The sequence below is a fragment of the Rhamphochromis sp. 'chilingali' genome (assembly GCF_963969265.1).
Source record: "Rhamphochromis sp. 'chilingali' genome assembly, chromosome: 5".
NCBI lineage: Eukaryota > Metazoa > Chordata > Actinopteri > Cichliformes > Cichlidae > Rhamphochromis > Rhamphochromis sp. 'chilingali'.
In genome coordinates, this window is record NC_137932.1 from 2295008 (window position 1) to 2439186 (window position 144179).

Consider the following 144179-nt stretch of genomic DNA (forward strand, 5'->3'; position numbering starts at 1 on the left):
GTCATTTTCACACACACACACACGTATCCATATGCTCTACACATGCAGTTAAATTACATTTTAACTGTATGAGCTCGTGGCGAGCTTCCCGGCCCCCTGCTGGCCTCTTTGTAGCTCGAGACTTAAGTGAGACGAAGCCGTTTGAGGAACAGAGACTGTACAAATTCACGTTGAGCTCAACATACTCCATCTATCCCTCTTTTTTTCTCTCCTCTGTTGACTCCCCCCTAACCCCCCATGACTCTTTGTCTTACGCTGGTTCTCAGGCTAAAAGTTCACTTAAGATTGGATGGAATCGGTGTGACTTCAAATCCCAGCCACTGCTCTAGTGAGTCATGGTGAAATATTTCACTATATAATAGCTGGCGCTGTAGTGAGATAACCTGATATATCTGATGATGGCGCAAACATGCACACACATAAACACACACACACTGCTTCCACTATTCTCCCTGCTCTTTATCTCTGTCTGGGCTGCACCGGGACCCTGTGTGCACCTCTCTGACGTTGACAAAGCACTATGGGTGTTTTTGGCAGTCATCCTCCCCTCAGCTACCTGCTCACCACTTCATCAAAACCACAGGCACCAAAATGGCGAGGGATCCATCAACTTCCCACGCTGAGAGATGATGTCATCAGCGAGGGACGTCTCCTGGGGGACCATTGCTGATGGCATGATGGTGCATCAGCTGCTGCTAGGTCTGAAAATGCCCTTGCTTATTTCCCTTTATGGATTTAAGTGTGGAACTTTTTTCAAATCCCATGTTTATGTGCAAAAACTTTCACGTAAACATTTGCCCGCTTACTTCAATAAGATTAAAAAAGACATAGCAATGGGAAAAAATGAATATTAGAAGAAACGACTCAAAACCCATAACTACACATCTAAATGCACACCAGTCAACACACAGACGCAACAAAAAAACACTCCAAATCCAGAAACATCTCAAAACACAAAACAGTAACAAACAAACCTCCAAAGGTTTTGGAAATTTGATGCAAGTCAAAAATGAATCAAACAGACACAAAAGAAGAATGTGCATGGAAATACTAAAAGTAAATATGTTCATTTAAAATATATCTGCAGTTGGAGGTTTCGTCCACTCCATATGGACGGTCAGCCCAATCAGTTCAGGTCAATTCAATTTTATGTGGAAAATAAAATATGAGCAAGCATTTGGCAACAGTGGGAAGGAAAAACTCCCTTTTAACAGGAAGAAACCTCCGGCAGAACCAGGCTCAGGGAGGGGCGGGGCCATCTGCTGCGACCGGCTGGGGTGAGAGAAGGAAGACAGGATAAAGATATGCTGTGGAAGAGAGACAGAGATTAATAATAACTAATGATTAAATTCAGAGTGGTGTATAAACACACAATTGTGAGGTGAAATGAAACACACAGTGCATCATGGGAAGCAGTGCGGGCCCATTGCAGCGTAACTAAGGGAAACTAAAGAGAGCAAAACACAGCAGACTCCCACTGAGGTCAGTGAATGTAGCACACATATAAAGGTAAAAAAAAAAAACTTTATAGGAATATATTTTTCACTGTTTGGTCTTTTTCCAATTCTCATTAATTGTCATATTAATAAATACAAATTAACCAAAGAATACATTAACTATAAACATGAATCTGTACTCAGTATGAGGAGCTTGGTTTCTGGGATCTTTGTTAGTTGCATTAACAAAAGAAGGACCCGGCCACCATGATTCAGTGAAGTCCTTTTTCGCTTGGTGTGGGTCTAACTGTGAAACTGCACTCACTGAGCATATTCAGGATAATCCTCCTTCTGGGGTTCAGTACAGCCACAAAATAGATTCAATGCTTTTCATTTGTGCTTTTTTAATACGACTGAAAATGAGAGAAAGACCCCTGAACTCATCAAGAAAGTGTTTACTGAGTCACTTTTCCATAGACTTGTTTTTGCAGCCACAGGTAACCCCCTCGTGGACATTAAAGACGTGAAAGCTGTGTCCATATTATGTGGTCTGTTGTTAGCACAATAATAATAGTAAAAGTTTTGGACATTACATAATGTGCAAATGTAATCAGTTACTAATGTAAGCAGCAATTAATGAAGCAGTCACATTGCTTTCTTTCACTCAGCGCAGTAGTGTCAAAAGTTGAATTCGTGCCGTCTCAAAGCTGCCACACTCTTGTCTCATTGCAATTCCCTGCAAAACCACTGCACACCCACACATATGATTTCATTATTTTTGGATAATTGGAGCTCATCTTGTGAAGACTGTATTTGATTGACATCTTGTTCACTCTCTTGTTTGCTTTGTCGCACCAGCCTTGGGGGGACAAATTACACCCACCTTACGAGGCTTCCCACCTTCAACCTGAGCAGAGGTCTAATCAGCCAGAATAAGTGAAAACACATGTGAATGTGTATGCTGCCTTTAATAAGCAGTATTTACTTACTCGTGATGAGCAGCTTGCTCAGCTCTGCTGAATATATGCATTACTCTAGAAGTCCTGACAGGGAAGCTGCAGGGTTCGTATGCCCAGCTCTGAATAAAACCAGGGGATCTCTGAATATCTGCTCACCAGAGACTAGCTAATCTGCAAGGAAGATATTATAAGAGCATGAAAATAAAACAGTTTTGTTGCTCCTGCAGGCCATATTCTTTCTTTTTAAGTAAGCTGTGACATTATACATCCCCTTCACAGAGATAACGTGTCTTGTACGTCACACTGAAATCATCAACCTCCATTTAGCTCCTGAAATACAAGCGAACTCACTCGCAACCTGAAAACTGTAAACACTGAATTTGGTGCTCACTGAACAGACTTGTGCCAGTTTTTTGCAGCTCTGTTTGCTCCAAAGCATTTTTTTCCTAAATCAAATGAACAAGTCACTAAGATGGTTACAATAAATGATGGAAATATGGAAATAGTCCACATTTACCAAATTAAAAAAATATCAGCCAAAACCCAAGCCAAATGGCTCGCTAAAGCTGGCACTGGCAACTTTATTTATCCAATAAATCAGTTTTGTAATGACTAATATCTATACTATCGCCCACAGCTCATAAGATTCTTATGTTTCTTGATGTGTTTAAATGTTTTGACTCGTCCTAACAGTGAAAGGACAGGTTTGTAGCAATAAAAGGTCTCAGCATGGATGGATTACAAGAATAGCGAGTCCTTGAGTGACCTCTAGTAGGTATATGTCTTGTGTTCAGGCTTTTGCACACAAGCTAAAACAATGATGACTGTCATAACATGGATGAATTACTGGAGCTGTCTCACCAGTCAACACTAGTTGCCATACAAGTGCGAAACCTACATGTTACGTGACAATTCCAAAACAGCATTTTTCAAGTAACATGAACAATAATCACATCATTTCTAAACACGTGGCAATAACTTGCCTGCCACATTGTACGTGTGATGCAGCAGGACGGAGACCATCCAGCGACCACGATATATATCAGACATATATTCCCTGACCGATTGGCAAATGGTTGGCAGAGGTTGATGGCAGAGGTACGCGGTGGTCACTGCAGGTTGCTGCGATTCGCTGCATTTTCTCCAAACAAAGCCAACTACTCTATGAGCAGAAGTGAAAAGTTACTCAAAATGAGTTACCAAGATCATGAACGATGTGCTTACAGAGGTTAGCAGAGAAAGAGCCTTTTCCCATAGATTTCTATGGAACTGGAAGTATTTTTGGAACCACAGCTATCATCATCCGGTGCCCTACAGATAAAATTCATCTTTAAGGCACTTCCACAATGGCTTCAAATTTCTGACTGGAAAGCTACATCCACTTTTTTTAAATGCCTATGTTTGTGACCAATTATAGTCTTTTCACATATACATAAAAAAAAAAACCACACTGAATACATGTAAAATACTATATAGTGCATATATCAAGCATAAATTATATTACTCATCCATGCACAATTACAGGGCCCTGCTTTATTCTAGGTCAGCGGTCCCCAACCCCCCGGGCCGGTCCGTGGGTCGTTTGGTTCCGGGCCACAAGAATTTATGGTTTTCAGGGTTTTTATCGTTATTTTTTAATTGTTTTTTTTTTCGTTAACTCGGTTTCCCTGGTCTTTTCCCTCGTGTTATGAATAAATCTTCTTTTTTTGGTAGCGGTACTTGTTTTATTTTTTTGTATTTATCTGCGACACATTAACTGGTCCTTGGCTCAAAAAAGGTTGGGGACCGCTGCTCTAGGTCATGTGAGCACGCGCTATAAGAACTTCTGGTATAAGTGCATATATTCAGAGTTAGCTGCTTGTAGTAAATTTATTTCGTGTGCGTATTTTCAGTCTTTGGAGTGTATACTCGTCGTTGGGCCGCCATAGAAACCTTTTGAGTTTTGCTTACTTTTTTCTGGTTTTCTCCTTGTCAAGCCTCAGAGAAAATACTAGAAGTAAAGAGTGAATTAGCCTCAGTCTCAGCTGTAGTTGTTGGTCAGCACTCCAAAGTATTTCACCTTCTCTTGTGACTCTGTTAAATTTATAAAACAAGTCACAAACAGTGGTCTTCCTTGGGATCTGACATATACATGATTAGTACATGGCTGTGTACTCTGTGTTATTGTGTAATCTCTCACTATGACTGCTGTAAATCCTATTTGAGGTAATGTAGAACACTTTAAGGCTCCCTAAGTCCTCTTGCATGACACTCATCCTGAATTTGCATTTAGCTCCTCTTCATTATTCTCTTTCTCTCTGTGTGTTTTCTTTGGCTGCTCTCAGCGTTGCCGTCAACACTGATTGGTTTCCTTTAACCAATTAAATCATCCGAACTCATTAAAGCATAATTAACTAAGCCTACATCCACTTTGTCAGCACTGCTCCGTTTTGCCTTCACCGGTTCTTTTTGTCGTGTAATTGTGTGTACCTGTACTTTCTCCGCATTACAAGAAGAATTTGGATTCCTGGCCCTCTCCATTCTTCAGCCCTTTAATTGACATAATTACAGGATTACAGTGTAAAGCTGCTACTCTGTCACTTCAGTGCCGCAACCGGCGAGGTGACAGTGCAGAGGCGGGATCCGCACAGCCTCTCGGTTTGACACCAACATCCAGGAGGACAACAAAGATAAGGAGGGCTAGAGGGAAAACCCTGGTTGTGACAAGAGCAAATTAACCTGCTGTGCCCGACAGAGAGCTGTCGCGGTCTCCTCCCTTTGCCCCAGTCATTCTCCTTCCTCCCTCGTTTCCTTCCCTTCCGTAGGCCTCAGCTTGAAATTTTGGTTTACTTTTTCCCGCCTGCTTTAATTGAATAATGATCTGTTGTTATCAGTGGTTTCTTCCTCTTTTATTACCGTGCTTCACCATAATCACCAGAAAGCTGGTCTCTCATTCTCATCTCCCAAAAGAAATAAAAAGAGGGTTTAATTTCCTAACAAGGTGACCACTCCCTTTTTCCCATAGACTCTCACTCTCCTTCAAACTCTGTTTCTTCTCCTCTCGTTCCCTCTCTCATTATTGTCATAGCGACGCGGTGGCCTCGGGCGTCTCACCTGGTCTGAGACGTTACTAATCGTGTCCCGGAGCTAAATGGACTAGAATGGCATCTTTATCAGGCCTTTGTTGTCTATAATACCTCTGCAGCACCCCGGGCGTGGATTAAATCCCTACATATCTAAAGTCATCTGCTGCTGCCAAAGTGCGTCTGTTAGAGTGGGCGTGTTCCGTCCTCGGGGAGCCCAATCAAGAGGTTACACAGAGCAGCAGGTTGGCAGGGGCAACATCATATGTTGTGATGTGTGTGGGTGTAGGAGGTGTGGAGGGGAGGCTATGTGTGCGCTAACTAGCCCGTGTGCAAAGGGAGGACCTCCAGGCTCGTGACTAATTAGGAACAGCAGATTGGTTAATAGAAACGCGTGTTAACATGTAACGTGAACTCCCAGCACGCCCTCTCTTTGACACCGAAGGCCCCTTTCTTTGCCCTCTATGCTCGAAACTACAGAGACTCGATCTCCCACCGTGACCTCTGCTGTCAATACAGCGTCAGCCTGACTGACGTGCCGTTTATTTGTCTCCCCCTCCTCTGCAACATCCACCCTTCCTTTGTTGTCTTTCTGCGTGACTAAAGGTGTCACTCACTTCCTTCTAATCGCAAAGTTACATGTCAGGCATCCGCTTCGCTGCGCCGCGTACATGGGTGAATTTGCCGTCATGAGCACGTTTATGCTCGGCACACATATGTTAATGAGAGACTGGTGAAAAGGAAAAGAGCCGTGCTCGTTGATTCCCATTGAAACTCACGATCGGCCTCGTGCGGGCTGATCAGTTGTGCCGTCAATCCAATGCAGTTTACAACCTGCTTCTATTATTGTTGATATTTCAGGTTCACACATGATAAGAGTCGGTGGAGGTATAACGATAGACTGTCATTTACATTTGTTTGGAGCAAATACAACCCCGAATCTCTGCTTTGGTTACTGTGGAGTGATTTTTATTCATCTTCTTTTTCGCCAGTCAGCCTCCAGCAATTCCGTCATGCTCATTGCAAGAACTTCTCTGCTTCTCGGGGAAACTGTGATAGATTTCACAGCTGACATTTTGACTTGTCACAGCAGAGAAAGCACAGGCGTATTAATGATGGCTCAATTCCATTAAGCGGAGATCCTGCCACCTGTGACGAGTTGAAATGTCTGCATGGAAAAAAGGTCTGGTGTAAAATGTTCTCGACTGCAAATCACTGATTACTGCTCGCAAAAAGAAAAAGCATAAAATAATCTTCTTTGATCTTATTTGCTTACACTCGGCTTTTATCCAGAGCAACATGCAAACTGTAAGCTGAATACTTTCTGTAGTGTTTATTTTGCCATGTAGTTGCCTATAAAATAAGATGCTGGCACCAGTGTAGTCATTCCTCAACAACAGAATAGTCCAGTTCAGTCCCAGTGCAGGTAGATTTCTCCTGTTTCGAAGAACAAGCTTCGATCACTCTCAAAAAGGCTTAAAGTGTGGGGAGATTTAACATGCACTTATTTAGACAGACAGGAAAGGTTTACGGCATAAACACAGGAAGTACCGATGGAAGAAAAAGCTCCTTCACATTAGAATAATGCTCTTTCACAATAAATGCACACTAAAGGCTTGAGTTTTTGTTCCTTGAGCAGAGTTACAGTAAAAGATATTCAAAAGCATTTACAAGTTGATTTTGAAAACATAAAATCAACAAGGACTCGATATAATTTCAATAAAAAGATGTCTACATATGCATATTTCAAAGACTGTATATCAAAGATGGCTGTAGCCACCATGACATAGCCCAGTCTTGCCTTTAGCTTTATGGACATCACCGTCTTGATTTTTTACTGCTGGGAGTGAGATTATGTATGCAAGGGACTGGGGTGCTACAATATTAGATAATGCTAGTAGGTTTAGCTTGCAAGAAATGTCCATAAGGTATCAGTAGAACCCACAGACATAGATTTCTACTAAAAAATAGATTTTTCTCTCAGTAAAAATTTACCACAAAAGTTTTGGATTCATGCCATTAAAAATCGTCCAAAAGGCACCAGCATCCCAAACATGTGGCAAAAATCGAAATGTCTTAGTCATGTATAAATATTTTGTTTTTAATCTATAATTATAGAGATCAAATAGTATTTTAATCAGGCTGTAAACAAGTAAAATCCACCATTTATAGCAAAGGAGTGTAGTCTTTAAGAAGTGATCCTCCAGTGGCTATTTGAGAACTGGCCCAGGTGACTTTTTTTCAACTGACAAATCGCACTTGCGTCAAAACCATCGGCCTTTACATCTGCAGCTGTAGCCTTCTGACATTCATAAACAATGACAGGCACTCACAACAAAGACGTTTTAGCCGATGATTAAACCAAATACTCGTTACTGTCTGATGATAGGACTTATGAAAAAAGGTATGTCCAAGGTTATGTCTTTATAGGTAATCAAATACAATACTGGGGAGAAAAGACAATAGCAATGATCTCTGAGAAGCAACTGTTGCTGCCCATCAATATGGGGAGGATAATCCTCCCCATATAAGGTCAAACTATCTGACGTCCATCATCTAGAGTGAGAAATGTTATTCATGAATGGAAAACATTCAAAACAGATGCCAGTCTTCCCTCGAGTGGTCCCAGCAAATTCACCCAAAGGTCACAGCAGGAAACTCAGAGAAACAGCAAAAAACCCGAGAGTGCCATGTCAGACTCAGGCCTCAGTTAGCATGTTAAAGGTTAAAGTTTCTGAGCGTACAATCAGAAAAAGATGGATGAGTATGACTCGTTTGGACAGATTGCCAGGAGAAAGCCTCCTGGACAAAAAAAAAGGACACGAGAGCACATCTTAGGTTTAATCTAAACAAAGAAGGAGACATTCACATGAAAGCAAAGTGGAGCTGTTTGGTTATAATGTGCAGCAAAACCAAACAAAGCACATGAGCACCAACATATCATACCTACTGCCAAGCACGGCGGCAGAGGGGTGATGATTTAGGCTTGTTTTGCAGCCACAGGACTCAGGCACCTGTCACTGACTCCATCACTTTTCTGTATTCCTCCAAAGTTTTCTAAATGTGCAGCCATCTCTCGAACAGCTAAAGTTTGGGTCATGCAACAGGACAATGATCCCAAGCAGAGCAGCAAAACAGAATGGTTGAAAAAGAGCAACAGAACTGACTGAAATGCTATCCGGTCGTTAAGTGATGACGTGACGAATCCTACTTCCGGGTCTAAAGTAGTCTGCGTTTAATATGGCTTTTGTGTTGTTAACATGTTTAATGTTTTGTATTTTCTTCTATTTGATCTCAAAAAGCTCCTAAAACAGTCAGTGATCACTGTTGACCTCCCTCGGCTTTTTTTACCGCTAATCATTTATTTAAGCTCAGTTTTTAAAACCTTAGGATGTAGCTACAGCCCAGCCCATGCAGCAGTATATGAATGACTAACCTCGTATTGTGGATGGATTATCTCAGTTGTTCTCCTGGCTGAAGTTTGGTCCTTTTACAGCATCCTGCCATGCGATTACATTTGTTCCTGACCACCGAGAACACTCACGTTAACTTTTATCGAGTGGAAAAAAAGTTAGCTTGTTTATATTATGCTAACATAGCTGTGTTGCTAGTGGTCACGTAGCACATCATTATATACCAGCTAGCCCAACTTCAGTAACCCTACAAACGTCACTGCTGTTTAGTTTTCTGTCTTCATTTATGTTGGAAGTGATAACAGAGCTGTACATTTTAATTTGTTTCCAAAACCCCGCAGTCAGGACATGCTATATTGTATTTAGATAGAAGCTAGCGAGCTAACTCCCTGCTAACTTCTAACTCCGTTAAATGTCAGAAATTCCGTTTTCATGGATGCCTGGATGTTAAACTCAATTGTTACACCTGGTAGAGCAGAACGCTGATCATTTTATTAAAGATGAAAGACTTTAGACAGTTTTTCAACTCTCAGTAATGCCACAGTGATCGTTTGATATATGGACCTGCAGCAGAGTTTAGGCCCAGACACGGCTAGTGACGTCAGACTGAACAACCGGATTGTGGGACTAAAGAAAGCTGTGCATAAATGAATGACCACCTCAGTGAACTGTGGCAACATTGTAAAGAGGAGTGAGAACTCCTCAACAGTGATAAAAGTCATATAAAAACAGTTACTTAAAGTTGTTGCTGCTAAGCTACTGAATCATGGGCTGTACGTAGCTGCTGACAGGTCGGCTTCTGTATTTTTTTGTTAAAAAAAATAATGGCGTGATGTGCATCATGTGTTATTGTTCATCTGACACTGTATTTAAAAAATGTTAGACCCTGCTGAGAAACAAGTCATCAATACATAAGAACCGCAGAATTGAAGGAGTGTGTGCTTTCTTTTTCACATGACTCATTTATTGTCTTCAGATAAGTGCAGTTTGTAGACTTGGTCTTAATCCTGCCTTTGCTTTGGTATATCAACTTATAAAACAGCTTCATTTCTCCTGTGATTCTTATAAACTGAGATGCTGCTTTCCAGAAATCCCATGTCAACATTTGATGGGGTTCACAAATGCGGACTGGTGCAGTCTCTAAAGATAAACTGGTTGCTATAGCTTTGCCAAAACCCTTTAGAAAGAAGAAGAAAGAAAGTGTACTTTATTTAAATCCTCTGGCCAAATTATCCCAAATTGTAGTCTGAAACTATTAGAGAAGGGAAACTGAACCAGGATATAAAGTGATTGCCTCAAACATACTTAGGAGCCGCTGACTGTTTGCTCAAGATCTTTTTGCCTGACTATGGATTTCTCAGTAAAGATGTCTGGATTAATATGGATTTCTGCGTTTCTAGCATCTACATATTGCCATCTCTCTTCCTCAATCTGCTGCTAAATATTCCGCTGCTCGCCTGCAGTAATGAAACAACTGCATCCATCTGGCTTATTTTTTGTTTAGGCATTGGAACGCATATTGTACAGTTTCCTAATCTGCGAAAACAAATTGACGAGGAGCACATGAAGACACAATTAGTCTAGGAAAAACCCCAAAAAGAGCCACTAAAACATTCTGATTGTTCGAGAGTGTTGTTGGCTCAAAAAAATATTGGTTTGAGGGTACAGACAGCTTGGCAAAAGCAGGTTGTGTGTTTATCCGTTCCTCCCTTTCCCCCCTCCCTCTCAGTGTTGGTTTCCATCCAGTTCCAAAAACAGTGAACGTTCAAAAAAATAAAAATAACTTTTTCTTCCTTCTGAAGGAAAACCAAATGCCTCTTTACGTGAGGTACGCACAAGGAGGTACTTCACCCTGCTCAACAAGGGGATCATAATCTTCTTGACACAGACACTCTGGGTATTGGAGCCGGCCTACAGCAGCACTTCTAGAGTTTGTCAGCAAGAAACCTGCTTCTCCCAGGATTCCCATTCTGCCTCCTGCCTCACACTTTAACACTGACTTTGTCATTAAGGCCTCTTTCTCTGTTATTCCTGTTCCCCCTCCTTCCTTTCCTCATCCTCCTTTCTCCCTGTCTTCCTTCACTCTCACAGTCCCAGTTACCACAGCCTGCTATTACACATCTGAGTCAAGCATTTAACTTGCATCTGTAATTGACAGAAAGAGGTTGGATTTAAGGAGAAGTCACATATTGCATTCGCTATTTCTGTGTGTGTGTTTGTGTATATGTTAGTCGTGTGTTGCCATACATTTATCTTTACTGGCCAGGAATAGCTCCGATGACCCCGCTGTGTGCATGTGTGGGAGCTGCCATCACAAGTTAGCAGGATCCTACATCAGTTTTGTCTGCGCTACACGACAGTCGTAGCTGCAGCGCTGTTACAGATGGTTGCTATTTTGGGGTGGAATTGGCCAGTTTTATTCCACTTTCTTTCTCGCCTTTGTTTTTCATCTCATTTTGATCCGTCGCCCTTATTTCTGAGACAAATTTCAACCTCGTGTGAAATGCTCATCGTTATTCTGTCTGTCAGTCTGTCTGCGTCCAAAAAGAGATGTCTGATGTTTCTGTGTGGGCGTTTTTGAACACCCTGCTGGGTGGGCGGGCACCGTGGACACCCGAGTTTGTGAGTACGATAACTTGAGAACGAAGCTCTGTAGGATTTTGAAATTGACACCACTGTACAGCTACTAAAAATCTCAGGCAATTTTGAATTTCGAGGTCAAGGTCAAAGGTCAAGTTTTCTGAAAGTCTTATGAATGCCATAACTAGCAGTGGCACTGGCAGCCATCAGTATATTTATGCCTAATATCTTTTCTTATATTAGTAAATAGACTTTAGTGAAGAGCTCATTTTAATCAGAGGGTTATATATAAAATAAAGAACAAGCTGTTTTCTTTAATGGGCCAAATTACAGTCAACCCCGTCCTTTTTGGCTACTTAAGTATCTTTATAGATCTGTGATGTTATATTTGTTACAGTTTTTGGTCAAATCTGTTTTAAAAAGGACATTTTTTAATGTCAGTGACACCTTTAACCCAGATAAATAAAGGTTTTATTTGAAATTCACACAAAAACAAATTTCTCGCACGTGGGACTAATAAAGCTTATCTTATCTTATCTTATCTTATCTTGTCTTATCTTAAAAACTGATTGCAGCTTGTGCCTTGTGATACAAATGTTCTTTCTAGCGCAGAATGATTTGATATCATTCATGATAAGATAAGATAAGATAACCTTTATTAGTCCCACACGTGGGAAATTAGTTTTGACACAGCAGGAAGTGGACTGTGCAAAAGTTATATAGCAAAAATTAGAATACAATACGAATAATATACAGTACACAACTGAACAGAATAGAATAAAATACAATACTATATACAGTAGAATAAAATAGAATAAAATATACAATGGGATAAAAATAGAATACAAATTCTATATGCAACTGAGTAAAAATACAACTTTGTCAGAAAAGAGTATTGCACTTTTATTGCACATGAGAGATATGTTTGAGCCAACGAGTCTTTTATAACAGTTTAAAATCGCTTTTGGCAGATGATCACGTTTTAGCACAACATTGTCCTTCCCAGCAGAATGACGGCAAAGGTTCAAATGATGGAGCGCACCGGAGGCCAGAGCATATTATGTCTACAGTGAGGGGTCGGCATGGTTGATGACGAAGATCGAGTTAAAAAAAACAGCACAAGGGGATGACCCGAATTACAGAATTAAAAGAAGCAGAGTTAGAGAGCAGAGAGAGCAGATATTACCGGGATGCAGGGACTTGTTTTGTTCCTGGACAGAGGCAGAGATGGTGGCGTCCTGCTCAGAAAGCAGCTGTACGAGCCCACAGGTTGACACTGCAAAAAGCCGTGTGACCACGAGGGACCGGTCTTTACAGCGTTGGCCTCCTCTTCCTTGTTGCCTCCAGTGGTAACAACATGTTTTTTGTGTCTTGTTGTTGTTTTTGTGCACTCCCAGCAGGATTGGAGAGAAAACATATTTTTAGTGTTCGTTTTTCCAGGTGTTGAAACATTTCAAGCTTTCCCCCCAAAAACCTCACCGATTTGAAAACATGTTTACAGCGGGCTACACCGCCACAGTTATCCGCCGAATAGAACGAGCCAAAAATACCCACAATACGCTACATCCAGGAGAGTCCGGGCATTTGGATGGAGTTCCTTTTCCTCGTTGCGCTCGGATGAATGAATCACGTGGATGTTTTGATTTATACAGTCAAACCTACAAGCATTCGGGAGAGTTTCTTCTCTTCAGCCTGTCGGTTCGCCAGAAGCAAAAAAACAACCAAAAAAAACGATGCGTGACAACTTGATGGATGGTGATAATAGTAGGTTTGTATAAGGCCACTGTGGCATTCAAATGATCTCCAGTAGTCTACACGCTGTAGCGAGCCGTTTAAATGCATGCTTGCTGGTCTGCATAGTTTCGCGGCCATATGGGAGCACACGCTGCAAATGTTTCCTTCAACAGTAATGGGCTTTAATTTTTATTACATGTTACCATTTGTTTTCGCATCACAACTGTGTTTTCTTGGCATTTTTTTCTGGCTTTCATTAAGATACTCGGCTTTTTCATGCTTTTGACTTACATAATGGAATTTTACGCGTGACCAGGCTTTCTTTTGATCCTCTTCTACGTCCGGCTGAAAAGCTTTCAGATGTTTTGTTTGGAGATTAAAGCCCATTGTCTTTGAGCAGATTGCGCTAAATGCGGACTGTGTCACCGAGTAACGCTGTGGGAAATGAGAACAGGATCTCACTTAGCATTTCACCTCGATTAAAAAAAGAGAAAAAAACAGACTCTGCGGAGTGGCTCCATGTGATGACACAGTCATTACTCATTCTTTTTGCTGCATTAACCAGGTGCAGAACTTTCTGGAAATTGACTTTTTTTTCTGCCCATTTCTCCCTGGACATACTTGTGTAGACTCTTTAAATCTTGTCACGAGAGTCCATTTGCTGCTTTGACCTCAAAATTAAGTTTGAGACCTTCCAGAAAAGGCAGGATCTGAAGCTTTCGGGATCTCCTGTGTTTCTATAGATGACAATGACCCAGTTGCCTCAACTACTCTTAATGATTGCTGCTGGAAAGTGCTCATCATAGACATCGCTTTTTATTCCTCGAGGTATTTATTATCCGATCAGAGTAATTAAGTGTGTTGCTTTCCTAAGAAACTGTTATTCGCTGCGGTTAGCGAGCTCTTTGCAATCCAGTCACTCTGTTCTTTTTTTTTTCTTTCACGGGGTAAACCATTTTCTTTCCAGCCCCGGATCTTGGCTGGAAATCTGTGCATGCAGAGAGCGCTAAAACCTGAGTGTGGTGATGAAGGCCATTGGAAAAGGGATAAGTGATTCAGCAGGCGGATCAATAGAGAAAGATCCATGCCTCACAGCCGGCTCAATCAGACCCCCAGGGGGTGAGCCAAACATTAGGAGACAGAAAGATGGACAGAGAGTGGTGTGTGTGTGTGTGTGTGTGTGTGTGTGTGTGTGTGTGTGTGTGTGTGTGTGTGTGTGTGTGTGTGTGTGTGTGTGTGTGTGTGTGTGTGTGTGTGTGTGTGTGCTGAGAGAGAGCATGCTTTCATTTAAGGCCTGATTAGACCAGCAGAGAAAGAGAGAAAATGTGGATCTTTTGTCTCACTGCTTTGGCATTTCAACCGCTATGCTAATGAACCACATTGTACTGAAGTGAATTATAATAAACTGAACCAAACTGAAAAGGGGAGACATAGAGACTAAGTGCTTCGGGATTGAGCTTCTTCTTTTTTTTTCATAATTTCTTTTCACAAATTGATCATGAATCTAATTTTTCAGAGCCACACGACAAATCAGATGTTTGATTCGCCCTTGAACTTAAACGCTCGCTTCCACTCAGGTTCATTGAAGCCCGAACGACTCCGGTTCCTCCACGAGATGAGTCACTTTCCTCGCCACTTCATCCTCTAACCATTTGATGTGTGATTGATTAAAATAGAAGCGGGTGCAGCCTCATCACGCTGCTGCATTGATGTTAACATCTCTGGTTGCTGGTGTGGATTTCAGCACTGACCTCTGCTCAGTCTTGTAAGTCAACCCTGCAGCCCCCCCATTCTCCTTGTACGACCGTCACACTGATGCCCCCAAAGACAGTTCAGTTTAGCCCTGACAAGCCGGCACACATGACTCCCCCCCAGCACTCACTCTGAGATGTTTTCCTTACGTGAATAATGTATCAATTTCTACAGAAACGGCAATGTTTGCATTTCTCTCTTCCTCTCTCTTCCTCTTCCTCTCTCTCTCTCTCTCTGGATGGTTCTCCCTTTTCAGTCTGAAAATAGAGTGCAGAAGAAGGCTGTTGCTATGGTGATACATCCACTGGCGTTGCCCGGGACATTTTTAGCCACGCGATGCGCGGGGGGATTTAGCTCGCCTGTAACTTTCTGTAATTTCCATTCTAATTATATCACTTCTGCTTGCGCTGTGTGCCACCGCATGGGGTAAAACAGCCGAGCACGGCTGGGAGAAGATCCAAGACTCTGCTCTCTCCGCTGCCCTTACACCACATTATGCCATGCTATCGCATAATATCAGCATTCAAAGAAAGAGGAAAGACGGGGACGCGGGCAGGGAGGGGGAATTTGTGCCTGCACGCTCGTTGCACTGGTACGTGAACGAGAAACTGAGACAAAGGGAGAACTGCCCGAGCAGAAAGAGTAATGCTGCTGCAGTACTGTACATGACAGAAGGGTGGTTTTACAATGTGATAAAAGACCACACTCTGTTACTACTCAGTGGACAAATCAAATGAGAGACGAGCTGAGATTAGTTGGGCACTCACCGGACTTAACATTGGTACCAGCAGGGGGTCTCAGCTATCACTAATCACCAGGAGTTTGAACTGCGTGCATGCAGCAATGCTACAGCTTCCTATGAGGTTGCGTAGTCCACCAGCCAGGATAAATGACACATATATTATTTGTCATATTTCATTCATGTCAGTATCCTACTAAACTGTCAAAAACAGAAAGCCATATGTGGACACATTTGGGATGTATTAAGACAGATTATTGAGCGCTATGTTTAGGTGACTGAAGCACAGTCCTGCTGTCAACTAAACAAAACAAGGGGAGGGAAAAAGAGAAAGTGGGCTTGTAAATCTAAACGTATGTGATGACCTAAATGAGGCGACGTCTTGATGCATGCTCAGTCATCCAGGTAAGTAAATCCCCAAAAGTGGATTCTGTTTAAAAGATCGGAGAAACCTGCAGTCAGAGACTGAAGAAGTCACCTGGACGAAACGTTTCTCCCACTGAAAACATCCAGATGAACAGAATCAAGCTTTTGGGGATGAGGAGGTAACATTGCAACACCTAAAGGTTAGACAGCACTATTAAAAAGAACAAAACTGTAAAGCAACATTTACACATCAGTCATATCTCTTATTTCTTACTTGTAAAGGAATTAAAATACTGGGTCCGTCGTGGGTCTGAACTAGTGGACCTGCTGTGGTTTAAAAAACAAAAAAATAACGATTTTTTATGTCTACAAAAAGAGTGAATTTTAAATTGTTCAGTTTCAGGAAAAGTGGGTCAGAATTACTGGCAATAATTTCAGCTATAATTAGATTTTTCTTTTTTTGGGAGAAGTGTGGGGGACATGAAAATGGCTCTGCAGAGTCTAGATTATTGTGAAGCAAAAGTTCTGTATATGGCCATAATTTAAAAACAATCATGCTTGTTAATTATAACATTAAATATAAACCTATGGTGACACTGAATGAATTACAGTGTAATTTCAAACTACAGTCTTGTGCAAAAGTCTTGACTCACCCTTTGTTTCTTTATATTTTTCTTGAAACTCAATATTTGGTGTGACCACTTTCACGTAATTTCTTTAAGTAGTCTCCGGGAAGAGTTCTCCAGGCTGCTTGGAGGACATTTAAAGCCTTTTGCTCTGTTCTCTGTCAACATGATCCCACACTGCTTCAGTAAAGTTGAGGTCCGAGCTCTGGGGAGGCCGATGCACGACTGATGGTGTTCCACTGTCTGTTTCTACACCCAGGTATGCTGGTTGTGAACTGGCAGTGTGTTTGGGGTCATTGTCATGCTGAAAAATGAAGCTGTTTCTTTCCAAATGGTGCTGCATGCTGGATCAAAATCTGATGGTATCTTTCTGTTTGTAGTTCCTTGGACTTTGACGACAGCTCTGTCTGAAATGAAGCTTCCCCGTGTTTCACAGATGGCTGTACCTCTCTACAGACCTTCTGATGAGGTTTTGAACCGAAAATGTTCTAATTCGCATTTATCACTCAATAAAACCTGATGCCAGTGATTTTCATCCCAGTTCATGTGTGATATGGGATACCTCAGCCTTTTCTCCCTTTTTCCCCGGTCCTTAAAAATGGCTTCTTGACCCCCACTGATGTAGATGGATCAACTGAAGGGTCAGATGGATTTCTCAGGTCCTGTGTCAGGTCTTTCAGATGCCATTTATCTGCTGCAGATCGTTTTTAAGCCTGCCACTTCTTCTTGTGTCCAGTTTCCTCAAATGTTTTAAGGACACACAGCACACCACGCCCAGATATGCCAAGGCTTCAGCTGAAATCACCTCGTTGGTTCGAAGATACTATATTATCCTTTATACCTATATTGTATCTTTGCCATCAGCTTTTTCGTAGATTGAGAACAAATGATGTATTGTTGTGACATGCTGCTAATAACAAAGTGCCTAAAGATACCATTTAAAATGGGTGTTTGCTAGTTTTTTTTAATATTCAGGCAAAACATTGTTTCATTCTTTGTGTTTTTATGCTTAAATAATTCATAGGCAAACGTTAAGTGGCTTAAGAAGCAAAAAGAAACATTCCTGTGGACTGAAAATGAGTGAAAGAGTCGGCAGTGACAAAGAAAAACTTTGAATGGCATTCAGAAAGTCTGAAGAACCATCGCTCAACATTTACAGTGACAACAAAGTCTGCCACCTTTGAAGCAAAAGATAAAGAAATGAGGTGTGGCTCAAGACTTTTGGGATGTATACGATTGGCTAAACTTTTTCCTTTCCTAACGTCGTCTCTGAGATGCAAAAATAGCCCTACAGTACGTGACTGACAGAGAGCAGGTTGGGACTTCAAATGCAACTGCTGTAAAATCTACCAGAGAATTACTTGTGTTTGAAGACAACTTACTTTAGGTACTTGGATAGCAGCACCAACCAACTGTGTAAAAAGTGTTTTGTTCCAAGACACTGTGCCCACCATTTGGAAATAAAAAGAGACACCCACTCTTAAAGGACAGAACAAAAGTTTATAAAACACTTGTATTAATGGATAAAATGTGCAAACTCTTTGGAAAAAGGAATTCTAGCACAGTCTCAGGCGTTGCCAGTCATGGGTGCCTTTTTCTTTCGTGGTATCTCTCCTCACTCCAGTGATAAAGATTTGGTGGGGTAGCGCTGGGAAGTAATTCCCAAAGTAAGGAATTATTTTAAAAAGTGTTGTCTTTAAATAATTCATGGACATCAAAGACCTTCCTCATTGAACCTCATGAATAAATCAAAACCTTGGCCAAGCTCAGCGTTCCACAGCACGACTTCACAACAGAAAAACCTGAAATATGCTTAGAGATAAAACAGAAGGAGACAAAGGATGGAAAAGGAGCAAAGCAAAGAAGATGTGTAACATCTGAGCATTGCTTACTAAGCGTGCAGAATAGTTAGAATGAATCATCTTTGGATGTTTAACTTCTGCTGAATAACTCTGGTGCCAAAGCCTGAGACATTTAAAAAGTGAGTGAGCTGCTTCTCTAAACTAAAGTGTATGTGTAAGGAAATGAAGAGTCTGACTGATGTAGCCGTTCCCTCGTTGACCATGACATCTTGTATTTCCTAGTGTCATTTTACGCTCCATTAGGGCTGCTGATGTTCATTAAAGATGACTGCCCTTCAGCAGATGTGGCACCGCAAACTAATTACAACTTTTAGCAGCCGACGCCCCCAAACCTTCATTCACTGTCATAGTTCTGCGACAGAAAAAACTGAAGTTGAGTCGTTTCTAAGTTTAAAAGATGCCAGAACTCGGTAAAAAGTAAAAGCCAGTCATTCTTCACTTCAGCACATGCCTTGTGCAGGAACTAGACTGTGTATCATCCTCCAAGTAAAAACTCCACTTTTAATTATTTATTATCAATTGCATCAAAGTTGTAGGTTTGCAGGGGCCAACAATCTATCATCGGATTTCCTGCATTATATTAGTTGCTCTTATGAGGGGCCATTTAACCACCTGTGTTATTATTCTTGTAAACCTTTGGATGTTTTCTTATTTTCTGCTGTGTGTGAGGCTTTTAAAAGGTAAAAGCAGTATGTGTGTATCCCATACAGCACAGCTTCCTACCTGATGCCTTTTAACTTTCTGCTCAGATGTTTCATTTGCAGTGTCATTTGGCATCTTGCTAACTGGAATATAATATTCATAATCTAGTTCAGGGTCAATGCATGTGTACACTGCAATATATAGACTAATGTAAAAAAAGAAATGTTTTTGTTTTTAATAAAGAAAATAGTGGTTTTTATAACTATTATAACATTAAACTGCCTGAATATGTTCTTAGTTAAACTTACACAGCGTGTACTACTCCCTTCATGGGGGAGGTCAAGTGTGCAAAGTACATCAAAGTCTCTAGTTTGAGAAACAGACACCTCATACGCCTGTAACTAGCTGCTTGTTCACACGGTAGCTTTAAGAGTCAGACTGTGCAAAGCTGCACGAAAAACAAAATATTTGGGAACTTAAAAAGCTTTTATTTCAGAAGGTTATTTGTTGAGGGAGCCAGAGGTGGGGAACTCCAGGCTTCAAGGATCAGTGTCCTGCAGGTTTATCAACCTGGGTCAACACACCTAAATCAAATGATTAGGTCATTACCAGGCCTCTGGAGAACTTCAAGACTTGCTGGGGAGGTCATTTAGCCATTAAAATCAGCTGTGTTGGATCAAGTACACGTCTAAAACCTGCAGGACACCGGCCCTTGAGGCCTGGAGTTCCCCCTCCCCTGCTTTAAACGGTAAGAAGTATAACTATGTAGATGTATTATATAACCTGGTATCACTTCTTTAATTATTAGTTTCCATTCACTTTAGTTTGATCAGTTATACTCGGTAAAGAGAAACCTTTTCTTTCAGAAACAGTAACATTTCTCAGTGACTCCAAACTTTTTAATGGCTACATTCTGGTACTAATACTATAACCTGCAGTGTGTGGAATCTGTTAAAAATAAACAGAGCTACCTTCAGTGGGTCAGCATTGCACGAATCCTCTCTGTGTCTCGTTTGCTTTCTGTTGTTAGCCCTGTACACTTGCTGGCGGTACATCTGACCTACTTTTTCCAGCCAGTACAAAAGATAGTTAACATGTGTCAGCTTGTGCAAACAAGTTCCCTGTGCCTTTAAATGCTCCTCTATTCATTTCTAGAATACATGACCTTTTTTGCATGCTGGTTTTTGCTTTGGGGAAAGTCTGGTTCTGAATTGGCCTATGACAAACATACAACAGTAATTGAATTAGATGGCCTACTTCTGCTTAGTTACCAGTTAATGTAGGTATGGTTATTCAATTTCTCCACTTTCAGCTTCAGCAAGAAGCTAATGCAGATTTTATTGTTGGACTCAGTCTATTTGTGGCTTTGGCAAATGGCCTTGTGCCTTTCTCTGTGAGTTAACATTAGCAGTACTAAACTGGACATGCCAAGTCTTATTATTAGTGCCTCTAAAATTAATTCCAGTACAGAAATTCACTGTTCCCTCCTGCTTAAGAAATCATATTTTTATTTGTTTATCTGAGCAGACTACAGCGTATATAGCAAGGACCATTTTCTGCATTCTCTGGCAATGAGCCTTACTTGGCTTCTTATAGTGTTTAAGTAGATATTGAGTACGCACAGACTCCTTACACACAGGAAATGTAAAATATTGCAGTATTGGTGTTTAGTTCAAGAGAAATCATTTGGATTCTTGCAGTTTTTCTGTGTGTGTGTTTCTCTCTCACACAAAATCTTTCTCTCCATCTTCCTCGGTTCCTCTCTTCATCCTCTTGATTCCAAGTAAAGCAGGCAGGCAGTCTCCCTTCCACGGGAGGCCTCTCCACAGCAGATAATAGTCCATTCCACTCATTTTGGCTTCCTTTTATTTGTTCACATCAACATCAAAGCCTGTCTGTTTCCTCCACTGGGGAGCAGGGCTTTAAGTCTTTGACTGATCTGCCTCGTTCACTCGTAGCGCTGCCCTGGTGATGCCCATCCCTTATCGCATGTGTTGGAAACACACGTGTTCATACATGCTAATACACACACACAGGGAACAAGGAGATGCATAGGCATGTTTAGAGCATGTGTAGAAAGCCTTACATAGAATCTATGGGTTGTAAATCAGCGGTCTCCAGCCTTTTTTGCGCCACAGATCAGTTTATGTCCGACAATATTTTCGCAGGCCGGCCTTTAGGTGTTGTGGATAAATACAAGAAAATAAAACCAGTACCGCTACCAAAAAAAGAAGATTTATTCATAACACACAGGAAAAAGATCCAGGGAAACCCAGTTAATGATAAAATAATAAAAAAAATCACAATAAAATCAGATAAAACCCCTGAAAACCATGAATTTCACACCCGAGCCTCAACTCTCGCGGCCCGGTACCAAACGACTCACGGACCGGTACCAGTCCGTTGCCCCTGTGTTTGGGGGCCGCTGTTCTAAAGTATAGTGGAAAGGAAATAATAGGATTTATAATGGTTTAGGCAGAAATACACCAAACACAGGAAGAGCACAGCTAACCTGTAGCAATGCTAATGCTCTCTAACTAGCTTGCTGTGGGAGATTTTTCAACCACATAAATGTGGTTTTGTTGTTAATTATCATCTTCAATATAAAAGTATTTAATTGTGTAGTCTTGTGTTATCAGATATTCAGCAAGATACGAAGCACAAAAGCTGCTAAGCACTAGGCAGATAGCTTTTTATGGTGGATACGAGTCTCCATAGGATCCCATGTTAAAAATGGGCGGATAATTAGTATTAAAAAGAATGACATAAAGAAACAGACAAAATACGGCTGAAAGTTGTTGTCAGCTGTAGACCTGGTGAACTCATCAATATGGATGCAGGTAAAGAGTAAATGTAGGGGCATAGATGCTGACAGTGGAGCTGACACAGGAACTACAGCTGTGCCTGATCTTTTTCAGAGGAATCTTTTTTGTTTGTTAAGACACTTAACACTGACCTATGAATCATTCAGACATTTAAAAGGAATCTATCTCAAGGGATGAACATCGCAAAGAATAATTTAAAATTTTATCTTTAGGCACTTTCCTACCAGCAGCCCGTCTTGAAAACATATAATTTGTTATCATTTCTTTAGTTGAATCTCTGAAGACTGGCAAAGATAGCACAGTCATAAATTTGCACCACCAAGGTGAGTCCCAAAGAAAACTTGGCATATCTCATCATGGTGTGCAATGTGTCTTTATAACATTTTTGGAAACCGGACAAATAGGGACAAAAGAAGAAGAAGTGGCAGGGCTGTTTGCCAAAACCTCAACTGAAATGGTCTCAGTGGAAGGATGGCTGTTAAGTTATTCTCACAGAAAGGAAACTGGGAGAAAAAGTTGAGGGATGCCAAATTACACAAGAACTGAAAATCAGTGCAACAGGTCTTACTGAGGGATGAATCCAAATTTGACATTTTTGGTTCAAATTGTCATCAATATGTACAAAGGATACCAGGAGAGAGGTGCAGCAATCAAGGACTCACATGGAGTAACAGACCTCACAGACATCAACATTGTTGAAGCAGTGTGGGATCATCTTTACAAAGAACAGAACAAAAGGCAGAAACATCCAATGAAAAGTTTTGAATGTCCTTCAAGAAGCCTGGAGAACTGTTCCTGAAGACTACTTAAAGAAATGACACAAAGCTTGACGAAGAGAGTTCAAGTTGTGTTGAAGATTAAAAGTGATCAACACTGACTTTTAATCTTGTTTGGACTGTATAAACTCTGTTTTTTCCCAACATACTGTATTTTGATTTATGTTTGCACAAGTTTCAGTAAATCACAGCACCTACTTAGGGGTGGCTCTGCACTTCTGCACTGCACGCAAAATGTCTTGATGCATGCTCAAGAAAAACTGTCATTGTGCAAATGCACTGTTTGTAAGATCGGGGAAACCTGCAGTCAGCTGAGACTGAAGAAGTCACCTGGATGAGTGACGAAACGTTTCTCCCACTGAAAACATCCAGATGAACAGAATCAACTTTTGCGGTGTGCAAAATGTTCAATTTTCCTAAACAGTAAACAAGAATATATTTTCTAGCTGGTTGCATGGAGAATTAGCTTAAATTTGACTTTTTCACAGTAACAATATATGACTACATGATCCCATTCCTATAGTACAGAGATAAACCAAATCTTTGGAGTAATGAAAGGAAAATTTTTCATTTGGGGAGTTTTTTGCTCAGTTGGAGTCAATGCTACACACAAAAAGACACGACACTGTAGGATACCAAGCTGTTACTCTTCAATCTAACGTTAGCCAGTCGTGGTCAGATGTATTAGCCTTACGTGAGGTTTATTTACAGTGGCAAATCTTTCTGTTGCCTGGTCTGACAGCTGCTATTTCTGCCTGATGTACAAATTGAAAATGGTGTTGAATTACAAACATGAGCTTGTTCTGAAGTGGGAGGAGCTCCTGGTGCCCCGGGAGGTATTTAGACCCGTCTGCACTGACAAACTGAAATGATTTCTTAGAAGCTGAAATTATTAAACTGGCGGCCTTGGTATGAACCCTATATGCTAAGAAACATAATGATTAGGGTTTGAAAGAAAAACTGAATTAGAAATCATCAGGGAGCATCAACTATTACTGTAATAAACAACAAGGCGGATTAAGAAAGAGCACAAAATCTGCTCTTGAATTTCAAACCAACTTCTTAAGTACCGGTACCATGAGATCATTTCGTTTCAGCGCTGCAAAAATAATTTCACTTGATAAGCCCATCAAAACATGTGCTCTGCTTATCATTGTTGTCCCTGAAGTTGTTAAGTTCCCCTTCAGAAAGTGCTATTCAAAGGTTTATTGGCATGAGAGGACCATTCTTAAACCCCCACCCCAATGCAAACACACACACACTCACATTGATGCTGAAGGCACAAGATCAATTGCTGATCAGATGATGGGGGCTCCTTCTCTTGGCTTTCTTTAGAAGTCAAGCTCTTTGGTTTCCACGTAATTGGCCTCTAATCTCTCCTTTCTGTATTCTCTTTCTTCCCCTCTCTACTCTGGCTTTATTCCATCTGTCTGCTTGGATATCTGTCTTCTCTCCATCTTCCTTTCCCCGTCGGCCTGTTTTCTCTTTGCCCGTTGTTTGACCACCTCCACTTCCTCCCCTGTGTCTCTTGACACTGCTCCTAATTACAAAACGCGTAGGGACCATTAGCGCGGACCTCCAGCCGACGCCTGTCCCTTTATCCATTAATTCCGTCCCTTCTGTCGTTATCTTTCCATCTCTGCCCCGCTTCTTCCTCTGTTCTTGGTCAAAAGTCGCTTTGTGTGGAACACATTAGGCGAACAAAGGCAGCAGGCTGGAGCGGTGATCAGAAAGGTCACAGCGATGTACGGCCCTCAGCACTGCTGCCAGGGTCAGGCCTGTCTCCATGTGGACACACTTAACACTCACACAGCCAACAGCGGTATGGCATTTTGCAGGAAACACTTTTTTTTTTTAGCGTTTCTTGAAGTAGCATTCAATGCAAAGCTGGAAGGTTTCCTTTGGTTTGGGGAAAATAAAGCGTAAATTTTAGCACTGGTTCCATTAGACAGAGCTTTTTAAACAACAGCTGTTTATTATGAGGTAAAGGGCAGTGCACCCTAGGGATGGGTATAGTTTTGGTTTTACCAGTATACCAGTACCAAACCGGTACTTTTGAAACGGTGCCGGTGCTTAAAGAATGGAGAACACACAATTGGTCCAAAAACCTCATGTTCAGCTGTTTTTTTGTAAAAAGATAACAATGTTAGCCTTTTCTGCAGCTATGGGGCATATATGGTATCACTCTTGGCTGGAAGCAGTGCTTAAACAATGGGAAAAACACAAACTTTGTCCAAAAACCTCTCATGTTTACCTGTTTTCCACTTTTTCTTTGGTCATTTTAGCCTTTTTGGCCAGGGTGAAGGGAGTATCTGCCATCAAACAAGAAGACAGCCGCATGTAGCTATGATGGTGTTTGCTAGTTCACCTTACATGCATTAATGTAATAACGTGGTTAGCCTACTCAACGTAAATTACACACGAACAACATTAAGCTCCTCACGCAGAGAAGAACGGCTGCTGCTGCATCATCATCCTCATCATTCCTGCTACACTGGCAGGGCTAGGGGCCAGGACTCTCCTCTTCGTGTTCTTGGGGGATGTTGCTAACTCCGGGTCCGATAACAGGCACCACACTGCAGTAGATGCGCTCGGTGTGAGGTCTCGCAGCAAGCTATCAAATACGGCGCATTTCTCGGCTTTTAAAAAAACGCTATGCGTCGCCAGGTGTTTCATCAGATTCAAGGAGTTACCTCCTTTGACAGTATCACAGTATCAGCTTAAAGCACTTGTTGCTGCTGAGTTTGCATCTTTTGCTGTGAAGTACAGCCAGACTTTGACCGCTTCGCTTTGGGCATTTTTAATCTGTAGCTCTGCTCTAAAAGAACATACGTACCTGGACCCGCCTACTACGCTTGCAAAGGTAAAATGATTGGCTGGAATCCAAAGTGTATGACATCTCATGAACAATAAAGCACCGAAATGTGCGCTGCTTTTCGGTCTGGTTACTGCCGTTTATGTCAGAATGGCACCGGATACCGGTACCCATCCATAGTGCACCTCTACAAGACAGAAATCAGGAATCTACAAGTGGTTAATTAATTAAATCAGTGCTTACAAATAAACTAATTAAACTAATGAACACAATGGATCAGTGGACCCTCGGGTCCTCTACAGGCATGGGGCTTTGAGGATGGTTGCCCTCCATGTCTTCACTTGCCTAACTAAAGGTAAGTAGATGAGGGGGATGGTTGCCAATGTACACTGAGGTTTTTTTTTTAAAGTTCCTGCCAGTCAATCACACCCCAGTGTTCCTCTCTAGTTTTCTGACATTCTCTTTATCCTCTCAAGGATAACTAGTGTGCGTGGGAGGTCTACCTGTGTTTTCTGGATTTGAGAAGGCATTCATTCATGTCCCTTGAGGTATTCTGTGGGGGATCCGATGGTAGTATGGGATGTCCCACACTACCATCCCTTTGGTCCCTGAAAACCATTGCAAGAGCTTGGTCTGCATTGCTGCCAATAAGTTTGACTTATTTCCGGTGAGTGTTGGACTCCTTCAGTGTTGCCCTTTGTCACTAATTCTGTTCATTATTTGTTTGGACAGAAGTCCAGGCATTGTTGGTCTCAGAATTTCTTTTCTTTTTGCAGATGATGTGGTTCTGTTGCCTTCATCAGGTGGTGGCCTCCAGCTCACACTGGAATAGTTCACAGCCAAGTGTGAAGCAGAGGGAAAAAGATCATCAGCACCTCCAAGTCTGAAGCTGTGGTTCTCAGTCCGGAAAGGGTGGCGTGCTGTCATGAGTGAGCAGAGTGGGAGATTTACAAACAGATATGGGCCATGGCTGCAGTGATGCAGATGTTGTACCGGTATGTGGTGCATGAGAGAGCTGAGCGTAAAAGGGAACCCTCACCTATGATCACTATGATCATGTGGAAGAAGATGGATGGATGGACCTCCAGCCACTTCAAGTGCTAGACTCTGCATAGCATAAGGCAAGACACAAGAAACACATTTTAACGCAAATAAAATCCCCAAGGGGATGCAGATTGTGCAAATTGTAGTGTCCTGACTTACTCCTGACCACTGCTGACCACACTTGACTTACTCCATCACCCCCCAACCCCCAAGATATAGACTTTGTTTGTTCAATATTGCCACTCCAACAAGAGACGCCTTGTGAGAACTCACTGATATGAACATTAGTTATGTGTAACCACTGTTCATGAATATGGATCAAATGACCTACAAAGAGTTTTTCAATTGCTGCTTGTTGCAACCCTATGACATCATCATGAGAAGTTTCTGGAAGATGCAAGCAATGATCCAGTTTAGGGACATTAGGTTTCAGTGTTAAAACAGAATTTTTCCACCCAAAGCAAACGGCAGCAATAGCGTCGGGTTGGGATCTAAATATTACTGTGGAAACTCTGACTTAGAGCTGCACTGTTGTTGCCCCACTTGTGCTTGTACTTGTGTTTCCATGAAACTGCACAGCGTGTAGGAAGATGTGGTGTTTAAAGTGCCTGCATTCATTGTCCTCTCTCTTGTCAATGGCTCTCTGTGTTGTACGCTCTGTGAATGATATTTGTGTTAGGCGCTGTGGCTCGTGTCAGGCTTCCAGAGGACCAAGAAAATTAAATCCCATTAGTGTTTTATTCTGCATATATCTCCGGATGAACATGCAGTGCAATCTGAGTAGGCAAGGTTTGCCCCTCTATGGCATGTACAAGCCTGCGCATGAGTCACATTTCAAACTAGCTGGCTGTGTTGCATTACTGCACGTTGTTTGTCGCTATGGGACAGCCTTGACCCTGCGTGCGCTGTGTGATGTGAGCCCTCCATCCTCTTGCTATGCGTTTGTCATGGGATGGTGCAGCTCCTGGTCATTACGGCAATCACATGTTAGATTTATGCTGCTGCCTGATGTTTCATGGCTTTATAAAATGAGATGAAAGTGGATCTCAATGGCCGGGAAGGGAGAGGGGGGAGCGTGAGGGATATGGGAAAGAACAAAAAAATATGAGGGGATTAAGGGCGGCGGGGCGTCCTGAGCGTGATGCTGTCGATATTCATTAGCCGATAATGAAAGTGGACCATTACCTTCTGCAGCTAAGTAACTGTTTTGTAGAAGGAAACATGAGCAACTACGTTTTTTCAAATTGGTAGACATTGGGAAACATTGGAGGCTAAACCAGGATTGACCTTTGCATGCACACTCATAGTGCACACAGGCACAGCCCCCATGCCAGCCCCACTCCACTTCACCGGGCTCCAAACGGCAGATGGAAGACTTCATTACTGCTGTCGTTCTGAGGATGACAGACACACACACACACATGCACACACACACAGATTTTACTGAAAATTAAATGTTTGGCTCACACCCTGCATCTTTTTCCCACCTTTAGTCATTACACAAACCTCTACAGTAGATGGAAACATAAAAGCTTTGACTCATAAATGCAGAGTACATAACACAGTTCTCTTCTGCACACACACACACACACAAGCATGTAACTCTTGCAAGACAGTCGTCATGCCGTGTCTCGGCAATACCATAAGCTTGTTGGTTTTGTTTATTGTTAGTCTCCAGGCACTGGGAGGCCTTTTTCACTCATGCGCGCACACACACACACACACACACACACACACACACACACACACACACACGTGCAGGCGCTCCAAATTGTTCGATTAAGTGGGTCATCCTCTCCTACAGTCTCTTGAAAGAGAAAACAGCTTTTTTGTGCATTTCTAGCCGCGAGGCAATCGCACCCGTCCATGGTTTTGGCTGCACCTTTTAGGAGTATTTATGGAAATGACAGGACGGCACTCTGGACGGCTACACGCTGCTCGCTTGTTGCTTAAGGTGTGTGTGTGTTGCATGTGTACACATCTACCAGGAAAAAAGAACTCGGCAGCTTGCGTGTGCGAGTGCGAGCCTGCGTCAGTGGTCATTACTGTTTATTTCTCTGTGTGTCTATATCTCTTGCATTGGACTGCTCTGCACATTTGGCAAGAGAGCGCCGACCCTGACCTGTCACTGCAAACGAAAGTCAACTATCCTCCAACCAGTCCACTTTGACTGTCTGAGAGAGCAACACTGAGAGGAAGGAGAAAAAGAAAGGGAGAGAGAGCCAGAGTGAGCGGCCATGTCTTTCTCTACCCATTCTTTCTGTCTCTTTGGACAGCTCTGTGGCAGCCCAGTCTGATCAGACTTCCTATCGCTTTGGAGTATTTGGACTGAATCGACTCCAGCAGCCACAGCTGCACAGGAAACGCCGTTGCACAGTGAAATAAACAGGCGGCACATTAAAAATGAGGGTGCATATGTCATCAGACGGTATTCAAGGTCTTTGGTTAATGAAGCATGTTATCTCTCCTGTTTGTGTAGTGGTTGTGCACCTGCGATGCTCCGGGTGTACAGTCTAATGCCAAAGGACGCCCACAATAACACAAAAAGTGCTGGTACTGTGTGTGAAGGTGTTAAGTCATGAAAAAAATGCACTAAAGCATTATAGTCTATTAAAAATAGAAGAAGCAAATAAAAATAATATTACACTATTAAGTACATGTTAGCTCATAGAATGTGGATAGAAAAATTAGTTAGCAATTATATCCCATGTTTACTATTAGCAACAAAAGCTTTGCTGTCTTTTATTATGTTTCTAATACATATACAAGTGGTTACATCTAACCAAGACGTTATTTTATCACCATGCACGGACCTGTCATGGTCCCTGTGCCTCCCCGGCCAGCCCAGTGTGGCCACAAGTGTTTGTTGTTTTTCTCTCACTCTGTCTCTCCTACCTGTCTGCCTGGGCGGAGCTCTGATTGGGCTCCTGCCCTTGGCCCACGCACCTGCAGCTGATCTCGAGCGGATTGCAGTTCTCTGGCTCTTAAGGCTGGGGCTCTGAGCTGTTCGTCGCTGGAATATTGAGTAACTCTCGTTAGTATTGCCTGGCTTCCTTGCGATTCTACTGTTCCCGTGTTTGCCTTCGACTTACCCTCGTCTGTGACCCCTGGACCCCGTGAGTAGGAGAGTGAGCTGAGCTGCTTGTGTGGAGACTGTTTGGACGAGGAGCAGAGCGAGTGCGAAGAAGTGTGTCTCCCCAGCCAAGTGATCCCCGGGACCCTGGTGTTTCCCCCCCCTTCACGTGTATATAGTGCACCAGTGTGATTAATAAAGTGTCGTTGAACTGTGCTACCTCAGTCTGCGCCTGAGTCCGTTCCACTCCCGTGACAGGACCTTTGTCAGAGAAATGTTGTGTAATTCTTGTATAGGTGCATAATATAGACTCATTAGAGTTTTAAGGTGAATTGAGTAAAATGCTTTGTGAGCTCCAGTTTTTACTAATATCATCAGAAATTTAGATTTATCATCTGTCATCTCATCTAATTTGAGAAAGCAGCAGAGACTGAAAAATGAAGTCTGAACGGAAGTGACAGAAACTGCAGTTCCACAAGTGGCCACTTGAGGCTGCTTTCAAAAACGAGACAGTCCACAAGACTTTCAAGGTAAAATGCGAACCTTTGTAGCATGAAGAAACAAGGGTACACCCTCACACAAAGAAAGGTCAGTGTTTCTTCTTTTATAACAACTGCATAAAAGTACACAGTGTTTATAAAAGCAAGCAAAACCAAAGCAGCAAAAATGTGCACACAATGAACCAGCTGAACAACAACAGTTGTTGTTTAGCATTCTCACATTATGTGAGACCTTATTCACCAAGTGACCGAGTGATATGTGATATTTGTCCACGCTCATCTATGCATGCAACTCACTGACAAAACTAGCTAGCCAGCCTTAGCATTAGCTTAACATTCCATCATCTGGTCACTGCTGATGTCGATAACCCACAACAGACAAAACACAGTAGAAACAAATAGGTGGCACCACCCTCACTACAGTTTATGGCTGTGGCAAACACCAGCGTACACAGCTTAGTGATCTTGCATAAGTTTAACGAAGAAGGAATTTTATTCAGCACATATGAGGAACCAAAATGTTAAAATAAATATGCATATTTTTTATTTATATATATTTTAGTGAAAGCTTGGCTTAAATACTGAAAAGCCAAAGCTCCTTGGTAATTAAGCAAAACTTCATCAGCTATGAACTTCAAAATCTGCTCTCACTTTACTGTTTTTAAGTTGTTATAAAAGAAATACCTCACCTATGCTGGTTTGTTTGTTAGGAAAGCAAGTGTAAAAGTCCCGTGCGTGACTTTTTTGTCTACTAGGAACAAATGTAGGTGGTCACAGTGTAGGTGTTTCCATCGTCTCATATGAGAGATGTTTACACAGTAGTAAGATTTAAATCACTTGTATATAACACACCTACACACCTACACACATACCTATTTGACCCGCCCACTGCCTGTTTCAGGTAGAACTTTAATGCTTATCATAACATATAGAGACATCAGAGTCAAGTTGTGTGTGTGTGTGTGTGTGTGTGTGTGTGTGTGTGTGTGTGTGTGTGTGTGTGTGTGTGTGTGTGTGTACGCTGTTCATACCTATGGAGCTTATGTCTACACCCTAACAGCAAGGTTGACATGAAGCTGAGAAGGAGTGTGAAGGGCACAGCACCTCAGGAGGAATGACACAAACACACATGCATATACAGCACACGCGAACACACCTCCTCTCCTTTCTTTTCTCTCTTCGATGACTCATCCCACCCAGGGACAGTGAGTGAGCGAGGCAGAGGGAGAGTGAGGGAGGAGAAAGGGAGAGGAGAAGAATTGGAGAGTGTGAGCGGCGACACAACGGCAGAGAGGCAAAAGCAAGTTAATAGATTCACAGAGAAGACATATGGCGCAAAGCATCTCCTGACTGACCTTTAATTTCACTGCTGTGCAAATCCCATTGTGTTCTTCGCTCTAAAAGTAATTCACAGCCATTTATTGGCTCCAAACATGCATGATGAGGCTCACCGGTCCCATGTGAAGTCTCACAAATGATTTCCCTAAACATTCCCGTATTCTCCTTTAAAATGCCTTTTCCTTCCCAACTAGCTCAGCAACATGCTGAGCTTTGTCCCCGCTGGTCCACTCTACTCATTTGATGGTATCTGTTAGAGCGATCCCAAACTTCCTAGGCATTCCAGGTCTGTATCACTGCACATCACAGACAAAACTCTCTTCAAATCCCATGGTCTCTAATGTCTTTATCTTATGGTGTGGGGATATTTGAGAAAGTAGATAGACTCTCAGGGAGCTAGGAATGTTGTCACAAGAGGCGATTATGCTGCATTGAAGGAGGCACGCTATTGAGCTGGCTGTATTGCTGAGGATATGTCTGTATTGCTGACTGCTGCAAAGCCCACAGATAGTTGAGTGGTCAGGTCCCATGTGCCCGTAGAGCTACACGCAGCATATGGCTCTACTGCATTGCTGTTCTATCCTTTCTGAACATTTTAAGGGCACTAGGTTTGCTCCATAGTTAAATATACTATCTGATAATAAAAAAAAGCTCCCTTCTCTGATTACATTGAGAGTGCGTCAGTCTAAAATTGACCTGACGGTGATGTGTCCGTCATGTAATGATGCAGTTCTCTGACAGGATGGTTTTAAATGAGCTTCAGTCAATTTCCAAAATGGGCTTTATTTTAAACCCTGTGCGTTCAGTGTGGAAGCTTTAACTAAAGTAAATAATGGTAGCAAAGCTCGTTCTCCTCATCGGTGTTTAACTGCAGTGTGTCATTCTGATTTCATGTTGAAAATGAAGGTGAGGGGGGTTATATACTTTATACAGCTTTTCCACTGATGGTCATTTTTACGACCATCATGCCGCCTCGCAGGGCAGCAGGGTTTGGGTTGCTGCTAGATTGCTTCAGATAATGCAATGCTCTCAGGCGGAGCCCAGGTTTGTGTGTGCTGTGGGCCTGCCTTGCTGCCTCTGAGGGGAATGCTTCTACCCAGAGATCCAAACCGATCCCCCAAAAAGGTGTAAAAGCAAGCCCAGACGAGTCCTTACAGAGTGGCATACACTCTAGAGCTTTTGGTGTCATTATTAGACACAAATCAAAGTGATTTGGAGCATCATATCTGAAAATGTAAAAACTGATTTGCAGTGAAGTTTTTTTTAAAGTCATGTGCAGAAGCTGGGTGTTAATTAGTTAATGATTAAAAAAACTAATTAGGCTCACTTGCAGAGGATCAGAAATGACTTAATCATTTCTCAAAGTCTTCTCAGAGCTAGTGCTAGCATGTTTCCGATAGCCCAGGGATATACTAGAACCTCAGGCTGTATGACATCATCTGAAAAGTGAAGTCAATGCCTTAAACTTGCATTTTTTTCCCCCAATGGTCAGCAGGGGGCAACACTCTGGCTGCAGAAGGGTTTATAGCTCTGTGGAGGTCCTCTTGAGAAAACAGCCCTCAGGTCCTTTGCTTACTGAGCTCAGTAAGCACCTTCCTGATAGGTTTATAGTGTTAGTTGCTAGTTTCTGAACTGAAGTTCATTTAGTAAATTAAGGTGTCCAAATGGGCTGTTCATCAAGGTATGCTTTATGGAAGCTTTCTTCATGTTAAAAGGGAGGTTTTCCTTCCCATTTTGCCAGCTTCAAGAACTGAATTCAACTGTCTGCTTAACAAGTTGCTACCCTCTGTGTAACGTCTTACACAAAATTTGTGGTTGACTAGAGAAAGCGCACATTTGCTGGGGACGGCCTGCCTGCCTGTAGAGAGCTCTGTAGTCTGATGGAGGCACTGTACAAAGGATGTGGGCCGCTCTTGCTTGTGCTGTTGGTCCGTCAGCCAACCACAGAGAAGAGCAAAGTTATAACACACAAAGAACTGAAGTAAAACAAAGACTGTTAAAAACAGTGAAGTGTCCACTGCAGGCACTGTCTGTGCTTTTTATGCTTAATTTTATTCAAGTTTGTCGCTACCTGCTCTGTTCTCACTAGTCAAACATTCAGCGTTCAGCAGACGCTCACGTCATCTATTTCCACACAGTCAGGACTGCACAGTGTTGGACGACCCCTCTCCCACCTCGTCTGAATGGAAACGTATATGCAGATGAACACATTTGCATGACTATAAATTAGACTTTAGAACCATCAGTTAAATGGTCCAGTTATTCTTAACAAAATGTTAGCTATTAATTAACCAAATAGTATTATAAATGATGATAATATCAAAGGAAATATTTTATCAATCTTTGTATTTTCTTCCACTCATCTGGGGCTGGGTCGCAGGGGCAGCAGCCTAAGCAGGGAAGGTTTAACCCTAAGCCCAGACCCCCTCTCACCACCCACCTCCTCCAGCTTGTGCGGAGTAACACCAAGGCGTTCCCAGGCCAGCCAAGAGATATAGTCTTTCCAGTGGGTCTGCCCTTGGGTTTCCTCCCAGTGGGGCATGCCTGGTACACCCCACCACCCCCCATGAGGAACCCAGGAGGCAGATGCCTGAACCACCTCAGCTGGCTCCTTTCGATGTGGAGGAGCAGCGGCTCTGGAGCTCATCACCCTATCTCAAAGGGGGAGGCCAGGTCTTTCTGTCACTACCCAAATCTTGTGAACATAGGTGAGGGTAGGGACGTAGTTCGACTAGTAAATGAGAGCTCTACTTTTCAGCTCAGCTCTCTCTTCACCGCGATGGACCAGTGCAGCACCCACATCATTGCAGCGGCATATTCCCGAGGCACGTCCCACAGCACACCCCGAGGAACATGGTCAAATGTCTTCTCCAAGTCCACAAAGCACATGTAAACTGTTTGGACAAACTCCCATGCATCCTCAAGTATCCCCGAGAGGGTAAAGAACTGGTCGAGTGTTCCGCAACCAGGGTGAAAACCGTATTGTTTTTCTTGTATCCGAAATTCAACTAACGCACGGACTGTCCTCTCCAGCACCCTAGCATACACCTTTATGGGGAGGCTGAGGAGTTTAACCCCCCCTTTCGTTGAAGCACACCCTCCAGTCATTTTTAAAACATTTTTTAAAAATTGTGGTTGAATGTAAAGCCACAAAGCTTCTGAGAAATATCCAGACAAGCAGGGACATGTAGTGACTGAGGTAAATTTCATTGAGTAGCCTAAAAGAATGCATTACCTGGGGTACCACCTGTCCACTTTGAATGCCAGGTGGATGGAGATACAGGTTATAGATGCTAGCTAACCGCTAGGCCTCGCTTCCACTGACTCAAGTCACTAAACTGGAAACCTTGACTGTATTTGGGCTTTTGGTGCTTTTTGGAACATTTAAGTCCATTTCTGATTAAAAAAGAAGCTCTCAGTCTATGAAGTCTGTGGTCACTTCTGGGTAAAACAACCCCCAACCATCACACTTAACCTTTACAAACTAAGGGGTGACATCATAATGGCTAGGTCTAACTTTTATGTACACCTATGGTTTTACCTCCATGTTATGCAAGAGTAACACTAACAGTGTTTGGAAACCGCAGCTAAACCAATAATGTTGCAACCACAAATTTGCAAACTTGTGGCCTTTGAAACATTGCTTGCAAATGTTGTGAGTGGTCCTTGGACCTGGTCCTGGATTTAATGCAAAATAAAATAGGCAATCGGCAACCTTTTACATAGGAGTAGAAACAGAATATAACCAGTTGGCAGCCATTTGAGCTGAGTCCCATACCACAAAGAGACAAGTCGCAGATGAGTTTGGCTCATCGCCACAGACTCAGACTGATTACAAACCTTGTATGTGGTGACCTGTGCAAACACCTTGCAACTTAAAGCAGGTACCCCGAGGTTGAGGGTGTTGCACCATCAACTTCTGGGGAACCAGTAGCTGCTGCTGCTGCAAATGCTCTCCAAAAGCAATTCAAATTCATATTTTTACTCTAATGTGTCTGAGTTATTAGCCAATATGATTCTCTGTGTGCTAATGGACTAATAATTCAATTTATTCCTAAGCTGTACACCTATTTGTACAGCTTAGGCACCTATGGCTGCTCCAAGGGCCTGGGTTGAGGCCCACTCCAGGTCATTTTCTTTGTGTTGTTATCCCTGCACTGTCTCCTTCTTGTCCCGTCTTGATTTTTGATTCTAAATGTCAAAAGAAAGAATAGATGATCAACCCTCAGCATCAGTTCCAGGGTGAAAATGCCCCCACTCAAAGGGTCACCAAATAGTTTGAGTAGTGTCAAAACAATGTAAATCACATGTTACAGCACTCGTAGGAAATAGATCTCAATGAAATTAAAAACCTACAGAAGACTATAAACGCATTTGTTAAGCCTGATAATTATATATATATGTTAAACCAAAGGCATTAAAAGTCACTTAATGGAACTTGAAGCTCCACTTAGCTCATCTGTGTGGCGGTAGACAGATAGACCCATTACCACTGTAGCCAGCATCCATAACATGAATTAGCATCGATAGTTCTGGTAGGAGAAGCCACAGACAGTGATCATCAATCGGGACTGAGCTTATTAACTTCAAAAACTGCTCCAGGGTGTTAATAAGATGGCTGGCGAGTAGCAAAACATGCTGAGAAGTGCTGTGGTTGTAACACGGTCATGTTCCTGTGTCTAAAGCTTTATCTGTGCACTTCTCTGGAAAAGTAAATCCACACTTTGTCGAAGCTGCTGTGATTGGTTGGCTTGAGTAACGATTTGTCCAAAGATCATGCCTGTGCTGGATGGTCTTTCATTGCCTTTATTGTATCTATAAGACAAATTCCAGGATTCTGTAATTTCTGTAAGTTTCTATAGAAGCAACAAGTTTACTTCCAGTCTCCACGGTTTCAAATAAACTCAACACATGGGCATCAGAGTGGAGCAAGTGCCAAGTTAGATTCAGCACAGGACAATAAATAAAGCTTATTGTAGTGCTTTCCATCATTATTTTCAACACACCAACATATTTTGGTAGAATGGTGATCCGCCAGAGTTTCAGAGACCAGAGATTCAAATGCCAAACTGCACTAAAGCTGTTCTGGAGGAGCACGGTAGCACAGCACATTAAAACGCCTTCTAGTCCATTTTCCTTTAATTTGTCACATGTCTAAATATTTGTAAGAAGGGGGAAAAAGTTCCGCTGTGATGGTAGAATTATAAATTCCTGGCAGGAGTGGACAACCAGCGTACAGAGGTCCGGCCTAGCCAGCTGCTGAGAGCTGCCATTCCCAAAGAACTGAGTGTTTGGCAGGGGACGGCGTTGAGACACACTGGGTCCCCTCCTTCAGCCTGGAGCTCTGCGAGCTCTACTTATTGGAGGAGAGGAGAGAGCTCAGCCCAACGGGAGGCTTTGCTTGTCAGGCCCTGAGCGTGCTGAGTGTGTACTTGTCGCTGTGTGTAAGTCGGCGTGCCAGTTTGTCTGCACCGTGTTGTGCTTATGTGTGCGAGCGCCCACTCCAGCTGCAGCGAGATTTATAACGTGGCACACATGTGTGAGTGCGAATGTGGATTCTGTCACCCACTGGGCCTCACACACATTCCAAAATAAACGGCTCCCACCGAGGATTACTATCGATCCGTGCGGAGCGCTCGGCTGCATTTGGAAAGAGAGAGTATGCAACTTCGTGTCTCTCTCACTCTCTCTCTCCTTCTCTCAACCCGACCTGTCTTCTGAGGAATGTTACGTGTCTGCATGTCTGCAAAAAAAAGAAAGAAAAAAGTGTACGGGATGATTTGGAAACACAGTCCACTAAAGTGTTACAATGACAAATCACTGCTAGCTGTCTTTCAGACGTGCGAGGCTGGGAGTGTGCGCACGTGAATGTGTGCGAGAGGGCTACAGAGACAGGGAATGTTAAAAGGAGACGGGGAGACTCTTACACCTCCCTCTCACTTCTTTTTTCCTCTGTGAACTTAGAGAAAATCTTTTCCTTGTCAGACTTGAGGGAGAGACGGGATGAGGAGGAGGGGGGAGAAAGAGAGACGATGAAAAGCAGAGAAACACACATGGAGAGGCAGCACAGAGAGAGGAAATAAAGAGGCTATTTGACAGCCAATACGCCTGCCTGTTTCCTGTCACCCACATGATTGCTGACCCACCCCTCCGCCCGGCCAAAGCCTCTGGGTAGACAGGCAAAGATGGCAGCCCCATTTAAAGAATGAAGTATCATGAATGGATGGATAGCTCCTAGGCTGCTCAGCGTCTGCGAGCTTGTGTGTGTGTCTGAATGCGTGTTAACAATAGCACAGTGAGTTACTAGAACTGAGTCATTATATTAAAGTCATCTCATAATTTCGGAAGTATATAATGTGAACAAGCAGATAAGGAAAGCAAATATAATTGAAGAACACAGGAAATTCTTGTCAAACTACAACAACAACAACAACAAAAAGAGGCATCTGTGGAAATGCAGGGTTGCCAGGTCTTTGTGACCAAACCACCGCAGTGAGCTATCAAAACCGGTCTCTGTCCAGCCATATATGCAGATTTTAAAGCCCGACAGGATCCCAGATGTCTTGTAATATCAACAAAGCAACACTAAAAATGCAAGATTCCCTAAACAGCTCCTTAGCTCGGTTCAAATCTTTATTTGTCAGGGACCGTGCACAGCTACGTTCCAGTCTGCAGTCCCAGAGCAGACAATGCGTGTATAGACTTTCACCTTGGTCCTAAAATAGTCTAATGTGATGAGTTACAGCTTATGTATATGTATGCAAAACAGCTCTACCCATCGAGCAGACAAAAAAGTAACCTGTGGCAACACTTCAAAAGTAGCTGGATTTCGCTTAAAAACCACAAATCTTCTTTAACTCTTAGGCCCAATCTCCACACTCATGGACTCGCAGACTTTGAGGAGCACTCCTGCTAAGACCATGAGGACTTAAGGCTGTCCCACTGTGAAATTGTCAAGTGCACGAGGGGCTCTCTCACAGACGTTTTGAGCCTTTCATGCACACTTTTCTGTAAGTCCAAATTTCTGCAGCCTTTGCCTATAGGGGAATTAGCTGCAGTTCACAGCGTTGTGACATTAAATGCAGGGTTACCAAGAGAAGCCTGAAATCATGGAAATAAGCACCAATCAACCCTGACATCACGAGAAAATACGTCTACAGGAATTCAGAGGAATTTAAAAATATACTATGTTGCACTCCCAGTTTATTTCAGACAGCAAACTACTAGATAAACGTTACCCTAAAATAAGCAAAAACCAACAAACATACATATTATGTTAATAATTATAGACTACTTGAATCCAGTCATTTTTGTGTGTTGTGTTTTATGGTTTAGTTGCATTTTACCCAGTTGCATCCTGTTAAAATTAGCACTGATTTCAAACTCTTGACCCCATAAGAATTTTCCCTGCAGTTTATTGTATGGACCAATAAAGGACTTTTTTTTTTCAGGCACAAGAAACATTTATTCAGTGTAGTTGTTTTACTTATTTGCTTTACTCGCTTATGGTAACAGATGGTTGTTGCTCGTGGCGTCCCAAACCAACACGTTCTCACTCCCAAAGCGTAACATTTTACGCTAGGTGACAAATCGTCGGTATATTGCGCTTTCGGCCACCCAACATGTCTTTATGTTACGAGTTCGGAAAAATGAGGAATCAGTCTACACATGTGCGTTTATTTTACTTAAATCGCTTTGGAAAACACTATCTAACACATTTAAGGTGGCGGTTACGGTTAGGGACAAGATCAGGGTCAGGGCTGGAATACACGGCTGGAACGTGTGTTATCGCGGGAGCGTCATTCTATTCGATTTCATCCACAATTCGGCGCGTAGCATAGGAACGCAGACGGTGTCATGGTCCTGGGTCAGTGTTTTTGATTGTTGTACTTTTACTTTTGATAGTTTTATGTATTATGACTGTTGTGTTTTGGTTTCCCAGGGTTTAGCTGTGTTCCCTCTGGTTGGTGTCATCCCTGCCTGTGTGTCCCCTTTAGTGTAGTAAGGTCTCCGTGTTTAGTTCGCGTTTCTTAGTCTGTGTCTTTGCGTGTATGTGTTCCTGTTTTACTTTGAAGGTCCCTGTCTGATGTCAGTGCGTTCTGTTTACGTTTCCCTGCCTCGTCAGCTGTGATGTCTTCCAGGTGTGGTCCCCTCCTGTTTCCCATCCCTTGATTCCTGGTGTGTGTATTTATAGTGTGTGTTACCTCGTCCTCGTTGCTGGTTCGTCTGCGTCTCTCCGTCTGTCGTGCCTCCCTGCATCTCTTTCTGTTTTGTTTCTGTTAGTTATTCCCATGGAACGCCTCAGGATGTGACAAATCGTCAGTGTGTTACGCGTCGGGAGTGAGAACGGGCTGCCCAAACATGTGTGTTGCCCTCTGGTGGTCGAACTATGCAACATCAAAACTTGTAAAATGGTTGAAGGGTGTTTCCCTTGTCAATTCATTCATTCATTGGCAGTTATACATGCTGATATCATGACACGGGCAAATAGCTAATATCTGCTGATAATATCAGCTCACAGATAAACCAGTCAGGCTCTACTTGTTTCAGCTAGTAAAGACCAGCTGGGAATTGCTGGTACAACTAAAAACTAATTAGCTCTTGGAGTTTTGGGGGCGCTGGCATTGTTAAACAAAGTAGAACCCAATAATGCAAGCAGTTTGTCATGTTCTCGCTATCCACAAAGATATTGGAGATTTATTTGGGTTTCAGGTGGATGCAGCAATGTAGTTTGTGATTAGAAGTGTTTAGTTGAGCATAATTTAAATCATCATGAGTGATGCCACAGTCACAATATGTAATTAACTGGTTGTCAGCATGCTGACCCAAGATGGAGCTGCTTTGAAACACAACACATAAATAAGTAAACATGTATTTTTGTGGTTAAAGAACACACATATTAATAGAGGGCATCAATGCATACACAGTAAACCGAAATACCATAATTTGTACTGTGGCACATCTGGAGGAAGTCTGGCTTGCATGATTAGGTGTCAGCCTAGCGTAAATGCAGTCTGTGGATTGGCAACACCTGCAGTTTAGTTAATTTTATCTGACAATGTTGTGATCATAAAATAATATGTTTGTCTGTAGCAGCAGCTTGGGTTTCTTTAACAGACTCTCTCCATTTCTCCTTCCCTATCGTGCTGTTCTGTTGCAGTTCGGCTGTATATGTGTTAAGCGGCAAATGAAATGGATCACTGAAATGTAATTTAAATGAACTGTCAATAATGACAGACATTTATAACCACTTAATTAAATGTTCCAGTCCCACTGTGGACAGGACTGCTAAAACAAAGAACCTCTGCTACCATTTCTAATAATAATATACAAATAAAATACTAAAATAGCATCCAGTATTGAGTTAAATAGTAGTCCTCTTTTGAAGACACAAACACTATCAAAGACCAAGCTTCCAGGTTTGAAGGTAACGTAGAAGTATCTTAACTCAGCATTCATCTAATGGAGACCAAAATGACTTCCAGTCCTGCAGAAGTCTGCAGGAAGTCCTTCATTGGCTCTGAACTCTGTAAACGGTTTCCTGATGAGATTATGGCCTCAGTCATTCATTTCTGCTTATATTGATTAAAAAATTAAGTCAGTTTTATAAATTATAGTCATTCTAAGAAGTAATTCGCCAATGAGAACGTGGTTTCACAAACAGATCTGGTCTAGGCCATCACAACAAAATGACAACAGCGAAAACATTCAACTGGAGCTTCATAATAGGACTTTACTAACCAGTGGGTGACATCGATCTATTAAACTGTCCAAGTTTGGAGCTAGCCTCGAGTGGCTATTCATGGAACTTCCAACAGGGCATATAGCAGTTTAGTTATTTTAGAGAGCACATGGACATAAAAACCAGATCAGCTGGTTGTTGTTTTTTGCATCCCAAATGTGTGCTGCCGGCACAGAATTTGCCCTCTGGTGGACAAACTGTGCAACATCAACACTCGCGACATGATTGAAGGGTGTTTCTCCTGACTCTTTTATATTTCTTTATTTTTATTGGCAGTTTGAAATGCTTATACCTATAAATGAGTCCAGTACAGTCCGTTCTTTAGCCCCAGAGGTTGCTGCCTAGTTTTTCAAACCCTGCTGTATTTGATAAAATATGCTTTGTGTGGCAAAATAGGTTGTAAGAATCTTTTTCTTCACCGCAAGTTAGTTTTTCATGTGGGCACATTTTCATAACACTAAGGCTTTTTCTTAATGTGTTGACATGATCTTCCTGTCTGGCTTAACCCACCAGAGCCTGGAGCCAGTGCCAGGCTAATTCACATTGTGGCTAAGACTAGCCAAGAAATACAATGACTACACTTGTCTACTTACTTATTATGATAACCACAGACTTGGAGATTAAAAATTTGTGTGCCAATAAACACTGGGGAACTTTAGCTGTCCAAATGCAGTGGGACAACAATGCTTCTTTTTTCCATCCTATTGCTGATTGGCTGTTTGATGACAGGGGCGGAACAAGAACAATTCAGCATTTCAATTATTAAATAAATTCCTGCTGATTTTAATCCGAATTCTGAACTGAACGGACTCTTTGCTGAAATTACCCATCACTCTACATGCCAAACACACTTGGTCCTCTGGTGCTGGATCAAAGTAGTAACCTGACTGATTTAATCACCCGGGTTATATCTGTGTGATCAATAACTGACGTAGTTGACTGCATCATTAGTGACTATAGTAAACCTGTAATAAATGCTCTATTGGTGTGTATTTTTACGGCAGTGAATGACTTGATCCCAGTTTCAGTCTTAAAACTTACAAGATAACCAGTAGCTGACGAGTAAAATCATCACACATATCTTGTTTAGCTGTGCTGCTACCTGGACTCTGTTTTTCCTTCACTGTCTTAAGCCTCGGCTCGTCTCTCCTCTCCCAGGCTGTTTGTGGGGCTCAGAGATAAGATCTCCCTCAATAGCAAACTTTGGAAGACATCTTAAAGATCCCCCTCTGTCGCTTCAGCTTAATGCAGCCCCCTAGGCTTGCAATACAAGCACACATGCAAACACGTACACACACACGGCCTCCCTCTAATAATAGGGGCACGGCGAAGCAGCCTGGATATGAGGGCCTGTAAACACACTTCATTCTCCCAACACTCGTCTTTGATCTTTATTAAACAAAACAGTTTCCTTGGTGCGTTTTGAGCTCAACTTGAAGCACCGCACTTTGCCCGCTTCCATTTCCCCGCCCATATATATAAAAAGAGAGCACATTTGGATTTCCTTGCTGTGGGCTCTCAGTGGGCTGATCACTGCCACGTCTGTCAGATTCATTAATTCAGAAGTGTGGCAAGCAAGTTCTGGTGAACTGTTTCTGGAGGCTACGTGTTTACATCTCAAAGCACCCTATTTTGCATATCTAATGAAGTTTACTCTATTTTTAGCAACGTGCAGGAGTGGTAGGCACGCATTACTTATGTTATTGAAGGGTTTAAATGGATTATCAAAGCTGCTTTTTGCCCGTCAAAAAACCTGCTCAGTCAAAGTTCTCACTACTCTGGCTGTTTAACTAAGGTGTTCAAGCCTTCCTGTTAAGGGTTCCTGCTTCCTGTGTTCACAGGAAAAAAAAATAAAAAATCATGTCCTTCAGTTTCTGGATCCCATGGTCCATAATGATCTGATCTCTGTCTCCCATAGGCGGGCCGTTGCTATGGTAACCTGATGACGCTCTGAGGCAGGATGGGGAAAGGAGAGGAGGGAGGGGGAGGGAGATGAGGAAGACGGTAGCTGCACGGGAGATTAAACGAGTTCAAGAAGATGACTCACTCTGTTAGGAAAGAAAGGCGTACGCCATATTTTAATAAAGGTGCTGTACTTCTGCCTCACACGGCGACGCAGTCAAGTTTTTCTAAGTAGACCCGAGTGAACCCCGTGTGTGCGTGTGCCTGTGTGCGTGAGAGAGAGACAGAGAAGGTAAAGGAAGCGGTGTTAAGGCTACTTGACATGAGCAAATGAAAATGTGATTTATGACCCGGGCAAATGCGTCCAACGGAGCTCAGTCTAGTTGATGTGCAAAAGGACAGAATGCCCCTCCATCCGCCATCTATAACAGCTTCTACTCCCTTGCATGACTCCCTGCATCTGCCTCTCTGCCCTGCTGTTGCCATAGCGACCACTTGGGTACAGAATCAAAACAACTTACTGGCTTAAAGATAAATAAATAAATAAATAAAATCCCACATTTTAGCTTTGGATGTCATAATGGCTAAACGAACCTTTTGTTGAATAGCCTTCTTATGTTCTAATACTTAATTATTTGTATCTACGTCACAAGGATATATATCTATAAATCTATATCTATATAGATAGATATATTAGTTCCTTAATTTAGTAATGTTTGTGTGTTCAAAATGCATCTTACTGAAGATTTAGAAGATTTATTATTAAATCAAAGGTAATATGATAATCATTATACTTTAATATTATCATATTACCTTTTTTTACTGCATTTTTTTGCTACATATGTGTGTGTGTGTGTGTGTGTGTGTGTGTGTGTGTGTGTGTGTGTGTGTGTGTGTGTGTGTGTGTGTGTGTGTGTGTGTGGTAAAAAACTGGTGAATGAATCGTCTTGTTAAGATTATAGACGATCTTTGGACATGTCTTCCGTACACAATGGCATTCTTTCAGGGAACAGAGCTCTCTCTAGGACCCAGGGCGGGCACCGGGGGAAGTCCTCTGCTGCTTGCTGCTGCTGGCGGGGCAAAGCAGGCACAGCACAGGAACACACACATCCACGCGCGCGCACACGTACACAAACTTGCGCATACACACGCTCACCGAGCTCTTCTCCGACAGTAGAGAGAGGGAGAGCGCGAGCTCAGAGAGGAATAAACAGAGGGAGAGAGCGAGAGAGACCATAGGAACGCAGAAGCGGCTTGTGTGTGTGCGTGTGTGTGTGTGTAGGTACGCTTGCTCGGCGGTTAGAAACGACTGGCTGGGCGGATATGGAGGGGCTCGGGAAAAACGCTGGGAACTGACCGAGTACCGAAACGAAGAGTGAAAGAGGGAGAGAGGGAGAAGAAGGACTGACGGATAGCACGGTAGGAAGGACGGAAGGAAAGGAGGAGAGGAGGAGAGAGAAGTCTAAAAGAGGAGAGGAAGAGTGTGAAGAAGGGGCTCGTCTGGAACACAGAAGGATCCTAAGGTGACTTTACTGGGCTTTTTGTGGCATTAATGCAGGTCTGGCAGAGGTGTGTGTGAGTGTGTGTGTGATGATGACATGTGCTGCACGGCTCTGCACTTAAAGGGAAGTGCTGTGGAGGTGCGTGTGCATGTGTGTGTGTGTGTGTCACTGTAAGTATGTAAGTATACAGGTGTGTGTGTGTGAGAGAGAGAGAGAGAGAGAGAAAGAGAGAGTTATGAAGGTTGTTTTCCACAAGCTAAAAAAGGGGCCAAAGTGAGCTGAAGTGACCGCTGTAAACTGGAGTGAAGGGATCAAAAGGAGTGGATACTTTTTAAGGGAACAGTGTGATCTCATTCCAACACAAACGCACTTTTTCTTTTTCCTGGTAGGCTACTTTAGGCTGAAGGAGAGAAAAATAGGGGCAAAACACTCTCTTTAAGTCCGTTTTCCCCTTTCTTTCACTGTGTGTGTGTGTGTGTGCGCGCGCTCAGGTGTTTGGAGTGCAGCAGGTAACACATCACTTGGCGGCGACGAAACCAAGGCTGAATGAATGTTGTTTTTCCCAAGCTTGAAGGAGGCTTGATAAGTAGTAACAGCTTCTGAAACGTGTGTGTGTGTCTGTGTGTGAAATAGAGAGGGAGAGAAAAAGTGTGTGTGTGTCTGTGAGCCATAGACGGCAAACAGGTTGACGGAGGCAGATCTGATCAGACGCACAGCAACAGAGGAGAGAGCATGGCACAGGCTGAGCAGCAGCACATTGGATTACACACACGCGAATACACACACACACACACACACACACACACAAGCTCTGTGGCCAGGAGAACAGCTGGGAGAAGTGTGTGTGTGTCTGAAAGCCTTACACTTAATGCATGCATCTGCTTTTTCACATGCAGGAATGTTTGCCTTTGCATTATCTTATGTGCCACTGTGTGTGTGCGTCCTACTGAATTTGCGCAAATTAAGTAGGACGAGGGTTTTGTCGTCTCTCTCAGACAGACGGCGTGTGTCTCTACCTCCGTCACACCCCCCCCCCCCCCCCCCCCCTCCTTCTCAACCCGGTCTGGAGACAGGAGGTGGAGGAGGTTTGGGGAGGGGAGGAGATCAGTTGACCAAGAATGAGGCAGATGAGAAGATTAATCCAGTAGCGAGAAATGAGACAGAGACGGAGGGGAGAGGAGAGGATGATGGAGATTTTAGGACAGCAGCAGGGGAAGGAGGAGGAGGAGAAATGGAAAGAAAGCAAGAGAGGATGGAGCGAAGGAGACAGGGGGGCTGACATGCTCTCTCCAGGAGTGCTGCGAGAGCTGCTCATTCATAATTCACCTCCATGGCAAACATTCATTCACATATTGACCCCCCATGGCTGAGCTCAATGGAGTTCTCGCCCCTCCACCTCTCACTGTCTCTCAATGGACACCCCTGTGGTGCGACGTTCAGTTAGCCCGCTTCTTTTTCACTTTGGAGACAGTTGAAGCTCTCAGACGAGGCTTATGCCGCTTTTGTCCGTTATGGCCGTTTTGACGCCTTTAGTTTTTCCAGCTGGAAGCTCTGATGGGAGATTGAACTGTGTAAATTGAATATTGAATTCAGACTCCACCCTAGACACAGATAATTGGTATGGATGGATCAGTGGGTTAGTGCTCTCAGCACAACTGTTGTTTGTCTGATTCCCTCAGCACAGCTAAAACAGCCCATAATGGATCTATAATTCATGTGTGAATGAATTGAGTAGTATGCAGTTTGAATACAGTTTTTATTGGATGTCATCTCGTGATTTATTCAACATAAACACTCAAAAAAATGGCAGTTTTAATATTTCTCGTTGCACTGGTCAGGCTCAGAGCTACGCAGTAAGCGCTCTGGTCAGCTGTGGCTTTGAGCCACGTGTGTGTCTGAAATGCACCGTCAGAACAAAGTATACAGCAGAGGCTACAGCACATTTAGTTCTGAAAGGTAAACACTACAGAAGTGCACCTTATCAGCAAAAGTGAGAAAAAAAATGTCCTGACTTCTTAAGTTTTATAGGTGAAAAGAGGACACAGCACGAAGGTAAACTGGCGGAAAAAAAAAATGGAGAAAAAAAGTACCAGATTATAGTTAAATCAGCTGTTGTGCTGTGTGAAGATATGGCCCATATCTGGGCTCAGAGCAAGGCAGTGCACAGACGACGATCGCACTGCTACTTCCATTGTAAAGAGTTTGATTCCTGCCTGGTCAAACTAAATATGGTTACACTATTTATATTTATTGTTAGCCAATATCCTCATTGTAAACCCTTGAATTTTACCATGTAGCAAAACTTTCTTCCAAAATACATTGATGCATAGACACAGGTGCAAATATAATCACTACTTTGTGTAATGGAGTACTTTTTTATTAAGAAATTTCCACTTAAAGTGGACATCTGTGGTCCGTGATCTGGTTTGTAGTAACTGGATACTATATTGAAATATTTTTGTTTCAAACTAAATATATCTGTATACAAGAGAGAATTATGTTTTACTGTTTAGTCCACTCTGCCCTCAGTGGAGCATTTGGCTGGTGGCAACATTTAGAAATGAACTCAACACAGGGGCAAACACTGCAGTTCCTCTAAATGTCCACTTGGGGCATTCCCCATAGACGCCAGTGTTAAAATGCCGAACTTAACAACGTTAAAAAGCACGTTCAGAGCCTGGGTAGAATATGTTTTTGGTCTTTATGGTTAATTTCCTCTTCATAACTACTGTACAGAGGCGGAGCCTTTTGAAGTGTTATTAATGCTTAAAGTGATTAAGTATTATAAGCATGGCTGCAATGCGCGGTGGATGGTTGCCACGACAAGCAAGCGTTGCCGGTAGCTGTTGGGTAAGCGCCACTTGAGCTAATATGAGTCACCACACTGGAACTTTGAAGTGAATTCAGACAATAATAATTCAGACAATTATCTGACGGTATGAGTTAGAGTCATTTTAACCAACAGAAATTCCAAGAAGTGAGTGCTCCAGTTTTGAGAAAATTAGCATTTTATGGACCTTGCTAACCTAGCAGCAAAAATAGCAAAGCTGACCCTGAGATTGGCGACAGCTACAGGAGAAGCTACAGCCACCTCTTGTGTAGAGTTATACAAGTTTTATATTTCCACCTCTACACTGCTAAATTCTCTGAGGCAACATAAGCCCCTCTTGATTGTACGCTACAGGTAGGCGCTGAAGTAAAGTGTGGTATTACAAAACAGCACAGGCCAGGGCTAGCTGAATAGCATGCTAGCTTCATTTGATATCTCTGCATATTTTGCCATAATGTCAGGACTGTTAACTAACATGCTAGTTTATGAACTGAGATTATTTTTCTCCTACTTATTTCCACTCAGAGATGAAAAAAGAGCTTTTGTTTCATTAATGTTGGAATCACAGACTGTATATAAAAGATGGACATAGTTATTAAAGTACAAAACAGTCTATGAGAAAACAGCCTTCAGCTCCCGTTCTCTGTCACCTTGTCAATGTTTTTTTCTCAACACGTTTATGGCTTATGGTTTATTTAAATCTTACTGAATAAAACATTCAAATTTTGTGAATTATTTTCCCCGTTAGAGTCAAAAGCTGGACAAAGCAGGATGAGCTGTTCTGTGTGACTGACACTCAATTATCCAGTGAGTGTCACAATCAGATCTACCTGTTGTTGTTATATGTGGTATCTGGTTTCAAAAATGCTCAGGTCTGCTAACCAGTGGGTCAGTTATACAGTCTATGCTTGTAATCCGTAGTCCACCACGAGACGCTAAAATACTCCCACTCGCCGTATCTTTTTACTTAACAGCTGCAAAGCAGCTCCAAAAATAATTGAACTTCTTAATAGCGATTTTTAAGCACCCAACAGTGCCCCGAGATTCAGTGTTGTCCCAGCTGACTTCAGATCTTTTAAAACTCAGTCAGGAACTCCTGACTCTGAAAACACTGATAGCAAGCCGGGAAAATTTTTAGCACGAGCCATTAAGCAAAAGCATCTTTAACGCCGTCGCCTCACTGGTAAATGCACCAACTGTGATGGGAAGTGTCTTTTGATTCTCTCCTGAATAAAGCATCGTCAGTTGGCAAATATGCATGACAACAAATTAAATATGTGACTTTTAGATATACCGTGAGTTTTTATTTATTTACAAGAAACAACTTGTAAACTTGAACTTGTGGCGGTGCTTTATTGATTGCAGTGAAGAAGAAAGCCGCTCCTTCTGTGTGTTTGCGGTAATCGTTGTATTTCAGGAATTATTTATTAGTTAATGACTGAGCCCGCTGTGATTGATTAGGGCTGATGAACTTTGCCTTTCATGCACAGGTTCATATGTTAATGCAACCGGAGAGTTAAAAGACGGGCTGTAAATTGCAGTGGAAACGCAGCCGGCCAAAGTAGCCGAGATGGCTTAGAAGAATAATGCTCCTCTGTATCCCCCAGGTTATAATTGTCTTCAATAGGCCTCCTGCTGATTTGAAATGGACTCATTGTCCACAGTGCTGGGCACCTCTGCTCAATTAGCCCCTCTCTCCTTAAGTCCTGCTGAGCTATTGGCGGTCGCATCCTTAGATAGTGCACGCACATAAATGCTCACTGACACACACACACAAACGCGCACGCGCAGCATCGTGCATAGAAAGACGTCAGCGGGTGTAAAAATAGAGCTCATAAATAGGGGGAAAAAGTGTTTTATGTTTACAAGGGGTGATGTCATGTTTGGTGTAGATCCATAGCTGACGAATCGGAGGGCAGCTGTGGCGAGTATCAGTCTGCTCGGCTTTGGCTCTGCGATCTGGCGATTTTCTTTTTCGGTGCTTTTAAAGGAGCGGCGTTTAAGGAGTTGCAGTTTAATGTGTGTGTGTCTGTCTGCTTGTTTGTGCGTTTTCAGCGGCAGAGGCATGCACACGGTGACGCTGCTCTGGTTGCCAAGCAACACAGGAACGTGGGTGGAAGGATTTCCTGTCCTTAGGAAGCTTTGTTTATAAGTGGGGGGGCGAGCGAGTGCGCGCGTGTGTGCAGATTTCAGTGGTACGCTTGAGTGCCTGTGCGTTTTTAATGCACTCTTTGCCTCAAGTCAAAGTGCTACATAAAAGTCATCTAGGACACACACACACACACACACACACACACACACACACACACACACACACACACACACACACACACACACACAGGGAAAAGGCAAAAAAGGCCCTTTTTTAGTCTGAGTTGGATTTGCGTTGCATAACTCCTCCAGCCGGTCTGTTTGCGGCACTCTGTCTCCTTCTCTTCTACCCCAACACTCTCGATATGTCACAGCCGCCACGCTCACGCCAAGCTGCCTCCCGCTGATGATGTCATCAGCATGCCTCACTTTATGTTTCCTCTCGCACATGAGATTGCAATTATGTGCCCTTCATGCAATCACAAAAAAACAAAACAAAACCCAAAAACCCGTGCACGGCGTGCCTGTCCTGCAGGCGTCGGACCCCGTGATTACGTAATTGACATTGAGTGAATGGGATGACGTCAGCTTGGCTCTCTCTGACTCTCCTCTCTCTGGCTAGTTACAGTGATGTCATAAATGGATGCAGCCATACACTGCTTGTGTGTGTGTGTGTGTGTGTGTGTGTGTGTGTGTGTGTGTGTGTATGCTGGCATGCAAAAGCATGTGTGAAGACAAAAATGACCTCAGGAGCCATCTGATTTATATAATGACATTACTCCTCCCCCTTTTTTTTCTGTTAAAGTGAAGATACTTTACAGCTAATGGATACTTTTTGGTATTGTATGCATCGTTCATAGACACACACACACACACACACACACACACACACACACACACACACACACACAGTGTTAGAGCTCGTTACAGCCCCCTGAGAGAGGCTTCTATTTGAAATGGATACCCCAGTGTCTCGCGACGGGTAACTCCATCGCCTTGCTGCCCTCCATCTGCGACTGTCTGACCTTTGTCGATTCTCATCCCGAGATTCGCCGACGACTGCAGGCAGGCAGTGAATGAAAAGGGAGAAGAGATGGTGCTGGGTCGTCTCCACGGATACTGTACTCGCCAGTTCTTATTTTAGCAAAAGAAAACACAGCGTCACGGAGAAAGAGTGATTTTCTTTTCTTTTTTAGCGGTTGGCCTTCTTCAGTGCGCCACAGAAATATCTGTTTTTAGCTCTCCGTTTGAGCTACAGGGTTTTTAAGCACAGAGGAAGACTGCTCTATTTGTGTCTCGGGTTGAACAGGCCGCCTGTTGTGTTCTCCAAGTGTTGTGGTTGACGCTCTGAACATCAGCCATCTAAATCTGGATCGGAGAACTGGGAGCTTTTAACGGACCTGAATACACACACGCAGACGTGCACTCAAACACACTTTGTCTTTCTGCTGTCCTCTGATAGTTTTTTCTCGTTCCAACCTCAAACCCCAAACCGTGGGCAAATCACACCGCACGGTGGCTTAAAAGTTTATGAACCGGGAAGCAAAACACACACACACACACACACACACACACAAGAATGCTTTAAGTAGACACACTCGTGCAGACACACAGAGAAACACAAAATATGCAGATTTTCCCCAATAAACTGATTAGCATTAGCTCAGCCCTGCTAAGGCCAAACCACAAACAGAGTACTGTACATAACCGCGCAGCAGCTTAACACTGAACAGGACTGTTTGATACCACTGCGCAAATATACACACACAAGCAAGAAAAATACACACAAACACACAAGACCATAGCAGCACAAGCAGATCATGAACGCTGTCCAAGCGAAGTCCGCTTCAGCTAGTAACAGTTCGACATAGATACACAACCAAACTGATTATATACACATGCGCGCCCCCCCCCCCCCCCCCCCCCGGAGTCTTAGGGCCTTAGTCAGCGTCTGTGTCCGTGCGTGGGCCTGTTCCCTGGCAGGGTGAGGGGAAAAAATACCTTCCCATATGATGTAAACACCAAAGTCCCTGTTTGTGTGTGTGTGTGTGCACGCATGCTTTTAACACTATGTGTATGCGTGTGTGTGTGTGACTGGCACCCTCTGAGATAGGATTCGCTCGCTGTGACAGTTTTCCAAATTATTCCACAACACAGTGCAGTTTCTTTTTAAAGATAAGTTTCTCTGCCATCTCTGCTTTGTTCCACTGCACACAGCGGAAAGGAGAAAGACGGAGTAGACAGAGGGGCTGACGTGTGACATCACTAACCAAATGAAGGCAGTGAGGTTAAAAAAAAGGAGAGGCCACTGCTTTTAACTCGATTCATAAAAATCTCTATTATTGATTTTGTGATGGTTTTAGTGCAGGCAGCACTTTGTTTTGACTAATGCCAAACAAGAGGACTTCATTATTTCTACTGTTTTATAGGAAATATAATTATTGAGTCTTCAGCAGGTCCCTTGGTTTTTGTGGGGTTTTTTTTTTTTGGTTTAATAACGCGCATGACTCACACGTTAAATGTGTGTGTAGTGAAGAAAATGTCACTGGCAATTATTGCTACAGTTAACTCAACGAAGAGCTGTTAGTTAAAACGCAGCATATCCTTTGTGGGGTTTTCATTTCAGGGCTGTCAACGAATATTCTGCATACGATAATGAATCCTGATATTTGACTGTTCGATTGTGGAACGAAGTTGAAGTGAAGGCAGGTAGAAGGCAAAGGTGGAATAAAAGATGCAGGTAACACACAGAGATGTATAGATGCAGATTGGAGAGGAGCGTGCAGTGAGTAGCTGAGCCTCCTGTCATTCGTGAGCATACACGTATCAGCTGGTCAACTGTAAATGATGGCAGATGCTCTTAATCCTCTGAGGACTACAAAAGTCTCGAGCCACCTTTCATTTCTTTATATTTTGCTTTCAAGGAGCCAGACTTTCTGGTAGTTTTTTAAAGTGGTCTTGAGCAATAGTTCTCCAGGCTTTCTGAAGGTCTTTCAAAGTTTTTCCTTGGACGCTGTCTGCTTTTCAATCATTCAAGCTTAAAAAAAAGCACCTTACTCAAGAGATGAACCAGTGTTATATCTACACATAACAGACAGCTTAGCAAAGAACCAATTTGAAATTGTGTCTTTAGGCACTTTGTTACTAGCAGCCTGTCACATCATTTGTTCTCATTTCTTTAGCAATGGGAACACAGTTTGACAGCCACATCATAGTATTTTTGCACCAACAAGGTGATTCCCAAAGAGCTTTTAGTTGAAAATCTAGCATATCTCAGCACAGTGTTCAGTTTATCCTTAGAAATGTGAGGAAACCGGACAAGTGAAAGACAAAAGAAGAAGTGGCAGACCTAAAAAAGAAAACTGCCTACAGCAGATAAACAGCATCTGAAAGTCATGTCCTTAAGAAATAGGAAAAAAGAAACCCAGCAAAGACCTGACACCGGGCCTTCGGTAGATCCATCTATTGTTCACTGAAGCCTCATCAGAAATGGTCTCTGTGGAAAGACGGCTGTCATGAAGCCGTTCTAACTGAAGGGAGAGGAGGCTAGGCTATACCAAATTACACAAGAAATGGACTGAAAATCAGTGGCAGGGCGGATGTAGTGATGACTCCAAATTTGACATTTTTGGTTCAAATCATTGTCAGTATTTCTGGGGGAGGTCAGGAGAGAGTCTACAAGCATTTGTAAAATATGCTGGAGGCTGTGTATGCTTTGTGGCAGTATTTCAGCCAGTGGTGTTGGAGATCTTGTCAGAACTGATGGACTTATGAATGCAGAACAATACTGACAGATTTTGATCCACCATGCAGCACCGTCTGGAAAATGTCTGATTGGCATTGGCTTCATTTTCCAGCATAACAATGATCCCAAACACTGTCAGTGCAGAAAAGCATGGATTGGCCTCCCCATTATTGGAGCAGTGTGGGATCATCTTGACAAAGAACAGAACAAAAGGCAGAAACATGCAAAGAAAAGCTTTAAATGTCCTTCAAGAAGCCTGGAGACACACAAACATGTATATCTGCTAATTAATGATGACTAGACTGACTCATAATAATAATAACAGAAGTCTGCTCAACAGAAAACAAAGCAGAAATATACTCATGGTCCATACCACACTGTAGGCCATATTACCTATTTTAATTCTATTAAAATATTCCAAAAGTCTGATTCATTGACTACAATTGGTAGTGAAGCCAAGCAGACACTAATCAGCCACAGAGCCCTGTGTCGGCACATCTGTCAATCAAAATCTCTTATGAACTATTATACTATATACTAGGGCTGGGCCATATTATACCGTTCACGGTAATACCGGTATAATGTTAGGCAACGATAGGAAAATGAAATATCGCGATAGAATATGAGTAAAACGCGCATGCGCAGTGCCTTTGTTTTCATACGCACATGGCCGATTGTTGAGTGAAACAGATGAACCAGAATTGGTTTGTAAAAATGGTGCAACTTCCGTGATGTGGAACTGGTTTGGTGTTTGTCCATCAGATACACAACAAAGTACATTTTTTTGCAGAACATGCAAGCGGCCGTTGTTATTGTCGTATTTGTCGGACTAAGATGCTCTTAAATCTGGGAGTAATCTGGGTCCTAAACTCCGTATGCTTCAGGTCAAACAACACTGCAGCATCACTTAGAGTTAAAAACTGTCTAAATTCTTTCATCTTTAATAAAACGATCAGCATTGCTGCTTTACCAGGTGTAACTATAAAGTTTAACTTCCAGGCATCCATGAAAACAAAAGTTATTACATTTAATGGAGTTAGAAGTTAGCAGGAAGCTAGCGGAAGTTAGCTCGCTAGTTTCGCTAGTTACCTAAGCATGATATAGCATGTTCTGACTGAGAGATTTCTGAAAAAAATCAAACGTACAGCTCTGCTATCACTTCCAACATAAATGAAGACAGGAAACTAAACAGCAGCGACGTTTGCAGGGTTACTGAAGTTGGGCTAGCTGGTATATAATGATGTGCTACGTGATCGCTAGCGACACAGCTATGTTAGCATAACATAAACAGTGAAGCTGGAGGATGAACACTAACACTTTTCCACTTATAAAAGTTAACGTTAAAGTTCCTGATAGTTAGAGACAAATGCAATCGCATGGCAGGATGCTGTAAACGGACCAAACTTCAGTCAGGAGAACAACTGAGATAATCCATCCACAATACGAGGTTAGTCATTAATATACTGCAGCAACATGGGAATAGAGCAGCTGCCAGAGAATTCAACATTAATGAATCAATGGTACAGAAGTGGAGGAAGCAAGAAGAATGAGTTTAATAAAGTTTGATTTATCTGACTGCTTTGTTTCGCTTAATGTGCCTTATAATCCCGTGCACCTTATGGTCCGAAAAATGCGTACTGCACACTGCAGTTTAATGTTGCAAAGCACCTCTTTTTAACTTCAGTGGATATTATACATGGTTATGCTCAGGATATGTCAGCCCATTTCTACTGGAAATGCCTTTTGGTTAAACTTTCAGCAAGGAATTTGCATTTGCACTGTTACATTTTTATAAAGCTTTAATGTACATAAAAACCAGCTTCTTGTTTAAGTGAAAATAAATGGAAGGTTGTCTTTTTGCACTAGTAATGTTGTGGAGTTGTATTTTGTCTCGCATCAATTATATCGTCGGTTATATCGCTATCGCAAATTTTCAAATATATATCGTGATAAATATTTTTGGCCATATCGCCCTGCTCTACTATATACTATACTATTATAAGGGGCAGGGATAGCTCAGTAGGTAGAGTGGTGGCCCAATGATCGGAAGGTCGGAGGTTAGATTCCCCTGAACAGCTACCCTGAGGTACCCCTGAGCAAGGTACCTGCTCCCTGGGTGCCCAATGGCTGCCCACTGCTTCACTGTGTGAACGGGTTAAATGCAGAGAGGAATTTCCCCACGGGGGTCAGTAAAGTACACTTACTTTCTTTCTATAAACCCAAGCTTATTGGAAATGTCTCGTTTTTGGAACCAGACTCAAGTCGCCCCTAAAACTGCAGTTTTGGGCTCTGCTGCATTGGGCCCAGTCTCAGTCAGTGAAGGAACGTACATAACACAACATCACATTAGAAAAGCTACACACCTCCACCTAAAGGGTAGGCCTCAGGGTCAGGTGATGTTACATTTAAAAGTAACATCTAAAGAATGCTGAAACAGTATTCTGTTACTTTGTAACCAAGAGTTCATGTGTTACCAGAAATTATTACATTGGTAGCTTCTCTTCCAGCACCTAACCAACAACAAGCTTGTGAATTTCCCTCGCAATGATAGCGTTAGCTGAGCTGAAAGCTAGCTAGCTGTTCAGAAGACGCCACACCGGAGTGGTTCTCCTTACTCCTGGTGCTGTGGAGCTGCTGAGTTTAGTTAATAAAATAATTCAAATACTAATGATTTACCCCCAACACAGTGCATCAGTTACAACAGAGAATTAAGAGATTTTCAGAAAAAAGTAGTAGAAGAACATCAGAAGTCACATCATGGTAACTCTTAGTAGTAAATACTGATCAGGCTTCGAAAACACTACATTTACACTTCCCATAATGCAGCATGGAAAACACTGGTGTCTGCGTTTTTAACCCTGAGCTTGCAATGATGGCTTTTTGTTTTTAAAAAAAGCACAAAACTTCTAGTTGTCAAGCCTACAGCAATCGTGATGACATCATTAGTGGTTACTTTTTTCAGCCACAGATGACATTATAAAACTGCTGTCTCTGCACGAGTGCACCATGTTTGCTAGCTGCTACCCCGGGGGCAGTTTGTCATTTACATTTCGACGAACGAGACAAATCTGTCGAATGTACTATTTAGGCGTATTCCCAGCTAAAAGTCGAGCCTCTGCAGAAGCAGCCCAGATTTTGCAGCTCACCGATTCTGTTTTGAAGCGTCACCGTGCACAAAGGGAACAAGGCAGAGAGGACAGGAGCCTCGTTCCTGTGATAACCTATAAAGAATTCAGCACACAGATGGGCTGAGCTACCTGCAGTCCTGATGAAACACACTTTTTTTTTTAAAGTTGGAGGCAAAGTCACTTTCCCTTTGCTGTACTCGTGTTAGTGTTTGGTAGCTGCTCGCAGGGATTTGCTGTACGGAAAGCCGCAAGGGACGCAAGTCATCGAGGGACGTCGCTCAGTCACGAAACAAGGGAACCGTACCTTAAAGCTCGTTTTCAGACAAACGGAGGGGACAGGTGTCACTTGAACTCGAACAGCAGGAGCAGAAAAACTCTTAAACCACTGATGTTTGTGTTCCTCTTTAGTGGCACACTAACAAGCTGGTGTTCTGCTAACTTTACACTTTGTTTTCACCGTGGAGCGCTTACAGTGGCACAAGATTTATTATGGTCTGTCGTGAGGCACATTCAACACATCTCTCCTCAAACACTGAGTGAGTGGGAGAGCCAGGTGCAAAACAATCATCACCTGTCATCATATTCATTATAACCACATTCAGATGTGGTCAGGGGCACGCTGGGAGGGGGCGGGGGGTTGGTGGGAGGCCATCGCACTGCAAATTATATGTGCCGTAGGTTTGTTGCTAAGCGACTTTGTCACAATACCCCTGTGACCTTCCGACCCTGCCAAGCCTGGTGTTACTGTCCCCGTCTCACACTTGCATGTGCATGCGCGCGTGAGTGTTATCCGAGACGATGGTGAGACTGCCGCATAGCAACCGAGAACAGCTGTGATTTCTCTGTGGTTCGGACGAGCGTGTGCGTGCAGATTTGTTGTGCGTTTGCAAGAAGCTGCCGTCACTGTTCATCTATGCGCACACCCACTACAGCATAATATGGCACGCTGTCACTTCCACAGCGTGATAACGGCAGAGACTCAATCAGCCAAAATGCCCCCCAACACACACACACACACACACACACACACACACACACACACACACACACACACACACACACTCGCTCAACCCTGTTGTCAAATTGCAGCTGAAAATAGAGAGCGGAGGGAGCGATGGAGCAGTCATTTCCCTGAAGATCCATTCATGTAAAATACTGTTATTCAAACCTCCCTCCCCCTTATTCAATAGTCTTATTCATCTCTCTCCTGACTGTAACACCAAACAGGCCTTGTCTTCTGCTTCCCAGCGTCAGCCTTTGCGCCTGTGCACGCACGAGCGGGCGCCTGTGCGTTGTTCTCAGCTCTTCTCCAATAAGAGGAATGTCCTTGGCCTGTCCGACCCTCGCTGCTCCCGCTGAGCCCTCCGTCAAACACCTAAGGCGGGCTCTCCCGTGCTGCTCCAGCCAATCGGGTACCCTGGCAGTTAATGACATCAGTTAGCGGAGGATCTTTAGGACTGGCCCCTCGAGGTGATTCGTCGGGGAGCGAGTGCTCTTATTGTTATGATGATTAAGTGTTATATGAAGGGCTATCAGAGGAGAGCCCCTTAATGAAAGTGGAGCGCAGAGAGCAGAGAGCAGAGGCAGCAGCGGTGCCGGTGTTGGTAGCGGCGTAGAGAGCTACAGAATTGAGCTAGAAATAGAGTAACGTTGGAGGGAGAGAGGTGGGGACAAAAAAGAGGAGAGTTTTAAGGTGGAAGACGGAGAGATACTGTGAGAGAGAGCGAGAGGGAATGTTGGGCTGAATATTTAACAGCTGTGTCCAGACTTGCTGACTCCGGGTGTTCATGATCTGAATGTACCATGAGAGGTAGACAGTGCGCACAGGAAACCGCTGTAAAAGAGCGAAAGGGGAAGAAGGAGAGGAAGAGAGAACAAGTGCACGTATGTGCAAATGCATCCAAATGTGCACGGTTTTGCCTTTTTGTAATTTGTATTCATCCGTGGATCCTTGCAGGAATGCGAGCATGCGTGTGTGCGAGTGTGAACGCCGGAGATTCCCTGGCTGCTCGGTGAAAGCGTAGAACGCCCTGCCTCGGAGGAAAATTCCATCCCACGCTGTTGTAAATCATCAGGCTGGGATGTCCAACGTATTTTGTCATTTTCCTAATGTGCACTTGTCATTCGCTTTTCTTTGTTGTGCCCCCCCTCACAACAAAGTCTTTTACTACATTTCCCAGAAAGCCTCCTGATTGATCTTTATCTGCTGGAGTCTAATGTCCGTGTAGAGTTCCATCAGGATTTCTTAGTCGAGAAATCTGGAGTTCTGCCACTTTACTGAAGACCGCTACAAACTGAAATACTTTGTAAAGACACTGCTTACTGAAAAAAGTGAGAGCAACATCCTTTATCTTGTTATATTGTTATTTCTCTGTGGCTCAGTAGAACTATATTAATGTGAAGTTATGTTAAATTGGACTTATTATATTTTCGTTCTGCTTGAGTAGACACCAGAGCTTTGTGTCTGAGATGGACGTGTTGGTGGCACCTTATACATCATCCAAGCCAAGGGTGGAAAAATGCTGCCTGAAGCAGAGCATTCAGAGCAGACTGAAGCCTGAGCGTTTGGCGCAGAGTTTATTTGTGTATACTAACCTCATCATTTGAGTGTATATGTATTACAGAAGATAAAGGACAGCATAATAGGCCAATTTCTAAATATCCAACACTTTGCACTAGAATTGAACTGGACCGGTTTGCTTTGCATGTTTAAGGGTGTGTTTTTTATCTGGACAGTTTTCAACACTTAAAGTATTCTATTAGCATGGCCTGCACTGACAAGCGTAGTACCACACACCCGAGTGCTTTTTCTCAGGTGCACTGATTACTGAAATTACCTTTTTGACTCACCTTTCTGCCAAAGCATTCAAAGTTGCAGTCTTACGAGCCGAACAGCAACTATCACTGCTACTGTTACAGAAGTAGTATGCTTTTTTTCTTTATTACATTTCCATCTGCATTTTGTGTACACAATGAAGTAACTTTCTCACTTTTCAAGGCTGAAACAGAGAATAGTTGTGAAGCATTTGAATGCTTTCATGTAGAGATGCATAACGCATGCATTTGCTTCTTGTAGATGTGCTAAGGAACACAGCTGCACAGACACATGAACCCTTTGGATGAGGCTATAGTGAACATAAGGTCATCAGCACACTGTCAGAGGTCTTAATACTGAGCCCATTCTGTCAGTCGGGTGCAATCAGTCTGTATGCCAGGTCACTGACAAAGTAAAAGTCTAACAATTTGATGACGAGGTGCAAAATGTGAGTGGTGTGCAGCGATTATTAAAGTGCTGCTGATATGCTGAATGACTCAAGTTGGCTCAAAGCTGTTTCGATGGTGGTCTTTGGCCATATTTCAGTCCAGCTCAGGCACAATCCAGGCTGATCAGCTGATAAGATAAGATAAGATAAGATAAGATAAGATAAGATAACCTTTATTAGTCCCACACGTGGGAAATTTGTTTTGTCACAGCAGGAAGTGGACAGTGCAAAAGTTATGACGCAAAAATTAGAATACAATAAGAATAAATACAGTACACAGCTGTACAGAATAGAATAAAATAATATACTATATACAGTAGAATAAAATAGAATAAAAATATACAATAAGATAAAAATAGAATACGAATGCTATATACAACTGAGTAAAAATACAACGATGCCAGAAAGGATTATTGCACTTAGTGTTATTGCACATGTGTGGATGTGTGTGTTTGTTCAGTTAAAGTCTTTGTTGTGGAGTCTGACAGCAGTGGGGAGGAAAGACCTGCGAAATCTCTCCGTCCCACACCGTGGGTGCCGCAGTCTCCCACTGAAGGAGCTGCTCAGTGCTGTCACAGTCTGCTGCATGGGGTGGGAGACGTTGTCCAACAGGGATGACAGCTTAGCCGCCATTCTCCTGTCACTCACCACCTCCACTGGGTCCAGAGGGCATCCTAGAACAGAGCTGGCCCTTCGGATCACCCTGTTCAGTCTCTTCCTGTCCCCAGCAGAGATGCTGCCGCCCCAGCAGACCACACCATAAAAGATAGCAGAAGCCACAACAGAGTCATAGAAGGTCTTCAGGAGTGGGCCCTCCACCCCAAACGACCTGAGTCTCCGCAGCAGGTACAACCTGCTCTGCCCTTTCCTGTAGAGGGCGTCTGAGTTATGAGTCCAGTCCAGTCTGTTGTTCAGATGAACACCAAGGTACCTGTAGCTGTCCACAGCCTCAATGTCCATACCTTGGATGTTCAGTGGTTGCAGTGGAGAATGCTTGTGCCTGCGGAAGTCTACCACCAGTTCCTTGGTTTTACTGGCGTTGATCTGGAGGTAGTTCAGCTGGCACCAGTCCACAAAGTCTTGAGTCAGTCCTCTGTACTCCTTGTCGTCCCCATCAGTGATGAGGCCGACTATTGCAGAGTCATCAGAGAACTTCTGCAGGAAGCACTGGGTGGAATTGTGGGAGAAGTCTGCAGTGTAGATGGTGAAGAGGAACGGAGCCAGAACCGTTCCCTGTGGGGCCCCCGTACTGCAGACGACCCTGTCCGACACACAGCCCTGAGTCCTCACATACTGTGGTCGGTCGGTGAGGTAGTCCAAAATCCAGATGACTTTCCTTATATCTCTCTACACATCCAGTTGACAAATCTGTTTAAGTTGCCTGCCTAGAGTTCCTACCCTCTTCAACCCGCTTTGCAATCCACCCCAGCTCCTCCTTTAATGCCTGTCATAGATGCTCTGTTCTGTGCTGAGGTCTCGCTGCTGCTCTCAGGCTTTCCATGTTTGCACTCGAAAAGGGGGGGGGGGTTGGATACCAGAGACGTGCAGCCAAATATATATAACCGCAGATGAAAATAATCTTCTTTTTGACTACAGTGGTCCTTACTGAAATGAATGCAAGTATTAGATTGCAGCACGAGTAGCCATTTTTTAGGGTGAGGGATAAAGTCACATAAGATTCTGCAAAGCCCCGTCATAGAGTGCAAACGGGTGTAGAGGTTTGGGATTTGATGAGCCATCAAAGTCACGGCTACACTCCTCCCGGATCGTGTTACCACATCTCCGCAGTTCCTGTGCACAACCGCAGAGCCCCTCGAGCCTGCTTAAGTGTTAGCCTGCCTCTGAGTGGGTACCTCGGTCGTCTTCAGGGTTAATGTCAGGCAGCAAACAGATGGACCCTTCTCAGTTTATTCAACAAACTCCACTATCACTGGCATTCATTTGGCACTTGACAGATGGAAACTTCCGACTTGGGTTCACGAACTGAAAGCATAAAAGAGAGGGTTTCAGATACCTCCTGCAGCGATACAGAGAAAGTCAAGACTTACAGTTGCTGCACTGGGGCTAATTCAGTTTGTGCTGAGGAAGAAGAGGCCCGGTAAAGCACAAGGTTTCCCTTACTTTCCTGTAAAAATCTCCGACCAACACTGAGCCTTCATCACATATTTTGCACTGGCAGAGAGAACGTCAGCACACACCCCCACCCTCCCCCTCACACACATCACCCCTGGCTAAAGGAATGTAGTGGAAAACGAGGGACTCGAGATAGAAGATCAGAGGCCTTAATATGAACCACATTGTGTGTTGTTCTCCTATTTCCCATCTCCTGTGTTCTCCGCATCAGGAGTGAAACAGCCTTTGATGAATATCTACAAAGAGATTTGAGACTTATAAAGAGCGGCAATTTAGCCAGGTATGTTATCTTAAGCCTGGTAATTTGGGAATTCAATTCACTCATCGGGGGGGAGCCTGCGGTGTTTATCGGGCTGACTCGCATCAGCGCCGTACATTGAAATAGAGGATCTGGGGGCTATCCAGTCGATAACTGACCGCATCTCAAAACGCAGGTTATCGCATCGCTTATACCCACAATTCCCTCCCTCTCTCGCGCGCGTGACCGTGGATCAGGACCTGCCTTTCCCCTGAGTTACACATCTAATCACAGCAGCATCATCCCTCATCCCTAATTCTGTTGGCAGGGCCTGTCAAACAGCATACGCTGAAAGACGAGGTGACTTTGAGATGCTGCTAATGACCCTAGGATATAACTCCCCTCTGTCTTTTACTCCCACTCTCTCTTTCTTCCTTGTCCACTCCTGTCTTTATTACTCGCGGTCATGCTCATTCTTTTTCACTGCCTCTCTCTGAATCTGCAGATTAGAAAACACAACCCAGAGCAGGGTGAGTGGAAACAGGGAGTCATGCCTATTTTTTTTTTTATTTAGTATGTGGAAACACTGCGGAGTCTTTAAGGGTCAACGCGAAGACGAACTTCTGTTCAAATGTTATTCCACCTTTGTTTAAAGCGGGCAGCCCCGCAGATTAAAAACCTCCTCCATCACGAGAGGCCAAGCAAGACTCAGCATCTGCGTGCACACACACACACACACACACACACACACACACACACACACACACACACACACACACACACACACACACACACTCTCTCAAAGCCTCAGACAGAAAAACACACCCCAAAAAAGCAATCCTAGCCGAGTACTGACTACTTTATAAGCACTCCAGTAGACAACACTTCATCGTCAAACCAGCGGGCTCGTTGCCAAACCTATTTAAATCTTGACTGAACAAAGCAAAGGCAGCTCCTTATTGTGTCTGCCACAAGAACCTTCATTAACCGTGTAAACTCAGCAAGTGAGCTTCAGATAATTTCACAGCCTGTTCCATGAAGAGGGAGACGAGCACATACAGGCACTCGTGCCTAATTTGGTTTTGAGAGAGACGACAAAAACAAATCACGGGACTGTAAAAAGACTTAACTGCTACATCGAGAGGATTCCCAAATGTTTATATAAAAAACGGCAGGTGGATAGGGTGAAGAAGGGGTGGTGGCACCGATGAGCAACAGAGTGCGGTCTGTAACGGAGTGGGTGACGGTGTGTGGATATAAAACAATATAATCTAGTGTTTGCATGAAAGTGAAAAACTTTTTCTCTGTCAGCAAAAAGATTTTTTTAAAAACCCTCATGACCCAAATTCAGCTTTTGTCCTTTTAAAACCACTCACTCCGTTGCACAAGTTTTTCCTACTTCCCAAAATAGCTTCGTTTTTTTTTTCCATTCAGCCTAAGCGACTGCAAAACAAGCTGCAAAGGTTGTGACTGTGCTAAGATGGGCAAAGCATCACCAGCTTCAGACGTTTACACACATGCTCTGCAGCTCTGAATGCCAGTGTGCAGCAGTAGATGCTCTTTAACCTGCACGCGCGACCCAATCAGCACCACCTCCAAAACCATCGAAGGCACGTCTTAATAGGATTCCTGGATCTTCCAGCATTTTCTGGAGTTTGTGTGTTAAAATAGCTGCGCTTTCTTTTCCTAGTTATCTGAATTTCACCAGCTTCACCAACACACCAGGTTCAGGATCTGGAGGTGAGGCTTGCAGCATGAAGCATTTCTTATTAGACACTTAGTTGCAGTTGTAGTTTTCTGTTTTTAGTTCAGTCTATTTCCAGGGTTTGTTTCAGTTCCGTTTTTAATGTTTGGAAATGTTTTATTTTAGTTTTTATTAGTTTCATTGTTAGTTGTAATCTTTTTAATTATTATTGTATGCAGGCTGTAAGTCAGAGGCAAGATTTAGGTACAGAAAGCAGTGACACAGTCTGCCAGATATCCAGAATAAAAACATCTGTTATCAGGCACGAAGCTGTAACATTTTTATCAAACAGATTGTTTCTACTGAATTTTAGTTTGTTCGCCACGTTCACAAAATTGTTTCAGTTAGTTTTCTTTTTTTTTCAAAAGGATACTTTTTACCCCTCAGCTAAAAATCTCGGATGAGCTGGAATCTCAGAGGTCAAGTTTTTGGAAAACTTTGTGGATGTGATAACCGGAGAACAAGGGACGTAGGATTTTAAAATTGATACCACAGGTCTGTCTACTTTTTAAATTTTAATTTAGGTATCTAAATATTGTTTCACGTCTACTTTTAGTTTGTAGTTTACGTTTAGTTGACGTTAATAACCTTGCTTAGTTACAACCTTTTACTATTTCTAAGCTTTATACATCTGTAGAGTCAGTATCAGTAGTCTCATTGGCACTTGGCTCACTCATCGGTTTAAAAAGAGAAGTCAAAGTGCATTAAAAACTTGATGTCAGTTCACTTTACCTGAATTTCATCGATAGACGAAGCCATGAGTACACAAACATGGAAAAAGCTTTTAGGTCGTCCACGCTCTGTCACTTTAAGAAAGTATTCGGATAACCGGGATTAATATACTTGGAAAGCTGTCAGCGAATAAAGCCCGTGTTCAATGTATCTACGGGATAAATCAGTCCTGTAAGTGCCGGAGGATGCCCTGCAGAGAAAAAGAGCCTTTTTGGGACTCCGTTCGAGCGATAGCTCATATCACTTTTTCTCTTTTGGCCTGTTTGCGAGTTTGTAAACAGCCTGAATTTTGTTTTGTCAGCATTCGGAACACGTTTCAGTTGACATAAGGTATCTTGTGTGGCGTTAAAAACAGCTTGTAGGAGTGGGAGGGAGGAGTGAAGGATGTAAGCAGAGTTGTATCATCAGCAGAAGCCGTGGAAGTATCGTCAGCAAAGGCAGGCCGGAGAGGACCGCATAGGTTACTGACAAACTGCTGCCTCACCCCCTCGTCCTTCCCGTTTCACTATCTTTCAAATTCCACTTTCTTTTCACGCAACCGGAACGCAATTTCTTTCCACCTCTGGGATAAGGGTGATCTACTAAACTGCTTTACTTTCTCGTCTAAACACAAGGCGGTGCGGTTTCTCGATCGCAAACTTCTCTCAGCCTCTTTGAGCTGTTTTGTTATTGATTCCAGTCTGTGGCCAAAGCTGGAGAGCTGGGGAAGCCAAAGAGGGCAAACCTTTGGAACCGGACAGGCTCTTCCAGCGCTTGTTGCCATGGTTTTTTGTTGTCGGGACAAACTGTCGACCAGTGGCTGAGCGCCTGAGCTGCTGTTTGTTAAAGATAAGTGGAAAAGCCAGAGGGGAGAGAGACAGACAGACACAGAGAGGGAGCCCTGCTTCTTCTTCCTTTTTTCCCTTTTTTTTGACTGCAGGACAGCCGACTGAAGAACACTCACCACCTCAAAGCTTCATCCACCCCACTCTCCCCTGAATGCGGGGATCCCGATAGATCACGCTCCCCTCTTTAAACCGTTCGCTAAACCTTTCTCCTTGCGCTTTTGTGACCCACACTCCTCTCTGCCCACTATCAAAGCTGTGTTGGCTGTGCTCTGGCCGCTTTGATATGGTATAGTGTTTCTGGCAGTCTCCCTTTCTCTTTCTTTCTCCCTCTCCCCTGCTCTCGGTCTGTCTCTCCCTCGCGTTGTCTCTCCTTTCCTACAGTATTATAAAAGAGCACTGAGCGCCAACAGGGACCTGCTCACTGTCAGAAAGAAAAGGCAGGGAGGCCTTAGAGGGAGAGCGGGTGGGGGGATTGGGTGATGGAAGGAGAGGTGGAAGCAGTCAGATAGTGTTATCTTTATTACTGTTATAATTATGATTGTTGCCGATGTCATCTCAGGTTTGATAGCATCTTTATCAGATCTGACCTTGGTATTAGATCTGGTTATTGTATAAGGATCCTTTTAAACTACTTACTTTAGGTTCTGCTTTCGACATTTTTCTTCCAGCTGCACTGGTGGGTCTGGTCAAGAGCGACTCGGTGTACACTCCATTGAACCGTAGTTTTACATTTAAATAAATGAGCTCTTGTTTTATCTTAAATCCAAACAATAATAACACTGTGAGGTCTGTGTGTGTGGCTCTGGAGCGCTGAGGTAATTAGCGTAGCTTAGCATCAAGCTGGACAGAAAGCTAATGTTACAAACATAAATATTCAGCTTTTAAAACCTGTTCATGTGAAGAATTTTCTTTGCTTGTTTCACTCAGATACTAAAACGTGTAAATGATGTTATTTAGCAGTTAAAGTTACATGTAATCGTGTTTTTTAATGACAGATGAATTTAGATATACAGATTGTATAAATAGTGTGTTTGTGGATTCTTTAGTTTGGGATCTGTCTTTGGAAACTGGACACAGTGATGTGAGAGATTAGAACTGGTCAGCTGGCGCTAAAGCTAACTAGCTTGCATCTGTTGCTGTGTCTGTTCTTCACTCTGGTATCAGTAGGGATGCTAGTCACGTGCACTCACTGGAAAGACTGAACAGGCGGCTCTTGAACAAGCATGGTGTGGACCTGGGTGGACCACCTTTTGGTTTCTCACGCAGTGTGACTCTAAACATAATGTTTTACCCATTAAGTCCTAAAACTAGCAGCTGGAATCATGAACTCATCAGGAGTTTGTTTACTAAGTGAGCTGCTGTCTCTTTCTAAGACTTATTATTGCATCACGAGGATTCCCCCTCCCTCGCTGGCCGTGAGAAACGATGCAGACTTGAATGGACTTGACTTTAAGACTCTGAGGTTATAGCCATCTTTCTAATACAGTCTGTGTTTTCTGCTTTGGTTAAACTGAAGCAGGAGTGTGGGTTAATGCTAAGATAGTCTTATTTATATTTATATAATGCATTTTTAGTCTTACTAACCGCTCAAAGCACTTTAGACTACAAGTCACAAACAACCATACATGCATGTACACTTTAAGGACTTCGGGTACCTTACATACTGTAGATACAGGGACTAATGCCATGCTAGGACAATACACTGACTTGGACAAAGTGTGCGAGAAAACGCTGGGCAGAGTGAGTAACCATGTGAGAGTGCCCAAATGTGCGATTGCATGTCGGCCTATGGTGTGTCATGGACATAACCATAGGAGTCTAAAGCCTTGGGCCTGGGCTTTTTTTAAGCTTGACCTGACTGTCACAGGCAGTTCTGCACACACAGTCTAGCCCTGCAGTCCACCAGGGACCTCCAGGCTGCACACACACACACACACACAAACTGAGGTTGCGAATGTGGATGCTTGAAGGTGACTTGTGTGTGTGTGTGTGTGTGTGTGTGTGTGTGTGTGTGTGTTTCTGACTCTGATTGTTCGCCATCCGCAGAGAGAGAGGTTGGGGGGGGGGTAAGCGTGACTCCATGATCGCTGGCTGCTGATGAATCATCCCAAACTTACTCTGTGTTTGCCTGATGCAAATGTCTGTTTGCTTTGTTGGTTAGCCTACTTTGGAGGATGGAGGCTGTGTGTGTGTTCGTCGTCTTGAATTATTCACTAGCAATATTTGATTTGGCTTTTTTCCTTCTTCGTTTTTTCACACCGTGCATTACACATGTCCGTTCTCAGCTTCCTTGAGTAAAGCAGCCTGGTGCTGCTCTTAAAGCAGAACCAGTGACCCTGTGAATTGATGCGTTTTATGTTTTCATTTTTCAACTTGAAAGTTCTGGGGCTCAGTTCCCCTAAATATACTGTATATTATGTGCTTATTATCTGCTTAGTTGCTTTGCCAATAGACAGTGGGGATAATGTTTAATCCTCTGGCAGAGCAGGCTCTGCAATATTAAGCGTGCATTGCAACACAAGGGTCCTGACCTTTCTTTGTTAAGTTTCTTATGCCTTATTAATTATAGCTTTGATTTTGTGCTTTTGGCAGTAAGTAGTTGGAACAAACAGCTCAAGGTAATATTTTGCACTCACTTGAGTTTTCTGAACAACTGTCTGAACCCCAAAGAGGTTTAATTTTCACTTTTCACCCAAATCATGCATTTATTCCTCGTAGTTAAGCAGCTGACATTTTAGAGTTGACAGTGTTGATTGTTCAGTTGTTCAATAGCTTAACTAACAGTAATAAAGATTCCACGACATCCATCTGAATTCCCTTGTTCTTTCTCTGCAGCTCCAACAGCAGGTCACAGTGTTTCAGTGAAATATCTACCTGAAGACCTACTCGGTACCAGGTGCTTGTTTTAGTACCTGCTCGTTCACAATTCCAAGGGAGCTGATTGGCCAGTCGATGGCGTCACTCGATGAGTCATGAGAGCACAAAAACTCCTTCAGGAAAATCAAAACTGCCACTTTTGAAATGTGGCAGCGAGAGAAATGGCTACACAAAAATAAACACTGTGGTCCCCTCAGACTGAGCAGCAGATAGACGGCCTCCATTGTTGTGTTGTACTTGTGTTATATACAAATGGTGTCATGGGACTTTTGGCTGCGTTGCTATGACAATGCCACACACATAATCAGTTGTAATGGACCAAAACCAAGTGTAGTGGAGTCGAGTTGGTACTAGTGGAAAAGAGGCTTATGATTGAGCATGCATCAAGACATACCAGTCATTAGGTTGTATTTCCTGACTGGTTTTCAGGTGGCTGCTTGAGGTAGCTGGCACTCACTTGGTAAAATATGGTTGCAAAACCCCTTGTTATTTCTTTAGTAGATTTCTGCAGTTGACTATAGTTTGCATAGAAGGCGGTCTGACTTCTCTGTGGACTGTTTACTCGCCGAACGGTTCGGAAACGGTTAAAAGTGAAGTGAAAATCAGAAACTTTCACCTCAAAACTAAAAGTTGTCCCTTTGAAGTGCATTTGTTTCAGTTGTTAAGGCACAACCTTTATTTTGAAGGTGTGGTTGCAGGCAAGTCAGCATCGTCCCTGCAAACCACAGGTGACTGTGACAGCCGGCTGCTGACCACAGTCTATAAATAAGATCAATAAATAGAAACAAAGTACAAAACTAAATGCAGACATAACTCATGATGGTGTAAATGTTAGCACTTGTCAGGACCCACCCCCTTATATACATCAAACTAAACTTTATACAGGCTGCCTACATTCACGTACACATATCAATATTCATGAAAAACAGGATGTGGAATAGTTTTTATATTTTCAGTGCAATAACATGAGTGTATTTTCTCCATTTAAACAATAAACATACACAATAAATGCAAAAACAAACAAACGGTCTATGATTGACTATGTAACCTGTAATAGAAGAACCTTAAATATTCAAAGAGCGGGTCAGTTAATGTACATTTACTATATTTTGATTGAGGTAAAATGCAAGCAAAGAAAATAGCCAACAGATGTAAAAATAAGAACAGGCATCAAGTTGTAACACGTTCATATGCACATGTGTTTGCAACAGCTTTAGCTGCCAGGCAGCTGAGAGCAGCCGCCAGCACAGAGGGGTCAGGAGGCGTCCTGAGGGACGCCTCCTGACCCCTGACCTTCATCCCGTAGCTCTTTGCTGTCGTGGATGACATAAAAGAAGAACACAGTGAGACCTTATAGGATGTGATCGGCCCTGCTCCGCTTCCTTAAAGCAGTCAGAAGCCCTGATATTTGTCACCAGGGAAAAGCAGGAAATGTAGACGGTGGACGGGGGAATGATTTCATGGGTTGAAAATTGAGGACATCACAAGGGTTCCTACAACCTTTGTTGACACATATGTAGCAGAAGTTATTATTTCCCAGTCTCTGAGAGAGTTCTCAATTTCTCCTTCTCTCTGTTGGTCTTCCTCTCCCCTTCCATCCATCCGGTATATGTGTAGGAGGGATAAAGGTCGTCCTTTTGTCATCAAAACTCCAGATTAGTTTTGCCTCGGTGCATCTGACTCTCCGCTTTATCACTGTGGCCAGAGGAGCCACAAGGTTCAGCTCACCCCTCTGCAAAGTAATAACTCCTACCAGCCACTATTCTATTCTCTGCTGCTATCTGCTGCACTACTATTACTACTCCATTCTGAGGTGGGGGGGATTATTTTCGTGGCACCTGCTTTATTGGGCTGTATAGTAAAGACTGACAAGGAGAGGGGGGAACGGGAAGATATGACATACGACATACAGTTTGTGTCACAAGCCACCATCAAACTGACAAAGTTGTAAGAGTCGCTTGATCCACTGAGGCCCAGAGCAGAGCTAAATGAGCTGCTGACAGCATGTCTCCAGCCTATCTGGCTTTTATTTTATTATTTGTGCATTGATGTGGGTTTTTTTTTTTTGTAATTTGATGACTTGGGGATTTTGCTGAAAGTCAGTTTGGCTAATATCACAGCAGACTCCACAACAAGATGGCGAAATGAAGGATATTATTGAAATGTTTCCTCTGGCTTTCGGCGCTGTGAACGACTGCAAGTAAGACAGAAAAAGCTGCCAACGGGGAACGGAGATCTTCTGAGGATTACGTAAAAGTGGCATGTGATTTAGACAAGTGTCTGCAAGAGCATGAATGCAGCACGAGATGATTACACCGTCAATTAGAGCGCATGAATTAGCGTACAGCCTGTCCACTCTTGCAGGCGTTTGTTAACCTTCTCCCCTCCATGTAAACACCGGTCCCCTCTGCCTTCAGCTACAGAGACTGCCAGGTCAGAGGTCAGCAGGGGTACATCAAGGTCGCTGACAGTTTTCAGAGCAATGATGCTCTCTGTTTCCGTCTAAGGTCTTAATGGTCTTAGCTCTCAGTTCAGCTCATTGAAATCTTCAATTTTCCTTCCTTTTTTAAATCTGTTCATTCTGTTAAATCAAGTTAATTGATCCACTATTAGCTCTTGAACCTAAAATAGCATTCTGATCGTTTCCTTCCTGTTTTTTTTTTTTTTTTTACACTTGTGACATGAAGAAACGCCGGATTGATTTAAAAAAACGTTTTATTTTAAATCTTGCACACCTCGAAAGCCGAGGATCCGTTGAGCTGGAAACATGCAGCAGGAACTGTGTCACACACACTGACTTAGGAAAGCAAGGCCCTTTCAAAAGAAAACATAATTGCTCCTAAACACAGCTCACAGTTAGCCTTTTGCTTGGTTCTTTTTTTCAAAGGAATGAAGCTTCAGGTGTGTTCACTACTTTACAAAATTAACAGTCTGAATCCCACTTATGTTTTTCCATACAAGAGTATGGGATACTGTAATATTTCAAATATATATGAAAAAAAATGCCATTTTGAGAAAATAACTAATTTCGAGTTAGCTCTGCCAATTAGGAAGCTTTGTGAAGTTACATCATTTCCTTGTTACCCGGAAGCAGAAAGCTAAAGGCATCCACATTCCAAACCTTCATGCTATGTTATCGTTCACTAGAAGGCATTCAAAGCTGAAGAACGTGGTGCCAGTTTGTTCACATTGGTAGCTCACTGATCCTGTCACTATTCGAGTGCTCGTGCATATGCGTCTTCTGCTTCTGGGAAAAGGGCATCCTTCATGGAGCGTCCTGACTGGCAGAGCTGATGCAAAAGAAATCAGAATTTCAAAATATTAAGTCAAATTGTTGACATACCTAACTTGAAGCTTGAGCTTCCACAGGAATGAGCTGAGTTGATGACCTAAACAGTTGAGTTACATCATAGATTGGCCAATTTCCACGGATACCCTGTCAAGCTTTCCGGGTCAGGATACCCTATCCAAACATCCATAGTTCTTACCTGAGTCCCGTGGATTCTGAATTCATGGCAGCATAACATTTGCGAGTGCACAGCCCATCACTTTCCTTTTGGATGGAGTTTTCATTCTTATTGAATGGTGTCTTTTAGAGTTTATATTATCAGGGTGCAGAGGAACAGTGAGAACAGGCACACTGTACAGAGCTCAGCTGCTTGTAATTGTATTGGTATGCACAGACACTTGCATGAAGAATGCACTAGACAACTAGTCAGACAGTGTACTTACAGTCCAATGCGCACGTGCACACACACACACACACGTAGACAAACGCAGAAAAAAAACACATGCGCACGCTAAGCCAAATGTGGACATGCCAAACAGAGACGAACACAAATCAAAACAAAGCATGCAAACACAAAGGAGATCCAGCGAATGAAGAAGACAGAGAGAATAGCACAGTCCCATCTGTCAAACAAATGTGAGGATGCTTCTAGCACGTGCGCGCGCGCACACTCGCAGCAAGCGTTATTTAGCCTGAACTTGAGCGATAGCTGCCTTTGTCCTTTAGCAGTTGGTCCTGAGGGCTTCGCAGTAGAAGTTGCATGAAAGTTTGTTTAGAGCCAAGCAAGTGTGTTAAGCTTTATGAGAGCCCATGGGAGACATGCTAGCACACACACACACACACACATGCATCCCCTCATACACACACATGCACACTCAGGCACGAGGCTTGGGCGGCAGCTCGCGATGGCCCCAACCAACAGTGAGGAGTTTGTTGTCATAGCAACAGTAAAATGAGATGACTTTACTGTCAGCCGTAATGTTTCATGGCCCCCTTGCCGCTATGGCAACATAACAAGGAGGAGGAAGAGGAGACAGAGAGAAAGAGAGCATCTGAGCCATCTATGCATTCCGGTGGACTCCTACTAGGAACAATGTCACTCCGATGCCCTTTCTTCCTTCTCAAGACAAACACACACATGCACCGTGACAAGCCTGTCAAACACACGCATAAATACGCACACACACACGCACACCTTGAAAAGCCTGTCAAGCACTCTTCCCACCTCGCCCATCCCTTTGATTGTGCTCTCACTATTCTCAGCTATCGTCACCGGGGCAATTTGAATTCATTATGCTCAATGTCAATATTGGTGCAGCAACACTGTACCTTCAGACAGGTACAGCTTGTTGAATGAGCGCGCGTGCTGTCAAATAGCGCGAGGACTGGAAAAGAGGGACGAGAGAGAGAAGAGAGAAACGAGATCAAAGCTTCGCCGAGCGTGTTCCTGCGCCCATGGAGACCGTTAGATGGAGCGGCGAGGTGACTGTAGGCTGGCCGGCTATACGTGGAGCAAGCGCTATACATCACTGTTCTATATTTAGCGCCGTCCTTCCGCTGCAGCCCGTCGGCACCGTTAAAGAGAGTTATCTGCGCTGGGAGAAAAGTGAGAAAAGGGCGAGATGGGAGGGAGACGCGGCAGAGGAGAAAAGGAGATGAGTTGTTTTGCTCTGTTGCCATGGCGACGCAGCGGGCCAAAGCTGTAGCGAGCTGACAGTTGTCACCGTGCAACAACTCGCCACGGGTGACAGCTGTCAGTCAATCATCCAGAGTGAGGGGACAGATCGGCTGATGATCACCTTGGATTAGAGAGCGATCGCACCACACGGGGGCCGCCCAGAACGTATCTCCACTTAATCCCCCAGTCCTAATGGTGTGTGTGTGTGTGTGTGTGTGTGTGTGTGTGTGTGTGTGTGTGTGTGTGTGTGTGTGTGTGTGTGTGTGTGTGTGTGTGTGTGTGTGTGTGTGTGTGTGTGTTCATCTGCTTTTACATTCACAACCTTTTAGAACCCCTGCTCGTGTTTGCATGTTCATCCGGACCTGTGCAGATTAGATTTAGATTTGCATTTTCACGTGTGTGTGTGTGTGTGTGTGTGTGTGTGTGTGTGTGTGTGTGTGTGTGTGTGTGTGTGTGTGTGTGAGAGAGCAGGCATGTGTGTCTCGTCTCTGAAACGTGTTGAGAGCGAGCGGAGCAGATTACATTTTTGCTGTAGCCGCTGCCTGGGTCCTTCCCACAGCTGTCTGTGCTAGAGGACAATCAAAGGCCCGGTTGCGAGCCTTCTGATTGTGGTGTGATACTCAGACCCGTTCCCCTTCAATTACGGCGCTCTGCCTGCGTGTAACGAGCACAGCATCGCTCTTATGTTAGCAGAATAACGGTCTGATTAGAATAGGGATAGATTTGAACTCACGCTGTAATTTGTTTTGCTCTTTTCTTTGCAAATTTTCCCATCGCATCCCTATCACATCCTGCTGTGGAACTAAGTCTGACCGTCGGACTCCATTTCTAATGTTTCAAATCCACCAGATAAAGGGTTTTTTCTTCTTCTGCACTCATTTGTCGCAGCACGTTTGACAATTACATTTTCTCCTGCTGGAGAGATGTTAAATCACCAGCGATTCTGCGACCCCACAACTATAAGACCTTTAACAGTACTCATATGTTATGACAGCAACCCCATGTAATGTCAATACTTTGCTGTTACGCTAGTAATTAGAGGGTAGTTGTACAAGGCAGGATTTCCTCAACCGATGAAGCACTAAATTTGCTGTTTCAGTCAGAAGTGGATAGAAAGCCCAGGAGAGAAATGATGATGTATACTTTCTCCTTCAGATCTAACGCAGCCTAATTGGGAATGTGGTCAAAATCTTGTTACGCGCCTCCACCCTTTGGCCTTTAACAAAAATGAATGAACCAACAGTTTCATCAGCTAATGTTGTTTCTTTTCTCTCCTGCTCCCCCCCCAAAACCCCTCTTTTCTGCTGCCTACAGGAGCGAGCCCTGGGCTGGATGGGACCCACCATGCCCCCCAGTAAGAAGGCCCAGAGCCCCAGTAGTGGAGCTAGTGCCTCACAGGGCATGAGCCCACCGTACCGGCAAGGTGACGCCGCCACGGCGGCGTCTGAAGCCGAGGCGGCTGACCTCTCCCTTTCCCTGTCCGCCTCCTTCTCCAAGGCCGAAGACGAAGAGCTCACCAGCCTCTCCTGGCTCCACGAGAGCACGGACCTCCTCAACAGCTTCAGCCATTCTGGGCTTCGTAGCGTCTCCCCTCTGCAGGACCCCGATGGCCAGCACCCTCGCTCGCCCTCCTCCTCGTCTCCCTCCCCAGACGACCCCCTGCTCGGTGACGCGCACTCAGCGTACGACTTGACGGCGGGGGCCAACCGAAAACCTCCGTACTCCTTCAGCTGCCTGATTTTCATGGCCATCGAGGATGCGCCAAACAAGCGGCTGCCGGTGAAGGATATCTACGGCTGGATTCTGGAGCACTTCCCTTACTTTGCAAGCGCCCCCACAGGCTGGAAGAACTCAGTGCGCCACAACCTGTCGCTCAACAAGTGCTTCAAGAAGGTGGATAAAGATCGCAGCCAGGTAAAGAACTTCAACATTACTCTGACGAATGTTGCATAATCGCTCCTTCCAAGGTCGTTTGGAAAACGAGGTTTATTGTTGAGTCATTGACTTCATCAGATGATGAATTTGCATGATTTCAGTGACTTAAAAACTGAATTGCCAATCAAATCTGATACAAAACTGCTCACAATTTTCATTGAATCATCTCTTTGTTTCCACATGCATGCACAAAATTACACAAGATTATCACAAGGATTATTTGTTTCCCAGTTTGACTGCCAGTGCTGTACTTTGGGAGAACAAATGGGACTGTCGGGACAGTTAGCAGTAAATTGTGCATCCGCTTGATTTAAATGTTCTCCTTCCTAAATTTTGCACTTTGAGAAAGAAACTCCCAGAAATACAGATGCTGCCTGTGCTGTCTTTGGAAATGCACGCAGTACTTTTTTGATGCTCATTTTGTGCAATTAATCTTTGCTCAATAGCTCGAACATGATTTGCTCAGCTCAGCAAGCACCATAGAAAGCATTGATTTATGCACATGAAAAGGCTCAACACTGCCAACTAGTGTTTTCGATGCAGAATTACAGCACTCCAAAGTCCTGTAAAACATTCGAGATGGTAGCTGGCAGGTTAGACTTGATAAGGCAGAGCCACGATGGTGTGTATGCATGCACTGATTGCATGTGGAATAACATGCTAGTCTAGTGAAAGCTGTAGTAGTGAAGAGCTGGATATAGATTATTCGTGATCCAGCTATCATGCCTTTCCATTTCATGAATAAAAATAAAAAAAACGAGTTATGAATCGAAACTGTGCCCTCAAACATGGATTATGGATTTGGAGAACTGTTTCATCCTTACTCCTGATTCTTTTCCTAATCTATATCGTATATACCTGTGATGTACAGCATCACTGTAGCCAGATGGTAAACACAGGCCCATTATTCGCTCTCTCATGTGTGGTTATAGCTTATTTCACAGCCAGACAGTTATCAGCGAGTTTGCAGGCATATCCAACTTGAAGTCAAACATATTCTGTATTTTGTCTACAGCTGTACCAGATTCGGCCTTATCAATAGTTGATGATCTCTGCTTTCATAGTTCTCTTTCACTCCGATGATATGTGCTTCCCCAGTGGGAACAGCATTTCGCTTTTGATTTAAGACTTGATACAGTCTTTTATACCGGCGTTCTCATCCCGATTTTGCTCCATTAAAGACTCGGGGTAAACGGGGAATGAATCCCTCACTCAATTAGCGCTAAATTAACACTGGAGGATTTAATAACACAGATGCCAACAGACTTTAGATTTCATCTCGCCCGAGGGTGTCGGGGGTGGGCGGGGAAGGTTGGGCACAAACAGTGAGGATCAATGCTAGCTTTGCGTGTTTAGCTGATTGCGATCATACTGGGGGGATATGAGAGCTCTCTGTGCTCTCCTTGACCAGCGTGTGAATCTGAACTCTTTCTTCTGACTGAGCTTGTGTGTGTGTGTGTGTGTGTGTGTGTGTGTGTGTGTGTGTGTGTGTGCGTGTGTGTGTGTGTGTGTGTGTGTAAAAGAAAGAGAGAACAAAATGGATGAAGGATGGTGTGTGAGTTTGTGCACACGCCCTCACGCTATGCTGTCATCTGGCCCTTGACTACAACGGCACAGAGTTTCTCTTGTATACATATCTCCATAGTAACAAGGTTGCAGTTGATATAAAAGTATGCTGTTGCTGTAGCAACGGGAAAACTGATTTGGCTTTACTGACTTAGGCAACTGTGTGTGTGTGTGTGTGTGTGTGTGTGTGTGTGTGTGTGTGTGTGTGTGTGCACATTAGCCTGAAATGGGCACTGAGGTGTTCAGTGGGGGAGAAAGAGTATACGTCCTCATCTAGTGTTATATGCACATATGTGCCTGTGTGTGTGTGTGTGTGTGTGTGTGTGTGTGTGTGTGTGTGTGTGTGTGTGTGTGTGTGTGTGTAGAGCAGCGTGTGCAGAGGTGAGTTTGGCAAGGACAGCTTGTCTTGTCTTCCTGTCACTGCACACAGTTTAAGACAGCACACTAATTAACCCTTCAAACCTATTTCGTTCTCTCGCTCACACACACACACAGGGCATGTCTGACACACAAACAAGTGTGCACACACTCACAAGCATGCATGAATGCTTAAAGCCTCACACACACATATGCGCTGTGCCGGTGTGGAAATGAGGGCACATCTCTGCAGACTCTTACTCTACCTGCCAAGTGCTGTGCTTTATCTGAAGCTGCAATTACAGAATCTCTGTCATTTTTAGTCAGACTCTGCCATTCAAAGCTTTTCAGTGAGAATATCTGCATGTGAATACAGCTTTTTGTTCCCTCCCGGCTTTGCTTTTTCCTTTACCTGTTTAAGTCTTTTTCAGTTGAGTGTGCAATTACAGGGTGTAAGATATTTTTCGCTCTTTTTTTTCTATTTGTGGGGCGTCATTATGTGTTACGTACTGTTGGGGTGGGGGTGAGGGGGGTTTGGTGTAGGGGAGGTCAAGTTATCATTGTCCAGGCAGAGAGAGAGAGAGATGGGCAAAGCGTGCAGACACGGCTTGCTTTGAACACACCAAATTATATTTCCATCAATTTACAGAGGTGGAGATTAATATGACAGTGGCCTATTTGTTCCAGTGGCTGTATTTCTGGGTCATATCCAGGCAGATGACAAGATGGGGACTAGTTTAGAATAAGCTTACTGCTCCCTGTGTGTGTGTGTGTGTGTGTGTGTCAGTTTTGCGTGTGGGAGTGCAAACTTGTGAGAGAGAGCGTGAGAGAGTACCACGGTTGCCATGGCTTTGTTTACAAACAGGATTCTTCACTGTGCTGAATGACAAGTGTTGTTGCCCTCAGACTTGTGGATGAGTGTTGTAACAGCACACACACACACACACACACACACACACACACACACACACACACACACACACACACACACAGTCAGCGATATATCTCTGAAAGCCTCTTATGAAATCACAGCGGAGAGAATGGGCAGGTTTGTAATCTGAAACTCGCTGCGAAGTCTCTCGGTGTTGCACTTAAGTGTGTCACCTTCTAACTTAACCTTGCCCCGTTCAGATGAGAGGCGTCCTTGATGCCTTTATGTTTCAGCACTCGAAACATTATGAAGAGTGTTTGAAGTGAGCACAGGAAAATCTGTTAGTTTAAGGTGGTTTTTGATGTTCATTTGTCGGGACTTTGTTGCAGTCACAAAACTACCACTGCTGGATTTTGGGGGGAAAGCACAGATATGATTGTGTTGCATTTTCTAGAGTGCAGTGTTAGTAAGCCAGGGCTGATACTGAGGGTGCTGTCTGAGTCCTTCTCACAGTTGATCTCACAACTCAGCTATCTTCAAACAACTTGTTTGAAGATAGGTTGTTTTGATGCCTTATCTATCTTGTGCCACTCTCATTTCATTGGTCACCAGGACATGAAAACATTTAATTAAGTCTCAGTCAAAATTGATAAAAACCACTGACTTTCCCAGACTTTGGTCGTGTAAGCCACTGTGACCTAAATATTTTTCCTTCTCAGTTTTGCCAATTTAAGCATCCAATAGGCTCAAATTTTGGTCATAACTGTATTACCCTTCCAGGACCTGGAGCTCAGTAAAGCACCCCACCGACAGCCAAACCCTTCTGTTCTCTGATTGGATTGTTACATTTGTGATTGACATAACATTGACCAATCAGCTGAAAGGAAGAAAAATTGGGTCAAAATTTGTACTCGTAAGTTGAAACCCACACACAGCCAGGGAAGTTCAGCGCAGAGTTTTACACAAGTTTCTTGCTGGTATCTGTAACCAGATCTTATCAAAAAAAATTGTAACTTGTGTAAATATTTCTTACAAACACACAAATTCTCATCTATAGATGCACAAACATTAAATTTTCAGATATTTTGGTTTACAAGGTCACAAAACTCAGTTCACAACTATGCATTTAATTTACAAGTACAAAACATTTATGACGACAGTTTGAGCCATAAAATCCTGTCACAGTGGGATCAAAGAAAGGTGAAAGGTCCTTAACGGACGAGCAACACTTGTAATGGAGTAAAAATATCTCGTTTCATCCAAAGAGAAGATATCTGTGTGCATACATACTGTATGTTAGTTGTATTGAAAGTAGAAAATAAAAAGGTTTATGTTCATGAACTTTCCAGCTGCTGCTTGACTTCTCACTACATCAGCTGTGATGATCTACACGAGTATTGTAAAGAATGGAGTCGCTCTGCTCGACTAATGGATCTAATGACAAAGGCTACGTTCACACTGCAGGCGAAAGCGCATCAAATCCGATTTTTTTGACCCTATGCGATCCATATCTGATCATGCTATGACAGTGTGAACGGCACAAATCCGATATTTTCAAATCCGATCTGGGCCACTTTCGTATGTGGTGCTGAATCCGATACATATCCGATGTTTCAGAAAGCGACTGCTGTTTGATGGTCAAGTCGCATTAAATCCGTCTTTTACGTCACCGACACAAGACAGACACCAATTATCAGCGCTGGAGAAGACATCGCGAACGCTTCCTGGCCATCCCGTGTAGATGTCAGTGAAACTGTTGGGAAGATAACGTTGGAGAAATGTGAACATTTTATTTGTACTGTATAATCTGCAGATTCTGACAGAAATCTACAGCTATCCTTTGAAGCAGCGCTCCTCTAAAACAGCAATAAGGATCATTATTAGGTTATTTACATTATTATGTAAATAACAAAATAACTTAAAGCAAAAATTGGGAAACGTGAAGTCCGAAGACTGCATATTAAGGGCCATCAGTCACACAACACTGTTGCTCTGGGTCTAAACAGAGCGCGTTGTGTGTGACGTCTTCTTTTGCGCATGCGCCGCTTTGAGCGTTCACACTAGAGCGCGTTTGCTGTCGCATTTTATTTGTAGTGTGAACGAGCAGACAAAAAAATCGGATTTGATCAAAAAATCGGAATTGAGCATCAAGACCTGCAGAGTGAACGTAGCCAAAGTTACAAAGAAAATGGTCATGACATAAACGATAAGTGTCAGGCCTAAAATACTGCCTGTAGATTGGTTCAGATTGTCAGTATGTTCAGAGGAGGCGGTGCAACAGTAAGAGTTTACATCCCTCTGTAAGACACGGTGGAGGCTTTGACATCATCTGAGTCACTGAATTATCGATACACAAGATTACAATTAAATTTTGATCCTCTGTGAAATACCATCTGGAAAACCTCAGATTGGCTTCATTTTTCAGAACGACAGTGATGCCTGTTAATGCACAAAAACCACATCTGGATAGACAAACATACAACTATCAGTCATGGATCGACCTCCTAAGGACCCAGACTTTAAAATCATTGAAGCGTGGAAGCATACATTTACAGCTCAGATTAAATATTACATAAAAATAAACTATATAGAAAGTGTCTTTGAATGCTAGAGATGCAGAAATGTGTGCATGTAGCACAGAGCCATGGCTCAGTGTCTGAATGAGTCTCACAGGCCTGAATGTGTTTGATCTGCTGCTCACCTCAAACAAGCACAAACATACGTTTTGGATTTTTATCTGTAAGTTTTACAGCTTTTCCTACTGATAAAAACCTCCCTCATGGCCGTTCACACTACACAAAATAATTAAGCCATAAACAGTTAACCTGTTGATCCCCAATGCCCCCTGCCCCAGAGGTGAGAGGGAGAACATGTAGAAAAACAGTTACATATGTAACGTCTTGAAACTGACAGAAAGGGGAGTTTCACTGCTGCACCGCAGGCTGTACGTGGCCCGCGGTGTAAAATGACCCTGGTATAAAGAAATGAAGGGTGCAGGATATGTGGATACCATCGGCCGATCTAAACGCTGAAAACCCCCAAATTTCCAAACATATTGTACTGATTTTTCCAGACTTTTCTTTTACAGGTAGATTTTCCTGGATCCTTTAGGTATGCATATAAGATCATATGTGGAACAAAAACTGCAAGCAGGAAAAAAACAAGTCAATTCAACTTGTAACTGAAAAAGGATAAATTCACAAGGATCGGCTCCTTGACTGAAGTTTTTTAAAGCATCTTTCAGGTGAATGCTTTGCTTTTATGCATCAGATGTTTCCAGTCATAGTGAGCAGAAGAGCAGTGAAACACAGGCTTTGTTTTCCTCTCTAATGCAGATAGAGATGCAATGTTTGTCTTTTCTCTTAAAAATACCTCTGTAGAATATTGACAGATAGAGTTGGTCTGTGCTCTGTGTGTGGGTGACAAATACACAGCAGTGATGTACGGGGCAGAAGATCTACAATTTTACTTCTGTTTACTTTTACTGCTGCCATCTTGGATTGTGAGGTTGGGCTTGGTAGGGCTTCTCCGACTTCTCCCCTTGCTTTCTTTACCTTCTCAATAACAGCCAGTGGAACAAATTGCAGCTAGTGTCGCATTTAGCAGCTAATATACCAGATATTTCTGCTCTGGAGTCAGTGGAGGCCAAAAAATGAGCTAAAAACAAGGAAAACATGACTCAAAGTCCACCGTAAAAGGCACGATGTAATTGCTGCCTTTAGCCAAAAAAGACAGCAGTCATTAAACGCATCTCTGCCTTTGTCTATGTGTTATTGTTCTGTAACAAGTTTGCTTCTGTCATTGTGATTCACAAGTCATGAGCCTTGTGACCTCATTGCCCTTCTCCAGTGCAGCCTTTGGGACGCACTGTAAACATCTGGAAGACTGCTGCTTGGGAAGTTTGGGAGAGGTTTTCCACAGGTACCGTGACAAGCCATGGAGGAACCAAAACCCCGGTGATCTCGCTCTAATTAATTGCTCAGTGACAGCATATCACAAGCACTCTGGGAGTCGCTTCGCTTGGGCTCAGTCCAGTTTGTGTCTCTTGTCCTGTCAGAGTTTATATGTGCGGTGTTTTTGAGTTGGAGGGGGAGAACTCGTGAAATCGGCCGTAGCAGCTTTTTAGAGCCTTGAAACAACAGATTCGGGTCTTCTAGAGTCTGCTTTGTTGTATTATTGACGAAACACAAACGTAATCACCGATTCAAACAATGAAAAACCAAAACTGAAATGAAGGAATGACAACAGCACGGGAAGAGCAGAACTCTGCTCAATCGAAAGCACGTGGGGAACAGCTTTGTCAGCCGTGGAGGAAAAGGGAATTCGTAACACCTGTAGACGACATTTCGGCGCATTACACCACTCGGTTTTTCTACGTCCTGACAAAAAAAATTACCTGTTGTCCGGCCAACGTGTAATGTTCATTCCCAACTGTGCCGCTTTGTCCTTTTGTTGCCAAAGGGCTTTTGACGAGTGCTGAAATTGTCCGTCTCGAGGACCCTTTTTCAAAAGAATATTCGCCTTCTTGTATTTTTCCACTCCTTTTCCCCCCCTCAGCTCTCTTTACTCTGCATTAAACTTTGTGCTCGTGAGCTGCAGACATCATATCTCCAGCTTTATTCAGTGTCTGAATTAGTGTTCAGACATGTATCTGGTCTGTGCTGCACTAGTCCTCTGGTATATTATTAATCCTCCTGATTATCTCTGTGTAAGTAAAGATGGATCCTTGTGTCGCAGCGGGTTAATCAGGGTTTAAAAAAGCCGGGGTTAAAGCATTTACCGCATCTGAGGATGTCCGTCATGAAATTGTGCGCAGGCCTGATACTTTGGATTGGTGGTGTAGGTTAAGTCATGTTGCACGGTGGACGAGAAAGCCTCTTACACTGATGCTTCCACGCAGAGTGGCAGCTCTGTGCTCTCTGCGTCATGCATCTTTTTTTAATCTCATTTCGCTGTTTGAGTTGGAAACAAAATTTACTGTCTCTTCTCATAATAGCCACTGCAAACTGCTGAAATGGGTCTCCGTGGTGTATGGATGCCATTATTAATGATGATAAAACTGTTTAAAGCTGTAATTATAGTTGAGGATATACAGCTGTGCTGAGGAATAGTCACAGGACACGTTTTGTTTGCAGTTTGGACACAAATCTAAAACTCCTGGCTGCTTTCTGACTCCTCAGACCCGTGACACTGAGCGCCAGAGCCCATTTCATTCTAATGACGAGCTTAACCTTTAAAACTGTTAGGTAAGTTCTGTAAACAGCTGTAGACTTTAGTTTTAGCAAACATTAGTCAGACGGGAGGACGTCGCTAGGTACTATTTTCAGCTGAGCATGAAGACGGAAGTTTAGTGCCAGTGGGTTCTTACAGCTATGATGATGTCTATGGGATTGACTGGAAAATGAGCCGATGCTGTACGTTAATGCGAGATTAACGTACAGCTGTGGCACTGAGGAACATCAGATCACTTTAAATATACTCAGACGTTACGTATTAGTTGGATGAATGTATTGTTTCTGTTGTTTCTATGGGAAAACTTTAAAAGTGGCTTATTATATACCTTTCTTTGCCTTCTGCTGTTTAGATGAGATAAGATGAGCTTTATTGACATTTCAGGAAAATGGAAGCGCTGCTGTACTTGATGAGAAGATTCCAAACACGAGGTCAGCGTACATCACACACAGTGTTTTTGTGCTCGTGACTCTGGATGATGTCGCTGAGAGCAGATAACTCACCTCCTGTTCAAACCTTTGGTTTGTAAGGGGCAGCCAATCACAAGGAAGGGCTCAAAGGCAGCTAAAACAGCTTGATTGAGGCAGCAGATCATTATTCATGAGTCCAAAAAAGATGTTTTGAACTGTGGATCATGCAAAGCTGTGTCTGATTAGCAGCAGCATCACCTTCAGAGAAGTATAACATCCTGAATTACATCATGAGCTCACAGATATCGTTTGTTTATTGTAAAGTGTAGCATACGGCATCTTTGGAAAAACACTGCTGACCCCATTTTAGTTTGAACACTCTGGGAATGCATTTTCACTATCGGGGGGAATGTGGCACACGCCCCTGCTGCCATTACTTGACCATTTTCCAGATGAAAACAAATTTACTGCAGACAGCAAATTACCGGCATTGCTGACTTTGTTTTCTAAGCATTCTCAAGCACAGCAGCACGGACAGCAGTGAAACGGTGCCAAAGTGAATGTATAATGAACGTGTCGCCGTGGATGTGGAAGAATCAGCGTAAGCAGTCACAATACAACCTGTTGAAAGTGATGAGATCTGAAGGCTCAGCGTTCATGTGAACAAAGCTCATAGATTTAATCTAAAATGAGGGGAACACTAAAGTGTAGTGTAGGTTATGTCAGGATATGTGTGATGTTTCGTCATGTAGTGAGGAGTGTATTAGGGCTGCCACAAACGATTATTTTGATAGTCGACTAGTCACCGATTATTTATGCGATTAGTCGACTAATCAGATCATCATCCACTGGACGTAAAACTACAGCTTATTGCACCAGCAGCGTCTGCTCTTATATAACTATCATTAGCTTACAGCTTTAAGCTTTTAAGGTGCTAACTAAAAATAAAGACAAGATGATAGTTTATTCAATTTTAATAACATTTGCAGATTGTTTCGGTAAAGTTTAATAAACTCCTTGCTATCTAAAATATAACAGGACACCGGAGTATATTCTCCAGCATCTCACACTTCTGATAATCAGCTGTCTGCTTGAGTTTATTCAGCTGTGTAAAAACTATAACTTTAATCTCAGCCAAACAGATTTACTCAGGAACAAATAAAATACTAAAAAAAAAAAAAACAACAACATTTTTAATTTATCTAAGTGACTCATATATATTTAACCTGAGTCGCGAAAGACAGCGGTGGGTTTGAAAACAATTTGCCGGGAGTCCGGTGTTCTCACGGCTCTAGTTAGCCTTGCCCCCGCCTAGCTATCGAGCTAGTGGGTAACAGACGTCTCCGAAAACGTCGGAGCACTTTTGAAAATATGCGGTGTCTTGATAAACTGAGCAGATATTTGAGGTTTACACAGCTACATTCTCGCCTGAAAATATGTTAAACGTTTATTTTGTGACCCAGAAAGAATAATAAGAGTAATATTAAAACTAACTAGCTGCCGCCATTGTTGGAAACTAAGCTGGGCCGCGCTATGAATTCTGGGACACAGCTGCTTCTTCTTCTTCGGGGTTTAACGGCAGCTGGCATCCTTGTACATGCAGTGCTGCCATCTTCTGTTTCAGTCCGTTATTACACTCTTAAATCCTGCTATTATTCCTGCGTCTTTTGCGATCTTACAAAGCTTCAAACGACACGTCGACTATTAAATCAGTCGTCGACGATTTTGATAGTCGACGTAATCGTGACTAGTCGACAAATCGTGGCAGCCCTAGAGTGTATGCTACTTTTTTTTTAAATATCTCCCATTTCGAAGTGAGACCAGCCCCCACAGTTTATATAACACAGGAAACAGATGTTAGCAACACACAGTCATCCCTCTCGCACTCTGTCTCCCCGCCTTTGTCTCCCCCTTCTTCCCCTTTTTGTCTTTTACTCACATCCTGATGCGTCCCAGGCAGGTTGCAGTTTGTGTAAAACTCTGTTGAAAATAAACACCAAACTACTTGAACGCTGGTTGTAAATTCAGTCCTAATGGTTCACCTTGTGCACACGCCTCCTGCCTCCATACATCTGGATTAGGAAATGTGGCCGCCCTCTAATAATTTGGCAGCTTTGCTGAAGCACAAATTTTCAGTACAAGTTAATGGAGCTGAAAGAAATGCAGGAGGGTGACAACTGTAGATTTGGTTTATTCTAATGAGAGGAAGACTCAAAGAACAGCGTGTCACACATCCTGTTTTAAGGTTATTTTTGCAGCGTTAAATGAGTTAGAGAATGCAGGCCGTACACCAAACCACTGTGGTACACGAGTGGGAATTAATAACAAACAACATTCAAATTTGACATCTAAATTTAGCTTTCAGTGAATTTTAGAGTATTATTTCATGTTTTCACAATGATGCATTCAGGAGGTCATGAGTAAAGTACCAGAAAGGGGATGCAAACCCCTCTGTACCCTCCACCTGTGGATGAACTGATAGGACAGCACAATTTGGAAACAGCGGGTGACGCACCCTTGTTTCAGCCGTGCACTCAAGTGTTTAAAAAATGTAGGAGAGAGGAAACGCATGAAATTTCTAGATTGGAATATTTTTTTAATCTGTGTGGTATCAGATCTGAAAATTCACAAAATGTAACCCCCTTTCTTTGCAGATTTGTTAAAAAACAACAAAAAAAAGTCCTTTTCACCTTCTCCAGCTTCCAAGATTATGATGCTTGTTGCCAAGGCGACTGTTCTAACCCAGGTGGCGGGCCCTTCCTGTGAGATGCGCCCTGTGATTGGCCTATCGACAGATAGGCTACAGATTAAGCATTTTGATTGGCTCGCTGGCTGTTTGGCAGCGTCGGGAGCCCCAGCAGACAGAGATTCTGGAGAGAGCATTGATTCAATCGGCTGGCAGACAGTAGACACACACACTCACACACATACATAGAGGTATATATACAAACGCAGGCGAGCTGGAGGTGCAAGGGGAAATTTGGCCCAGTGGGGGTCACCTCTGTGGGAGCGAGTGTATGTGTGTGTAATATCATGCTCTCCAGGAGAGGCGTTGCTGGCAGTAATAGAAGCACTCCCAGGAGCACACCACGCTGGGTAATATCACACTCCCCAGGGAACTCGTCATACACACATTCTCACACACACACACACAGAGCAGAACAAGGCACATATGGCCTGTGTTCAACACGACTGACATACTAATGCAAAGATCCAGACGGGGGGACACAAATCAACAGTGCGCACACATCCTATTAGCTTCTTGCATTCTTACAAGGTCGGGAGCTGCAGCAGCCCGTAGCACAGTTTTTGACTCTGTGGACATCTAAGGATGAAGAGCCACGCAGAGAAACACAAGAGGTTCTGCACAGTCACCGCTCGGTGGAGATGATGGAGCCTGAAGGATAAAGTTGGATATCAGACGTGATTGTGAAGTTTTGAACCTGTGCTGCAAGACATCAGATATTGGTGTTTTTTGGTTAGTGTATATGTGACCTGCTGCTCTAATGTTTAACCGGAGCAGAGCTGTAGGAAAGCAGGTCATACAGCATCGCAGGAAATTTAGTTCATCGCTCCCTCGCCTTTGAGTCCTGTTTTTCAAATAAATGTTTTCATTATGTGAAGTGTAAAAAATACATACGTTTCACATGTAGGCCTGATCAGGAACCTGAGAGGAAAAGCTTTCTCGTCGAATTTCTTCTGACAAAGGAGGGAAAAAAGACTGAAACTTAAGAGAGCTCTGTACACTTTTCCAGTTAAGTGCAGAGGCATTAGCCACTATTTGCAGCTGCTTCTTTCATGTGTTATCTGCAGATTTGATCGGGTGCTACAACCAAATATCCAACTCCAGCCGACATCCTGTCATTTCCTCCTGATTTAAATATTCACATATTAGTAAAATCTTCTTTGATAGACAAATCTTTGTTGAATATATTAATTAGAGGTTTTATCAATACCCTAAACTGGGGTGATTTGCATAGTGGTTTGTGTACCACTACAGATAAGAGGTTGACCCTCTAATGTAGCAATATGGTGATTATTCAATCCTTAATTAATATTCGCCTGCATAACTGTGATATTTCCCTCTTTATAGATTCCTGGGCTAGAATTAGGAGATTGTCAGGAGTGGACATTAAAAAGGGGCGGGGAAAAGATGCTGGGGTGTTGTAGAAACTGCATCATCTCATAGTTTGTCCAGCAGAGCGGCTCCAACACTTGTTTCTGATACATTATCCTCTTAGAGACATTTCCTCAAAGTGCCATCACTAACAGGGAAAACTATTTGGCAGTAGTGGCTTAAACCAGTTTTATGTCTGGTGCTTGTTTCTCCAGGTGTTTACTGATTGGTTCCCCCCCACTTCTAAAATAAAGCCTGCATCCTTGATTTCCTTTCATATCGACTGAAAATCAGAAGCCCGGAGTCCCGTCGTCTTCCCACCCATAGCCTGTACCTTTTTTTAATATCACAGAGCACTATAAACTGAGTTGAGGACGACACCTTAAATTTTTGTTTTGTGCGTTCCTCCCCAATCTCTGCCTCTGTCTCTACCCCCACCCACCCAGTTTTTCCAAATTCAGATGACAAGGCAGATGAAAGCATGCTGAAGGCTCTGAGAGACAGAGACAGTCTATTTTCATGGCACCCTTCTCTATAATCTATAGGCTGGCTTCACTCAGGTTGGGGGGCCGACAGCTTCATTAGGTGAGGGGGGGAGCCGCTTTGATCTAAAAATACGCACCATCTGGAATGGAGAAAGTTAAAGAGTTTGCCTACGTCCTCATCAGAAAGAAGCTTCATGATTTCTTTTTCCATAAAGACGGACAGGAAAATGCGGAGCAAGGTGGCTTTGAGGATGTTTTACTTCTCGTTCCTCTGAGTTTTATCTTCCTTGGGAATGCAGGATGGCTGTGTGTGCACGTGGTTTGGTAAATAGGAATCCTGTGAAAGGCTGAAGTTGAGCTTTGGGCTGCAGTCATTGTTCTTCAATAACAACTTTCTCCTCTTCGTTTTTTCTTGCTGTCTTGCAGAGCATAGGCAAAGGCTCTTTGTGGTCCATAGATCCAGAGTACAGGCACAACCTGATCCAGGCTCTGAAGAAGACGCCGTACCATCCCTACTCGCCCAGCCTGACCACCCCCTCCACCTCCCCACCCACCCTACCGCAGACATTTCACCACAGGTAAGACGGACCCTCTTATCCACTGACTGAGTGAATCTCGGCCGGTTAATTGATAAACCCGTCGACAGGGAGGGGATGCTGCCAGACTCTCGTCATGCTTGCCTCTCTGAAGAGACTTTAGAGAAATGAACACGTTCAAGAGAATTTGTGGCAGCCACCTGTTCAAAGGTATCATGTACTTGTCGTGTTGAATTGTCTCTTAGGTATGAATGAAATTCAGCGGTGTTCCAGAAATGTCATCCTGAGTCCCGCACATGCTTAAAGTGTTTAACTCTGCTTTTTTCAGCATCTCTCTTCATTCTGTCTTTATTTCTGTTCCAGTCTTTGCTGCTGTGATATTATTTACGTTTTCTACGCCATAACATATGAGTTCCTTTACTTAAAGTAGTGAAGCACAGTATATTTAATATACCAAACAAAACAGCTTAAATGATAAGTCAAATGATCTTAATATAACGGGATAACAGCGGAACTTATTTTAGGTTTAATGTGCCTAATGTTGGAGCAACACTGATATCGGCTGATGTTCATATTTGAGCTAAAATATCGAACCGATTTTATGTGCTACACGGCGCTCAAAAATCTGTAAAACAAATGTTTTTTTTAGTACGACTTTGCTAAGCTACGAAGCCGCACCGCACAGCATTACGGCTACTGTAGTCAGGAGCCTCGCGGAGTAATCAGGGTCCTAAACTCCGCCTCTTCAGGTCCCAAAGTCAAACGAACACTGAGAGTTAAAAACGGTCTAAATTCTTTCATCTTTAACAAAATGATCAGCGTTGCTGCTTTACCAGGTGTAACAATGAAGTTTAACATCCAGGCATCCATGAAAACAGAAGTTATTACATATAACAGAGTTAGAAGTTAGCAGGAAGTTAGCTCGCATGATATAGCATGTTCTGAGCATGACTGAGAGATTTCTGAAAACATTTAAACGTACAGCTCTGCTACCACTTCCAAATGAAGACAGGAAACTAAACAGCAGTGACGTTTGTAGGGTTACTGAAGTTGGGCTAGCTGGTATATAATGATGTGCTATGTGATCGCTAGCGACACAGCTATGTTAGCATAATAAGCACAGTGAAGCTGGAGGATGAATGCTAACTTTTTTCCACTCGATAAAAGTTAACGTGAGGGTTCCTGATGGTTAGAGACAAATGCAATCGCATGGCAGGATGCTGTAAACGGACCAAACTTCAGGAGAACAACTGAGATAATCCATCCACAATACGAGGTTAGTCATTAATATACTGCAACAACATGTGAATAGAGCAGCTGCAGAGAATTCAACATTAATGAATCAATGTTACGGAAGTGGAGGAAGCAAGAAGAATGAGTCGACTTATCTGACTGTTTTGTTTCACTTAATGCGCCTTATAATCTGAAAAATATGGTAATCAAGTGTTGCACCTACCAGCTCAAATTCATTGACTCCTTATTGCAGCTGAAGACATCAAAAGTGAGTCTAGTGTTTAAGTTTGTCAAGTTTTTGAATAATTATGTTATAATTGAGATTAGAGTAGCAATCACACTAATCGTTGTTATTGTTTTTCCTAAACTCAAACAGCTTTACTGTACTACTTCCTGCCCTACTAACCACAGAGGAGAAATCAGTCATCTCTAAAATATGAAACTCAGGGATAAAATGCATTTAGTCAACTAGAAATATTCGATTTTGCTGTGTCACAGGATTAGTTTAGTGCCCTGTCTGAGTCTTTGTCCCCGTGGCTAATTGCTTGGGAAAAGTCAGCACAGCTTTCAGCCGCACAAACAATGGAAACCACCTCACACAGTGGCCACAATCAAAAGATGAGCAAATAAACTATTTGAACTTAAACATTAACAATCTCTAAAGTCTTTGGTGTCGACTGTTTATTAGTTTTTCTGTTTCCTAATTCCACACAGCACCTCAACCTCTCTCTTTGTTTGACTCTTTCTAAAAAAGTCGTGGATACTCTGCAATGAAAGGCTGGAAACGGGAGCTTTTTATGAATGTGCGTGCCACTCGGTGGGTTCGCTCTTTTGTTTCACAGTTTTCTAAGGAGGGAGCCGTGGCTGTTTACTCGTGGAATGAAAAAGAAAGTTCTCTGGGTAAATTATCCGGAGAGAGATAAGTTCATTCTCGTAGTATTTATCTGATGTAAGTGGATCTCCGAGAAGCAAATAAAGAGCAAATGAAATGGGGACTTCGGTGCCAGCATCCACATATAACATAAAGCCTGCACTCTCGTCTGCTTGCTTACTCTCTCCATCCTCTCCCTCCATCTGTTACTCTTCACACCCACTCTCTCCAGGCGTTATATACCTGACCTGCACCATCCTTTCCTTAAATCTTTTTGCATGCTCTTTTGATGCAACAACACTTCTGTCCCTCCTCCTATCTCCCTCCCCCCTCAGGCACATCACAGGTAAAAAGCCTTTTTTCTCCCCCCCTCCACCTCACTCTTTCCTCCCCCCTTGTTTTGCCTTTCCTCTGCTCCTACTGTGCCTCTGTTCCACTCATCTCGCTCTCTTGTCTCCTCTTTTAATATCCCACACACCCTCCTGCTCATCCTCAGGCATGCATTACAACTAGTGGGGCACCCAGTACTCCATCTTCTTTATTTATCCCTGCTGTGATTTATTCCCTCTCTCTCCCTCTCCACTCTTTTCACTCTCTCTCCATCACTTTATCATTCAATTAAATTCCCCTTTGTCTACATTCACTTTATTCTCCGACTTCTCGCAGCCTCCCCCCAAACACACACACATCCCTCCACAGTGCGGCGGCATCCACCTGTGTCGTTTCCTCCACGTCTCTCTCCTCTCCTGACCTCACCTCCTTCCTCCATCCTCTCAGTTTCCAGCACCTTTGCCCATCCCGACTGATACGTCAGAGAGAGCTGCTATGAGTTGCTTTATTTTTTAAATATTTTTCATTATTATTGTTTCATTTATCCGCTCCTTCTATTTTTTGTCTCTCTGCGACTACACAGCCACTGCCAGCCCTACAACCCGCTCCACGGTTGATCCGGGTAGGTTGGCTTGCAGAGCCAGTGGACTGTGTAAGACAGAATAATTGGTTCACCGTAAAATGTAAAAGTGTCATTTTGAACAATGAGGTATGTGGAAGTGGAACAAATTGGAGGCTGGATTTGGAACATGCACGAGAGGGCGGAGGGGTGCAGGGAGAGGTCGGAGTGTGGAGGGGTAGTTGTTCATTTGCGTCGTGGCACACAGCAGGAGATGAGAGTGTGTTTCTCGGTTTGAGCCGAGCTGCAGGTCCACTGAGACGCTGCACCTGAAGAGCATCCCCCCGTGTCTGTGTATGTCCAGTTATTTCATTGCTTAATCCCAGTTTCGATGTAAGCTGATGCCTGTGAGCGCTTTGTTTTCTCTGACAGTTACTGGAAAAACTCAAAGAGATTTGAGTGATATAAATCAGGGTACTGCAGCACAAGAAGACACCAGAACACAGTGGACGCGGTGTTGTGAAGAATAAATGAGACAATTCAACAGGTTATTGTGATTCTCCGAGTTTTCAGTATGAAGTTAAAGAGAATTCACTTATTACTGGTGAGAGGAAATGATGAGATTTATACGTTTCCCTCCAGTTCTGACCTCTGATTCAACAACATGAATATTTGTTATAATAATAGACAAGTTGTTGGTGTGCTTTAGACAGCAGTTGAATGTAAATGCACAATCACAGCATGCTCTCCACTCTGGACCTGCTGGATCAAAAAGTTCATAAAGACTAAAAACTAAAGCTTTACTCAATATAAGCACTTTGGAAAGAATTTATTATTAGTGTTTAAACAGACTGGTGTGAAATGAAAGAGTTCAGAGGTCAAGAATTATTAATATTTCCATTCATAGCAGCAGAAGAACAAGCAGACAGAAAAAAATGGTCATAAATGGCACTTTTTTTCTTGTTAAAAAGACTGTATATAAAAGATGGCACTATCACCTTGACATCACAATCTTGTTCTGTGGAACAACATGTAACATACCCGTAAGCAACGTTTACATTACAAGCTTTCCACGCTGTAAATCAAAAATAAGGCTCAGGGGCCAAATTAAGCCCAGCAGAGACACCAAGCTGGTCCACTGAACAACAAGTTTTACAACCTTTTATTACAGGTTTAAGGCATATTGACTTCACTTTGCAGAGAGGAAGATGACACCTTATCTTTTTAGTGTTTTTGACCTGAAAAAACAGGCAACTCAGGGTAAAGTTACGAATCAACAAGGGCTTTGAACTAAATAAGCCATTCTTCACTATATGCACAGAGTCAGTGGTTGTTATGGCGATGGATCTGTCAGTGTTTCTCACTCGTTTCGCATTAAAACAAAGCGAGCTTTACTTGCAGATGCAGATCGTGTGCCTTTAAGTTGGATTGCAGTTTCACCCTCATCTTCTATCACAAAGATGAATTATTAAACATTACTTTAGATTTTTTGTGCGTGTGTTTTATCAGAAGTGTAGCGCTACCGTTTCACTCTGAAAAAGGTGCTACGTTACGTCTTTCAATGTCTGGCATTAGCTTTGTCCTTTATATGTATCCTGGAACTCAAGTCCAATCAATATAACACAATATCTCTCTCAACAGCTCTCACGCTCAAGAATATTATGTTATGAAGTGTAATGACCGTGAATGGTTGCACAGCATGTCTATTATGTTAAGGTCAAGGACTGTCTCAAGCCGCTCTATACAGCACAGAAGTGGGAGATGAACACGGGGAGTGATAGAGATAGATAGGAGGAAGTGGCTGAGAAGGGTTGTGGGGTGGGGTGGAGGGGGGGTGTAGCTGGAGTGCAGTGACGCTCCTTTGTCCTCTGCTGTTTGTCGCTCGCACCTCTCGCCTTTTCATGGCTATAATAACTCACACCACAGCAGCCAGCCCCCACGTGCTGTGTGCGCCAGAATATGGGTGCGTGTGTGTGTGTGTGTGTGTGTGTGTGTGTGTGTGTGTGTGTGTGTGTGTGTGTGTGAGAGAGAGAGAGAGACTCTGCTCACTTAAGTGTCTCAGTCCAGCTCTGTGCTATTCATGCTTTTTTTAAATGGGTGTGTGTGTCTGACACATGTAATGGTGTGTGTGTGTGTGTGTGTGTGTGTGTGTGTGTGTGTGTGTGTGTGTGTGTGTGTGTGTGTGTGTGTGTGTGTGTGTGTGAGAGAGACAGAGCATGCTGGGTAGGAGGTCAGCTCTATGGTGCATTCCTTCACACCCCATCAGCATCTGGATGGAAGGAGGAGGAGGGGGTCTCTACCTCCAGTTCTCTCTCCTCCCTTTTCTCCCGAGTGAGGGGATGTTGAAGGAGGGGAGCGGCGAGTTTAGCCCCTCGCCCACCGCATTAAATGCACAGGGGTTGTCTTGGCAACGGGAACGCCACCATGGCAACACATGTAGTATAAGTCAGGTGCTGTCGCGCTGCAAACCCATTTGTTGAGAAAGGGAGGGAGAGAGAGAGGTGAGGCGGGGAAGAGGGGAGAGACAGACAGAGAGAGGGAGAGAGAGATGGGGGTGAGACGGGCGGGAGTGGGGGGGCTAGGGAAAACAGACAGGCTGTTAGCACAGGAAAAATATGTTATCGCCGTGGCAACGCAATGTGGCAACTCTCCATGGCAACAGCAGGTGGCTCAGGGGCTGAAATTTGCTGCTTCCGCTGCGTTTGTATGCGTGTGTGAACAGTAAATATCTGCGTGTGTGCGTCCATCTTTCCCCGGCATCTGGCGAGGTGAGAACCGCTTCACGAGTGCAGACGTGAATCCTCTCATTCAGCAACATAAAAACACAACTCGTGCTACAAAGGAAACTCTCCAAATGAGTGGAAGCAAGTTCACAGCGTTCCCCAGGTGTTTTCTGTGCCCTGTCTGTGTGTGTGTGTGATACCAGTGTTGACTGTGTTTGAGAGACGGCTCGTCTGACTGGGAGAAAAGCTCGTCTGACTGGGAGCTAAAGACCACTCAACCTGGAAAAGCCCCCCCCCCCCCCCCCCCCAACGCTCTGTCTTTAAATTACAGATCCAGCAGCATCCCTTTTGTGTGTATGTGTGAGTGGAGATATCTCTGTCTATGTGAGAAATGCCGTCATTACCTCCCTCATTAGTGGTGCAATGATCACCTAAACCGAGTCGCCGGCTTTGTGTTTTCCTGTGTGTGTGTTTTAATGTGTCGCGCGCGCCGTATACAGATCGGTCTTAAACATGGCTGTCTGGCATGAGTGCGTGTTAAGTGTTTGCGAGCTGATGATTTCTTTCTTTCTTTTTTCTTTCTTTTTTTTTAATGTGTGTGAATGGACGAGTGGCGGGCGGTGGGGGGCTGTCATGAGAAATTACCCCCATGGACTACAGCGTCGAGGCTGTAATTCTCCGAGGTAATCACAGGGAATAATGGCAACAGTGGGACACCCGGGAATCTAATCACTATAATCAGAAGCACTGGCTTATGGGCTCAAATTTCTGCCTTGCTATCCGCCTCGTGATGAAGCCGGCTGGGCTGGTTGGCTGCTGCGACGCGATCAAATGATTGACCAGTTTTCTCTCCTCTCTCCTTTCTAGTCCTCCGTTGTGGTCGGGGAGTCCCCTCTTCAGAAAGAACGGAGGAGTACTCCTACAAGGTACTGTTTCACCTCCGAGTGTGTGTGTGTGTGTGTGTGTGTGTGTGTGTGTGTGTGTGTGTGTGTGTGTGTGTGTGTGTGTGTGTGTGTGTGATCTCCCGCCTGTTTCTTTCTTTCTCTCTGTCTCACCCGCTTCCTCTCTCCTCCTCCTCTCTCCCTCCACCCTCTACGGATGTGCCAACTCCAATCATCTCAATTCCAAATCCCTCTTTTTAGAAGCGCACCTTGAGAATACTGAGTGCTGAGTTCTGACACTTGGCTCAGCACCAAGTGTTTTCTAAGTTTGTGGAGAAAAAAAATTTATAAAAGGGGGGGGGAGGAGTGATCGAGACACGGCGAGCAAGGCAGGGAGAGAAAGAAAGGAAGAAAATCTGAGCTTCAAATCAGAGGCTGGGGAGCAATCCCCTTGCCTCCTTTGCTCATCTAGTGCAACATATGTACAGTCTCACTTTATTTTTACTCCTGTGCACCCCCCACCCCCCATTTCCCATTATTCCTTGCCTCCCCTCCCTGCCGAACACCCCCCACCCTTCCCTGGTGGTTGGACGGCCGTTTAAATGGACATTCAATCCCAATCAGGGAGCACTCCAGGAGCTCGCTGGGCTGCCGAGCCCTAAATGGAGGAGGAAATGGATACATTAGGCGTCTGCGGCGCGCCCTCCATCGCCGCTGATAATGGAGTAGTAATGGTCAAGGAGCCGGGCTTGGAGAGAGTGTCTGAAAACCTGGACTCCCTCTGGACACACACAGAGAGTCTGAGTGATGCGTCTGAACAGCTGGACAGATGGACGGATGGACGGATGGAAAGAAAGGGGTGGAAAGCTGATTTGGGAGTGCGCATGTCAGGAGGAAACACAGGAGAAAAAAGTCATTTCTTTTTTTTAATTTTCCTTTTTTAATGTGTGTCTGAAAGGAGCGAGTGCAGGAATGGACAGGTGGGAGCGTCAGAGGCAGCAGGGACGGGAAAGCTGTGAGAGACAGCCAGAGGCAAAGACGAGGGAAGAGTCGGGGTGGGGGTGGTCGGGTGCCAGAGCGAGCGAGTTTGGGGCTGTTAGTGCCCTCAGTTATTACTTCCATCTCCCATTCCCAGAGCTTTCAGAGCTGCTCCGCTCTGAGGTGATGTGTCCTGAAATGTGCCTCTCCCCGCTCGACGTGGAAGAATGCAAGGACAATGGCTGGGAGCCGAGTGCTCGACGCAACCTATCACCCCACCTCCACGAGGTTCATTATTCAGTAGCTCTAAATTATAAAGCTTCTGCTCGGTCTAAGTGCTCTTTTTAAACTCAAAGTTCTATCATTTCTGGAGCTAACTCATTTGGAACCAGCTCTGGGCCGTTATTAACCTGTCAGCTGCAAATGAAGGGTGTATCCAAGTCAATAGAAAAATTGACCAGCTTGTAAATGATTCATCGCAGGCAAACCGGTGCATCACAATCGCTTCAAACAAGCATCGGCTTTATGTCTGTTGACAGATATCTATTGACAAATGATTACCAGCAATTCCAGCAGGACTGCAAATCCCGCCAAATAGGTTTGCTGTTCTAGTAAATGATAAGCCGTTACAGGAAGCGCACTGTTGCTGCAGTAGCAGAGGTGAAAGTTAAGTACAATTTGGAGGAATTCAAGAAAAAAAAATATTTACGACATTTTTTTATCAGCTGAGTTAATTTGCCTTTTAGGCTTAAATCATAACTAACAAGTGAAATGCTGCCCAAAGTTAATTAACGACCTGATGTTGTGTAAAATTCTTATAATTATCTTCAAAACAGCCGGCTGCAATATTAAAATTAGCTGAAGATGTAAATAAAAGTAGCAAACCTGCACTAAGTCAGTATGTTATAATACATATAAAATGAATCATCTCTCTGCTCTGCTTTTGCAAAACTTCATTATTATCAGTATTTATGTTTGATGTGGAAGAAAAATCTAGAAAAGCACGTGATATAAAATATATGGAGCCGAGTAAAAACTAGATCGTGATGATTATGTATGCATGTGTACTTATTCAAACCAGGTACTTCAGTAAAAGAAAGGTTCCACCTGTCTTGTCGGGTCTTTTTGCACTGCAGCGTTGACGCTTTTACTCAAGTCTAAATGCGTCTTCCAGCGCCGTGTAGGTGTGATTTAAAAAATCTAAAACGTTCAGCAACTTTGGTTCAAAAGTGGCCATCCTGCCCTCCAAGACCATCTCCAGTCCTGTGCTGTTTTAAGATTGCACCCAGGAAGTCCTGCTCTCCGTACTACTGGATCTGCTCCTGTGTCAAACTCAAATATGAACTTCCAAAATCTCTGATGTTGAGCAACAGTTTTGTTGAACTGGCCAAAAAAAGCTTTTATTTGTGACAGGTTTGCTGAACTTTTTCATTACGCCTCATATGAGGTGTAGACAAAATAATGAAAGACTTCATGAAACAGGAATTAAGGCACAGGATTCAAAATCCTCAATAATGTATGCAGCTTACACTGGTTCATTCAATTCGGTGTTGTTTATTTATATAGCACCTGTCGCCTCAAATCGATTTACATTATATGGTAAAGACCCTCCGGTGACACAGAGAAAACACCAACAATCAGACGAGTCGCTGTGAGCAAGAACTTGGCAACAAGGGGGACGAAAAACTCCCTTTTAACAGGAAGAAACCTCCAACAGAACCAGGCTCAGGGAGTGTGAAGAGAGCCAGAGATCAATAATAAACAATAATAATACTTGAATAACGTCAGACCCTCCCTGCCTGGTACATGCAGTTCTCTTACAGGCCTGTTCCCGTGTTTTCTAGCACGTCTGTTCTAAAATGTGTGGTCTTTTGCCCTAAACCGAGAGAACGCCGATGACATAATCAGGGTTACTTTCTCATGCTTTGAAGTGCTCTCTCTCTCCAGAGCCACAGAAGATACTTTACAACAGCATTCTCAGGATAAGAAGAGCTCCTCATGTCAAGTAAACTCTGCTTCAAGTATGAAATTGATGTAATATCCCTCAAAGCTAAAACGAGACTAAAAGAGTTCTAAGAAGCCTATCGTTGCGCATACTGAAGATCAAAATAGGCGTAGAGGAAACATTTGAAAATCACAGGTGCTGATTAGATTTCAGCCTGATAACGCCTGTTTGTAGTTGTGTTTAAAGGGCTTTTTTTCAAGTCCGAGTAATCGAGTGTTGCTTTTATTTATTTTAATCTCCCACCCCTGCAAGTTATAGCAGATGTCAGTCAGCCAACCACTTAAACACTCGGCTGTAGCGTCAGATAGACAAGCCAGTTAGACATCCAGTTAAACTGCCAGCAACTTCAGCCCACCAGCAATCCAGTCCGTCAGTCAGCCAGTCAGTCAGACACCATTAGTATGCATCCTGCCCTCAGACTTTAACACACAGCAGCCAGGCCGGGGGAGAGGCGGGAGGCGGGGGTGGGACACGTTTTGACTGAGCGAGAGGCCACGTTCAAACGGTTGCATTCTCAAGGTCTGCTGGGAGTAACCTTTGACCCTTTGCACTCCACGTGTGTGTGTGTGAATTCAGCGAGTGTTTGTGTGTTTTGGTGCCTCTGCTGGCCGCGTGGAGACTGCAGCCTGCAGGGCCATGTGGAACTCATTTAACAGGAGAGCAGAGGAGGTTGAATGCGTTTACGGCACATGAGAGGGGAGGGAGGCCGAGGGCTCTCGCTCGTCCTGGAAAACAGGCAGGCAGGGAGACAGGCGGCAGGCGAAGACGTAGGAAGCAGACAGAAAAGGCAGAGCAGCTGACCAGACATCGGAAAAAGACAGACTAGAGGATATTTTCTCTCCAGGAAAAAAGAGATAGAAATGCAGACAGACACCTTTTCTTGTCTGTTCATACATTTCTTTCTCTTGTTTTCTGCTTCCAACCACACAGAGCTTTTTTTCCTCTGCCTTTCTCCAAGCTTGTAAAATGTAATGCTCGATCTCAGCGAGCGGGGACGGGCTTTGGGAGTGCTGCCTGGTCTTTCTCAGCTTAGTTTGTCACCTCATATCCACAGCATATGTCCCAGGTTTTTTACCTGTGGCGTCGGCGTGTGTGCTCGGTTGGAGATATGAGTCACCACTATACATAGAATGACAGATCGATGCACAGAGGGGAAAAAATCAACAAGTGAGGATGGAAGAAAGAAATTCAAACAGTCAGCAGAGCGAGGAGGTGAATGTAGAGGTCACATATGTAAGAGGAGCTCGCACCTATAGTAGAGGTTATATGTATGTGTGTGCAGATGTGTGCATCTAGGATAAACTGCTGTTGCTGAGGTGTGAGAGCCCATGTCAAACATTTCTCTCTCTCTCACTGTTTTCACTCATGAAATCTAGACAAGACTGAATCTGGACGTCGCCCACTGGTTTGGGCTCAGCTGCATTAGCTGAAAGATAAAGCAGATGCAGTTCCGCACATGGCCACTAGAGGCTCACTCCCAATAACATGTCAGTCCCCTTGGATCTCCATGTTAAAATGTCCCGATTTACAGTCTGATACAAACAGCTGTTTTGGTTTGTATATTACATTTATGCTTATGTTGTTTTTAATAACATACAATTTAATTCTTATTTAAGCTTAAAGTTTGCACCAGGTGTCACCTCAGCTAATCCAGCCCACTGAATTTGCTGTGTTTGTGCCTTTTCGGCGATAATTAGCAAAATAATGAGTCTTACAGTGTTACCACCAGACTAAGAACTTTGAGTTCTACTTTGTTCGTGTGTTACTTAAAACTAATTAGTAGATATCAGTGTTTGTTTGTTGTTTATGGAAGCAGCTTGCTAGCCAAACCTGCCATCTAGGTCAGTGGTCCCCAACCCCCGGGCCACGGACCGGTACCGGTCCTCGAGTCGTTTGGTTCCGGGCCGCGTGAGTTGAGGCTTGGGTGTGAAATTTATGGTTTTCAGGGTTTTTATCGTTAACTCTGTTTCCCTGGGTCTTTCCCGTGTTGTAGTTGTGTGTCTTATTTTGAAAGAAATATTCACACGTTACCATAGCAACCAGAGAGCATTAAGGGGCAGAGAGGAGGATGTGACTCTCAATGTTGTTGGCGCATTTCAGGAGGATGCTGCTAATAAAGTTACACAATTAAACAGCGAATTCATGTTTATTATTTACAAAATAGCACAGTTTTTGTCTCGGTCGTATCATTTTATTTTGTTGTATTTATCCGTGACACAAGGCCAGTGACTTTGCTCATCTTTTATGCACAGTCTGTTATCGAGGCAAGTTTAAAGCAGGCTGACACACAGCAACCAGCCGTTTGTGATGAGGTTTCAAACAGAGCCGCCTGCTCTGCTCTCACATTCGAGAACTGATGCATTAAAGATTGTTTACCGTCCACCGAACCGACGCGTCTGCTCGATAACGTCGTGAAAAGTTTAGGGTGCGAACTAAGAAACGGCTTCTCTGCCCTGCTTTCCCAGAGTGGTAGATCCCTTCTGATGCATGATCTACCACTCTGTGGCATGTGGAAAGGGAACCGTTGCTATGGTAACCCAAAGCCTGACTGGAACGAGAGGTGGGGAGGAGAAAGGGTGGGTGCGTGTCAACCCGGGGAGACCACTGCCCACACGCACACATCCATGCAGTGAGTGATCAAGATTACAAAAGAGACTCTGTGCAGGGACTTACTTATAAGGTTATGGAGAGCAGAGCTGGAGATATCAGGGGCAGAGCCGCGCTAACAGGAGTCAATAAGATTACTGTGGACACAGGCGGCCAGAGAGAGGCAGCAGACGCACACTTACAATGACAAAATCATAATGCACGAGTGTTCGTGTGTGTGTGTGGCAACATGAACCAAATATACAAGATTGCTTTCCACATGGGGGGGGGACTTGTATGTTTTAATGAGCTTGTGGTTCTCGAGGCAAATTAAATTTCTGCTCATAACATCGATCATAAATTCACTGTATGGGCTGAGATTTAACCCCTCCTCCCAAAAATGCTTCAGCTGCAGTGTATTGATGGCTTGATGAACGGTGTTCACAGTCACACCTTAACAAATGTTTCTGCGGCAGACAAAAGGAAACAGCAGGTCATCGTTTGCGAAACACAAACTGACCCCAGAGATGAAAATGACAGCTGTTCCAGGGAACTGGGATGACTGTGGTGAGCAGCCAGCCTTGAATAATGAGAGCTTTTGGATCAGATGTACGCTCTTCTTTTCTCTTCTCTTCAAAGTGTATAATCTGTGTAGAAACTATATATAGATTCACATAAATTACAATTAAAGCTTAAAACCTGTTTAGATCTTCCTTCTGGTCTGCCACAGTCCAGTCTGAGTAGGAAACCAGAGACAAGACTTTGGCCTCGGTGGAAAATCTGAAATGGCTTAAGAAACAAATTATCATGTGGAACTTCTTAATGTTTGTCTTAAATCTGAAATGTTTTTCCAGCTGAGGCATTGTTGTAAACTAGAAAAAGTTCTAGTATATACTTAAACACCCTGAATACTAAAAAAACTTTTTACATTATTTCTCCAGCATCTTGATTGCAGGTTAGCTGTAAAAGTTTACTTTGTCTACCCTTAGTTTACAATCTCTTTCATAATTACAAATTAAAACCATATGTCGAAATTTCACAGACCTGAGTCACTGCGCGATTCATTGGGGAAGATGTTTTTATCGCTGTATTACTGAAAGTTAGATGACTGTTTTTAAACAGCACTTTTAATCACTTTTCTTTATTATGATGATCAGCTGGTTCTTATATAGCATTTTTCTACACTAGCTGATGACTCAGAGCGCTTTATACAACATGCTTCAATCACCCAAGCACTATTTTTTATCCTTAAGTGATTTAACTGTAACACATACTCTGATGATGGATGCATCGGAGAGAAACTTGGGGTTAGTAACTTGCCCGAGGATATTTGGCATGCAGACTGGAGCAGCCATGGACTGAACCACCAACCTTCTGACTAGTAGCTGCTCTGCCTCCTGAGTATTTTTAACCCAGTGCTGTATTTACATTTATTCTTTCAGTGATTACTTTGGTTATATTTGCCATCTCTTTTATCTATTCTTCATGATTTGTGGTTAGCTCGGCGTTTTCATTCTTTATAGTTTTGTATATAAGAATTTTTGGGGCAGCTGGAAAACACTTTGCATAAACGCCTGTTCTACACACATAAAAGTGACTTTATTTGAAAGACTGAAGCTTCTTAAATGTTGTCAACTGTCTGTACTTTAAATATGAAGCTACAGCTAGCAGCCGGTTAGCTTGGTGTAGCGTGAAGAGAGGAAAGAAAAGCTAACAGTCAGGGTGGTTCTCTTTAAAGTTAATATAAACTGTCTGCCACCAGACAGCAACTTTTAGGAAATCAAAAATAAATGAATATATATCATATTTTTTGTTGTTTAAGTGTTTCTATCTTATGCTAAACTGAGCTAATTTAAGCTAACTAGCGCTGCACTGCAGCTCTACATTTACCGTACAATCACGAGAATAATATCAATCTTCTTACGTAACTCTCAGCAAAAAGGAGCAACTAAGCTAATTTCCATACATTAGCTGCACACACACGATATTAAAATATCAAGGTGAAAGGTTGGACGTTTTTCTGCCTGCTGTTAGATTGGCTCAGGTTTGTAAGCCGTAACCTTCGTCTGTCACTACAGATTTTTAGGCCCAAGTTGTTCCGAAGCCAGTCCATTTCCACGACCGTGTGTTTCAGGATGTTATCTGTGTGGGTTTCTTTCTCCAGTGACCTCTCTGTATTCTGCACCAGTCACATCATGCTTCAATGTGGTGACCACATTAGCGAGGTGATTAGCAGCACCTGTCTTTGCCAGTAGAAAAGCTTGGCTTTCCAGACATGAGAATTCAATCTTTGTCTCATTAGTCTGCAGAAAGTATCGTTTGGTAAACTCCAGGTGGGCTTGCCATATGCCTGTTTTTTCAGCGGAGTAAAATGGCACTTAGGCAGAGTGCCGCAGAGTTGTCCTTCTGGTGGGTTCTTTAGTTTCTTTGAAAATTGGTTTGCGTGACCACTGGCTACACTTCCTCCTCCCTGACCAAGGCTTTTCTTGCCTAGACCAGATGGACGACTGTTGGAAGACAAACTTCTTCCACAACAATAGAGCTCGCTGCCCAACGCAGTCGGATGTCGCAGGTCTGCTGAGGGTTCTTTGAGCTTCTTACTGTGGCGTTAACACTGATCTGTTGAGCTACTAGTTCACCTTCAAGTTTAATGCTAATGATGGAAGTCTTATAGGCCATTTGTCATGTGATCAAGTAGTTAAAAGTTAGTTGAAAAAGTCATGATAACTATTATATTCATGTCTGACACAAAGAAATGGAAGTCTTGTTGCCTAGATAACCACTGAATGTATTTGCCACACAGCCATTAATCAGTAAAAGACTTTCTTCACTGAATAAAGTTTGAAGGTAAAAAAAATAAAGTCATTGAATGTCTTTATTTAACCTTTATTTATACACAAAGTCTCATTTACAAGAGAGACCTGTTCAGGCTTCAGGTTCAGATGAAACGGGGGGAAAAAGTGAAATTTAATGACGGTTTCATAAAATAGACACTGAATCATTTTTATCTGCAGCTTTAATTTCAAAATACTAACCCGCTTTGGAAAATGTTGCTTTCTGACATTTGAGACGAACCAATAAAAAAGATCAGCAGATAAATTAGTAACGTAAAAAGATGTGAATTTGTCCCGTTTTTCTCCCTCAAAAAATAGATTTACTTGGTTATTTTAACACTTGGGTTCGAAACAGATGTGCCTTTCAGATTTTCAGATCTGCGGTTTCCCCCTTTGCGTTCCAGCGGCTGCTGTATCAGGCAGGCTGGATTTGGCCGTGCCCAGCGGTCGTTGGTAATTGAATGATTTGCAGCGGCCTTAACTCATTTATGACGCTTTCCTGCTCAATTTAACCTTGCCTCGCTCATCAATATTGCCCCGTTGGCCTCCTCGAATGGACAGTGGATGCTCATCGAGCTGCTCCCGGGTCTTATGGAGGTCGGATCTGAGAGGTTTTTGTTTTTTTAGGAGCTTCTTCTGTTGCTGGCTTTTTTTTTTTCTTTCTTTTTTTTTTTATCCCTCCGCTCGTCACTGAAACTGATTCGTGTCTTGCGTGTAACTGATGTTCCATCTGCTCTCTCTTTCAGTTCCTCGAGGTGTGATCCAAAATGGCGCCCGTGTCAGGAGCCAGGCCCTCTTCCCTGTTATCAGACCCTTACCTGTAAGCCCTGTGGGGAGCAGAACCTCGGCCATAAGGTGGGTAAACTTTGCTCCTGCTGCCTTCAAACGTATAATTAACACCAGCGGGGGCTGCACAGATGCATTCCCTCTCCCACAGACACGCCTGCACCTACATGCAGTGGCACAAAGCTCGGGGAGCTCCCAAATTTTCCACTGATAGTTTACATAATTACATCTTTATTGTGCTCGAAAGTCAGAGGCGTTCACACGCTTCCCGCCGTGCACAACGTTTCATCCAGGTGTGTTTATATAATGGCCTCTCGCAGACACACAAACACAAACAGGTTTATTAGAGGGAGAGGCCTCGTGATTCAAAGAACATTGGGAGCATGCACGGACATGCACATCCATCACAGGAGCACGAGAGTATGATGGCCTGCACTGCATAATGAATTAAACATACCCGAAAGGCTCACTAAAGGTTTGCAGTGAATATTTGATCACTGTAAGGGAGTGCATGTTTTTCTTATGAGATATTAATATGCTCACGCTCTCATTCTGGGGGGAGGGGGGGATGTCCGGGGGGACAGGGCACGCTGCTGAAGCTACTTTTTGATTTATGGGTTGTCAGGATTAACCCCCATCCCACGCCGTCCTTTGACGCTTTACAGCGAAAAGTGTCTCCCGACTAATAGAGCAAAATGCGCGTCGCAGTGTAACGAGGACGAACAGTTAAACGGCCTCGCCGCAGAATCGTCACCGTCGAGGCGCTCTGACTTTAGAGTTCGCAAGGTTCTTTATGTGCTGAGCAACCTTCGAGACAATGGGTGCTGCTAAAAATGCACCGTGTCATTGGGGTGGGGGCGCAAAGGTGGCAATCTGAAAATGAGGCAGCTCGTTTCTGAAAAGGATGGCTGAGTCTTTGTGAAATACGGGCTTTTATCTGACCTCAGAAATATGCGCATGAGGCCCGAGGGAGCTATTTGTGGCTGATAGATTAGAACCTGAACTTTCTTTCTAGTAAAGCAGAGAAGTTTGAGTGTCAGTGGAGTGAAGCAGGTCCAGGCAGGCAGCCCGCCTGGCAGTGTGACAGCACGAGTAACGTTATTCTCTCCCGCTCTGTGTCCTCGATCCATACAGATCATCCCTGGGCGATTATCTAAGCCGAGGACAGGACAGCCCAACCTGCTACTCTCCTCCGCCCTGCGGCGAGGACCTCCAGGACGACCACACTTACAGCACCGCCAAATCCCCCAGCAGGCTGTGCTCCTCCCAGGTCACCTCCCCTTCCTCCCCCGTGGACGACGACGACATTATCGCCGTGGAAATCCAATCAGACGTCAAACCCGAGCCCCGGGAGATCCCACTGGACTCTCACGTCACCACTGCCGCCACCACCACTACCTACATTTCCCAGCAGCCCCCGCGCGGACAGAGACGTAGTTTGGGGGGAGCCGGGACTCTGGCTGGGAGCAGTTTGCCCTGGACCAAAAGCCGAGCGAGAGGCATTAGTGACACGCTGCCGCTGAAGAAGCGGCGCGCGGCGACGGTGGAGAAGCCGCCGGAGAGCGACGACGAGGAGATGAAAGAGGCGGCGGGATCGCTGCTCCACCTGGCGGGGGTTAGAGCCTGCCTCAACAACATCACAAACCGCACCGCCAAGGGCCAGAAGGAGCAGAAAGAGGCCCTGAGAAACTAAGACACACACACATAGAACAAAGCATAGACACACACACACAGACGGCTTATAGCTCCAAGCACACACACACAGATTTACACACACACACACACACACAACTAGGTCAACAGGTAACATTACTACAGCATTAGTCTCAACGGACACTTGTCATCTCCCTCTATCTATCTGCAGGGCATTAGGTGAATCCTACTTATTTGTGGCAATATCAAAAATCTATGTTTTCCTACATGTTCAGCAACACTAAACATCGATGGGTATTTCTCATATGTCTTTGTTGGTTTTTTGTTGTTTAAAAAGGGGATGAAAGCCATAAAAAAAGGAAAAAACAAAAGCACGTTTTGTCACTAATTTGGACGAGCGCGACAAAACCGAGTCACGTTGCCGGGAGGGGGAGGGCGGGAGCTGATGATGGCTGTTTGTCTTACCTGTTTGTTTCTATGTGAATCTGTAGCAATCTTGCAGTGATGCCGGCAAAGGCGGGTCGGCCGCCCGCCGGCATCACTCTCCTACATCCACGAGCACAAATGTGAGACTGTGCCAAAGATAAGCGACCAGGTTGCTTCATGTAGCCGATACGACAGCTGACAAGAAAAAAAACAAACACAAAAAAAGTTCAAAGATGGCGTAGTAGAGCTAACGAGAGAGAGCGAGTGACCTTAAGTGTGGAAATAAATGTAAAACCCAATGTGATATATATTCATGCACTTATTTTACGCCACTTATAATAAAAAGCATCATGGGTAAAGACATGGTTTATTTCAAGAGCACTCATAGTATTTAAGAATAAATATATTAAAATTAAAAAAAAAAAAGGTCATGTTTTATCACCATAGAGACGGATAGTGTGCCGGGTCTGAGGCAATATCTCCTTCATTTTGTTGTTGTTGTTGCATAATGTAAAACCTCCTCCCTCCACCCCCTCGTACTTCTCTCCATTAGACGACGTAGATACCTGGTATAGATATCATAGCTGCCAGTAGCTGCCACCACCTTCCTCTTCATTTGACAAAGAACTATATACATGAACTGTGGGTTTAGGTTTCTGTTTGTGTCTGTTTACCCTCACTCTACCCTCATAAAGATATAAGCAATTTGCCCCTGTGCGGGCAACTCTGTAAAAAGGTTAGAAAATATTTTATTTTTTTCCTTTTTCTTAATTGAAGCAATTTGACCTGCAGGACTTTCTCAGTTATATTGCATGGGTGCTTGTAAATAAGATAAAAAGCAAATCTTTTTTATTCAAAGATCATGTAAGATAAACGATGTATTTAGCATGAAGCATGACTTATTTTCATATAAACCTTGATCCTAGAGGAAAGAAAAAAAAAGTTTTGCCGCCAATTCTTATACCCGTGATTATATTGGAGATTTTCTTTTCTTTTTTTTTATTTCGTCTCCTTGTTTTTCTGAGCGGGCTTTCAAAGACACGTCTTCAGGGAGGAAACGTGGGAGATCACTCTGCAATTAGAGGCCCAAAGGACGCCACCTCTGGGCTTCGGGTTCAGGCTTATAACGTAGGCCAGCTGAAACACCTCTTGGGGGGGTGGGCTTACGACAACTTCTGCCTGTACAGTGATTTCTTTTATTTATTTATTTTTTTAATTGTTTTAGGTGTTCAATGTTAAACCCGGTGTTATCCCAGAACACGTCTGTGGAGTGTGTGCGTTTGTGTGCCCAGGAACACACACCCTTTAACATCGTGCCTGCCTGCCTGCCCTCAGTACCTCTGTTGTCACGACAGAACCTGTCTTTATTTATAACAGTATTGTTTTTACTTTTACTTCAGTGTGTAAATGTACGCGTGTCCTTCCTCTCCATCGGCATTGTTCGGTGTAAATGTTTGAAAGGGGCGCGGGAGACCTTGTAGATGCCCTCATATCTCCAAGAAAAGAAAAAAAAAGACGACATGGGAAGGGGACGTTTCTTTTCTCTGATTTACAGACAGTATTTTTAACCCCAGGTGCATCATGGCTAAAACGGGAATGCGCGCACAAGTATTATCCGACCCTCGTCTGCGTATAAAATAAAGCCGCTTTTTAGGTGAAAACGTAGGCTGGGCTTTGGCTGTAGCAGCAGAGCCAGACGGGGGAGAGGTGGGGTGGGGGTTTGTTTGAGCTGAAGAGACGTTGAACGATCGTCAGCGAGCCAAGCGGGAGGAAAACAAATGCATGCTCCCATCCACCGGCACAGTCTTTCGCCACCTGTAGCATGCATCACTGGCCTTGCATTTTGTGTGGTACCCATAAAGAGAAAAAAGAAAAAAAAGGGGGGGGTAAAGGAGACACTGTTAGTGTTGTCGTTGTGTGCCATCTGTCTGTCGTCTGATGTGTGTCTGAGTGCTCCCGGGTCAAGCACTCTGCTGTATTCGATGTACCAATCCGCCGCTGTGGTGACTAGTAACCGCGTTGAGTTGGCAAGAGGCATGTCGAGGGGGTAGAACGTGTCGCTTTAGCAGCGCACGTTTGTTTTTTGGGGGTTTCTGCCTCGGGCTCACTCTGTGACATGCAGGAAAGAAGATCTGTTCACCTCTGAGTCCTGGTAAAACACATGAACTGTACCTGGACGTATTAAAGCAAAGTGCATCCACTTCACTGCCTGAAAAGCCCCCAAACAGCAAAGTGTTTTCTTTCAAACCTGCCAAACGTACCACAAAAAGCTCCTAGAAGAATAGTTGCCATTATTATTATTTTTTTATTATTTGTTGACGTTTTTACGCGCCTTTTAAATTTTCCTGTTTCTTTTTGTTTCTCTCTTTCTCTGACAGACTTATCTATAATACTGCCATTATTTTATTTTTTCCGTGACTGTCTGAGCTGAATATTGGAAAGCCATAGGTTAGAGATGTCAAAATGCAAAACTGTTATTGATCTGTGCGATGTGATGCAGGGTACACCCAGGTGTTGTTTTCTTGTTTTCTTCTTCTTCTTTGTTTTTTTTTTTCTTTTTCAGTAAATGTTCAGTTTTCTCCTTATTGTGCAAATCATATTGCCAAAGAATGATTTCAAGACCTATTTCATCACTACATGTAAATATCAACGTTGTCCAATACCGTGGCAAAAAATATATAAATGTTGTTTTATTTTGTTTTCCATTTTCTGAGAAACTACAATGATGTTTATGTGATGTATTGTCTTCCAGTTGGTTGCAATAATAAAAAAAAATACGAGTTGCAGAAGCTACGCTTGGCTGTTGTTCTTCAGTGGATATCATGCAAGACAAAAGACAAAAGCATAGTTACAGTCGGAGATATGGACGTCAACTGAAGTGGCACCGCTGTTACTCATCCAGTGGGCAAATCTCACACAGTACTGTGGGACATAAAGTATCAGGCAACCCTAATTTCTTTATATTTCGATAAAGCAATGTGAAATAGGTGCAGCAATTTATGTGCAAACATACATGGAAAAAAATGATTTTGCATAATTCAAACGAGCTCAAAAGTCAATATTTGGAATGACCACCTTTATTTATGGGCCACCAAACTTTGGAAAAGTGCACTATTGCTAAAAACCATCATCGAACTCAGGTGTTCCAATCACTTCAGTGGTCACATGTGTATAAAAGTTAGCATCTATGCATGCAGACTGCTTCTGCAAACATATGTGAAGGAATGAGTTGCTCAGTGAGCTCCAGCGTGGTACTGTGATAGGATGCCACCTGTGCAACAAGTTCAGTCATGAATAAAATGTTCTCTACTAAATGTACCACCGTCAGCTATTCATCTATTAATGGTGTTATAACAAAATGGAAGTGATTGGGAATGCAACTGAGCTACAAAGTGGTAGGCCACGTAAACTCGCAGAGCGGAGTCAGGACATGCTGACTTTCTGCAGAGTCAGTCACTACAGACCTCCAAACTTCACGTGTCCTTCAGATTAGCTCAAGAACAGTGCGCAGAGAGCTTCATGGACGGGTTTCCATGGCTGAGCAGCTCCAGCCAAAGATTACATCACCAAGCACAATGCGTCAGATGCAGTGGTGTAAAGCACGCTGCCACTGGACTCGTGTTCTCTGGAGAGCACGATTTCTTTGTAGTACAAGAGTCCAGGTGCTGACCTGGTCTGTCGACAGACCTTTGCCCATCAAGCTGTGCTATCTTGGGCATTTTTGTAAGACTTTAATTAATTATATGTTTTTGCAACAGACTGCCAGTAGCAAAGTACCTTAACATACTACTAAAAATAGGTTCTTTGCTAAGGCATCTGTTTTAGGTGCAGCACTGGTTAATTTCTTCAGTTGCCTTATATTATTCTTGAATGATGCATCGGTCAGTGTTAAACAGCTCCTCTGAAAATGGTCAGGTACAAGGACTGGACTGGAAATGACTGAAAAAGCACAAGAAAACTTTGAAATCCCACTTTGAGCCCACCTTGAATTTCTCTTAAAAATTCGAGAAAATCTGGCTCCTTGGAAGCAAAATAAAATAATCTAGAAATTAAGTGTCTCAAGACTTTTGCACACTGCAAGCCCATTTGCAACCCACCTCCACCACACATAAACTGCTGTAAATCAACCATTCTGAGTTTTGTTAAGAACATATTGACTGGAAGCTGATCAGAGTACTAAACAATTAGCTGTTTTCATCTCAGCACTTCAAGTGAAATGTAGTAAAGGATGTCAGCCTTTGTCATCCACCTCCTCAGCACCACACACAAACCCACACTTACTAGTAGAGTGCTACCTTTGTGATACTAGAGACTCTAATTTGCTCTCAAGACTGACCCCAATCATTAACCTCACATATTCCCATCAACAAGAGTCTTATCATAACCAAGCCTTTCCCGCCAGTTAATTATTCATTTGCTTCCTCTAATCATTTAAGTTCAATACTTCTGATTAAAGTCCTGCTCCCCCTCCCTAAGGGAAAGAAGTAAAAGAGTTAAGTGTACCAAAGAGTGCCTCAGTGTCTTATCAATCTGAGTGGTGCCATTTTGGAGCCGTGTGGCAGTGGAAGCCCATTCATAATTGAAGCAGAGACCGGCTTAATCTTGAGCCAGTGCCTCCCTGTGCAGCACGCTCCCACCACAACACAACTGGAGCTAGCAGCTCCTCTGTTGCTATGCAACTACAGCGAAGAAGAAGAGGGGGGTGAGAAAAGAAAAGTGTGCATTCTGTGGATCTTTAGAGGGCATCTTACTACTCAGTTACAGAGAGTGAGACTCAAAGGTAGCGACAACATTTCATGGATAACATGGCTTCACGTCTGATGAAATCTCACATTCAGAAGCACAGATTAAACAAAGTCTTTTTCCTATCATGTCACTTCTTTCCTCTTTTTCCCTCCCCAACTGTTCTCCACTGGAAAAGGTTTAAAGTGAATCCAAAAGCACATCCTTGTCAGGGGCGGACAGGCCTTTAATTTCATCTCAGTGAACTAAATGAAATGAATTCAGGTGGTGTAATATGCCATTTCAGAAGAGCCACACTGAACCGCTGAGTGGATTGATGCACGCGGAGAGCTGTGTGCTCCCCGGTCTATATCATCCATATCCTCAGAATGACCAGCGAGGCAAGTTTCCATGGAGACAGAAGTGGAGGTAACGTTCTCTTGTCAGCTCTCATTTATTGCAAAGCTTTATTGTTTTTTGTGGGGGGTAAATTTCCCCTTTGGTAGTCAGGGCAAGTCTGTTTCAGAGCAAGCAAACAAGGCCAGTGGATGTTGCTCATCCAAAAATTCACTTAAATCTGCTTTTATTGAATAACGTGGAAAACAGTTGCGTGTTTTACAAAGTGGATTGTGTGAGTGTGAGTGTGTGTTTGAGTGTGAGTGTTGAAATGTGGAAGAGAGAGCCTGTTTTCCTGGTGCGTGGTGTGATCACCCTCTTGTGGTGGCACGATGTTACTACATAAAGCACACTGGCCCCACAGAGAAGCATTACAGGTGCAGTTACGAAGCTGGTAAAGGTCAGACTTGTTTAAGAGACACCTGTGTCGCATGAAAGTATTAAAGTGTGGACCAGTAGTGAAAGAAGCATTCAGATCCTCTGCTTAGGTAAAAGTAGTGCTGAGCTAACACAAGGTCCAACGATTAAGTGCAAAAGTCAATTAAACTGTTGGTGTTGTTACAAGTGAATACATGAAAAAATTATTAGCACTATTTCTTAAATAGCCTTTATGCATTATATGTGATAAGAATATCATGTTTTTCCTATTAATAATGGTTACATCTATAAACATGTTGGCACTGACAACTGTATAGTGACAATAAAGGCATTCTGTTCTATTCTGTTCTATATGTATATTTTTTAAAATATTATATTTAATCTGCAACAACCAACCTTGGCTATTAGACAAAAGCATTTCTCCAAACATGTTGAATAAAACTGTTAACATTAAAGGAGACATACTATTTCTTGATATTTATTATTATTGTTGGGCTATACTAGTGCAGCTTTACACGAGTCATAGTTTTAAAATAATCTGTATTTATCTTATAGTGGTCTTTGGTTTATTCGCTTTCTAAAATGAGATGCTTTAGGTTCTGATTGGCAGCCCCTCAGAAACCCCTGAGAAAACCTGTCTAAAGCCACCCCAAGGCCTGAGCTTTTAGCTCATGATTATGCTGAAGGCATTATTTGAATGTTTTCCCATATTTAATATGAGCATCGATCATTACAGCATACAGTTCTAATATATGATGGAAAACAGGAAAAAGAATAGAAAGAAAAAGAAAGAAAAAATGAAATAAGTTAATTTAAAATGACTTAGCTATATGCTAATAGGCTTTTATTAGCATTTTAAGTAACCAGCTACTTTTATCTAATTAATTCCTCTATTTTTAATTCATCACATGGTTCGTAATACTTACACTTTCCCTAACTCAATAAACAAGATCACAGAGCATTAAGCTAATGCGATCACTGAGGATTCAGTTCCGTTTTCTAAAAAAAAAAAAAAGTATTATTAAACTACATTTCCCATGAGCGGCTCTATTAATTGGTCGTCATACTCCGCACGAAATCTCGCGCTATGTGCGACCTGACCCTGCCCTATGTCTCGCGCACTCGCAGCTTCTTCGCTCAGTATATAAAGCAGGACAACGACGGAAGGAGGACGGCTGGGGAGTCGCAGCCCGGGATTGTAAATAAGACCGCCTAAACTGTGTTTTATTTACAAAAGTGATGCCGGCTGTTTTAAAATATCTTTCCCAGTTGTTTTAAATCGTTTTTCGTAATTTTTGGCTCTATTCCTCGCCTATTTCCGTGTGGTTTTTACACTACGCGTATAATGGCGAGCTCGGCTAACTCGAACCCAGTGGTAAGGATCAATCTCTAAGGATTGTCAGCGGGGGAAAATGGGGGTAAAGTTATTGGAAAGCTGTCGACGAGCTGGTTTTATGTATTACAGTAAAATGAGTCTGCTTTAACAAACACTTCACTGTTATATCTATTAAAGGGAATACTTAAGTTTCAGTCAATCGGCCATTATAATTAGTTTTCGAAACTAGGTAGTTCTTTCATTTGAAACCATCTCGGAGGAGGAATGGCTTACTTTAGAGAGGCAGTGTTTGAGTAAAAATAAGAACACGTGTAGAAACTGAGGTTTAGCGATGAAGATGTAATTTTAATTTAGTGGTTTATCGGCAGGTTGAAGCTTTCATTAGTTGGAAGGTTACTTTACGTGATCACAGTCTAATAGCGTGTATGGCTAAATTCATTTTTGGTAGACGCTTGAGCTGCCAGGTTGTCTAAAAATGCTTGTTTGTTCGTAGGAGGAAGAAATTGTCAATTTAAGCTTTTATTATTGGATAGCTTATGAAATACAGATGTACGCAAAGCACATTGTCATCATCCACGCCGAGAGAATTGAGCGTTTAATATATATAGTTTATATAAATATATATATATATATTAAAGCCTCCTCAGTAGAAAGTCGTCAACTGCCTCATCATTGTCCACCATTCCACGACCAGAAGGCAGGGTAGCCGTCCCAAACCACTTCTTTAACCCATACCATATCAAATTTGTCCTTGCTACCTGCCAGCAGAGCCAAAAAATATTTAGCCAAAGCTGAGCACTGATAAGCTAAGACACCGAAAATGTCCTTCACATTCCGCCACACACTATTTAAAAGAAAAAGGCTGTCGAGCGCGCACTCTGCGGCTCCGTAAAATGGCTTCCTCGTCTCCCTTCTCTCTCGGTTCTGGCCCTCCTCCTTTTCGCTGCCTGGTTTTTATACAGCCATATTGGCTCTCTAATATAGACTGCCCGGGATGGGAAGGTGCTACTCGACGCTACGTCACCGGCTCTACATATAAACAGCAGACTGAGCTTTAAATAGTGAGGAGCAGACAGGCCGAGGGGGAGGGAAGGAGAGACCGAGGTCTGCGCTGCGGACATCGGGGCAGCGCAGTGCGGTGGCCCGCGCGTGTGTCGCTTTGTTTCAGCCTCGTATCACTCCGCTGAGACGGGACCGTTGGGCCCTGGCGGAGCTATAAACGTTATGTCTGCTTTTTCCAGCGCGCGCGCAGTTCAGACCCCGGGGACATGATGTTTACCTTAGTAGTAGTAACATAAAGAGCTAGTTTATATGGGTTAGCATAACAAGGCACGTAGCGCCGTGGAAACGCTGCAGCACGAACCCCACACATGATACTCAAGTGGGGGCAGTTTTAGAGTTTAGCTGCCCGCGTGCAACAACTATTACCGTGTCATACCAATGAAAGTCAGTGTGGCGAGGCGTAAATAAATGTGATAATTATAACACCATCAGCTGTATACTTGATGTTTTGTTGTCGTTTTGGCAGCTGGGAAGCCCAAAGAGGAGGTGTGTTTGCTAAGTACACTGTTGAGGGCTAATTTTGACATAAAACCCAAGCTCATAATGATCAATACTGACTGTACCAGACATGTTGTTCATGCTTTACTGGGAAAAGCAAAAGTGTCTCTAATATAAACGCCATACTGTAAAAGTTTCTTTCCTCTTTTCTTCTTTTTTTTCTTCCTCACAGCCTAAATTATACAAGAATGTGATTGACGATGTGATCAATGAGGTGCGAGAGCTGTTCCTGGACGAGGGAGTAGATGAGCAAGTTCTTCTGGAGCTGAAAACGGTAACCGTCCCTGTCAGTGTTGCGCCTGCATATAGTAACTGCAGGGGAAATGCCGCCTCCTGCAGAGGTGTGCGCTCTTTGTAGTAAAGTGTACTGTAGCACGCTCCCCCAAACCAGAGCGCTTTGGAATAACTGCTGACCACTTCCTAGTTTGGAAGCTGTTGTAGTTGCTGTCTGGATGGACAGAAAACAGACTTCTGGAAACTTTCTGATTAACTCACAAAAATGTCATTCATGTCTTGTTTCCCCCCCCCCCCTGTTACCATGGTTTCCTGTGATGGATGGTGCTCTCACTGCCACTGATGTGTTGCAGAATTTGCTTTGCAGCGATTTCTGTATGAGTTTTCTGGTGCAATCACCACCTTATATTCCAGTGTGACTTTCAGTGTTGCTTTACTGTTATAACACCTGCGTATGCCTGTGAGAAGGAGGTGTCTGAATACCATTGAAATGACAACTCAAACAGTATGTACACTGCATGATATGCTCAATTCAAGAGGAGGCTATGGCACATAAGCCTACTAGGCAATGTGATTGACACAAATAAGCAAAAAATTCAGTCTTAGCTTCATGGATTAAACCAGTTTATTTGACCTCACTTTGAGTTTGTGACCCATTAGTTAATATTGGTGTCTGGCTCTCTTCCACAGTCTCTTTTACCTGGTTCCCCCCCTGAGCCTGGTTGTGTTGGAGCTTTCTTCCTGTTAAAAGGGAGATTTTCCTTCCCATTGTCACCAAACACTTGCTCATAGGGGGTCGTCTGTTAGGTTTTCTCTGTATTATTGTACCTTACAACATGAAGCACCTTGAAGATGACTGTTGTGACTATAAAAATAAAACTGAATTAATTTAAACGATCGGCACGTCTGGTCGGTGTGATGCGTTCACAGGTGTGTCGATAATGACAGAATCTGCGCTAAACATTTACCTGGATGGAGATTTTCATTTGAAAACATGTTAGCATGGATTTAAATGGCGTCTTTGGCAGCTTTCTAACACATGTCTTTGTGCTGCCTCCGTTTGTCTCTACAGCTATGGGAGAACAAGCTTTTGCAGTCCAAGGCAGTGGAGGGCTTCCACACTGACGAGCAGAAAGCCCTGCAGGCCGCACAGCAGCAGCAACAACAGGTTCAGCAGGTCCAACAAGTCCAGCAGGTGACCCAGCCAGCTCAGTCCCAGCAAGTCATCCTGCCGCCCCAGCAACAGCAAGGTTAGCCAGCAGTGGCACACAGTGGTAAAAACATTTCTGAACAAGTGCAAAAACCCGTGAACGCCTTTTTGGGCACTAAAAATGTCGCCTGCAGCTTTGAGTTATTTGCCGAACTGGCACAGGAAACAATGAATGCTTACTGATCGTGTGCATTCTTTGTACATTTTATGAAAAATATGAGGAATTGACCTGAAAATGTTTGTCTCCGCAGCTCCCCAGCAGCAAGTCATTGTTCAGGAATCTAAGCTTATACACATGGGTGGAACGGGGATGGTGAGTGGATCATAGCACCAAAAATAAATGAAACTGTTTTTCGGGGAGGCATATAACAAGTAGCAAATGTGTTTATTAACAGACATAGGTGATGCGATATCCATATGTGTGATGAACAGAACGAAGTGCTGCGCATTTTACGTTTTTAACAAATTCAGACATATTTTCTTTGAGTAGAAGTGAGAAGCAAGAGAGGGTCTCTGCAGGCTTCTTCCTTAGTCCAGAATGATTGATCAAGTGTCACACGGATGGGGCAACAGGACTTGGAAGAGATTAACGGACTATTTAATAGCCAGGACTGCAGTGGATATAAGCCAGCAGTAATGCATCCTCCCACATGCTACTGCTGTGTCTAATACGCACTGACAAACACACCTTTCCGTCATCGAGTGAAATATGCAGGAAATCTTTTCCACTTTTTTCAACAGCACATGTTTAACGCAGCATCTGTCCATATGAAGCTTTCATCTCTGCTGCTGCTTCTTTCTGTTTTCTGCAAGTGATTTTTGTATAATCCTCAAACGGTTCTTCAAAGCTTCACTTGCCAATTTTTAATCGTTTTCCAGTGGCTTTGTAGATGCAGCGAGAGGACAAACATGCTGCTTTTATCATGTCAGTCAATGCAATCTGAAGTTCAGTGCTTTAAATTGTAAAGAAGTTCAAAAACATTAAGTACTTAACATTGAAGTCTTTCATTCTTGAACCCTGAAATCCTCTGCTTCTGTATTATTTTGCATGCTTGTCACCGCGTGTGTTCTTCTTTCCTCCTCTAGAGTGCAGCAGCTACCGCAGCAACCCTGGCTTTGCCCACAGCGGTCACCCAATACCAACAGCTCCTCACCAGCCAAGGTAAAACATGTTTATTTGCATTAAATTGCAAAGAAATGCTGTTTTCTCTCTGAACTATCTTCATGTGTAAAACTATATTTACACAACGTGCACCCACACGCTTTGTTTTAACGTCTCAGGCCAGATCCTGCAGTTAGTCCGTGGTCCCAACGGGGCTCAGTACATCATCCAGCCCCAGCAGCAGATCCTCCTGCAGCAGCAGATGCAGCCTGGTGGCGTGCAGGCACCGGTAATACAGCAGGTAAGAACTGTCACGCAGAGGGGCAGGGCTGCATATGACAGGAGAAAATGTGTGTGAAAAACAAAGCCAAATGGAGAGAGGTGGGGGGAAAAAGTCGTGGTGTGTCTGATTTATCTGCGTAATCAGTTCAGTGTCCGTTTGTGACAAGTAGGTTAAATAAGGCTACATATCTGTGGGCCCTGTGGCTCTGACACAGTGGAAGAATCAATTCTTGGAAAAATAACCTCGAAATATGTAAGAAGTGCCATGAAAAACATGAAATGATTCTGGGAAATCGGGAGGATGCTGATTGCTCAGAGCTTACCACTTACCCCAAAAGAAATAGATCCATGACTCCACTACTTGTGACTTTTCCTAAATAAAAACACAGATTCAGATCAAAACTAGTGCCAAATTTCATTCATTCAGTTTAAATTGAGTCGGTTAAAATGTTGCAAAAGTGTTGTGCATATTCAGGTGGAGATCTTGTTTTAAAATAGAGTTTACATGTCGTGTTTGGGGTTTTTTTCCCTTCTCTAATATCTGTTTAGGTTCTGGCTCCTCTGCCAGGAGGCCTGTCCCAGCAAGCAGGAGTCATCATACAGCCGCAGCAGATTGTCTTAACCCCAGGAAACAAAGTCCAAGGCAATACACAGGTCAGAACTTCAGTTCCTCCTGCACTCATTCCATTTATATGGAAGTAGTTTATGCTCTATAGTAGTGTTTCCTCCATTTCTGTTCTCTTTGTTGTTTAGAGAAATTAGAGTCTGTTTAATGTTTTAGAGGAGCGTCTGGGAAACCTTTGTTATTAATAATAACACCTGCACTGTGAAAGCATCGCGCATCAGTCAGTGTCACAGATCAGCCGATTACACTGACAAACAGCATTTCCACTCAGATGTAGTTTTGGTGTGAGTAACTATGGAAAGATTTGGTTAGCTGGCCAGTGTAACTGAGCTACACTGCAAAAATCTGCAACGTTAGCTTTTAAATCAACAGGCTAACATTAGCTCAGAGCAGAGGTCTTCCCTCCACGAGTTCAGTTCTTTAATAACTTTTTCTTTCAGCTGTTAGCCAGCATTAGCTTACTTGCTAACACAGACAAATATCTTGATACCCAACATGGCGACTAGCTGGCAGACCTTATCTTTGCTACAAAAATGCTCCTTGAAGTCTCATCATTTTTGCTGTCCTGTCCTTTGCTGTCCTGTCCTGTTACCAGTCACCTTGTGGAGCATTGGACTGCCATTACCTCATAAGACTTTGTTGTTACACTTTCTCTTACCGTGCATTACTAAATCTCCATTTGCACTATTTGCCTATTTGCACTACTCTGCCTGGTTTACACTCAATGTCACTTACCCATTATATTGTATATTGTATAGCTTTCTTGTTATATGTAAAATTGTATTTATTTAAATTTTTACTTTTTAATTATTTTACTTGCATTTTTAATCACTTTTATATTTAAATATATTTAAATGTTCATTTGCTATTTATCTAGGGATTGAGAGTAACGCAATTTCTATTCTCTGTATGTCCTGTACATGTGGCAGAATCGACAAATAAAGTTGACTTTGACTTTGACTTTATTTTGGCTTTGAGTTGGAGTCTGTTGTGTAAAGAGCTGGTTATTTTGTCCCACATGAAAGCAATGCTAACATCATATGGGCGTACATGTTTTTAAACTCTGAGTTTCTTTCTACCGTCAGGTGATGCAAGCAGCAGCTATGGCGCCACAGCCCAGCCAGGCAGCAACAGCTCAGGTCCAGCAGGTCCAGCAGGCCCCAGGAGCGACTGCACCACAAGCCTCAGCGCAGCCCCAGGCCCAACAGCAGCAACAGGCCCAGCCTCAGGCACAGCAGCCTCCCATGATGCTGCAGGTGGACGGAACCGGGGAGACGTCTTCAGAAGAGGACGAGGATGAGGAGGAGTACGACGAAGATGACGATGAGGAGAAAGACAAGGATGGAGCAGAAGATGGGCAGGTTGAAGAGGTGAGCAAGGGAGGAAATAAGAGTGTTCAAAAACTCGCACGTTAAAGTTGCAGTAGGCAAGAATTTTATGGTCATTTAATATGAAGTAAGAAAGCCGTAAACTTGTAGCACTGATGTTTCTGCCCCTCTTCAGAGCTTTTGTTTTCCAGAGTAGCTAGCAGTAGCTTTCCACAGGTAGCTGTCGTTAAACCCCGAAGAAGTAGCTCTGTCCCAGAATTCATAGCGCGGCCCAGCTCAGTTTCCAACAATGGCGGCAGCTAGTTAGTTTTAATATTACTCTTATTATTCTTTCTGGGTCACAAAATAAACGTTTAACATATTTTCAGGCGAGAATGTAGCTGTGTAAACCTCAAATATCTGCTCAGTTTATCAAGACACCGCATATTTTCAAAAGCGCTCCGACGTTTTCGGAGACGTCTGTTACCCACTAGCTCGATAGCTAGCCGGGGGCTAGGCTCACTAGCGCCGTGAGAACACCGGACTCCCGGCAAATCGTTTTCAAACCCACCGCCGTCTTTCGCTACTCAGGTTAAACATGATATATGAGTCACTTAGATAACTTAAAAATGTTATTGTTTGGCTTTTTTTTTAGTATTTTATTTGTTCCTGAGTAAATCGGTTTGGCTGAGATTAAAGTTATAGTTTTTACACAGCTGAATAAACATCAAAGAGACAGCTGATTATCAGAAGTGTGAGATGCTGGAGAATTTACTCCGGTGTCCTGTTATATTTTAGATAGCAAGGAGTTTATTAAACTTCACTGAAACAATCTGCAGATTTCATTAAAATTTAATAAACTATCATCTTGTCTTTATTGTTAGTTAGCACAGACCTGAAACACTTAAAGCTGTAAGCTAATGATAGTTATATAAGAGCAGATGCTGCTGGTGCAATAAGCTGTACGTTTTACATCCAATGGATGATGATCTGATTAGTCGACTATCAAAATAATCGTTTGTGGCAGCCCTACTACAAAGGTTACTCTGTAGTTTGTGTGGCTTTTCTGCAGAAGATTTTATAACACAGCAGGTTATATTTGGCACTGTTTGGTATCGGGCAAAAAGGAGAACGGGTTTAAAATCAAACTATTACTTGTTGCAATCTAGATTTGTGCTTTTACTGTTTAAATAAAGAAAATCCTGAATCTTAAACCACGTTTCTGAGCAGCAAACATTTGTGATGAATCTGATTGTTTTGGTTTCCTACTCAGGAGCCGCTGAACAGTGGAGACGACGTCAGCGACGAAGAGGACCAGGAGCTGTTTGAAACAGACAACGTAGTGGTGTGCCAGTACGACAAGGTAGGAACTGATATATTCTGAAAGGCTGCAGTGTGTTCAAACCTGCCTGTGTATAAATATGCGAGTGCCTCTTTGGTACTTTTATGACATGTCTTGATATAGATCCTCCTGCGCTGGGGCCCGTTGGCTTTTATGCATATCCGACTCGTTTAGTTTCACATCAGCATCCAGACAAAGACGTTAACGCTGAGATTTGCAGAAGCAGTGAAAACAAAGAGATTATAAAATAACAGCGCAGAGCAGTTTTACCGTGTTAATGTGATTGGTACTCAGCATCGCTGTCAGCCTTTGTTTGCCAGTATCATTCAGGGCGCTGGAAAGGCTGCTGTAGATTGAAGGACGGGGCTTAAACAGTTTTCACAGCAGCCTCCTCGTTTTTGGGGGAAAATGTCAGAAATCGTTAAAGAGGTATTTCACATTCCTTGTTGTGAGTCTTCACTGTTTGCCTTTGATTCCCATCACAAAGCATCGAGTTGTTACATTATTTGATGTTAATTCAGTGGAGAAAGGCTCCAGCAGCGGTTAATGCCACAGTGAGTTTGTCTGGCCTCGGCGCAGAGGCTAAAGACATCAGTCTGCGTCCACTGTAAGCTGAAACAATGTCCATCTGTCCTTGACGCCTACAACACTCATTTCCTTCTCTTTACTCTGCAGATTCACAGAAGTAAGAACAAATGGAAATTCCACCTGAAGGATGGGATCATGAATCTGAACGGGAGAGACTACGTCTTCTCCAAAGCCATCGGGGATGCCGAGTGGTGAAGCAGAAAAAGGAACGGGAGAAAGCAACAGGAGCAGGATCTCTGTAACTCCTATCCAGTTAACAGACAGTTTAGCATCCTTCCACATCCTGTGACTGGATTCATTCAGGAAACTGTTTCTGAGACTCAGAACTCTTGAGACAAACCCAAAGGACTGTGAGGTACTGTAAAACCCGGGTGTAGTCAGAAAACACTCGACTAGCCTTGCGGGATGAGAAACCAACAGAGGAAGGGAAAAGCCCCGTGAGCCGAGCACCGTTTCTCTTTATTTCTTCTTCCAGGCTTCTCTGCCTTTCCCCCCCCAGAGAATTCACCTAACTTTGGAAAGAAAGCATTTCACCATCATACAGGTGTAGAGGACCAGGGTGACCTCGGCTTCCCTGCCACACAAGGTCAGAGGTCATTCGTTATAACCCCATAGATGAGAAACACCTTTGCAATCACTGTAGTCGGTTGACTGGATTGACTCGTGTCTACGTTCGTGTCCAAACTTAGTGCCACCAGTCGAGATCGCTGCCTTTAGAACGACCAGAATCACCTGTTTTTGGCTTCTTTTTTTAATATCCTAATTCTGTCTGAATTCACGTTTATGAAAAAGGTGCTCCAGAGTGTTTTTATGTAGGCGACCTGTTCTTTAAACATTATGTTTTAAATGCGTTTAATGAAGGAGTTAAAAAAAAGGTAAAATAACATCACCTTACAATAACTCATTTTTTTTATCTTCGTCGCAGCACTTAACCCCCCCTCCCCCAGCACCCCCCCACTGGCTTCTCTGGGGCTTCATTCCATCTTTAACGTTAAGAATAAAATAAAGATAAAAGCGTGAGACACTGAATTCATTTAAGGATTGTACAAAGGTGTCTCAGTTTGTCCTGTTGGTGAATCGCCTTTGCTTTTATTTTTAGTTCTCTGCAGCCGTCGGAAATTTTGCACTGTCGGTTTATCAGTGTGTTGTGAAGTCAGTCAGTCCACTTAATCAATAGCCGCAGAGACGTGTGTGTGTGTGTGTGTGTGTGTGTGTGTGTGTGTGTGTGTGTGTGTGGGTGGGACTGTACAGACACGTGGTGAGTGTGTGTCGTTGTCGCTGGTTTTCTGTGAAAAGGTTTCAGTTTATTTCTCTCACAGTCTGAAAATGTCACAGAGCAGTGAGGTTGGTGTCTGTCCTGTTTTTTCTATTTATTTCTGAAAGTTCATAAATTGTTTTTCTTTTTTTTAAGGTTGGAAAGCCGCACCAAACTGTGCTCTTATAATCTAACAAGTGTTCCTTTTTCTTTTCTTTTCTCCTTTCTTCTTATGTCAGCCTGATAAAAGCTGCACGGCGCTGTTTTCCAAACCATTTCGTCCACCGTATGTTCTCGTCTGCTTCCGTTTTATTCATGACTTTTAAACTGAGGATATTTTCTATCCAAGTGAGTTTAACTCGAGGGGGGGTTGTGTGTGTCTCTGCAGTTTGTTTTTAGTGCCCCTGTTGCAGCAGTTTGAAATAAAGTATATATGTGTTTTGACTGTTGTGTCGACGTGGTGCTTGGGTGGCTCCATAGTTGTTTTTTAGCTGCACAAAGAAAACCCTGATACAGGACCTGATGGAGAAAACAGAACATTTTTCACACGATTTAGTTGAATTATATGAAATTTTTACATGAAAGGCCAAAGGAAGACTTTCCACACATGGCCCCCAGTAGATTTATTTCCTTTCCTCTGTTCGTCATTTCCATATGTAGATGTCGTGCGTGCCTTTTTGAACTTTAGTTCAGTTTTTGGTGGGGGGGGGGGGGGTCACAGATGCTAGACTGAGAAGGATGTCTTATTAAACTGTGCTCTATAACCATTTTGTCGTGTGTTCTGCTCTTCTGATGATTAATGAACTGTACTGTTGGTATTCGTGTAATTTTCCTAAATCAAGTTTGGAATCAAACTCAAGGTTGTGCTTTGAATACATAAAGTTGTCTTTTGCATAAAAAGAAAGAAAGAAAATTAAAATTTAATTTTTGCATTATTTTGTGGCCTAAATCAGTGTCACTCTCGCCCCCTCTGTTTCTTCCTACCTTCTTCTGTGATACCTGGTCAGCTTTTTGGTTCTGCGCTGATAAAAGCAAATTTATCGATTACTCGTGGGAGCATCTTGAACACTAAACTATTTAACTGTTATTTCAGTTACTTTTAAACTATTTTTGCTCACATTTTTAATCCTGTTGAGACTCCGTTTTTAACTGCTACTATTAGATGTGGCTCGAGCGGTAGAGCAGGTAGTCTAATAATCAGAAGGTCAGCGGTTCCTCCAGTTTACCAGCTGGAGGGGTTCCTGGCCAAGATCATTAGGAAGTGTTTAAATATGTGTGTATAAAAGTTGCGCTTCACCAATTCAGTCTCCATTTCCGATTTGTGTCACACTTCTTCTAGGGGAGTAGTTGGTGAGTGCAGACCTGGTATCGTCTGGAGCAATCTGTTAGCGGCCGAGGCAATCAAAGGTTTTTGAGTCAGTACTGTGTACTCTTTAGTAAACGGTTTCATTTTGCACGTGAGATAGCATCAGTTTTCTGTGAGCGTCAACACACATTTTTCCCGGTGGTTGCCAGGGGGTCGTGAATCTAGCAAGATGGCAGTCAGTTTGATCGTGACCGCCTTCAGCCTCTAGCAGCTACTAGGATGCATCTTATCCTCACAAACGGTGGTTGGCAGGTGGTCATGGACTGGTCTTTAGTAGAACTGCAACTGCTACAGTGTTACACATTTGAAATGGTGGAAAATTAGCAGTCACATGACTGCAAGACCTTAACAAATACCAGTCCCCTTCCCATTTAGTGAGCCAACTGTTTCATGAGTTTATTACTTATGTGTTTCATTATTCTTTAATGAAACTTCTAATGGCGTTCATACTTTTTAAATGTTTTTGGTTGTTTTTTTCTCTGACATTTAAATTTTAAATCTGTTTCCAAGACACTCAAACCAGTAGTCCTGTCTGCTAGCTACCAATGACGACGGAGTTTTGTAGCATGGCTGAAGCTGGTACTGTAAATATATATGAGGTACATTGTTTTGTGTAGAGAGTGAGCCACATTTTACACATTAGGAATCAAGGCAGTTGAATCCATTGAAACTTTGAGTGACAAAGATGGCAACAAGGACTAATTTCTTTTAAGCAGCGCCTCGGACAAACATCAGGAGCCAAACACTTTTGTTTCTTCTTTTCTTTCTGTGGTTTAAGTTGTTAAGTTGGCCCTCGATTTAACTCAAAGGAGCATGAAATGTCTTAAATCTATCTTGTCTTAAGCTGTAGCTAACTACAGTTATTTTTGTCTTTAGCAAACCGTTATCTTTTTGCTAACCAGCTAAAGGCGCTCGGTGTCAAAGGCTTACTGTCTGACAGACAGCGGGGATTATCCTCCTTGCAGACATGGGTATCTGTAAACACCATAAGTCTTTCTGTGACACTTCTCTGAAGTATGTAGTTGTGTTTATGTTAGGCGTCTTTGTGGATGAGTCACACAGTCACAAACAAATGGGCAGACATGGTTGTCTGCAAGGACCAACCATCCAAGTCTTCATCACTGTGGCCCACGTGCTCCGGGAACGTGCTGTAATACGGCTTTAACTCAGCACGATTCAGATTTCTTGATTGAAATATAATCCTTGCACATTCTGTCTTTGTCGCTGCGTAACAGCTCTGTAGGATCACTTTCATTCATTTGCTGCAACCTGCACGAGACCCCGAATCTGCATCGCCCAATCTTCTTTTCCATTTTTCTATATCCCACCATCTGGATGACTGTCAGGGTTTGCACAGCATGGGCGTTTTCCCGGCTTTTCCTCTAATTCCTACCCAAACCGACACAATCCCAGCGTATTTCCTTTCAGGTAATTATGAGATAAAGGTGTGGTGCAGTCGGGGATCAAAGCTGAATCAGAAACTACATGGAGATTTTTGCACTTGATTGTAAATGGATTTGAGGGCAGACTGTCACTTCTACAATATATCACACTTCAGCGCTGAATAGACGTAGCAGAGGAGCAGTGTATCCCTGGCTGCTTCTGATGAAGTGGGCCCTTTTGCTACTCCTGGGCACTCAGACATAAGAATCTGAGCTGCTGGCGAATGAGGCTTATAATGAGACCCTGGAGATGTCTTGCTCAGACTCTACAGCTTTCTCTGCTTACCAGCTAACCTGTGGTGACTGCCAATCAGCTACGTAGCAAGTGGAGTAGCCGGGCCTGCTGACTGTGGCATGTAGAGCTTACCAAAGTCTTAGAAAACAGCAAACTGTGACAAAACAGAAAAAACGGGACAAAAAACCTTCATCTGTTTTCAGCAGAGATTCTGTCTATCCGGACTTTGGCTGCAGCAGGACTTTTATAGTATCCTAGACTGTCTCACGTCAAGCTGTGAATGTTGTTCTAAACAGCTTGTCACTTTTCTTTTTTATTATAGGCCTGCTTCAAAAAGCCAATGCCATATAATTGCTATCTGTGCTGTTATGGGGTGATTTCCTCTGTGGAGTACTTACCGAGTTGATTCAGTCATTCTTACACGAATGGGTAAGTTATTTAAAACTAGGGAACAAAGGTGTATTAAAGTGAAACCTTATTGTGTTTGATACCTCTTTCAACACCTTTCAGAATTGGTCATTTTTAGTTTAGGTGGGGAGGCACTTTAGCTTTGTCCCCATATTTGAGCTGTTTTGGTTTCTTGCACTATAAAACCAAAGAAGCCCTCGACATTATATGAAGCAGTTAGTTTTAAGCATATTCCCAATCTTACCCTAAAGTCATCAGTTTTAATACCTGTGTCTGACTCAAGTAAAAGTCATGTGATTTAAGTCCACGTGGGGCAGAAAGCCTGCGATGAATCATCTTCGGCTAAATCTGCAAGTACGGTGCTGCAAAGTCTGCAGTCTTAGTTCACCTCAGTACGCATGAATGCTCCAGCACTTCTCTGCTTTTTGTTTTATTACTGGGGTTGTGCAGGTGGAGTTGCATCACTGTTTCATGTATTTCTGGTTTAGGATCATCTTCACACGGCAACAGCTGTAATTTGAAACGTCGCCTGTCAGCAGGAACTTTCTCAATAAAAACAATTTCCAGTTTATTAGAAATAATTGATCCAAAGTAGACACATGTTCTAAATTGCCTTCCATACACACCTGCACAATAACTAAGGTTTACTATCAGTAGTATAGAGTAGCACTTGTCACATCATCCTGTGTATAAAGTATTAGAATGTATTTTGTTGAAGGCTTGGAGCCATTTTTCTTTCCTGGTTTAACTCAAGTGTCTGCAAAGGTTGTAGATCCTAAATATGAAACTCATTTCCTGATGAGTGAAACCACCTGCAGAACAACAGAAGAATGAATGTTTTCACTGACTAAAACCCTGCAGTTCGCTCTGGTCATCATTCAAGAGCTCTCCAGGAGACAGAGGAACTTGACTCTTTAAGAGGGCCATCCACGTTGACCGGGCCAACGAAAGGAATGACGCCAAAAATGCAAGAGATTTCTTTTTGTTTCCACAACCAAACACTGGATGCATACTCGTAGGCTTTGACCTCGTCAGTCCCTCTGTTCACGACTCCTTTTCCCACTCTATTTGAGTTTGGCAACCTAATCCGGTGTTATCGAGGTGCATCGTCGGGGACGGGCCTGCTTATTTGAGGAACGGCTTGGAGATGAGTTTATTTGTAATACTGGGAGAGGAATGATGAGGCAGGCCTGAGACCCAGCTAGAAGAAGAATATCAAAATAAATCCATTTCACGGTCTCATTCAGTTTGCTTGGCTCGGCCTATTACTTGGGCCATGACCGTACCTGCAAGTCTGTAAAATTCCATGTAATCATTCGGGAAAATGCTGGATTCTGCAGGTATATGCCACTACCACCAGTCGCTTTGTGTGCACCCAGACACCTACGCAAATGTGCATAGACTTTGATTTTTATCAGTCTTGTCGTGCACACACTCGTGAACAGTGAGTTAACACTAGCTGGCAGCGGAGACGTCCTCTCATGAAGGCAGCCAGGCCCATCGTGCTCCAGCTCCAGAGTGCTTTGCATCTGAAGGGTCCAGACTGGCTCGCTGTTAATACGTGATTGGAAGAGATGGACCTGAAGCCGTGGAAAACGTTCAACTGAAAATGATGTCCCGTCCGTTCGGAAATTCACCGCCAAGCGAGGTCTGGAACGCAGTCAGCGGATGCCACTCTTAATTTTCCCGACTTTGAAAGTAGAGACCATTCCAGTTTGTGAGGTTTAGAGTGATACAAAGTTGGGAATGTTGCACTATATTTTCCATGCTGACACAAATTGCAGCAATCTGATCGAATATCTTCAAGACAAATATGGATGCAAAATGTATTTTATTTTTTTTAAAGAAAAAGATGTGAACTAATCCCCACTCGCCCTGTTCATCTCTAAAGTCACTCAGGAGAGGAAATGCTAACCTGATGTTTAGCCACTATTAGCAGAAGGTTTCCTTTAATGCCTAACAGCTCAGCATCACAGAAGTTCACATGGGTCTCAGGTATGCTAGCTTTAAGCTCCCCGCTGATTGTAGAAGTCACTGGTTTCCACACAGGGATGGAAAAATACCACGATAACGCTGGAAAAAAACAACCAAAGGAGACACACAGCTTTAACAGTATGCATTAGTGATTAACACACCACTGTGTGATTTGCAGAAACTGCCAATAATCCAAATAGGTCTTGTTTTTGGATCGCATGGTTCGATGTGAGATGTTAGTTTTTTGGAGTGGGTTTCTGAACGAGTTAGCGACCGAACATTTGATAAAGTTAAAGTAAATCACACATGGAGCAAAAGTAAACAGATATTTTATAAATCTAATTAAGTGATACATCAGTTTGTTGTTGGCATATGCAAATAAATGCACTTTTTGTAAAAAAAACTTTCCAACATCACAGTAAATTACTGTAATCACCAAATGTAGTTAGACAAGAAATGCAAAAAAATAGCAATAGGCTATGTGTTCTGTTCTAAATCATATATTTATAGTATATACAGAGGTATTAATACAATGGATTTGAAAATACGTTTTTTTACATCCTGGGTTTAGTTTCCACTGAACGGCACTGAGCCAGCAGGCTGTCCTTGAACACGATAATCACATATAAACAGAGTTCCTCAGAAAAAGCTTCGTGTCACTGGAAGCTGAAGTACGTCAGATAATGAGTAATATTTGCCTGTCTCAGTGCCAGACTGTGCCACACATTTGGTATCAGCCTCAAAGTATAATTAAGATACTGAAAACATATAAATGAGTGTTAATCCTGCCATTTTTCCCTTAAAATGATCTCTATTCTGCAAAGGACTATAAGTGAGATGAAGTCAGGCTCGTATTTCCGTGACACTTGATATTCTCCAACAACTGGAACCATAAAATCATCACAGGCGAAATTGTGAAAACAGCTGAACTCAGCCTGAAAGCTGAAGCAGATACAGGATGCTGGAGCTGTCTGTTAAATATCCCAACACTTCAAGGTCTCTCCTCTCTCACCTGAGCCTGTCTTATGTTACTGCCTTGAGCCGGCCTCATGTGTCCAACCTCTGGCTCTCTTCGGGATTCTTCTGTTGGCTGATTGCTTGGTGGGAGGTATGTCCTGCGGACCTTTTCAGGTGGATAGGCACTTCTTCCTGGCCTATGCTCCCTCCTTTGCGACTTTTATCCTTGTCTCTCCTTATCTGAGATGTCCCGCTGCTGCCCTTTGACGAGACCGTCTGGCCTCTGAACAGCTGTGCTCGCTGCTGACACAGGCCCACCTTACTGAGAAGGATGAATATGTCTCCCCTGAAGGCTTTAGTGAAGATGGCATAGAGGAACGGGTTGGCACAGGAATTGAGCGGGTAGAAGAGCACCAATAAAATCTTGGAGTTGGACACGGTGATGAGCGGCCGGTCCAGCACGGCTGATATGGCGTAGAAGGAAATTGGTGCCATGCACAAGAAGTCAGTGAAGATGAGGACAGCCATGCGCTTGGCAATGTTGGTATCCTTGGATCCGGAGTGGTAGTGAGGGTTATGCACCGTGCAGTAGATCTTGAAGTAACAAGCACAGATGATGAAAAATGCTAAGATGTTGAGGACGAGCACTGACATGATGTAGATCTGAGCCGCTGCGGACTCGGTGTCCATGGGGAGGCAGATGCTGACCTTCTGGTAACTGCTCACGCCGACCAGTGGGAGCAAGGCCAGGAGGATGCAGAAGACCCAGCCGCCTAGCATGACAGCCGCTGCGTGGTGCAGGTGCAGCTTGCGATCCAGCCGCATGGCAAAGGTGATGGCGTACCACCTCTCCAGAGTGATCGCCGTCAAGGTGTAGACGGACAGCTCGCTGGCGAAGACTGTGAAAAACCCAGCAAGTCCACAGCCGGGGCCCGTCTGCCAGTCTATGGCGTGGTTGAAGTATTCGGCCCGCGTATGGAGGTCTACAGAGGCGATGAGCAGCAGGTAAATCCCCATGCACAGATCTGCAAAGGCCAGGTGACACATGAGGAACCGGGAGACTGAGAGCTTGTAGTGGCTGGTGAGGAGCACCAGGAGCACCACCACATTTCCCAGAACAGCCAGCAAGCTCACAAACCACACAGACACCCGCAGGAAGCCAAAACCCATTATGTCCTCACAAGGATTGAACTCATCGGGCGCCGGTGCGCACGCCACCTCCTCTCCCTCCTCGCACACCACATAGTCGTAACGACTGTCAAACTCCTGACTGTTGTCCTCCTGGGGGTTCTTTAGGGTCTCTCCGAAACCCACATCCTCATCTGGGTGGCCTCCAAAGTAGGCGTGGTAGTGCAGGCTGCCGTGGACGTCACCGCTCTTCCAATCTTGCTGGGCCTCTCTGTGATCCCCGTCTTTTAGCTCCCGGTCCGGGAGTGTTTCCACAACACTGTCCTCCTGGAGGGACGGCATGCGCAGGGGCCCCACGGAGCGCTTTTGATGCTGGTCATACAAAGCAGTAAGGTTGCAGATGATGTACTCCAAAAAGCTGAAAAACACATGCAGACAAACGCACAGAACATTGAGCCCATAAAATAATGATGCAGTCATCTTTATATCCACTTGAAGGAAAAGGGAATCCTGTTTTGAGAGCCATTACTAGTCTGGCTCGACCTCGTTCCTACAATAACAGCAGTGAGTGACACTAATTATGGAAGCACTGTAATGAATTATAGGTAAACACGTCAGGAGAGTTGATTCAATCCCTGCCAACATCTACATCATGCAAGTGCAGCTGCTGCCGCACGCTGTGGCGGATCATCCAAATACACGAAATTCAAGGACTACATTTTTCATGCTGCCTTCTACACTCCACCAGCTACAAAAAAGAAGAACTGACAAACGCACCCTCGCTTCTTTTTAAGGTTTTTGAAGCCGCAGCAGTGGCTCGGGTATGTCAGGTTGGCGACGGTGAGGTGCTTAAAGGTCTTGATGGGTGGCAGTTTCTTGAGGGCCCAGGCATCACGTGCCTTCAGCTCCCGGACAGAGTCCATCCCTGTGGTTGGCAGGGAGGTGATCCCTGTTTGGGACACGTCTCTGAAAGACAGGTGGGGAATAAAAGACCTCAATTTTGGCCAAAAGAAAATGGTTATTTCCACCTGCAGTAATTTATATTTGTTGGCACGTTATCTTCTCGGACCTCCTCAGCTTTCCACATGCACAAGATGGAGAAATAAGCAGCAAGACAAAAGATTTGACACTGATTACAACAGACATGACATGAAAAGGAGGAACTAAGGTGTAGGTGGGTTGCAAAGAGGCTTACAGAGGAGATTTAACACTTGGGTGTATCGAAGGGATCGCCATAGATCTAGATTTTTGACCTTATTAGTGGCAGACTGGTCATGATGGGAGAGTGTGCGGGATGCAAGTCAGTCACACAGCACAGACGATTCAGAAACAGTTGGGGAGAAGGCCAAACAAATGCTCTTGCCCAATGGTGGGCTCTGTTTTCAAAGGTACCTTCGATATCTCAAATATTTGCTATATTTCCACTCTGCTGCTGCTTTTCTTTGCTGGAATTTACATTAGGTCCACAGTCTGTGGAAAATATGGGATTTAAACATTGTTTTCCCCCACAAAAATCCCACACATCTGTGGGGCTATGAGGTTACTCAAGAGGTGATGCAGCCGCGTCTTGGATAACACTTTGAAAATGGAATTACCAAATAAGACATTATGAGCTCAGAGGCTGCAAATGAGGCTACGTCCGTGATACAGCTGATAACATGCAGGTAAAAAACTCTGTATCCCATAACATAAGCATGCTAAAATAATACCAAGCACAATACTTTAATCTCACAAAGTGAAAGAACAACACTCGGCGACTTTCAAGTCCAGACTTTGGAACAGACATACTTTGAGCAACCCAGAAAAAAAGCTAGACATGATGAGACCAGCGAGCTCACGGATGGATTAAACAACACCCTGCATCTGTTTCCTGGAGTGAACTCCTTAGCCCATCATCTTTAAGTAATTACACGCGGTATTTCTCGCACTCAGCTGTCATGCCAAAGCCAGCTCAACCTCCTCGGGATGAAGACGTCCAGGGAATTGACAATTTCACCAACATCCTGCGTGATCCTGTTATCAGGACATTCCAACCTACAGTGCCGCACACGCCCCCCCCTCCCTCCACGGGCCAAGTAGAGTCCAAGCTCCGCTTTGCTGTAGTTTCCTAACCCTACATTGCTCCAAGTCATCAATTCATTTAATTAAATCAGATGTTTTCTAAGAGTTCATTTGTTCTTTTTTTAGTCCCGTTTGCTCTCCGCTCCTCTCTGTCCTCTGGTCTCTCTCGTGGGGCTCGTTGTGAAACGCCGTTTTAAGAAAAGGAAACAATAACAAAAGAGGAGCGCAGACCCTGAGAGTGTTGGTCCGATTTTGTCATTTCCAGATGTTTCGCTCATGACCTCATGGAGGTGACCTAACTCAGGACATGTTCCTCAGTGGAATAGAGGAAGAATACCTGCACACAAAACCAGTTTACCTTAGCAGACACTTAGCAGCTAGAGCCGAGCCACAACAGCAACCGGATAGCTGTGGTTAAAGGTGTTTGCATCAAATGTCCTTATATATGAGGTCACAGCAAAAAAGAAAACGGTATCGGAGAAACGTCGGAAGTCTCTCCATCACATGCTCGCACACAATGCGTGTCAGGTTTCCTGGTGAAAGGCGCAGCTGTGGAGGAAGGATTTTTCCTCTGTCCTGTTTCACAGACATGTCTCATCTAGTCCACACACTGTGAACGAGCACATTGCTGAACTCTAACTGGACTTACCGTCAGTAACTTCCTAAACAGGGCTAGTGCTAAACAGTGTTGGTCAAGTTACTTGAAAAAAGTAATCAGTAACTAATTACTGATTACCTCCCCAAAAAAGTAATCCCGTTACTTTACTGATTACTTATTTTCAAAAGTAATTAATTACTTAGTTACTTAGTTACTTTTTAAAAACACGATTTACAACCTGAGTAGGTGATAAAGCGATAGATCTTTCAGCCCAATTCTACTTTTTCTGCATAATCCATCATACAAAATGTAATCAAATGGAAAAGTCTCTTTTTTTTAACTTGTTTTATTAGTTTTAATCTTTTAACTTTATGCATCAAGCAAAAATTTAATTATCTGCAACATTCTCTGACTTGAATAAATTAGTTTAACATTTAAAGCTATTTTCTGCACATTCCAACACATAAAATAAATGTTTTTTTGTGTTTACACTCAGTCTTTCAAATAGATGCAAGTAAAACACAGCAGAAAATAAATAAAGTCAAAGACTCAGCGGTCCTGTTGCTCTATTTTCACCTGTAAAGCAGGAGTGGGGTAGGCGGAGGTTTACCCTGGTGCAGGTGTGCCGCGGTCAGTGGAAGAATCCGCGAGTTTCTCTGTGAGTTTCCCATTACGTCGTAGCTACTCGGTGCTTGTTGGAAGTTTAGGGGTTTTTTTCGCTGTAAAAAGAAGTTTTCTTCCCACGCACAGCGGACACTAATGTTTTTGTCACTTTTTATGGAATCAAACTCAAAGTAAGGTCAGTACTTCCACGCTTTAAACGCTGCACGCTCATACTCTCTCTGCACTCGATATATGATCCACTGTTGATCTGCACACAGCTGCTGTCACGAACGTCGCACTCGCTTACGTCACTGTCGTGAGACATTCTCGCAAAAAATATCACGGTTTTAGTAACGCAGTAACGCAGCGTTCCTACGGGAAAGTAACGGTAATCTAATTACCGTTTTTGCAATAGTAATCCCTTACTTTACTCGTTACTTGAAAAAAGTAATCAGATTACATCTCTGGTGCTAAATATCCCTCAAAACGGTTTGCTGTGGGTGTGTTTTCTAATCTTTGTTCTGTTCTGTCTTTTCATGTTTTAAAACCTACAGCCATATAAAACCGAAAGTGCAGAGATTAATAACAAGTATGATTCAGTGCAGAGAGGTCTGTTAACATTATCGCCAGTTCTAAAAGTTTCAGGTTGTGTCCTTATTTACCCAGAAACAGAAGAAAAGTGTGAAAACCTACGTAGACGCTACGATTCAGGAGCTGGTAGAATCACCTTTAAAAATGAAAGGTAACCATTTTCTGTATGACTTTGTGAGTCTTTCACATTGCTGTAGAGGAATTTTGGCCCCATCTACTTGACAACACTGATTTAGTTCATTGTGATTTGCAGGTATTTGTTTATGCACAGCTCTCTGAAGTCCCCAGTATGCCTGCAGCGTGGTCGCTTTGATTCCATTTATGCTCATCGTTATGGTGCAGGTGGCAGATAAAACCTCTACATCAGCGCTAACACAGGAACAGAGAAGAAGTCAAAACATGCTCAATCATTCAGGTAAGGAAATCCCAAAAAGATTTCAGACTGAAAAAGTCACTTGGATGAGTGATGAAACTCTACGTCCAGATGAACAGAATCAACTCTGGGAGTTTATAAACACCTCATTTCCACTTTAGCAACAACTGCAGGGGTGGGAGTGATGTAAGGCTTAAAGGTAGAGGTGAGGCTGCTTTAAAAACAGGGCTGCTGGAGACCAGAAATAAATGGCTGACGTCATGTCCATCTTTTATATACAGTCTATGTTATCAATATGCAATAAAATATTATGCAATAATAAAAAATATATATATAAGTGTGTAGAAGTACAAGGAGTTGATGAGAGTGGCTCAAATTTTCAGGTACTCACAGGAGAATGGGGCCGCTGATGGTTCCCGCAAAACATCTGTCATCCATCTCGGTTAAATACTTATTCCTGTGAAGGTCGCTGGACAGGAAAGCACAAAATTACGTTTTTTCGAGAGAAAGAAAACCTGCACGTTGAAGTCAGACTGACAAAGGTGAGGTGCGGGGTCATATTTCTCTTGTCTTTAGGGTCAAAACATCACAGAAAACGTCTCACTTGCATTGTTGATTCAAATTCGAAAGTATACGGTTTGACGGTACCTACTTCTCACCCTTGTGCACATCTCCCTGAATCCCTTAAATCTAATAAGGATAATAGACATGTGAGGGATGTGTTTGTCTTGGTCAGGCTGTGCTGGGATCAGTTCTCCCCTCAGCGCAGATCAGGCGCCAACACAAACACCCGTGTGGTAAGACTCACTAGTTACCGACCAATGGCTTAATTGGGCTGTTATAAGGACGTGGACTTGAGTGTAGGTGTTGTAAAAGAGGAGAGGGGTCTTAGATTAATATCATTAATATCTCATATCCTGACTATGCAGGATTCTGGACCAGAGGTGAAAAGCAGAAAACATGTTGCGACAAGGAGGGAAAAGGCGATATTGTTACCTTTTCTCTGCTCGGTGATTTATGAGGTTATTGAATGCAGGAGCATGAAATAGATTTCTACAAGCCTGAGGACTCGTGTCACCGAGTATTTGGGAGAAGGCCACTCTTAATGCAGACTTCCTGAAAGACATATTTGGAAACATATTTCCCCGTGAGAGCTCCTCCTTGCTAATCAAGAGCTGGACTTTTTGAGTGCATATGAGAAGGCCCAACTATGATCCTTCTGTAGCGCAAGTTTGGGTAAGGAAATAGACATCCCAGATGTCAGAAAGTGTTAAACCCAGGCAAAATGCTGCATAATCTAATTTGTGGGAAAATAGAGGGCCAATAAACTGTTTCAGGGCCCCAGTGACAGATAGTTACACAGATACGCTAAAAAAGACTTTTAAATCATTGTTTTGATTATTCAGTGTGATAGCGTCTGAAAGTGATGGGAAAAGGTTTTTTTTGCTTTGTTGGTCAGAGTTAAGAAGGTTTCTTTAGCTTCTCAATATTTTAGTAATAATTTAAGTAATCACTGTTGTTTCTTTGCCTAACAGCTGTTCATCCAACCCAGTGGGTTGGATGGCTGGTGGCGTTCCAGTGTTTCCAGTGCCTGTTAACTCTGTGTAAACACAGAGGTCTAACACAGAGTTAGGGGTGTTTGGTTATCTATCAGCATTAATGAATTCCTAGACCTTTTAACCCTTTAACCATCACATCTAAGGTCCAAACCCACACCCCTTTGTTTCGTTGTTTTTCTTTCTTTGGGCTTCAGTAAAGTGCTGACAGGTGGAACAGATGATGATGATGATGTCATATGCGCCACCAGCTACAGGTTGAGACATCCGTCACCTTGTATTCTTCAGATACATCTTAAGGCCTTTTTCCCCTCTTGTGAACATGTGTGCAAAGTCCTCACCAACATCCCACCCAAAAACCATCTACCTTCAAAGAAAACCAAATGCAGCACAATGAAATCCAGAAACCAAAACCCTCGAGCAAGAACAGAGAACTAAGAGAAAACAACAGCATGCATTGTGGTGCTCCATGCTGTGAGGACATCCCCACTCCGAATAAGGCCACCTAAATCAGGAGCCCAGACACCCCAGAGGACCAAAACATACAGGGAACACCAAGCTGCAGTGGACACCAGGGTGTCGAGCCCGAAACATGCAGGAAGGCCCACTGAGACCCAGCAGGGCCCAGACAGCCAGGAAGAGGAGCCCACAGCACCACAGGAGCCAAGGCACAGCGAACAGACCCAAAGCCCCGGAAGGACACCAGCCAGGACAACCAGGGTCCAGGGAAGAACCCCACTCTCTCTAAAAGTTTTTCTTGTTAAATTGTTCTTCTCATTTAATGAGGGGTTCACTTAGAAAGCAGATGATGGCTAACCTTAAGAAAAGTGCACATTCAACAAAACATCTTTTTTTCAGGATATTATCTCAGATGGACATGTTCATGTAACCGTTTCAGTCATCGTCTCTGTTTCCTGTGAGACGCTAACATTCAGTCATGCTGTGCGTGCAGGATTGAGTGATTTCCTGCTGTCGTTTCAATGTCTCACCATGACACATGGCACTGTGGTGTGAACATTATTACTGTAGCAGCACAGATATTAATAAATACAACTCCAGTTTACTATATCAGTGCACATAAAAGGCCCTGACTAAGAGTGAGGAGGATGACAATCTGTGAAGAGTGACAGGAAAGCAGAGGGAGAGAGGAAGACATGCGGCACATGGTCGCCTGCTCATCCCAGCGAGATAAACCAGCACCCAGGATAGACTTTTTCAAAGAGTTTAAACTGATCACTTTGTGTGGTGAAAACCACATAAAGCCACCTGATGAAAACAAAAACTAGCAGGAGAAACTAATGTGAGAGCTGCTTCAGCTAAACACTTCTTGGAAGGAGTTAAAAAACAACAACAACTTTGCTCTATTCCTCTTTAGCCGTAAAACCCTCTCTGTACACTGATAATCAGGTGGTTCTTAACACACTCAAAATCTAGTTTCACTTTAATTTTGTAATGCCGTCTTCCTCGGGTCCTCTAAGCGACAACCATTTGTTTCCCCCTTCACTTTTGGACTCGACATTCTCAGTGTGGTGTGACAAGGGTATAAAACAGTTCAAACATTTATATGTGGATGGTGTTTTCAATAGTTTTCCCAAGTTGTCTTCTCATTATAATCTCCCTATTACCCATTTGTTTCGCTATTTTCAAATTCGAAATTTTGTTGCCAAGTGTTTCCCAAATTTCCCCTCTTTACCTCCAGAACAGCAGTGGGAAACTACGTTATCATTTGTTCCTCATCACAGAGGAACCATTTTGAAACCCTATGATGCTATTCTGTCTTTTAGTAACCACTCTAATGTTAAGCTTTAGCGTACATGGGAAGGAGAACTAGGAATTCGAATACATGAGGAGTCTTGGGAACAGGCTATAGCGAGGGTACGATCTTCCACCTCCTGCGCTCGTCTTGGACTTATTCAATTTAAGGTCATACACAGGGTGCATTTCTCTAAGTCTAGACTTTCTGAATTGTATCCAGAAGTGGAAAATAAATGTGATAAATGCCACGGTTCTCCTTGTCACCTTAGCCACATGCTTTTTCTGTGTCCTGAGCTACAAGGTTTCTGGACCGGGTATTTTGCTATTATGTCAACTGTTCTTGGGGCAACTCTTCATCCTTGTCCTCTGATTGCTGTATTTGGGATTCCTGTTCGCTCGCTTACACTTGATTCCACACAAAAGGACATTATTGCCTTCACATCCCTACTAGCGAGACGTCTAATATTGTTGCATTGGAAGTCTGTTAAGTATCCTACTATTTCCCGGCGGCTTAAAGATGTCATGTTTTTTTTAAAACTTGAAAAAATTTTGTCTTTGTTTTAGAATGCGTTGTTTTTTTTCATATATATATATATATATATATAAGTTTATTTACTTAGGAAAATGAAGAAAGGTTGATTGTATTTCGGTAACTGCAAGTACTGTTGTTTTCTTTTTCAATAAAAATATTTTCAAAAAAACAAAAAACAAAACAACAGTGTGGAGGCACCTGGAAATCAGCCTGACAGGTTCAGATGAGTTGTGTCTGATAAGGAGATACTGCTGCTGGTGGAGCTTGTTGCTAAGCAATGAAATTAAAGGTATCATTCGCAAAAGTCCCTTCAGTACAAGCAGAAGAGATGGAAATATCGAGATGAGACAAAGGCTGTATTTTCTTTTATTTTGAAATGTGCATTTCACATGGAAAGGTTAAAAAAGAAATACTGCACTAAGAGAGACGCTGCGCTGAGGAGCATCTGTCTCACAGTACCAACCCTGACTTTTTGAGCAGTTACTATCACACACATGCAGCGAGTGTATCCTCCTCAAAAGTAGTAAAAACTAGAATACGTAGGGGCAAAAACTACACTCTCCCCAAACAGGTGCCAGTGAAGCTCAAGCCAGCAGCTGGTTATCTTGAATTTGGCCTAAAGGCTGGAAACAGAAGGGAACAAATGAAACAGTACCAGTGTTGTTGTTTCTCTTCAGCTTTTATAAAGTTTAAATGGGACAGTTTAGATTTAAAACCTGGCAGACAAGCTGTTTCCTTCTTACTCTTTCCGTTCTTTACTGCGTTGGCTGTAGCTTCATATTTACCTTACCATTCACCATTAAAGTCTGGAAGGCATGGGGGGAAAAAAAGCACATTTCCCAAAATTCCCAGCTCTATAACCAGTCATACCAGTTTTACTTCAGTGTGGTGTTCAGTCGCCAGAAATACTTACACTTGATCTAACTTTGTCCCGTTGAAGGCATGATGTCGTATGGATCTGAAGCCGTTTCCATACAGCATCCTGGAACAAAGCAATAAATAGTAACATCGAGAAAAAAGGAGAAGGCACTCATCAGGACTTGTCTCCTTCGGTTTAATAACCAAGCTGGTGAATGAAAATACTTTCCACATGTTGATCCTTCATCCGCTCCTCTGCACCAGTGACAGATGAGTGGGGCCTACTTGTTTCACTTTTTATGGTGAGACTTGTCTGTCCGTGCAATTTAGCGGTTCTTAAACCCAACATTTACCTCACTTCCCTCATTCCCAAATCCAACCGCATGCATGTGATTGCCCGTCAGTGGTGGGTGAGAGTGATTGTCCCGTTGTGCTTGTTTTTGCTATCTTTGTCAGCTCGAGTGAGGTCGGGGTGAGGACATGTTTTTAAAGTGAGGTCATTTTGCACGGCCCCCATTTCCTCTGGTGGCTATTTTAAGGTTTTTGGTTGGGTGAAAACAATGTTACAGTTTTTCTTCTATAAGCTACATGCAAGCGTAACATATTAATATGGATTTGCATCAGGTGTGCGATTGAGCTTTTTTAATACAAAGCATATATGTGCATCTGCGTGTGGTCCCCCCTGTGAGTGCGGTTCATATAGCTCACACTGTCAGCACTTCGCTGGTGATGCCACAGAACGCGTTGGCTGGGATCTCGGTGATGTAGGGCTGATCAACAATTTCCCTGCAAAGGAAGACGGAGAACGGGCAGGAAATGAAGTGGTGTTGTAAATAAATGCCTTTCACTGGAAAGAGGCATGGGGAGAAATGTGGTGTTGATGATTGTTTCGCAAGTGTTACAGCTGGGTAGGAAAATTAGATTTAGGAAATAAAGGAGCTGACTGAGTGGGTGAGGACAAAGAGAGATGAGACTGTTGTGTTCCAAATGACTTGCCCAGCCTTGTTTTGTGAAGTACAAAGGAGCATTATCAGTCTTTTCATTCTGTCTGCTTTGACACACAAACAATAACCACGAACCATGAGATGCTAACTTTTCAGAATAAAAACACTACATTATTCTGTCAACAATGTAGCAAAGAGAGGAGATGATAATGGCCAAGTATCCTTCCAAGTCTTATTGATTTACCATATTATAGTAATCAGTTGTGTTGATGTTCAAAGTAGGAGTTTTAAGAAGCAACTTACAGGATGAAGTTCATGTCGTTAGAATGGATGTTGCTCAAATCAGGGAAGAAAGTGAGGCCAGTATTGAAAATCCCCCTGAATGGCACAGAGAAGGTTACATTCATCAGTAATTGATCACCTTTAAAGGGGACCTACTATGCTCGTTATCCACTTCCTGGGCTCTAATAGTGTTTTTGCATCCTTGATACTAGATTTTTGTGCTTTGGTGAAACCATTTATTTTACTCTCTGTCTGAAACGGCTCATTTTAGCTCCCTGTCTTTAAGCTAACTGCCCCTCACTACCCACAGACTGAAACTACAGACAGTATAAAACACTGATGTAGCTTCTGGGTCAGAAAAACGATGCCAATGTGGAAATGCCTTAAAGTTACAGTGTGTAAAATCTCATCACTAGATGTCCACTGTTTACCTCGACTGTCAATATGTCTGTTTGCTCAGGAGGAGGCTGTAAAACTTGTGAAAGGATACGAAACGATGAGTGACTCACTTCGATGACAGGATGTTGAGGATATTGGGAACCTTTCCACTGTTAGCTGCTGTTGGCCGGCATCAGTCACCTTATCTTTGAAGTGGATCTAACCTTGTTATTCTGACACTTACTGGTTACATTTTTTTAACATTGATAAAAAGTTACATCTGTTTCGTAAATTTCAGTCATTCAAAATATAAGATTATCTGAGGTATGAAGCCACACGCTTATTGGTGCATGAGTTGTCAATCACAAGTAATTAGCCAATGAGCGTGCAGTTTCACAGTCAGACGTTCCTGCTTTCTGCAATGAAAATGCTGATGGTGGAAACACGTGACTTCAGAAACCAATTGGTGGAGTCACAGTAGCTGTGTCCATCTTTTATACTATCCGTGATTTTAATACAAACAGGGCTGTGTGCCTGAGATGATCATATTTTAGATATCCACTCTCACTGATGTCAGCGCCAAGAGCAGAAAACAACCCTGTGAGACAGTGTTTAGAGCACCCTGACCTCGCAGGGATTACTGTGACAGGTGCAAACCTCATTATTTGAACATTTGGGCCATGTGAGCTTTCACTAGTCTGCTATGTATGACAGAAAATAAAGAAAACCATTATACGTCCACTTTAAAAGTGCAATGCATGCTACTCTCATTATTGACTCTCTGCTGAATTCATTATAAATGCATCATAAAGTGAGAGGAAAGAAAAGACAGACTGTATCATTTAATATAAACAGTCCTTAAAATATAAGCTTTTAATAGCCAAGTAGAGGCAATGGGCTTTTTAACAGAAGCTAACCATGAGTAAAGACATCATGTCAAACTGCTAAACGTTGGCCTCCTGAAAGGAAAAATGTCTTGACTGATCCCCCCCCTCATGTTTTGACTTCACTCTAATGTTGACGTTTTTAAAGACCTGTTCTAAAAGTACTTACAGGTACTTGAGCTCTGGGAGATGTTTAAAGGCTTCTGGGTCAATGTAGGTCAGACTTTTCGCGTTCCGAATCTCACTGAAAGAGCAAACACGGAGAGGTGTCAGCTGCTGCCAATGTGCTCACCTTTGAATCCAAACGAATGCAGAGCATAGGTAGAAAACGAAGGTGTGTCGACGCCATGATGATTCAGAAACACACGCGCTTTACAATCTTCAGACCTGCCGAGGGAACAGAGCAAGGTGGATGCAGTGAGCAAGAGAAGGGAAACTTGGTGCAGACAGCCAGGATCGGAAGTAAAGTCCAATTAGTGTTTCATTAGTGTGTTTACTCTGGTGCGCCCTGTGCTGCACTGAACTCTTCTCACTGCTGTCTGAGGCCATGAGGTGATCTGGAACGTGTATCCTGGCCTTTCTTCACACGCCTGGCAAACCTCATTTAAAGTTCCCGGGTAGATGAGGTTCATCTTCCCAGTGCTGTTGTGTAGAAACTCGGGGCTTACAGCAAAATATCGGAGGCAGTTAAATAAGCAAATACAACTTTTCCATAGTCTGTTAAGTTGGCTACTAAACTGATGAGTGGCAGCATTTCAGTGGGGCGAGGAAACCAGGTAAGCTGAAGAGTCGGAGTCTTTCTTATTATCCTTTGAACTCCAAAATCGGGGTCGGGATTTGATTTCTTTTTACTTGGATTACTGGTCGATCAAGTTTGTGTTTCTGTGGGTGGTCCTCTTTTCTTTGTCTTTGGCGGGTGATGTCAACCGTGCAATTTGCGCTGTTGCATCGAGCCTAAGTAAAAACTAGAACTGGGTTTACATAGCCAAGGTAAACGGCACAATCATGACAGAGAGGAAACAGCTCTGCCCTGTACATAAAAATAAAGGACACACGGAGAAAATGACATTTTAAGCCAAGAGAAGAGAAAGAGGTGTTATTCTGGTCACTGACAAACACATTGATTTTTTTTTTTTTTTTTGGCCACTTGGGGGCACCAGCACAAACTATAAATACTACATTTACAAATTATCACCGTAATTTCTCAGTTAACCTGCAATACACTGACAAAATGTTTTTTTTTATTCACTTGTATTCTGTTCTTTGGTTCCCAGAATTTCCCCCGCTGCTCTTCCCCCTGGCTTTTCTTAACCCCAGACTGAAGGATGCATACTGCACTCTAGCCCACCCTTTAAACTGTGCTCAGTCATGGCATGCAGTTCATACACTGGTCGAACAAGCCAGACTTCGGGGATCAAAAATACTCAATCATGGTACAGACCTGATTATACCATCTGTGTTTCTCTATGTCTTATGCTGTACAGCCACACCTCCTTTCTTTATATTTTGCTAGGAAAATGGGAAATAGGTGTAGTGATTTATTTACATGTGCAAATGTAAATATAAAAACAGTATATAAGGCAAAATCAAAATGATCCCTCACTGCTTAAATAATATTGAGGCTCAGACTTTGTCCACGACTGATAGTCTTCCATTGTGTGTTGTTATATTTAGGTATGCTTTGGCTGCTTTGGCAGAGTGTTTGGGATAACTGTCATGGAGTATCAAACCCCGATGACACCTGTGAGGATCCACACAGGCTGAAATGCAGCCCTGAACCATGACAGAGCCTCCACCGTGTTCACAGATGGTTGCAGACAGTCAGTGCTGTTCCTCTCCTGACTTGACAATTTCAAGTCAGGAGAGGAATTCTTTGATTTTCAGTCTAGTTCTTGTGTAATTTGGCATAGCGCCTCATTTTCTCCATGTTTCCCCTCCTTCAGAATGGCTTCTTGACAGCCACCCTTCCACTGAGATTATTTCTAATGAGGCTTTGGCGAACAGTAGATTCGCTGACAGCTGAAGGGCCAGATGTATCTCTCAGGTCCTGGGTCAGGTCTTTGCTGTTTTCTTAAGGACATGACTTTCAGATGCTGTTCATCAGCTGTAAAAGCGTTTTGGGCCTGCCACTTTCTTTGTACTCCATTTGCCCCAGTTCCTTACATTCTTAAAGATACACTATGCCAGGATGTGCCATGTTTTCATTGGATATTCCCTTGTTGGTGGGAACATACTATTTTATGCCCATCAGACATTTTTCATAGATTCAGCTAAAGAAAT

General features: G+C 43.2%; 3 protein-coding genes and 1 long non-coding RNA gene across 5 annotated transcripts in view; 2 read left to right on the top strand and 2 right to left on the bottom strand.

Moving 5' to 3' along the window:
• Positions 1–20863: 20863 nt before the first annotated feature.
• Positions 20864–30375, bottom strand: LOC308397027. 2 transcript variants are annotated; one of them, XR_013971682.1, is made up of 5 exons: positions 29724–30375; positions 29527–29644; positions 27919–28025; positions 26627–26694; positions 20864–26507 (listed from the first exon to the last, which is right to left on the bottom strand). It is a non-coding gene; the product is annotated as an uncharacterized lncRNA (long non-coding RNA). The 2 variants fall into 2 exon arrangements; XR_013971683.1 differs by having other exon boundaries at positions 29527–29729.
• Positions 30376–44268: 13893 nt separating this feature from the next.
• On the top strand, positions 44269–108189 carry ches1 (checkpoint suppressor 1). Its single transcript, XM_080883228.1, has 6 exons — positions 44269–44709; positions 74578–75177; positions 88663–88814; positions 95356–95414; positions 104519–104627; positions 105693–108189. Exons 2-6 carry the CDS (start codon positions 74596–74598, stop codon positions 106249–106251), a joined length of 1461 nt encoding a protein of 486 aa, XP_080739354.1. The 5' UTR covers positions 44269–44709; positions 74578–74595; the 3' UTR covers positions 106252–108189.
• Positions 108190–113278: 5089 nt separating this feature from the next.
• Positions 113279–123909, top strand: gtf2a1 (general transcription factor IIA, 1). Its single transcript, XM_080882462.1, has 10 exons — positions 113279–113508; positions 115202–115303; positions 116336–116513; positions 116725–116786; positions 117560–117635; positions 117755–117876; positions 118407–118511; positions 119568–119852; positions 121063–121152; positions 121807–123909. The coding sequence occupies exons 1-10, from the start codon at positions 113479–113481 to the stop codon at positions 121912–121914; spliced, it is 1158 nt and encodes a 385-aa protein (XP_080738588.1). The 5' UTR covers positions 113279–113478; the 3' UTR covers positions 121915–123909.
• Positions 123910–128545: 4636 nt separating this feature from the next.
• The window catches only part of tshr (thyroid stimulating hormone receptor), a 26320-nt gene continuing 10686 nt past the window's right edge, over positions 128546–144179 (bottom strand). The window contains exons 4-10 of the mRNA XM_080883596.1: positions 142069–142143; positions 140659–140733; positions 140120–140197; positions 139467–139535; positions 135102–135179; positions 131262–131450; positions 128546–130902 (exon numbers count right to left, since the gene is read on the bottom strand). Of these exons, the coding sequence (XP_080739722.1) occupies positions 129447–130902; positions 131262–131450; positions 135102–135179; positions 139467–139535; positions 140120–140197; positions 140659–140733; positions 142069–142143 (2020 nt within the window). The 3' untranslated portion in view covers positions 128546–129446. The remainder of the gene's footprint in view (positions 130903–131261; positions 131451–135101; positions 135180–139466; positions 139536–140119; positions 140198–140658; positions 140734–142068; positions 142144–144179) is intronic.

Bases quoted from the DNA above. Each gene is read 5' to 3' on its own strand.
- gtf2a1 (XM_080882462.1), top strand. From the start codon at position 113,479: ATGGCGAGCTCGGCTAACTCGAACCCAGTG. The intron at 116,514-116,724 runs GTTAGCCAGCAG...TTGTCTCCGCAG, and splicing joins GCCGCCCCAGCAACAGCAAG to CTCCCCAGCAGCAAGTCATT. The intron at 119,853-121,062 runs GTGAGCAAGGGA...TTTCCTACTCAG, and splicing joins AAGATGGGCAGGTTGAAGAG to GAGCCGCTGAACAGTGGAGA.
- ches1 (XM_080883228.1), top strand. From the start codon at position 74,596: ATGGGACCCACCATGCCCCCCAGTAAGAAGGCCCAGAGCCCCAGTAGT. The intron at 95,415-104,518 runs GTACTGTTTCAC...TCTCTCTTTCAG, and splicing joins CGGAGGAGTACTCCTACAAG to TTCCTCGAGGTGTGATCCAA. The intron at 104,628-105,692 runs GTGGGTAAACTT...CGATCCATACAG, and splicing joins AGCAGAACCTCGGCCATAAG to ATCATCCCTGGGCGATTATC.